Source organism: Neoarius graeffei, chromosome 13, assembly GCF_027579695.1.
Source record: "Neoarius graeffei isolate fNeoGra1 chromosome 13, fNeoGra1.pri, whole genome shotgun sequence".
NCBI lineage: Eukaryota > Metazoa > Chordata > Actinopteri > Siluriformes > Ariidae > Neoarius > Neoarius graeffei.
The window spans coordinates 76,818,425-76,954,438 of NC_083581.1; the positions used below are offsets into that span (position 1 = coordinate 76,818,425).

A 136,014-nucleotide genomic window follows, 5' to 3' on the forward strand; every position below is an offset into this window, starting at 1 on the left:
TTCAAGATCCACTCTGGTTCACATTTGAAACATCCACAGATTTTGTTTATCATCTAGCGTTGAGGAAACAGCACAATGCTGTAGGTCTGAAGGATGTCATGAAGCCTGTTCTGGAAAAGTTTATATTAAAAAAAAAAAAAAGTAAGAAAGCTTGGAATTTGACAGTATGTCCACTCCTGAAGAAACAGAGACTCTTTGGACCATGAGGAGGATCAAGTGAACGTTTGTGGAAGTGCAACAACATCTAAAGGCATCATGATGCTGAAACTTTAGAAAATGTAATGCACTCTGGATTTTTGGAATGAGTTAATTCTACAGTGAGATAATGAGAGAATGAGCCTAAGCATGGTGCTAAGAAGATTGAAATGAGATGTCGAAACCTTGAAGAAACCAGCTGCTGGTCATCATGGAACAATAGCTCACAGCTCCGAGTCCAGATCTCAATATTAAATATAGCTGCAAGCGGTGATGAAGGGTCTGAGCACCTCCGGTTCCGTGGCCCGTCACACATGGTCATCGTACAATGCACACACACATCTGCGATGTGCAACAACAGCCTCGGTATCTGATGTGTGCACCACCAGTGATGAGTCTTTAGGCACACATTTCCTGTTTGCATGGCTCGACATATAAATTTATAGTTTTGCCTTTTTAACATCTTGCAAGATATCGCAAATCCCTTCACAATTGAAAATCAGCAACATCTTGACATCACGTACGCCAACTCTGGCATGAATCCAACAAACTGCCTAGGAGGAGAGCATTAAACTGTAACACGTCAGAATGCACAAAACCAAAAATAACTCTCTTCCTGTTGAGTATGGCTAATACAATGTACATTACAATTTTATTTGTCTTAGGGCACCCCACACACCGACCAAATTTGACACAGATAGGTGACACGCTATATACCAGGCAAAAGTCTCAATGACATGGAGACGCTATGGAGTCCCCTGGACACACCTGGGGCCAAGCCTCAATCACCGAGTAGTGGTGGCCGGGGCTGAGGTGTGTACCAAATTTCACGAGTTTTCATCCATGGGAACCACCTCAAAAATGGCAGTGTTGAATAAAAGGAATAATAATAATAAGCGGACTCTTTAGTAAAACAGTAGGGTTGGTGCAGCGCCCTCCCGTGGACACCGGACACCATGCACCTCCGGTGCTCAGGCCCTAATAATCGTTATACCTTCAGGACACTTTTTCGGTGGAATAAAAACATGTTCTATTCCATTCTAGCAGATTTCATTTGTTTAGTCTGATAGCATGCAATATTGTTAGCATATCGCTTATCCTACGTGTATTACATCACTCTACCCAGTGGAGAATGAGCGTTGAATATGGTTTACGATATTGCACGGTTGTCAAGACAACATGACCTCACACGTCGGAGACGTAAAACTTCCACGCTAGCGAGCGACTGTGACAATTTGTAAACAAACATGGCTGCCAGGTTTGCTTTGTTAAATACAGAAGATTTTGAAAGAGAAAGACGCATTGAACACCCGAAAAGAATGTGCATGTATAATGATAATAAAACGGCTTGTCCAGGGTGTACCCCGCCTCTTGTCCATAGTCAGCTGGGATCGGCTCCAGCTTGCCTGCGACCCTGTAGAATAGGATAAGCGGCTACAGATAATGGATGGATGGAATAATAATAATAATAATAATATTGGCTGGCTTTTTTCATGGTCTATCAGAAGTATTCCATTCAGCTACTCCTCTTCGACTCGCTCAATATCATGCTCGCTGAATGGAATAGATCTGATATACCATTCGATGTCAGCCACTCCCACATTATTTAAATATTCTGGGATTGTTTTTCGATGCTAGAGGTGTTAACAGCAAACATGGTACATCATCCTTGGGGATTTCTTTAAGAAACTCAGAGAGAGTGAAAGCTGTGATAAAGGTAAAGGTGGACATGCTGAATACTGAAAGGTCTGATCTTTAGTTATGTATTTCTTTAGCACTTGTCCATTTTGGCTGGAAATTAAAGGTAAGAAGAAGAAAAAAAGGGGGGGGGGGTGCTCTGACTTTTGCGCAGTCCTGTACCTTGTAATATTCTTTGGAAAAAGAGATTGGATTATCACAGTGTTCTCCATTGTACAAGCACTTTTCTCAGTCCAAAGCACTTCCATGACTTAAGAGTCAGCTTGAACTGTGGTCTAATTCACATCCCAGCTCGCAGCTTTCAGACAGGACGTAATCTACCTCTTTTAGTGGACTTCCGCAGGGAAGCCGTCTCCTTATCATGATATCGGCTCGAGAAGCAAAGCGAATCCTTGTATGAAATGATGTAGTGGACGTAGAGGACGTTAAAATAAACGGAGGTTTTAGAGTGCATTTCATTAGTAATGAAACTGAGACGATTATAGAGTCAAGTGTTATAAAGAAATAGCTTTTATTATCATTTTAGCATTTAAGGTGAAATTTAAGAAGGTGCTCTTGCGTTCTGCAGATTGGTAATGTCTGGAACGACAGTAAAAAAGTCAAGTTTGTCTCGCTTCCTGTAACTTTTAATTTCTCCCTCTTCATTCTATCAAGTTCATTGTAAAAGCAAATGATATTTAAAATATACAGTAGCTATAACAATGACGATCAGAATTAAATAGCTACTAAAGGGACATGTTTTCTGGTTCCTGGTTCCTTACAGGAGGAACTTGATTCACTTTTATAGCTTATCAGGTATTTATAAAGTCCCCAACAGAAAAAAGAATAACTGTTTTCAGTCCTTTTATCCAATTCAAAACAGAGTATTTTGTCGTCTGTGATTTCTGTTGCTTTTCCCTTATGGATGTTACATAAATTTAATGACGGTCCATTTTCTGCAAACGGCACGACTTGGGAGCAGAATTTCATTTGCGAGATGAATTCAGTTCATGCATCTGAAGGAAAAGGAAGGAAGGCCCGAGTTGAAATGGACCGGAAACCAATGTTACTGTGATGTGTTTGGACTCAGACGTAACTACCTCAGACGTATCTGCAACTGTGTTTATGTGGGTATCTCACTGGAGTAAGATGGTTTACATCTTTAATATGTCCAATCGTGGCACTTGTTGTCCTTCAGTTGGCCTTTTGTAAAGTCTTTTTCACGTTTTCAGAAAAAAAAAGGCTGAATTCATTTATTGTACTTAGTAACAAATTCATGGATGACAGAAAATAAAGTATCTTCAAGACTTCTAAGTCTTTTCATTCTTGTAACCAGCCTTAAAATTAAAATTTGTGATCTGAACTAACTTGTATGGGTTTTTTTTAAAATAAATTTTATGTTTTAAAAATAATTTTTATAAAGCTTATAAATTTGTGTGCAGTTTGTTCAAAACTTTCTTCGGTCGAGTTACAGTTTATCTTTTTAAGTTTAAACATTTGTTTGTTTAATTTTCAAGGAGAAGGCCTCTGTATCATTGATTCCTATTTTTAATATATTAAGGACAACGCAATACTTTTTATCCTTTTATATTTGCATTCAATGTTGGGGAACGTCCATGAGACACATTTCAAGTGTAATTTGTGTTACGCTTACATTTTGGGGGGTTGATATGGTGTATGCAAAGAATCTATAATATAAATTATCTAAACTGATGTTCAGAATGAAGTAACTAAAGCTGATTTGTGTTTTTAATCAAAGGAAGTCCAAAAACTAACTCATGATAAAGTCATGTTACAAGGTTGATGTTTTCCCAAAAATTAACGTTAACAGCTGTATTCACACACTGATGGGAGGAGGAGGATGGTTTTATTTATCTATTTTAATTTTTTTAATTATTATTGGGGAGCCATGGCTTAATGGTTAGAGAAGCAGCTTTGAGACCTAAAGGTCATGGGTTTGATTCCCTGGACCAGCATGAATGGCTAAAGTGCCCTTGAGCAAGGCACCAAACCCCACCTGCTCCCCAGGCTGCTCTGAGTATGTTGTATATTGCTTTGGATAAGAGCGTCTGCGAAATTAATACTAAATTAATTAATGTTATTATTATGATTAATTCTTTAGTGGCCCTTCTGTGGGATCTAGAACAAGATTCTGTGTGCTGCCCTTCTGTATAGTTTTCTCTATCAGAAAGAACCCTTAATTTTCTGATAAAACCTTAAAGAACCAGCCCTGCGATGATTTGGCGACTTGTCCAGGGTGTACCTCACCTCTCGCCCATAGTCAGCTGGGATAGGCTCCAGCTTGCCCGCGACCCTACGCAGGATAAGCGGTTATGGATAATGGACCTTAAAGAACCCTTGAAAAGTTTAAAATTGCTGACAATTTTTAGGTAAGAAAATAGAATAGAATGCCTTTATTGTCACTGCACAAATGTACTTCATCATAGGAGAGCAAAGCCGCTGTGTGCATGCGCACCGCAACTCTTGGGCACTTCAACCCAAGGACGTCCCATGTTAACCTAACTGTATGTCTTTGGACTGTGGGGGAAACCCACGCAAACGGGGAGAACATGCAAACTCTACACAGAAAGGCCCCCATCAGCCACTGGGCTCAAACCCAAAACCTTCTTGCTGCGAGGCGACAGTGTCAACCGCTACACCACCGTGCCACCAAATAACTACCAGTAATTTGGAATTTGTGTCATGTAGTTGCCCAGTTAATACATACACTTGTAGAAAAAAGGGTTCTTCAATGGTGCTGTCAATAAAATTAGGGGTTTTTAATTTCCAAAAAGAGGAACCCTTCAGATAGGAAAATACTTAGACACATTTTATTAGAATATTTATGAATAAAGATGATGCATGTCTTTAATATTGTCACTTCTTTAGTCACAAAATATTTAAGACACTGGGTTCATGAGTGGCATCCATTTCAGAGACATGAACAGGAAATCATAGTAAACTGAATATGATGGGGGAGGGGGATAATCTGCAATTTGTAACGTTACTGTAGATGTACTTAAGGAAGACCAATAATTTCCGAGTAAGGAATTTGGTTTGGAATAATTGTATTATAATTGAATCTAATGCTTCTTCTTTTGACTGTTCCCATTAGGGGTCGCCATAACAGATGATGTCCCTCCTGTCCTCTGTATCTTTTTCTGTAGCACCAACCATCCTCATGTCTTCCTTCACCACATCCATAAATCTCATCTTTGCTTTTCCTCTTTTCCTTCTACCTGGCAACTCCAGCTCCAACATTCTTTTCCCAATATACCCTGGATCTCTCCTCTGTATGTGTTCAAACCATCTCAATCTGAGTCTCGCCTCTTTCACTTCGTCTCCAAGCTGTTCTACATATCCTGTCCCTCTAATATACTAATTTCTAATCCTGTCAACTTTGTCCCTCCCAGTGAACATCTCAACATCTTCAACTCTCCTCCAGTTCAGTTCAGCCTCCTGTCTTTTTGTCAGTGCCACTGTCTCCAAACCGTACATCACTGCTCTGACTACTGTCTTGTACACTAAAGCATTATAATTGAGTAATATTATATTATACAGTATATAACTTAAGGTGGGGGTGGCACGGTGGTGTAGTGGTTAGCGCTGTCGCCTCACAGCAAGAAGGTACTGGGTTCGAGCCCTGGGGCTGGCGAGGGCCTTTCTGTGTGGAGTTTGCATGTTCTCCCCGTGTCCGCGTGGGTTTCCTCCGGGTGCTCCGGTTTCCCCCACAGTCCAAAGACATGCAGGTTAGGTTAACTGGTGACTCTAAATTGAGCGTAGGTGTGAATGTGAGTGTGAATGGTTGTCTGTGTCTATGTGTCAGCCCTGTGATGACCTGGTGACTTGTCCAGGGTGTACCCCGCCTTTCGCCCGTAGTCAGCTGGGATAGGCTCCAGCTTGCCTGCGACCCTGTAGAAGGATAAAGCGGCTAGAGATAATGAGATGAGATGAGATAACTTAAGGCCCTTTGGGTTGTCCCTTTGGGTGACTCCTAATATTTTTATTTAGAACATTGCAGCTTTGGTTTGCTTATTTGAAGAAGTGGAATCCACTTTTATTCCATTAATCCATTTTTCCATTAAATATTTGCAGTATCTGTTCAAAGAACCCATGAGGAACCCATTTTATGATTGAAGTGTAGGCCTGTCTACGTTTGAGAACATGCGCTTCAACATACACTAAATTGTTCCTCAAGGATTTAATTACGAGGGTACTTCAAAAAAAATTCTCGGCCTCACCCAAGAAACGTCACAGGAGAAAGACTGTTACTGCATTATTTTTCAACATGGTCTCCTTTAACTTCTATGCACTTGATCTACCGATGTTCAAGCTTCACTATCCCTTTGCGGAAGAAGGTCACATCTTGAGCCTTCAGATCCTCCTCAACAGCATGGATGACTTCATCATCACTGAAAATGGGGACCATGCAAGTGGGATTTCAGTTTGGGAAACCAATAGGAGTCAGATGGTGCCAGGTCCGGTGAGTAAGGTGCATGGAGCAACATTTGGCTGCTTCTGCCCCTGTGCTGTGTGAATGGGCACATTTTCCTGGAGCAACAGCACGCCAACTCAAAGCTTAATTCTTCTTTTTCTTTGATTGCTTCTTTTGGCTGTTACCGTTCTGATGCATAGTAATCCCCATTGATGGTTTGACCCTTTTGCAAGAAGTCAATCATGAGCACTCCCTCGCTGTCCCAAAACACAGAAACCATCAACTTGCTGACATACCACTTGCTTGAATTTTTTGGGAGGTGGAGAACCAGTATGTTTCCATTGTTTGCTTTGATTCTTTGATTTGGGATCAAAGTGGTGAACCCATGTTTCATCCTGGGTCGCAAATCTCCTAAGGAATTTGGCTGGATCAGCCTGAAAATGAGCCAAAAGTGTCCTTGAAATTTCTAGCCTGTTCCACTTTGGTGTCAACATTTGGGGCACATGTCTTGCAGACAGTTTCCTCATCCCCAAGATGTCAGTCAAAACAGCATGAACTGAGTCATCACTGATGTCCATGGTTTTCGCTATGTGTTGGACAGTCGCATGTCTATCATTCATGACCATGTGGTGAAGAAGAAAGAAAAGAAGAAACCTTTATTTGTCACATGCACACTTCAAGCACAGTGAAATTCTGAAGCAGTGAGCACACACACACACCCAGAGCAGTGGGCAGCCACACCAGAGCGCCCGGGGAGCAGTCAGGGGTTCGGTAACTTGCTCAAGGGCACCTCAGCCCAAGGCCGCCCCACGTTAACCTAACTGCATGTCTTTGGACTGTAGGGAAAACCAGAACCTTCTTGCTATGAGCCGACTGTGCTAACCACTACACCACTGTGAATGGCCTCCACTTGGGTGTCCCGATCGTGGGTCATCTTCGGTGCTTTTCCTGTCCTTCTTGAAATCAGCAACTACGGTTGAGTAGCAAGGGGAGTCCTCCTCAAGTGTGTTGACCATGTCTTTGGTGTCATTCTGTTTTTATGCAGATACAGTACTTGATCACAGCTCTGGCTTCTTTTTTGTCCATTTTTGGGTTCCCTCTCACCTACTGATTTTCAAAGGGTGTTCATCTCATTCTCATTATCTCTAGCCGCTTTATCCTGTTCTACAGGGTCGCAGGCAAGCTGGAGCCTATCCCAGCTGACACATAGACACAGACGTGTCATCACAGGGCTGACACATAGACACAGACAACCATTCACACTCACATTCACACCTACGCTCAATTTAGAGTCACCAGTTAACCTAACCTGCATGTCTTTGGACTGTGGGGGAAACCGGAGCACCCGGAGGAAACCCACGCGGACACGGGGAGAACATGCAAACTCCGCACAGAAAGGCCCTCGCCAGCCACGGGGCTCGAACCCAGGACCTTCTTGCTGTGAGGCGACAGCGCTATCCACTACATCACCGTGCCACCTGAAAGGGTGTTACCTGCAAAAAACTTTATAGTATACAGTTATGCCCAAAATGGGAGTTACACCCCTTGTTTCTGGGTGAGGCCAAGAACTTTTTGAAGTACCCTTGTATATTTAAGCGAGGGAACTTCAGTACTTTAACTCAGGTAGATTTTTGGATAATAATAATAATAATTTTGTTTGTTTGTTTGTTTTTGACTGATGTAACAATAAAAGTTGTCTCAGTGAAGAACCTGTTTCATAATAAACAGTTACAGAAATTAACTTGTAAACATGAGCAGCAACACTGAGCTGTTTGTTTCGGTTCATTTGAAACCAAACGTACTTAGTAACACATTTTTAATAATATTAAATTTAATAACACACATTATGAATTTAATAAATACATTTATTTCTGGTTTTATTTCCAAACAGGCAAATGCACGGACTGCTATAAGGCGACCAGGAAGCCTATTAGAAAGCCCCTTGGTTGCCTCTCGAATGACTCTCTATTAAATATGTAGTGCACTACATAGGACATAGAAGCCAATAATACACAACTTATGTAGTGCACTTATGTAGGAAGGGCTGATCGATTTGGAGTTCAGTCGTTTTGCTGAAAAGGGGCGCTACTGATGTGTTCTATGGCTTTTATACACATTTGGGAAGCAGAAGTGACAGATTAAACATTTTATTTTATATCCGTGTCGCTGTTGTTGTTTGTGTTTAAAAGCTACAGATGATATCCATGTGCTAGCTGGTTAATTCACTGGATGAGTGGTTTTTCCAGCAGAAATGGCAGACGAGGCTCTTTTTCAGTTCCTCCATAATGAACTTATACAATATGTCAACAACGCAGAAAGTGGAGAAAATGTAAGGAATAATATAAACTAACAGAATTAGACGTAGAAATAATAGTAACTGGTTCAGTTTTTTTTTTAAATAATAGTTTTGGGTTATGACTGTTGAATGCCTTTCACTAACTGGTTGGTGTCAGTTGGTGAACTTGTTTGTGTATTAAATGAATTTTCTGTCTGTGAAAACTGTGTTTAAGCACAAATTCCTTACATACAGGATATGGAGTAATTTTGTTTGTGTCTAGGAAAATGGACGGTGTGTTTCCAAGCTTGAGAACATGGGATTTCGTGTGGGACAAGGTCTAATTGAAAGGCAAGTAAATATTGTATGGTGTATATTTAAATATGGCTGTAAGCATTATTTTTCATTTTATTACATCTTTTATATTGATTAGTGAAGTGACCGCCAATTCTGTCCAACTAGAAGGGCTGTCGGTACAGTCTATACCTCCACCAAGCCATCAGAATCTAATCAATTGTTCCTTGCTCCATGATTCACCTTTCCTCCAACTTTCATGAAAATCTGTTCACTACTTTTTGAGTTATGTTGGGAACAGACAAACAAACAAACTAGAACGGCACTCAGTAGAGTGTATACCTCCGCCAGGCCACATATTCTCAACATCAGACTTGAACCTTGGATAATACTAAAGCTGTCCACCAAATTTCATCCAAATCTATTCACTAGTTTTTGAGTTACATATCTAGATTTGCATGAAAATCAAACCGGTTGTTCCTTGGCCCATGACTAGCCTTTCCTCCAAATTTCATCAAAATCTGTTGAGTTATGTTGGAAGCAAACAAATTAGAAGGGCACTCAGGGCAATCAGTAGAGCGCATTCCTCCGCAAAGCCACATATTATTATCAACATCAAACTCAACTCACTTGAACCTAGGATAACACTAAAGCTGTACACCAAATTTCATCCAAATCCATTCATTACTTTTTGAGTTATCTTGGGAACGGACAAAACAAACAAACATAGGTGAAAACACAACCTCCTCCAACACAGCTGGTGGAGGTAATCATAATTTAATTAATTTCATAAACTGTCACTGGAAATCTCCTCCCTGAAACACGTTATAATTGCTTTTTCTGCTCCTCCTACTCAAGCGAGTAGGACGCTGCTTTGCTTTGCTCCTGCTTTCTTGATCTTTATTTCTATACTTTACTTTCTCATTGAATTTCCACTATTTTTTTTCTCATTTTATTTTTCATCTTTATAAGCTTTTAATTTTAATTTAATTTCCACTTTTTTTTCATCTTTATAAGAAGTTAGTTTTTAATACAAAATGCCAGGGAGCAAAAAATCCTGCAGAAAATGCATGGAACTAGAACAGAGGATTTCTATTCTGGAATCAAAGATTGATGCTCTGTCAAAGGCGGACGAATTAAAAGCGATATCTCAGGAAAGGAGTACAGAAACAGTGGCTGAGAATGCAGAGATTGCACTCTGACAGACCGAGGACATTGCAGATCAAGTGGAAGAATTCATCAATCAAGCCGGGCAAAATGTGAGTACAGAAAACTGGCAAATGATGGGTGGTAAGCCCAAAAATAAAAACAGAAGAGTAATTACTTCAACACCAGCTCGTTCTACAAATTACAATAGGATCTACAATCCTATGGAAAATCCACAGCCCCTAAGGCTTCAGAACAAATTTGAATGCCTCAGGGATGTGGAAGAGGATTTTTCAAGCGGACAAACGCATAGTAAAAAGAGATCGCACCAAGATCGAAGAGCTGTGAGAAGAGGCAAAAAGCAGCTCGTAACACCACCTGATCCCACAACCCTTGTTCTTGGTGATTCCACTGTAAGACAATTAAAAGGTTATGGGATGATTATTTGTTGCCTTCCAAATGCATCCATCTCTGACACCAAAGACAGCATTTTGAAACTCATGTCCGAGCATAAAACTATTAAACGTATTGTTGTGCATGTGGGAGCAAATGATGTTTTCAGAGAACATCTGTTTGTCCAAAATGATTTCAGAAAACTTTTTTCTGAGCTCTATAAGACTGGAATTCAATCTTTTATCAGTGGCCCACTCCCAGCGAGAGGAAGTTTTGCTTTTTCTCGACTCTTCAGTCTTAACACCTGGCTTGGAAAAACTTGTTTTTCATTTGGTATGAACTTCATAGACAATTTTAACCTTTTCTGGAATCGCAGAGAATTTTACAAGCCAAATAGCACTGAACTCAGCTGGATTGGAGCCAAAGTCTTAGTAGACCATTACAGACTTGCAATCTTTTCTCAGCCAGCATTGAGGAAAACACTTGATAAGATGTCGCAGACTGACATAGTTACAAAGCCTAAACAATCATCTTTGCAAGTCGTCATCAAGGACACACAGACGTCTGACCTGCAAGACTCCCAACATTTAAAGACAGATGACTCCACTTCCCCTCGGATGGATTTCAGTCATTTGCTTAGAGTTTGATTGTCTTATTATAGCTGGGGATTTTAACTTGCATGTAGATAATACTGATAACATTTATGCCAAAGAACTACTTGCAATTATTGACAACTTCAACCTAGTACAACATGTACAGGGGCCGACCCACTCTCGTGGTCATACTCTTGACCTCGTCATCACAAAGGGTCTTATGGTGATGATACACGGGGCAACTTTTTGGGCAATGTTGCCGAGCAATGTTGCTGGCAACGGGCAACTAGGTGAGACACAGGGCAACTTTTCAGGGCAACTAACAATGGGCAACAACAGTTAGCAACGGCAGTTTACAGTTAGCTAAAAAAAATCGATGTCTTAATTTTTGCTGTGACCATTTAATCAAGCTGTCTGTTGTTTTTTAGATCTTTGGTGAGGTAAATTCCTCCATATAGAATATTAAAATAACAACTTACTGGCGTAAAAACAGATGAGGAGTCTCTCCATCTCTTCACTCCACTGACACTGAGCAGCCGCCATATTTGTTTGAAATTTCTGATCCGAACCTCACCGGAGGTCACATGACTTGATACTCGCGTTCTGATTGGCTTATCTCAAAAAGTTGCCAGAGATTATCAAAACCATTCAGAAAGAAACAATGTTGCCCAATCTCAATAGAAAAGAGTCAAAACGCAATTGCCCAGCAACATTGCCCAAAAAGTTGCCCCGTGTATCATCACCATTACTGTTTCTAATACTGTTGTTGACCTGGCCTTATCCGATCATTTCTGTGTTTTCTTTGATGTTTCTATGTCTCCTCACATTCAGAACAGCTCAACGACTATAGGTAGGAGAGTCATAAAAGACAACACGTGCTCTCTTTGAGCAAGCTCTCTCTCAGAACTCAACCAAAATGTCAGACTCTGTAGATGATTTACTGGAATTTTTTAATTTAAATATGACACAAATTATGGATGATATTGCTCCATTCAAAATCAAAAGAGTCAATGATAAGCAGAAAGCACCATGGAAGCAGTACCCAGCTGTTAAACTGCTAAAGAGAGAATGTAGAAAGACTGAAAGAAAATGGCGCAAATCTAAACTTCACATCCATTATCAAATCCATAAAGAGATGCTTTGTAATTATAATTATGAAATTCGTAAAGCAAGACAGTCTTTCTTCTCCAACATCATCAGCAGGAATATGAACAATGCCTGTGTGCTATTTTTAACAGTAGAGAAGCTAACTAATCCCCCACCACAATTAGCACCTGAACTTCTCTCAGTTAATAAATGCAATGAGTTTGCATCCTTTTTCAAAGGTAAAATTGATAAAATACGGCAGAATATTCCTCATAATATATCTCAGTTGCAAAAAATTGAAAAACTGCAATCACCAATGACACAGATAGATAACTTCAACACAATGTCAGAATTTTTTTTAATTGATTATGAGACTCTTGAAAAAACTGTACAAAATCTCAGTTCCTCAACATCTGAACTGGACATTCTGCCCACCAACTTTAAGTCTGTTCTTCATCTTATAATTACAGATGTGCATCAAATTATAAATACATCCCTGGAGACTGGCATTGTTCCTGTGTCCCTAAAAAAAGCCGTTGTAAAGCCCCTTCTTAAAAAAAATAATCTGGATCCTTCAGTATTAAATAACTACAGGCCAATATCAAATTTACCATTCATCGGGAAAATCCTTGAAAAAATTGTCTTCAATCAATTAACTGCCTTCTTGATATCAAACAGCCGTTTTGATAATTTTCAGTCAGGATTTCGTGCCAATCATAGCACTGAAACAGCGCTGATTAAAGTTATAAATGACATACGTCTTAATACTGATGCAGGCAAAACATCGGTCCTGGTATTACTGGACCTCAGTGCAGCTTTTGATACTGTTGATCACAACATACTGCTATATCGACTTGAACACTGGGTTGGATTGACTGGTAAAGTTATCAATTGGTTAAATTCATACTTAAAAGATAGAAGCTTCTTTGTTATGTTGGGAAATTGTTCCTCAATGTCCTTGACCTGTGGTGTCCCCCAGGGGTCGATTCTTGGACCATTACTATTCAACCTTTATATGCTCCCACTTGGGCAAATTATCAATAAAAATTCAATTTTGTATCACTGCTATGCAGATGACACCCACATTTATTTCGCTCTATCACCTAATGATTATGCTCCCCTTGAATGTCTCTACCAGTGTATCGATCAAATCAATAGCTGGATGTCACAAAATTTTCTTCAGCTGAACACCGATAAAACAGAAGTAATTCTATTTGGAAAAAAAGATGAAAGACTCAGGATTACCACTATTCTTGACACAAAAGGGATTAAAACTAAAGATATGGTTAAAAATCTTGTTTTCATTGACAGCGAGCTAAATTTTGACAGTCACATGAAAGCAATCACTAAAACGGCATTTTATCACCTAAAAAACATTTCCAAACTAAGAGGACTTATGTCAAAAAATGATCTGGAAAAACTGATACATGCCTTCATCTCTAGTAGGGTTGATTACTGCAATGGCCTTTTCACAGGCCTGCCAAAAAAGACCATCAAACGACTTCAGCTGGTTCAAAATGCAGCGGCTAGGGTTCTCACACGAACAAAAAGAACAGAGCACATTACTCCAATTCTAAGGTCCCTTCACTGGCTTCCAGTAAGCTACAGAATTGACTTTAAAGCATTGCTGCTGGTGTACAAATCTCTAAATGGTACAGGGCCCAATTACCTCTCTGATATGTTGCAGCGGCCGAACCCAATCAGATCTACCAGATCGCAACAGAAAAATTTACTATTAAAACCAGTTGTTAAAACAAAGTGTGGTGAAGCAGCTTTTAGCTACTATGCAGTGCAGCTATGGAACCAACTGCCAGAGGACATCAAAAATGCTCCTGCTGTTGGCAGCTTCAAATCTAGACTAAAGACCAAGCTGTTTTCAGATGCTTTCTGTTAAATAATTAATATTGTCTTCTTTACATTTTTTATAATCTTTACTTTCTCTGCATGTTTTAAATTTACTTTAACTTTATTCTATTTTATTCTTTATTCTATTCTGCTGGTTTCTTTTTTCTCCTCCTATTTGAACTACTACTTATTATTTTATTTCTACTATTGTTTAATTCTTATTTTCTTTTAATTCTTTTAATTAATTGTTTTAGAATAAAAATAAAATTATTTATGTAATTTTATTTCTCTATTGTTTACTGTTTTTGTTTTTACTTCTGTAAAGCACATTGAACTGCCATTGTGTATGAAATGTGCTATATAAATAAACTTGCCTTGCCTATAATGCAGCACTGTGCAAAAGTTTTAGGCACGCTTTTTTTTTTTTTTAAAGGTCATAGGCAATGGTCGGAGGTGAAATGTAGAATATCAACTTTGTCTAGAAGAATGACCAAAAAAGCAAATTCAATCTTCCTGGTGTCTAATTTGCACTCTAAAATTGAATAAAACGGTTAAAATATACGGTTTTGTCCAATTTCCAAAGGTTTGTTTACATCTCACTTATGCGCACTTTCACCGCCAGGGGGCATCATCATGACGTCATTTAAGCCAAACAGACTGGGAGCAGTTCTGTTTTTACTTGCGAACGGAGCACACGTGTACGGGCTTTGGTCGTGAGAGGTTGTGTAAAATGTCTGAAAGCGAGAGCGATTTTGAAGTAGGAACTCTCCAAATTAAATATCGAGAGGTGAAACCGTATATGTATGACCCTATGGCCGTTGCGAAGCGTTCGGTGAATGTGGCTCACTGGTTTGACCGTGCAGCCTCGGAATCGCACAGCGACTCGTCCGACTCTGATCGCGGTGACCCCGGCCCTCAACAAGACTCGCGCCCAAACGATTTATCCTGGTAGTTATGATAAATTCTTACTTTCGTCGTAATACTAAATAAGAGCCCTTTTGAAGAATAATTAAACCGCCCTCCCTAGTGGATATAGGGAACGATTACTGGACAGTGCACCGGTAGGCCACATTAGCCTGCCATCCGCGCATTATACTATTTATAGCCGACTCTAAGCGAGGAAATATCCCTTCGTTTCATTTCCACAATGATTGTACAGGATCCCTCAGGATTCTTGACTTGTCAACTGCAAGCAAAAGTAAAAATGTTTACCTCCAATCTTCTCCTTTTTGCTTGAGCATTGCTGCTCTGTTTCTTCTTTGACTGCTTGATTTTTGTTTCACACGCACAATCCACTCTCTCCGCCTCGTCTCCTCTTCCGGAAAAAACCAACCCTCTGGCTTCACGCGCACAATCCACTCGCCAATCCACTCGCTCTGCCTCTTCTCTTTCGGAAAAAGCCAACCCACTCGCTCCACCTCTTCTCTTTCGGGAAAAGCCAACCCACTCGCTCCGCCTATTCTCCTTTTTTGGAAAAAGCCAACCCACTCACTCCGCCTCTTCTCCTTTTTCTGAAAAAGCCAATCCTCTCATTCCCCCTCTTCTCCTTTTCCGGAAAAAGTCAATCCACTCTCTCTACCTCTTCTCCTCTCTCGGAAAAAGGTAAAAGCTTCTTCCTGAACCGGTCCCGTTGTTACAGTTCACTGCACAACAATAAGGCATGGGGGTTTTTCTTTGGAAATTCCTGAATGCACGTCTGCACTCAAGCCGAACGGCAATGTAAGTAAACGGAAGTGGACTCAACTCAAGCAGTTTGTCTTAAATGACGTCGCTCGCCGAGTGGTCACGAAAATAGCCGAACTGAAATTCGCCACGTTCCGCGCTAACTTATTTTAATTATTACTTATTAACAATACTTCTTGGGACCAGAAGAAAATTACAGAGGGTTTTTTAACATATAAAGTTTCATATGTGCATAAAATTTAAAACCGTTGCCTATGAGCTTTAAGTCATATAGCATTGCTATATACTTTTTTTTTATTTTAGAACTTGTATATTATCGAGACAGTACAAAAACGTTTGTTTTCGAGCACGTTATGGGAAAAATATTATTCCTGTGAAAAGGTCATTGTTGGCTATTCATCGCTAGCGATGATGACTGCTTCATTAGGATGCAGATGGGTCATGAGACCTGCACCAGAGCGACAGAGTCACCCACAGCGGCGGCACAAACAGCCTGGCTGAGCCGCCACGGAATGCCTGGCATCGTGAGCTCTCGTATACTATTCTCCTCTCCTAACGAAGCGCCTTGCACAGGAAGGTAAGACAAACAGTGTCGTGCCCCCATTGTGTTGTCCCTCTGGACCCCCAGACCTGATGCCAAGTGGTGCACAAAAGTACCACAGACCTGACGGGTATGGAAGTCGACCCGCAGTGACAACTGCCTTGCTGAGTGATGCCATCCATTGGCCATTTGAGTGGCTCTTCCCCATGCCATCTGGTGGTGCACCACTGACCCTGTTGGGTTCATCTGCCACATTGCACCGAAAAGCGCCCTGTTGCCAGCACCTTATTTCCCCAGTACTCAAGTCCTCCTGGACCTGAGACTCACCACCAGTTGCAGTTTGTCACACCCAGAACCACTGTGAAAAGGTAATGGTTGTCTCTCAGTAGTAATAAACGACTGCTCAACAATCTCATATGTATAGCACAGCAGTCCAATTTTGCGATTTAGATCCGAAAATCAAAAGAGCAAGAACTTCAGTTCAACATTTTCCAGCAACATTCAACATGATGTTAATGAGAAATCCAACACAGAAGTAGTGTGAGGAGGAAGGTGATGATGATGATGCTGAAAACATTGAACTCACAGATCTAGAATGTGATGCAGCTGTACGACACAGCTGTGCTGAGTTTGAGCACAGGCGAGTTAGCAATGAGATGACAAGCTTGATGGTGTTGATGGTATTATTAGAACCAAAGTTCAGACTTTGGAAGCTGATCCAGCTGGCAGGTAGCCAAATGGCTTGGTGTGTGTGTAATGTAGGAAAAATGTTCTTAGATCAACATGTTAAGAAAATAAGTTGAAACTTAAAAAAAAACCCCTCAGAAGTCCATTAAAAAAACACTATTGAAAACCACGTTATTTGTAGATGTTAATATGCAGGTCATTCAGGATCTTGTATTTTATTTAGCTTTCTGATAGAGTTGTGTGCAAATGTTTGTGCACCCTTGGTCAGTAGAAGTTAATACATCCTCTGCAAATTGCGAAAGTAACCATGACTCATTTCTGTTCATTCCAGTGCACTTTTTTTTTCTTGAATTTTATCAGATTGAAAATATGGTAACATTAAAGGTGTCCTAAGCAAAAAGTTTCAAACCTCAACCCTTTTTGTAAATATAATAATAATAATATAATAATAAGTTAAATTTATATAGCGCCTTTCAAGAAACCCAAGGACGCTTTACAATTATAGACAAAGAAAAAAATAAATAAAAAGTAAAAAGTCCACCGAGTAGGGGTCAGGATGTAATTCCCGTGGTGTAGCGGCCACAGTCCCACGAAAAGGCGCATGAAAACGAGTCCCACATCTCCAGCACCGCCGCCGTGACGCCATCAGCAACATCGCTCAACACCACGCCATGGATCCACAAAGCGAGCACAGAAGCTCCGCCACGCAGAGCGCTGGTGTGTCCCAAACCGCCTGCACAGCCGCTGCGACGCCACCGAGCAACATCGCTCAGAACATCACGCCAAGCGTTAAAGCACAGAGCGCTGGACAACCACGATGTAAAATGAGCAACAGGCTCACTGCAGTCCATAGCTGGGAGCGCAGGCATCACCCACAGTGAACCAAGGCCTGGAGGGAACCGACGCCCAAAACTGGATCCGGAGCTACACCACAACCGGCGGACAAAACACTCAAACATACATCAAACTACACAAACACACAGAAAAAAAAAAAAAAAATGAAAATAGAAAAATAAAATAAAAAAAGCTCTGGTGAGAAGCGGCAGCCAGAACGCGCACGACATACTCTCAACCGGAAACGAAAAGATAACAGATATATAACTGAATACAGCAGTGCTGACTGTGTGTCTGCTGTCTCTACAGGTTCACCAAAGACACAGCACGTTTTAAAGACGAGCTCGACGTCATGAAATTCATCTGCAAAGATTTCTGGACCTGCGTGTTTAAGAAGCAGATTGATAACCTGAGAACAAACCACCAGGTAAGTGTGCTCAGGTCGACTTCAATCACCACCAGTTCTGGTCACAGCCTGAATGTGTTAATAGGTTGAAAATGTTATTGATTGCTTTATAAATGTTATTGTCAGACTGTATAACATCCACAACCTGTTTGTCGTTTAATTTGCACTACTTCACCACTACTACCTCTGCAATCTCTCATCGATGCAATTATTATGTGCAATAATATAGGCCTTAAACTATTTTTATGCATACTTATATTTATATATAAATATTATTTATGTATATATGTGTGTGTATACAGAGTCTACTTATGTGCAATTTTTCCGAGCCTCTCAATAAGGCAATATTTCTATACTTTTTCACGGTAGATAATGCAAATAGCCCTCTGTATTTAATCCTTCGTTTGTCTAATTTTTATTTCAGTTTTATTTGTTATCTGTTTGACATTTTCTTGCTACTGTAACACGTGAATTTCCCCGATGTGTGATGAATAAAGTGAATCTAATCTAATCTAAAATCCACAGAGCTGTCCAGTGTACATCCATATCGCCCGTATCTAACTGTTTTTCAGGGTATTTACGTCCTACAGGATAACAAGTTCCGGTTATTGACCCAACTGTCTGCTGGTAAACAGTATCTGGAACATGCCCCGAAGGTACACGTACACCCTGACAACACCATGTACCGGTATGAATGAACTCACAACAGCCAACAAAACTTAATTTCAGGAATGGAGCGGCAGTCTTTATTGAACTCTTGGATGGGATAGTGGTCCACCACAGGGCACCACACACACACATCCCAACCACTCTGTCTGGTAGCCTGGTTGTGGGAAGAACGTGGAGAACCTGTGGGAAACCCACACACACCTCTTGTTTTTCTTTTGTTCCACTAAAACGACTGCCTTTCAGACGCTGTACTTTGTGTATTTTCAGTGAAACCAATGTTTGTTTTCATGACTAAAAGTTTGTGGTGTTTGTTTCATCCTGTGCAGTATTTGGCGTTTACCTGCGGCCTGGTGAGAGGAGGGCTCTACAACCTCGGTGTGAAGAGCATCGTCACGGCTGAGGTGTCCGCCATGCCTGCTTGTACGGAGAACTATTTTTTTATGATTCCACACACACACTACAGTTTAGTGTTGGCCACCAATTCTCCTCGTAGATATCTACTTTTTTTTTTTTTTTCTTTCCAGAAATTAAGTTCCTTCATCAGCTCTACTTGATCCAGATAAACACATTGGCAAGAGACTGAGAGAGAGAGAGGGGCAAAGAAACAGACTGAGAGAGATGCAGACGAAAGAGAGAGAAAGACATTCACATAGAAGAGAGAGAGAGAGACTGATTCACACGGGGGGGAGAGAGAGACATTCACACAGGAGAGGGAGAGACGAGGGAGGGAGGGACAGGGGAGAGACAGACACACAGGGGAGAGGGAGACACACAGGAGAGAGAGAGAGAGTCAGATTTTCACATAGAGGGAGAGGGACATTCACACAGGAGAGAGAGAGAGATATGGATTCACATGGGGAGAGGGAGAGAGACGGGAGAGAGAGAGAGACAAGCATTCACACAGGAGAGGGAGAGACGAGGGAGGGAGAGAGACGGGAGAGAGAGAGAGACAAGCATTCACACAGGAGAGGGAGAGACGAGGGAGGGAGGGAGAGAGACGGGAGAGAGAGAGAGACAAGCATTCACACAGGAGAGGGAGAGACGAGGGAGGGAGGGAGGGAGGGAGGGACAGGGGAGAGAGAGACACGAGAGAGAGAGTCAGATTTTCACATAGAGGGAGCGGGACATTCACACAGGAGAGAGAGAGATATGGATTCACATGGGGAGAGGGAGAGACACGGGAGAGAGAGAGAGACAAGCATTCACACGGGAGAGAGGGAGAGATATGGATTCACATGGGGAGAGGGAGAGAGACGGGAGAGAGAGAGAGAGACAAGCATTCACACAGGAGAGAGAGATATGGATTCACATGGGGAGAGGGAGAGACACGGGAGAGAGAGAGACACAAGCATTCACGAGGGAGAGAGATATGGATTCACATGGGGAGAGGGAGAGAGACGGGAGAGAGAGAGACAAGCATTCACACAGGAGAGAGAGATATGGATTCACATGGGGAGAGGGAGAGACACGGGAGAGAGAGAGAGACAAGCATTCACACAGGAGAGAGAGATATGGATTCACATGGGGAGAGGGAGAGAGACGGGAGAGAGAGAGAGAGAGACAAGCATTCACACAGGAGAGAGAGAGATATGGATTCACATGGGGAGAGGGAGAGACACGGGAGAGAGAGAGAGACAAGCATTCACACGGGAGAGAGGGAGAGAGATATGGATTCACATGGGGAGAGGGAGAGAGACGGGAGAGAGAGAGAGAGACAAGCATTCACACAGGAGAGAGAGATATGGATTCACATGGGGAGAGGGAGAGACACGGGAGAGAGAGAGAGACACAAGCATTCACGAGGGAGAGAGATATGGATTCACATGGGGAGAGGGAGAGAGACAGGAGAGAGAGAGACAAGCATTCACACAGGAGAGGGAGAGACGAGGGAGGGAGAGACACGAGAGAGAGTCAGATTTTCACATAGAGGGAGAGGGACATTCACACAGGAGAGAGAGAGATGGATTCACATGGGGAGAGGGAGACACAAGCATTCACACAGGAGAGGGAGGGACAGGGGAGAGAGACACAGGGGAGGAAGGGAGAGAGACAGGCGAGAGGGAGAGAAAACATAAACAGGACAGTAGATGAGGTAAGGGTGTACAGCATCAGCGTTACTTACTGCTCATCCTCAACTCTGTGGGAGAATTAGTGACTTAATTATTTACCACCAGCTCAGTTTAACACACTGACCCATCTGACTGCTCTTCTCTCCTCAGGTAAATTCCAGGTGATGATCCAGAAGATGTAAAACACCGAACATAAGAACAAATTCATTATAATATATACAGATCTGTCAGTTTTGTCTTTTTATTTTGTTTCGTTTTGTTTTCCATTGAAACCTCTTAAATTCCTTCTGTGCAATCTACAGCATGTTGAGGTCAAGCCTTATTGTCCTGTGTTCGTTTGTACCGTAACCTTGATTTGTTATTGGTTTTACTCTTTACCGTCTGAATCATATTTGCACAAGATATCATTGTTTTATTTAAATGTGTGTAATATTGGCACAGCTAGTTGTGTTTGTATAAATTAAATAAACATTATGCCATGCTTTAAAATGCAGTCCAGCACTTTGTGTTCGTTTGAATTTCTAGTGTATAATTGGTTTTGTCAGTTAATTAGTATTATTAGCTCATCCGGCCGACAGTTTATGCCATCATGACTGTGATCAATTCAGATGTCGTCCACAATTCACAAAAATCACTTCTCTCTCAGTTCTTCACCAATTTTTATTCTTTTTGGCAGGAAGGTAGGTCTCCCTGGCATGCATCTGGCTTCTACCCAAATTTGCATAATTGCAATTAATAATGACAATATGGAGTAATTAATCAATCCCTAATGAGCAGTTTCCACACAAATCACTTCTCCCTCAATTCTTCACCGATTTTGATTCTTTCTGGTATGAAGGTAGGGGAACCTAGGGTGCATATAGCTTCTACCCAGATTTGCTTCATTACAATTATTAATGAAGTTATGGACTAATTAAGCCTTAATGAGCAGTTCAACAAAAATCACTTCTCTGTCAATTCCTTGCTGTTTTGGATTCTTTCTGGTAAATAGGTCGGTATTTCTAGTGTGGATATCGCTTCTAGATATACAGTGCTGAGCGTAAATGAGTGCACCCCCTTTGAAAAGTAACATTTTAAACAATATCTCAATGAACACAAACAATTTCCAAAATGTTGAAAAGACAAAGTTTAATATAACCTCTGTTTAACTTGGTTTACGCATTTTTCAGTTTTACTCAAATTAGGGTGGTGCAAAAATGAGTACACCCCACAACAAAAACTACTACATCCAGTACTTTGTATGGCCTCCATGATTTTTAATGACAGCACCAAGTCTTCTAGGCATGGAATGAACAAGTTGGCGACACTTTGCAACATCAATCTTTTTCCATTCTTCAACAACAACCTCTTTTAGTGACTGGATGCTGGATGGAGAGTGATGCTCAACTTGTCTCTTCAGAATTCCCCACAGGTGTTTGATTGGGTTCAGATCAGGAGACATACTTGGCCACTGAATCACTTTCACTCTGTTCTTCTTCAGAAATCCAACAGTGGCCTTAGATGTGTGTTTAGTCATGTTGGAAAAGTGCACAACAACCAAGGGCACGGAGCAATGGTAGCATCTTCTCTTTCAGTATAGAGCAATACGTCTGTGAATTCATGATGCCATCAATGAAATGCAGCTCCCTGACACCAGCAGCACTCATGCAGCCCCACATAAGGACATGTTTCACTGTAGGCACCAGGCATTTTTCTTTGTATTCTTCACCTTTGCGACGCCATACAGTTTTGAAGCCATCACTTCCAAAAACATTTATCTTGGTCTCATCACTCCAGAGTATAGAGTCCCAGTAGTCTTCATCTTTATCAGCATGGGCCCTGGCAAACTCTAGGTGGGCTTTTTTGTGCCTGGGCTTTAGGAGAGGCTTCTTTCGTGGACGGCATCCATGCATGCCATTCCTCTGCAGCGTACGCCGTATTGTGTCACGGGAAATAGTCACCCCAGTTTGGCTTTCTACTTCTTTAGATAACTGCAGTGAACTTGCATGCCGATTTTCTTCAACCCTTCTCATCAGAAGACGCTCCAGTCGAGGTGTTAACTTCCGTGGACGACCTGGATGTCTCCGTGAGATGGTTGCAGTTCCATCTTTCTTAAATTTTTGTACCACTTTTGCTACAGTATTCTGACTGATAAGTAAGGCTTTGCTGATCTTCTTGTAGCCTTCACCTTTATGGTGGAAAGAAATTATTTTCTTTGGGGAATTCTGAAGAGACAAGTTGAGCATCGCTCTCCATCCAGCATCCAGTCACTAAAAGAGGTCGTTGTTGAAGAATGGAAAAAGATTGATGCTGCAAAATGTCGCCAGCTTGTTCATTCCATGCCTAGAAGACTTGGTGCTGTCATTAAAAATCATGGAGGCCATACAGAGTACTAGATGGAGTAGTTTTTGTTGTGGGGTGTACTCATTTTTGCACCACCCTAATTTGAGTAAAACTGAAAAAATGTGTAATGTAAGTTATATTATTAACCTTACTTTCATGTTATAAGTTAAACAGATGTTATATTAAACTTTGTCATGTCAACATTTTGGAAATTGTTTGTGTTCATTGAGATATTGTTTAAAATGTTACTTTTCAAAGGGGGTGCACTCATTTATGCTGAGCACTGTAGCTTGTATATAGTTTATATATCTTGCAACATTTATTGCCCAAGGTGGCCCACTTTAGATCGTTCCTTCTAGACTAGACGGGGCTGGAGTGAGCTACGCCCTCACTGACTATCTCGTTTCTCAGTTGCTTTGCCTTTATTAAAGGAAAAATCAACTCTGAACATTGAATTGAATACTTGGGAAAAAAAATCCACCCTGAACAGTCCAACGTTTCCACCAACATCTACAATAATTCTCTGTTGGATTTCTCAGTAATATGGTGTTTAATATCACTGGGAAATGAAGAAGTGGTGTGTCGTTTGTGTTTAGGGATTAACAGCAAAATCTGACCCTTATGATTTTGTTTCTCCTGTTAAACCCTCTTGTAACTGCACTAGCAACATCCACCTGTGACATCAGCATGGCAGACAACCTGTAATTCCCAACGAATCAGCAACACTATCACTATACACATCACAAATAGTTCAATATGAGCATATTTGATGTTTCAAGATGGAGCTTTCCATAAGTTTCTCAATGAATTGGTGGATCTGCCAAATACATGAAGTGGAAAATCATTTTTAAAAAATGTTATATAATCAGGGCAGAACTGTATAACAGTTACTTATTTCTCATCATTATAGATTGCTTTAATGGGCGTTGTACCGGTCTGTCATGGTGAAAAGGGAGCTGAGCTGGAAGGCAAAGCTTTCGATTTACCAGTCAATCTATGTTCCAATCCTCACCTATGGTCATGAGCTTTGGGTAGTGACCAAAAAGATGTGATCGTGGATACAAGTGGCTGAAATGAGCTTTCTCTATAGGGTGGCTGGGCTCAGCCTTAGAGACAGGGTGAGAAGCTCAGACATCCAGAGGGATCTCGGAGTCGAGCCGCTGCTCCTTCATGTCGAAAGGAATCAGCTGAGGTGGTTCGGGCATCTGATTAGGATGCCTCCTGGGCACCTTCCTTTGGAGGTTTTCCAGGCACGTCCAACTGGGAGGAGACCTCAGGGTAGACCCACAACACGCTGGAGAGATTATATAACTCATCTGGTCTGGGAGCACCTTGGGATTCCCCAGGAGGAATGGGAAAGCGTTGCTGGGGAGAGGGAGGCCTGGAATACCCTGCTTAGCCTGCTGCCGCCGCAACCCAACTTCGGATAGGTGGAGGAAGATGGATGGATGGATGGATGGATGGATGCTTTAATGGAAAAAAATAGCTGTTTACTAAATGATCAATTTAATAATACACTCAGAAACATGTCCAAGCCTTACTTTTTTTTAAATTTTGTTTATTGATTTTCACATATTGCAATTATTTTTAGCATATTAAAATTTTTTGTTTTGTTGAAGACCAAAGAACAAACCCACCCCTAGCACATAACCCCTCCAGAATAAAAGTACAAAATTACCGGATTAAGGAAAATATAACAGATAGATAGATAGATAGATAGATAGATAGATAGATAAGTAAATAAGTTTTCAGTACTCAGTCCAAGGTAATATGATGAGCTGTGCTATTGACATATGACAGAAAAGGACTCCAGTTCCTTTCAAATGTGTTAGCTGTACCCGACAAGATCAACCTAATTTTTTCCAGTTTAAAAAAATAAAGCACTTCTTTAGTCCAGCTCGCATGTGTAAGTGCAACTGAAGATTTCCATTTTTAAAAGTATTAATCTCCTGGCCAGCAGAGTTGTGAATGCTATTAAGCTCTTATTGGCAAAAGAAAGGTTATGTGGACAGGGCAACACTCCAAACAGAGCAGTAAAAATATTAGGGACAAAAATTCCCCCCAGTTACCTTAGATAAAGTGTCAAAAATCTCAGACCAGAATCCATCTAAAGCGGGACAGTGTCAAAACATGTGTCCAAGCCTTACTTTAAGTTGAAAATATGGTTGTTGTTTTTTTTTTTCCAAAGATGGAAGCACTTTAATTTGAATGGTGGCTAAAAATAAATGAGACCAAAAGTTAGATATCGGCTACTATATGGCCAAAAGTATGTGGATACAACCATCACACTTATGTGCTTGTTGAACATCCAATTCCATATCGAGTCTCCCTTTGCTGTTATAATAACCTTCGGTCATCTGGGAAAGCTCTCCACTAGATTTTGAAACATGGCTGTGTTTGTTCACCCACAAAACCATTAATGGAGGCTTGGCACACGTCCCAGTCAGCATTCCAGTTCATCCCAAAGGTGTTCGGTGGGGTTGAGGTCAGGATTTTGTGCAGGCCATCTGAGTTCTTCCACTCCAAACTTGGCAAACCGTGTCTTCATGGCGCTTGCTTTGTGCACAGGAGCATTGTCATGCTGGAACAGGTTTGAGCCTCTCACTTCCAGTGAAAGGAAATTGTCAAGTCAAGTCAGGTTATTTGTATCGCGCTTTTAACAACAGACATTGTCACAAAGCAGCTTTACAGAAAAATAAAGACTTTAAACATATGAACTAATTTTATCCCTAATAAATTTATTTATCCCTGATGAGCAAGCCTGTGACGACAGTTTCAGTTTCAGTTTATTTTATAAGGGACCATGTACAATTAAAACATAAATGTTGCCATTTAATGCATCGTACCAGAGTTAGCCTCAGGCTAATTTACATCTGCAGTGGTGAGGAAAAACTCCCTCAGATGACATGAGGAAGAAACCTTGAGAGGAACCAGACTCAAAAGGGAACCCATCCTCATCTGGGTGATAACAGATAGCATGATTATAAATAACTTGTTTCTATAACTGTGTCCTGTAGATCAGTGGCGGCTGGTAGTCTTTCAAACAGGGGAGGCTGGTCGGTTACGATATTTCCAGATTTTAAAAGAAAAAACACATCAATTTTGCCCATACTCTTGCCTCTGATCTGGCTGATTGTTGGCAGGGTCACAAACTGTGAAATAACAGCTTCTTTTGGCCCATTACCCTACTGTCCAATATACATGATGGTGGTGTTGGGGGGGGTATATTTTAACATTTTATATTTTAAAATTGTGGCATGTTGTTTAAAAATTGATCATTATTGAAAGCAGCTCTTTGTCAGGAACCTCAGCAGTAACAGCAGAGTGTTCTGGAATAGGCACAAGCACTGACCTTGGGGAGCCAAACATAGAGCTGGGGGCCACACATTTCATTCAATGACACTTTCCCTATATTTTACTTATTTTGACTGAGAAATGTTTTATTGACAATTTTGATAACCCTTCACTTTTAATCCAGGTCTGTAGTGTGAAATGTTCTCGGCTGTGTTTTTGTTTAAAAATGTTTTCCAAATTGTAGCTGTGTTTAATTCATATCCAGAAAAATATATATTCCAATATAATATACTCAGCATAAACATTTTAAATAGATTCTATATTTTTGGTCCATCCATGACATATTACTAAAGTAGCCTATTTACTGTTGTTGATGTGGGTCACTTGCTGTTAGCCAATTCACTTTCTCGTACCAGGAGAGCTGAAAGGAACGAGTATTATTCCCTACCTTTTTCACCAAGTCAATTTGAGGCGTTGGTCTACCCTGCTCTTTAATTTTAATTTTTTCCTCGAAAGGAAGACTGGCAAATGACTTCGCCAAAATTAAATCAGCAATGCTTGGCATCCGTGCGCAGCTTTCTTGCTAGCTGACTAGCCCCCTCAAGTTCAAGTTCAGTCACTCAAATAAATGAAATTTCTGGAACTAAGATAACAAACTTGACAACACTATATTTACACTTTATTTACAATGAAAATATCTCATCTCATCTCATTATCTCTAGCCGCTTTATCCTTCTACAGGGTCGCAGGCAAGCTGGAGCCTATCCCAGCTGACTACAGGCGAAAGGCGGGGTACACCCTGGACAAGTCGCCAGGTCATCACAGGGCTGACACATAGACACAGACAACCATTCACACTCACATTCACACCTACGGTCAATTTAGAGTCACCAGTTAACCTAACCTGCATGTCTTTGGACTGTGGGGGAAACCGGAGCACCCGGAGGAAACCCACGTGAACACGGGGAGAACATGCAAACTCCACACAGAAAGGCCCTCGCCGGCTCCGGGGCTCGAACCCAGGACCTTCTTGCTGTGAGGCGACAGCGCTAACCACTACACCACCGTGCCGCCCCAATGAAAATATATACAAACTAAAAAAGCTGGTAGAAACCGTATGTAATGAATGAAATCGAAATGTAAGCTGATCTCTTACAATACACCACAGCACTTGCGAATCCGCATGGGACTGAACTGAAATTCACCGCTGCCTGTCTATATTTGAAACGAGCTGTCAAACAAAGAAAATATCCGGCCGCTTTCACCAATCACCAGTCTCCTCGCGGAAAGCTTTGCCATGTCCCTCCCACTGTGAGGCTGGGAGTCCGTGGGCGGGCGTTTTCGCGGTATTTGTCCAATAATCGTCTTGCATTTTGAGATTGAAAAGCGCATAGCAACCAAAATGCCATTGAAGTCCACTGAGGCTGGGCTGCATCGCGCTGTCACGAGGGGGAAAAACTCACGCACACATTAGGCGAACTGGGGAAAGTTATAACGGGATGATTTCGCACTGTAGTTGGGTTGAGCACATATATTTTTATGATTCTGGATCTGAAATAGCAATGTTATAACTTATAACATTGCTATTTTAGATCCAGAATTTTTAGAGGAGGCTGAGCCTCCCTCGTTGTCTTAGAGCAATCGCCCGTGCTGTAGAGTCACAAAGTATAACTGTGTGTTTCTGTGGCAGAATGCTTGTACAAAATACATCTTAAATAAAAAAAAAGAATCTGGTGCACATATCTTTAATTTATTTTGGGTTTCCTGAAATCAACACGAGGTCAAAATTATACATACAATACACCCACTTAGTTTATTAATTCAATGGTGCTGAAAGTTTCCCAATGTCTTTTAAGTTGCCACAGCCTCTTAACTTCCTGTTCGTGATCATGGTTGACTCCAGCTTGTAGTTTCTCTGTGCCAATGTAAAAAAGGGTTTGTTTGACAGCACTCATTGGATTTACCAACACACTGTACAATGGGAAAGTCCAAGGAGCTCAGTGCAGATCTGAGAAAGAGGATCATAGATTTACATGACTCAGGAATGTCTCTTTGAGCCATTTCTAAACAAATGCAGATTCCAAGATCATTAGTTCAAACAACTGTATACAAGTACAAGTTATTGGGAGGCAAAGCCACTTTGCCAAGCCACTGTGTTGGAAGAAGACCCAAATTGTCACCTAAAGGCCCCTGCTTCAAAATCAACACCTTCAGGCTCAACTAAAGTGTGCAGCTGACCACATGGATAAAGAAAAAGCTTTCTGGAGGAAAGTTTTATGGTCAGATGATGCAAAGATTGAGTTGTTTGCCCACAAAGACCAGATGTTGGAGTCTATTACCTTTATCTCCAGGCACTGCCCATACGAAAAAGAACAGTAAAGAACTTATGAGTTTACCACTGTCTTAGTAGTAAATCCTTATAAATATAAGGATAAATCCTTATAAGGATTTATAAATAAATATATATGCCATGTATGATTTACTCCTGAAAGTGGCCCATTTTGCATTTTCCTCATACAAATTTTTTATGAAAATCTAGTATGTATGAAGTGAACATTGTGCATGGTTTTTACAGATAATGTGTATGATGAAGGGCGGCACGGTGGTGTAGTGGTTAGCACTGTCGCCTCACAGCAAGAAGGTCCGGGTTCGAGCCCCGTGGCCGGCGAGGGCCTTTCTGTGTGGAGTTTGCATGTTCTCCCCGTGTCCGCGTGGGTTTCCTCCGGGTGCTCCGGTTTCCCCCACAGTCCAAAGACATGCAGGTTAGGTTAACTGGTGACTCTAAATTGAGCGTAGGTGTGAATGTGAGTGTGAATGGTTGTCTGTGTCTATGTGTCAGCCCTATGATGACCTGGCGACTTGTCCAGGGTGTACCCCGCCTTTCGCCCGTAGTCAGCTGGGATAGGCTCCAGCTTGCCTGCGACCCTGTAGAAGGATAAAGCGGCTAGAGATGATGAGATGAGTGTATGATGAATTACACCGTCTTTGTATGCTTCATGTAATGTTTGTAGTTTTAAATTATATTTTACAGTTTAAAATGTATATGCCTTTTATATGTAAATCCACATATGTTTGTGTTGGATTTACATATAAAAGGCATATACATTTTAAACTGTAAAATATAATTTAAAACTACAAACATTACATGAAGCATACAAAGACGGTGTAATTCATCATACACATTATCTGTAAAAACCATGCACAATGTTCACTTCATACATATAGATTTTCATAAAAAATTTGTATGAGGAAAATGCAAAATGGGCCACTTTCAGGAGTAAATCATACATGGCATATATATTTATTTATAAATCCTTATAAGGATTTATCCTTATATTTATAAGGATTTACTACTAAGACAGTGGTAAACTCTTATAAGTTCTTTACTGTTCTTTTTCGTATGGGATTAAAGAGAATGAAATGTTTGGTTGTTTAAATATGTTTAGAAAAGTCTACAATTTCCATGAGATGTACTTATTTTTTCACGACTGTAGATTTTACTGGTTAAATTCAGAATTGCATTTTTTAAGCACTAACTGGGTTTTACTTTCATTCACAATATAGCGATATTTATGTGGCATGGCTTAATGGTTAGAGAAGGAGCCTTGGGCCCAAAGGGTCACTGGTTTGATTCCCTGGACCAGCAGGAAAATCCATGGCTGAAGTACCCTTGAGTAAGGTACCTAACCCCTGAGTTCTCCCCAGGCCCTGGGTGTGCATGTGTGATTGTTGTACGTTGCTCTGGATAAGAGCGTCTGCTAAATGCCTGTAATGGAAGTCACTTTTTTTGTGTGTAAACTAAGTGCTTCTGATGGTATCCTTTGTCTGTCAAAAATGTCCTCTCCGGAAAACACTCCCTATATGATGAGGTTTTAAATGATTTTTAAAGAAAATATTTGTCTCTTTTGAAGCAGAAGACTCTGTAGTTGCTCAGTAAATAACAGGACTTGAAACAGACGTGAGACATTTTTGCAGCAGAGCTTCACATGTGGTTGAAGTGTGAGTCCGTCAAAAAGCATCCTCTCCAAAAAACCACAAGGATCGTCACCACTTTAGTTGTTATTACAGTCACCACCGTGTACAAACAGCGCTGCACAGTAGTTGAAGATTTGTACTTAAAATCACATCCATTTCAACAGTTTTTCCACTTTGTATCCCTCACTCTTGTGGGCTATAAGAAAGGTGGTCAATTTTAGAAATACACTATGTATACGCCTCTTCTCACCACAAGTAACACGCCCGGTATCTGACCTGTAGCTCTGAAATTCTGTGCGGTTCCTTTCCATCTCAAAAGGTCATTTGTGGCAGCAGAGAAACACAAAAACCTGAGCTTTGATTTTTGGACTATTGTGGACCTGAAAAGTATACGCTGATTGTGAAACAGCCCATAAACTATAAAATATCATGATGATGAAGATCAGAGCAAAACTGTGCAAAGAACAGTTAAGCATTTTATGTATTGAATTAAACATTTTCTGAAAGGATAAAGTAATTTTTTTTATTCCTGTAGTTGATAAATGTTGAGATATTTATATCTTATTTCTTTGGTGTGCTCAGATTGCTCTAAGTGTGCTCTAAGAGTTCCCAGTTTAAATCTAAATTCTTTTAAAGTCTTTTGATGCATATGATTCATTTTTTTACATTCTTACGTGGGCAGCACGGTGGTGTAGTGGTTAGCGCTGTCGCCTCACAGCAAGAAGGTCCGGGTTCGAGCCCCGTGGCCGGCGAGGGCCTTTCTGTGTGGAGTTTGCATGTTCTCCCCGTGTCCGCGTGGGTTTCCTCCGGGTGCTCCGGTTTCCCCCACAGTCCAAAGACATGCAGGTTAGGTTAACTGGTGACTCTAAATTGACTGTAGGTGTGAATGTGAGTGTGAATGGTTGTCTGTGTCTATGTGTCAGCCCTGTGATGACCTGGCGACTTGTCCAGGGTGTACCCCGCCTTTCACCCGTAGTCAGCTGGGATAGGCTCCAGCTTGCCTGCGACCCTGTAGAACAAGATAAAGCGGCTACAGATAATGAGATGAGACATTCTTACGTTATTATAATGTTCATTTTTATCAACTTGTTTCAATTCATTTAAATACTTTGCTTTTAAACTTTCATTTCTCAGTCTTGTAACATATAATTAGTTTTTACAGGACCTTCTAGAAAATCACTTTGGCGAAGAAGCATCCTGTTAAATATCATTAAAAATAAAACAAACAAAAAAGATTGACTCCTTTCTACCATTTACATAATAGGAAGGTACAATAGGAGTCCATTTCTGTCCTCCAAGGTTCATCCATCCATCATCCATAACCACTTATCCTATGCAGGGTCGCAGGCAAGCTGGATCCTATCCCAGCTGACTATGGGCGAAAGGCGGGGTACACCCTGGACAAGTCGCCAGGTCATCACAGGGCTGACACAGAGAGACAAACAACCATTCACACTCACATTCACAACCACGGTCAATTTAGAGCAGTGGTTCTCAAACTGGGGGGCACTCAAATCGGGGACACTCGGCGAGTGGGGCATGTGGTCACAGACCGCTCAGTGGCAAATGCAAGGAGCTGGTTTACAGTTGCACCAACAAATAACGAATGTCTTCATGTTCAGTCCAGCCAATGAAGACGGAGAGTTATTATTTGAAATCTCAGCAAGGAACTTTTATAGACACACCTCAGATACATAAGAGATCACAGACATTGGAAACACACCACTGTGCAATTGACTCGGGCTCGTACCATTGCAGCTTTCATATCCATTGCGAGGCACTTGCAGCTAAAAAAATGCAGACGTTCTTCCAGTCTGTGCTTCAACAGGCAGTTCAGATGATAAATTACATTAAGTCACGTCCATTGAACTCACAGCTATTCAGGGTCCTCTGTCAGGAAATGGGTTCTGGGCATGAACAGTTGCTCTTGCACACAGAGGTTCACTGGCTTTCCAGAAGGAGAGTGTTACAGCGCTTGTATGAGCTGCAAGAAGAGGTGAAGTTGTTTTTGACCGAAAGCAATTTAGAACTGGCCAAGCACCTCCATGATTCGCTGTGGCTAGCTTCCGTGTCATATTTGGTCAACATATCTGACAGACTGAATAGTTGGAATCTGTCTTTGCATGGCCGAGATTCCAATGTGTTGGTCCTTACTGACAGAGTGGATGCTTTCATCCAAAAACTTGTCCTCTGGCATGACCACATCTTCTTTTTTCTTCTTCTTTTGGCTGCTCCCGATTAGGGGTCACCACAGCGGATCTTTCGTCTCCATGGTCTGGCATGATCACATAATTGTCGGAAATTGTGACATGTTCCCCAGCCTCGCAGAGTTCATCACTGAGGCACGCAGCAGTGATTTCTCCTCTATTTTCCCAATCAGCTGCAGATCACCTGTTTGGGCTTAAGCAGCAGTTAGTTTCTTATTTCAAAGAGGACCACCGGTCATTTTCATGGGTTTGGGACCCATTTGTTTGCACCGCAAACGATTTGTCACTGCAAATGCAAGCGCGGCTTATTGAGCTGAAGAGTGACAGCAGGCTGAAGCACCTTTTTAGCACCTGTTCTCTTACATCCTTCTGGGTAACACTGATGCAGGAGCACCCCCCCCCCACCCCCACCCCTCAGCTCTGTGACACTGCCTTAAAAATTCTCCTACCTTTTGCTTCAACATACTTGTGTGAGGCAGGCTTTTCAAAACTGACTGCGCTCAACACTAAGTACCACAATCGTGCAAAAATTGAGGATGACCTGAGGCTGTGTTTAACTAAAATTGAGCCAAGAATTCGAGAACTCTGCCAAACAAAGCAGGCTCATGTGTCACACTGAGACATTCATTCACACTGCCTCCGGTACTCCAGTAGAGTTTGTTTGTTAGCACCTTTGCAGAAAAAAAAAAATGTACAGACGGATTTTCATGAAAATTTTACTAGATACATGTCTTGGCCTAATGAAGAACTTAAATTTTGGAGGTGATCCGGAACCGCATCTGGATCCAGAAATTTTTAAAAGGATCTCATCTCATTATCTCTAGCCGCTTTATCCTGTTCTACAGGGTCGCAGGCAAGCTGGAGCCTATCCTAGCTGACTACGGGCGAAAGGCGGGGTTCACCCTGGACAAGTCACCAGGTCATCACAGGGCTGACACATAGACACAGACAACCATTCACACTCACATTCACACCTACGGTCAATTTAGAGTCACCAGTTAACCTAACCTGCATGTCTTTGGACTGCGGGGGAAACCGGAGCACCTGGAGGAAACCCACGCGGACACGGGGAGAACATGCAAACTCCGCACAGAAAGGCCCTCGCCGGCCACGGGGCTCAAACCCGGACCTTCTTTCTGTGAGGTGACAGCGCTAACCACTACACCACCGTGCCACCCCTTTTTAAAAGGATATAGGGCAAAATTGAACATTTTCAGTCTCGGACTGTGTTGTCTAACATTGTAATAATACAATAATACACAACAATAAAAAACAGCCCAATAATAGCTTATCTATCTTTTTTTTGGGGTGGGGGCCCTTAAAGTACATTTGCTACAGTCAGGGGGCCCAGATCACAAGTGTTTGAGAACCCCTGATTTAGATCCACCAATTAGCCTAACCTGCAGGTCTTTGGACTGTAGGGGAAACCGGAGCAAACCCACGCAGACACGCGGAGAACATGCAAACGCCACACAGAAAGGCCCCCATCAACCACTGGGCCTTTCTGTGAGGTGACGGTGCTAACCACTACACCACCATACCGTCTTCAAAGTAATGACGTGTACCTTTTTAGGGCCAAAAAGTATATAAATGGTACACAAAAGTACCTTAGAGAGTACTGATCCAGTGACAAGCCGCTGCACCCCTAAATGTACAATAACATGCTATGTTTTTTGAGAGTACTGTATATGTTTAGAAAGTGAAAAAGTGGGGACCACTTATAAAAATGTACACACCATTGGTGAAATATTAAAATTGTTCTTTTAGCTTTTTGCTGTTAAAGTGATTAGAACCAGCGATTAAAACCTTCCTCTAGTGCTAGGGTCGGCACCGACCCGTTTTTAGGTTTAGCATGCATAAAAGTACTACATAAATTTGTTTATTGCATCAAGACTTTTTGACTTTGTCAGGAACTTCTATTTAAACAAAATAAAATCCAAAAAAATAATTTTACTAAGTTATAAAATGCTCTGGTGAAAATTGTGACCTTTGTGTTGTTAGGATCAATTTCGACCCAGTTAAAATATAAGATTATAAAACAATAATAAATGCCAAAACTGAAATCATAAACACACAATCAGCCAACAGCCTACAGCCAGCTCTTCCTCCAACCACTTGAGCTTCAGTCAGGGGCTTTTCTCTTTTGCCGCTTTTCCACTACAAACGCGGCTGAGTCGGGCTGAGCCGTGCCGTGCTGAGTCGAGCTGAGCGGGGCTGTTGGAGTTGCATTTCAACTACAACCGCGCTGAACCGTGCTGGCTGGAAGTGGGTGGACACATTGGGTGGAGTTAGCGAAAGTGGGTGGACGTCAGGTGATGTCGTTAAGCAGCGCAAACAGTGACATCAGTGATCTTTTAAGCGGTAGTCTCACGACCCGGATAGTAAACAATAAACATGGAGGACATGGAGTCGTTAGTGTTGCTGGTCTTGGTGCTGTGGCTTGTTGTCACCGACAACGCCAACAGATACTGGCAAGAGCGTATAGATGAGGCGAGGCGCATAAGGCTTCAGAAATTCTCGTAATTCGTAATTCTTCTCCTTCCGGGTTTGCGGTGTTTACAGATCCCAGCGCGCTCGCGGGGCGTGTGTGGGCATGTGAGGACACTCCTCCTCACCAATCAGTGCACAGGGGAGTGTCTGCTCACACCCCCAGCCTCACTCGGCACGGCTTGGCTCGCTTCAGCCCCACTCCAAAACCGTGCGAGTTTTAGGGGCTAAGCAGGGCTGAAGCGAGCTGAGTCGTGCTGGTTTTTGGTAGTCGAAACGCGAGCCGTGTCGGGCTGAAGTGAGCTGAAGCGAGCTGAAGTGAGCTGAAAAAGGGTAGTGGAAAAGGGCCTTTTGCCTGTTTGACAGAACAAACAAAGACAGACATGTCCAGGCATGTAAGGCCAATTGAGTTTAGAGTTGGTGACTTGCAGAGTACACATCTCCAATTTACAGCATGCAACAATGAGAAGAGGACTGAATGTAAGCCAAGCTCTGGATCATATCTTTGCTGATAATGAGGCAGAGGACACAGAGCAGTATAGCGATGGAGATGAGCAGGTCTCTGAGGAGGAAGATGATGTGGCGTTTCAACCGGAAGACACAGACACATCTGATCAGTCTGATGAGGAGGTCACCGGTGCTGAAGCTGCTCCTGCTGAAACATTCAGATCCAAAAGTGGCAACATCTGTTGGAGCTCAGTACCTCCTGACATACATGGCAGGACAGCTGCTGCAAATGTCATCAAAATGACCCCTGGGATCACAAGGTTTGCTGTGACGAGAGTAAGTGACATCAAGTCATGTTTTGATCTGTTTATGCCATTGTCACTAAAAAAAGTCATAATTGCTATGACAAACCTTGAAGGAAAAAAAGTCCATGGCAACATGTGGAATGACATTGATGAGGAATGCCTGGATGCCTACATTGGTGTTCTTCTCCTTGCTGGAGTGTACAGATCCAGCAATGAGGCCACTGATAGTCTCTGGGACACATCGACAGGCAGGAATATTTTCCGGGCAACAATGTCACTTCAGACCTTTCGAATGATATCAAGAGTCCTCAGATTTGACAACAGAGACACCAGAGCAAAATCTGACAAGCTTGCTCCCATCAGGGATGTCTGGGAGAGATGGGTGCAACTCCTTCCACTGATGTTCAATCCAGGGCCAGAGGTGACAATAGATGAACGTTTTCTCCCTTTCCGTGGAAAATGCCCGTTCCGGCAATACATGCCCAGTAAGCCAGGCAAATACGGCATAAAAATCTGGGCATGCCTGGATGACTACATTGGTGTTCTTCTCCTTGATGGAGTGTACAGATCCAGCAATGAGGCCACTGATAGTCAACAGAAAAAAAAAAGACTTGTTTTTTGCCCTTTTCTTGAAGTAAATATATATGGGTCGAAATTGACCCGAAACACCATAGATGTTACCAGTGGCGTGCACAGACATTTTGGGGGGCAAGTGCTCTGGGGGGAAAAAAGGGCACTTTTTTGCGCATGTGGAACACCTTATTATAAAAGTCTGAGATTTAACCCTCCTCTTGTGTTCAGGTCGCCACTGACCCGTTTTAGTTTTTAAAGGTGTAAAACAACCACTTAATGTTAATTTATTACATCAAGGCTTTTTGACTTTGCCAGGAATCTCTAGTTGAACAAAATAGAAAAAGAAATTTTTGTTTTCCTAAATCTGAAAATGGTCTAGCAAAAAATATAATACTTATGTGCAGTTGTTTCTGTATGCAACGGGCTACTTCACGACAATTACAGCTTGGGCTTAGAGGGCAAACAATACATTTTCACTCGATTCATGTGTTACCTGGCTGGTGGGGCAGGGGAAGAGCTGACTGACTGCCCGATGTGTTGTCTGCGCTACGACAAGGCCGTGGCTTCCAGGACGCTATGCTGCTGCAACCTCATATTGAATGCACTGCACGCTTGTTCACGTGACAGAGCAAGAGAGACAGAGGTCCGGTGTGTGTGTGGAGGGGGCACACATCGGGACATTATTTTCACACACGCTTTTAATGCCGCGGCTTTTCTAAAAGATCATGTCGACATTGGCCTCAGTAAACTGTGAAAAAAAAAATTCAAAAGGGCACTTTTTTGGACAGAGGGCAGAGGGGCAGGTGCTTGAGCACCACCTCGTGTCTATCTGTGCACGCCACTGGATGTTACTATAGTTGATAATCTCATCTCATCTCATTATCTCTAGCCGCTTTATCCTTCTACAGGGTCACAGGCAAGCTGGAGCCTATCCCAGCTGACTACGGGTGAAAGGCGGGGTACACCCTGGACAAGTCGCCAGGTCATCACAGGGCTGACACATAGACACAGACAACCATTCACACTCACATTCACACCTACGCTCAATTTAGAGTCACCAGTTAACCTAACCTGCATGTCTTTGGACTGTGGGGGAAACCAGAGCACCCGGAGGAAACCCACGCGGACACGGGGAGAACATGCAAACTCCACACAGAAAGGCCCTCGCCGGCCCCGGGGCTCGAACCCAGGACCTTCTTGCTGTGAGGCGACAGCGCTAACCACTACACCACCGTGCTGCCCATAGTTGATAATATTAAAATTAAAAAAAATTTTTTTGAACATTTAAGAGATGTGATCTAATACCCCTCAGTAATAGTCAGGGAACAGAACAACCTTTTATTTGTTTACATTATTCTCTTGAGGTTCATTTGACCACTTTTTTATATTGAAAATGAGGGGTATGCTGTTAAAAGAAAGGCCCAGGGGGCCACAACAAAAATATTAAAACCAATCTTTTCATGGATAAAGGAGCCTAACAAGGTAACCAAGAGGTAAGAAACAAATTGGATGATAAATAATTAATTGTTTTTATGGTATTTTATGGCTGATTTAAGACACGGGTCAAAACCGACCCGTTTTTCATGAACAAAAACATACTGCATAAAACAAAATAAAACACACCAAGCTCCTTTTTTAAATGCCCCGGAAGTCCGCTCATCCAAGGCGGAGTTGGGGGAAAAATGCACGTCACGTGACCAAACTCTCCTTAACGTGACCAATAGGAAGCCGAGTTCATCCTGTTCGGCGTTGCCATTGGAGGATTTTTAAACACGGAGCAACGGCGCTGATATTCAAACTGGTTGGGCAGTTGGGCTCTGGGCGAGCTGGCTGAGGGACCGGGTTACACTGCGAGTTTTATTGATAAAGTCCAGCGGGAACGGAAGAGACTTTTTTGAGGGTAAGAAGGATTTAAAACTAATTGGTTATGCGGTAGTTTTGTAGTGGTTTATGGCTGCGTTAGAGCTGTTAGACTATCGTGCTGTTTATTAACTTTTTATTGTTAGCATAAACATGCTAGTCCGCCATCTTCCTTTGTGTGCTCACACAGTGACTGTAACTGTAGATAAATAAACACTGCGTTCGAGGTGGACTGGTGTTTGTAGTAATGAATAAACTCCTCCAACTAGTTAATTTTGCCTGGCGGTATTTGTTTTTAAAGGCAGTTAGCTCCGTTATCTGCTTTTCCAGACGCCTCGGGTTGAGAAGATGGCCGTGCAGCAGCCTGGAGATTCTGCTGATCTGTACACATTCGATGCCGCGTCTCATGTAATGCACGATTTTGGCACAGACTCGGAAGATCTTTCTGATCAGTGGTTTGGTAAGAAAGAGGAATTTTTTTTAAATATATAATATTTAAAAAAATCTCCTTTTTAAGTAGACGTATGTCATCACTTCCTGTTTTGCCTTCAAAGACTGTATGTGTCAATTTCGTTTGTTTTTGGGCCTCTCCATGCACTGGCTCTGCAGCCTCACTGTGAGATCAGAGGTTACTGAGGAATATTAACAGCCTTGCTGAAGTTTTAGATTGTAACCAGGGCAGTTGGAAAAATCTGGAAGACATGATTCCATCTCTGATGGAAAAAGCTGAGGGTGTTCAGGAAACTTTTTTAAGAAGCAGATACAGATGTCCAAAAGGTTTCAAGCAAACTGGGTACTTGAGAAGGTTCTTGGAGCCAAGTGGCATGAATGAAGAAGAAACCTTTGTCACTTGCACAGTAAAATTCATCCTCTGCATTTAACCCATCTGACTGTGCGTGCACACCCGGAGCAGTGGGCAGCCATGCTACAGCGCCCGGGGAGCAGTCAGGGGTTCGGTACCTTGCTCAAGGGCACTTCAGCCCAAGGCCACCCCACGTTAACCTAAATGCATGTCTTTGGACTGTGGGGGAAACCGGAGCACCTGGAGGAAACCCATTCAGACATGTGGAGAACATGCAAACTCTACACAGAAAGCAGCTGGTGAGGGCCTGGGTTTGAACCTGGAACCTTCTTGCTGTGAGGTGACTGTGCTAACCACTACACCATTGTGGCCCCCCCCCCCCCCCCCCCCCCCCCCCCCCCCCGAAGAATGCACATACTTGCTCTTCATTAAATATAAACTTTTAATATTGTAATTGTGAAATTGCTTTTGTATAGCCTTTAGAACTGTGGGCTGTGCCCCCCCCCCCCCACTCTGCACTTATCATTTTGAAAGCATGTGTTTTTTGTAGATACAGATGTAAACCCCCCCTTCTGTAAGGACTTTGCATGCATTAATGCATTTTTTTTTTTTTCAGGATTTATGCATGCCTAAATAAATTTGCAAACAGCCTATGGGGGTTGCACATGCTTTTCTAAGCAGAGTACCTATTTATCTAATTATTTAATTAGAAATGGTTTTTATTTAACCAGGAAAGACTAATCAAGATTAAAAATTTCTTTTAGAAGAGTGTCCTGGCTGAGATGGGCAGCAATGCAGTTAAAAGCATAAAGCCAATACATCCATACACAACATTAATTTACAGAATAAGTTACACAATGAAGAGAATTTAAGTAATCAACAAAAAGTTTATTTAAAAATAGTATGCTTAAAAAGTCAGGTAAAACATGCAGATCTTTTTCAATGCATGTAATGAGACCAATTCCTTAAGTTTCAGGTCAATTTGTAATTGATCCTAAGCAGAGGTAGTCTGGTTAACACCAGGCCATATCACAAGTGAAATATGGTCTGGAATCCGCCTACTGAATTTCTCATAGGGGAGGTGTGGTTTACGATTGTCAACGGCCGTTTATTGGACGTTGCGAATGTCTATCATTTGGCGTATACGTAGCCCATGGCCAATCATGGCAGTTGTACCCGGTGACGTAGTTAAAGCGACGAAGAAAGACTGAAACGCCAAACGCTGTCTTTTTTTTTTTAAAACGAACTTTTGCTCTAAACTATTCAGAACAGTGTCTAAAGCTTGATCGAAAGTTTGGTTCGTATCGCTCGCCGCCATGTTAAATGTGATCCGTAAACAGTCCCAAATAAACTACAAGCTTCCTTTTGTCGAGTAGTACGCGTCACCGTCTTTCCACCCCTCCCCACTCTCTGATTGGCTCCCTAACTCAGGTGAGCCTTTAGACCATAGTTTCCATTCTGTCTTTTCAGATCGGAACAATTGTGCAAAGCAGCATGGGATTTCCCAGGCTAAAGCAGAGGGCCCGAAAAACTTAAATGGGTGTCTCTTCCCCCCCCCCCCCCCAAAAAAAAAAAAAAAAAATTTGGAACAGACTGTAACTGTCTATGCTCTTTTGATAACTACATTATTAAATGTATTGCATGTGTCTCTCCGTTAGAACTGATGGCTGCGCCAAAAAATGGGGAAATGAAGCAACTCACAACCCCTTTGAGGGTGCTAAAACCTCTTGATGGGGTGCACAGTGAAGATTTGCCCAAAGCCATAGTCTCCCCCATGGTCCATGTGGCTGAGATGACCGCATCAGCTGGTAAGACCTCAAGTGTGCACTCTGTTCTATGCTGCTTGATTAGAAACTGAAAAGTTTATTGAGGCTGTGAACTTCTAATTGGCAGCATTTTTAGATATTGTGTGGCATTGCAAGCTGAGGTTTGTTGGTTGGTGTTAATAAATTTTTATTTATTTGGGAATCAGATGTTCCTGAAAGTGCTGTTTCAGAGCCTCCATCTAATGTTGTGACTTCGTGGGGAGATGGCAGACCGACTGGAGCTCAGAAGAAGAATGTTCTGGCTCAGCCACGCAGGTACAGAGCGTTCTTATTCAAGTAATGACTCAAATTGATGGACACTTGTGCTGCTGCTTATGCTTTAATGAAAAATAAAATCAGATGGTTTTGAGACCATGGTGGTGCTCTGAAGTTATATTCAGTTGAGTAAAATCAAGTCTCAAATCTGTGTAATCCTGCACACTGATTATAAAACAATGGATGTAGTAAAATATTAGATTTAAGTCACAATTGATAAGGGTTTGGTGTGATTTGGACAGAACACTTATTTGTCTTGCCAGTGCAGTGGACACTGTAAAGTCTTGTGCATTTGCCTGGTTGATGCGCAATGCAAGCTAATTGAAGAGGGGAAAACTCCAGTCATGGTGCTTTCAGTATGCTTGAAGTGAGCTCATAAAGTCAAGCAACTTTTTTTTTTTTTTTTTAATTTTATTTCCCCCCCCCCTTTCTAAAAGCTATTATGTTAGCAGACTTGAACAATGTGACTTGCAGTAATGGCACATGACTATTTTTCATACTGGGATATGTGAAAAATGGATGAAATGTAGTATGTGTATTTTGTTAAACTTGTTCTGTATAAAAAAAGCAGTGGAAGTGGTGGGTTTTTTTTTTTTTTTTTTTTTCTTTTTTTTCAATTCTAGCCAAGGTCTTCAGCTATTGTACCTCAGTCATATGGTTTGGGGGGGAAAAATGTAAATTTTTTTTTTATTTTTTTTCCCCTCCCAGAGTATTGAAACGCTCTATAGTCAAAGAGCAACCTCAAGCTCCATCAACACCACCTGTCTTGAAGAAAAGGAGGTAAGACCTGGATACAAAACTCCTTGCAGTGGTTTATCTAACTGTGTTCAGTTAAAGGTTCATGTTGATATTTCCAGAGTTACTCAAGCTGCAAGAACAGTTATCCGTCCACCACGAAGGTAAAATTGACTAGGTTTTGTGCGTAGGGGTACTGGTGGTGATGCACAAAAGGGTGTGATAACTGGTGGCATTCTGTTGGATGCACCACATGCATTCTCAAGTTCTGGGATGTATTAGAATATTGATTTATCACAATTCAACTTTAGTGTTCACAGAAGCCACCATTTGTGATGTATTGCTGCAGATTTTGACTTTATTTATTCCTTCCTCTACAGGAGCTCAACAGGTGCAAAGCAAGCTCGCCGCAGTGGCGGTGCCACCAGACGCAGCATCAGGCTAAAGAACAAGACACCCATGCCCTCGGTTTCTGCATCTACCTCCTCTGCTAACCAGTAAGTGGCAGTCATGTTAAGCTAGTTGTCGATACTGAACTGGATATGATTGCTTTCGTCTGTCCTGTTTTATTTACTTGCTACTTTCGGCCTTCAGGCAGAAGAGCACAGAGCAGCAGGAGCTGGAGCGCATTGAGGCTTTACAGAAGGAGGTGGCTGACCAGCGCAAGAGGAACGAAGCCAGCTACAGAGCTGCACTGGCAGGAAGTGAGCATGCAACCTCTTGATGGCATGAAAGCTTTTCTTTCCACCAGTTGCACATAATCTTAATAGGAAACAAGCCTAACAAACTTTTTTTTTTTCTCTCCTTTAAAGGTCAGCCTCCAAAGAAGCAAGTGCTGTCCTCTACCATTCCCAAAGAATTCAACTTCTGCTCAGATAATCGAGTGAAAAACCACACAGAAGTTTCTGACGCGTCATATAAGGTGTATGACTTTACTTCACAACTGCGCAAGCACCCTTCCTCACCTGTGAGTATCGGCTCTGAAAGCAGGTTTGAATATCTGTCAGGATTATTAAGCCAAAATTTGTAAAGGTACAGTTCCCAAATTGCTTGCTTACAGAAGTCCAGATAGGTGTTTATACGGAGTGGTGACCTCTTCAGTGCTTATTTCTTAATTTTTAATTACAGGATGAGTTTTAGAGTAGGGGTGTGTTTTGGTTTATAGTGGCATTTCTACACTTGTCTAGCACCACTAACTGAATAGATGATTTTTTTTTATTTTTTTTTTAATTTGAATCAGGATGAGAGATACAGACTTTCTGGTCCATTTGTCTTTAAACTTTGAGTTGTGTGTAGGGGTCGTTCACAATCCTTTTTTTTTTTTTGGCAAGCTGTGATCTAAAACTAGATTTACTTAAAGAAGCTTCCAATTGACTCATTACAGTTAAAGGCTCCTAAGGGCACCACAGTCCCCAAGCCCTTCAACCTCTCCACTGGCAGCAAAAGGAAGTTGGATGAAGCCAACCCTTATGTGTCCATGGCTGAGCAGATTGAGCAGTTTCAGAAGCGCACACCTACACGTTATCACCTGCGCAGCCGCCAGAATCAGGAAAAGGGTAGGTTAAAACTTGTTAATGGTTTTAATCAGGTTTTACTACGTTAGTGTTGGTGAGTCTGTGAACATGCTAAGCAGTCAAGCTTTGTTCATCAGCTGATACTTGGGTTTTGTATTGACTTAATGCATCGGTAATGGTGTAGTCTCTAACAGAATCTGTAAATGTTATTTACCAGCTGGGAAGTCTGTATCATGAAATACCGTGACCAAGGCCTTCTGAGCTGAGGTCAGTATTCAAGGCCGAGGTCATGGTATCTCACCATACGGACTGACCTTAAGCTCATCTCCTTATCTCTAGCCGCTTTATCCTGTTCTACAGGGTCGCAGGCAAGCTGGAGCCTATCCCAGCTGACTACGGGTGAAAGGCGGGGTTCACCCTGGACAAGTCGCCAGGTCATCACAGGGCTGACACATAGACACAGACAACCATTCACATTCACACCTACGCTCAATTTAGTCACCAGTTAACCTAACCTGCATGTCTTTGGACTGTGGGGGAAACCGGAGCACCCGGAGGAAACCCACGTGGACACGGGGAGAACATGCAAACTCCACACAGAAAGGCCCTCGCCGGCCACGGGGCTCGAACCCGGACCTTCTTGCTGTGAGGCGACAGCGTTAACCACTACACCACCGTGCCGCCTGGACCTTAAGCTGATAATTTTAAATTTAATATCTTTCTTTACCAAATTCTAACAGAATGAGAGCACCTAAAAGGGAAAACGGAGGCGAGCTGCCATTTTGAATCCTCATTCACAGCTGTAATGCAAATTGCTTTCTCCTTGATATACAAGTGCACTTCCATGGCGGGGGGGAACTACATTTTGCCACCTATATAGTCCCCTATTTATACAAATAGGAGTCATTCAGGATTCAGCCATGTTTTTGCTTGGTGTTAGCAAATTACAGGTTTTAGCTTTCTCCTGAAATATTTTTTTCTTTTATTTCTTCCTCGGGGTAGTAAAACTTGCTTTCGCTGTGAACACTGTCGTTATCACTATCCATGCTGTAAAATTAATGCTATTCTCCTGAGAAATGCTGGCAAAAATTTGTTTTTTGATAATCTTATAAATAAATCTTATTTAAAAAAAAAAAAAGTTGTGAACGAGCAAGTCACCAGAGGTCCGTAACTGGGGTCCATACTGTAGGATATGGACCTGCTCGCCAGCCAATCAGAGCGCAGGATTTGGACTGCAAAAAAAAAAATGGCTTATTTCCATTGTCCTCAGGCCCATCACCAGTGAAGACTGAGAAGCTCAAGGTTACTCAACCTCACACCCCTCAGCTGCTGACCCGCCAGAGGAGCCGTCCTGTCATGGTGAAGAGTACTGCTGAGATTGAGGCTGAAGAAGTGGAAAAACTGCAGCAGTATGTAACACTAGGGTTTTGTCTGCTTTCCTAGGTCTTCCCAGAAAAGGCCTAGCTTTTGCTATGCAAGGTGGAATTTTCACCTTTTAACATACCTAGTGCATCTCAACCAATTAGAATATCATGAAGGGGGACACCCCACCCCCTGCAAAGTGAGATTTCAAACTTCCTTTTGTTTTAATTTTGATTATGGCTTAGTGTGTTAAATTGGAAATCCAGTATCTCCTGTTTCCTTACATCAAAGGGTTTACAATGCATGAATGTCCAACTTCTGAAAGTATGTTCGTTTCCCCATTCAATACTTGGTTGGGGCTCCTTTACTATGAATCAGTGCAGCATGGCATGGAAGTGATCAGCCTGTGGCACTGCTGAGGTGTTATTGAAGCCCAGGTCACTTTGATTGCAGCCTTCAGCTTGTCCATTTTTGGGTCAGGTGTTTCTCCTCTTGACAATACCACAGTAATATGGTCAGCAAATCACTTGGTAGAATTTATGGTGCTGTGGGCAGGTGCTATTTCCTGCTGGAAAAGGAAATTAGCATCTCCATAAAGCTTGTCAGCAGACAAACATGAAGTGCTCTCAAATCTCCTGGTAGATTCTGGTTTGACTTTAGACTTGATAAAACAGTGGACCAACACCAGCAGATGACATGGCACCCCAAATCACAAATACCCCTTTTCCACCAAATCAGTTCCAGGGCTGGTTTGGGACTGGTGCTGGTTCACAACTCGTTCAACTTGTGAGCCAGCTGAGAACCAGTTTGCTTTTCCATAGTTCGGGGTGCTAAGGGGAGCCGTGTCATGGTCACTGTATACATCCAGTGTTTTTGTTAACGATGACGAAATTATTGTCAACGCACCCTTTTTCATGACTAAAATGAGACTGACGAGCTAAACATAACTCTTTGATCACGAAAATATGACGAGATGTATCTGTTTTCGTTGACGAGACGAAAATGTTAGTGGATTGGCTATAGGACTGAAAATGCATGGCATTTCCTCCAATGGTGCGTGCAACCTGTCTGCCAAATGCTGAAAATATCAGCAGTGCACCTGCATCCTGTCCTTGTTTGGCCACGCCCACCAGGCACAGTGCACACAGTTCATGGACCATGGTGGCCGTAATGCCAGCACACAAGATGCGATTTATGGACATGCTTTACACATAATCCAGCAGAAATAAAACGGAATGCCTTGTAGTGGGAGACAGAGGTACGCGCTGTGGCTATAAACTACGTGGCAAGAATATGACCGACCTCAAGAGTCATCTAAAGCTCACCATGCTGCTATTTCTGCGACGGTAAGTTAATGTTACAAGAAGTCCTGTTAACAGATCATGCATACATTTGCTAGCTTTGGTTAAGGTCACTCAACAATCGGGCTGTGATGAATTTCCTATGAAGTTTTCCAAAACACCGACCTGGCGAAAATGAATGGGACTGCTAGCTTCATGCTGAAGTTGGCTTGGTTAAGCTAACTTAAATTCAATTACCAGGTCATGAGTAAAACTTGGCCTGCAGGGATTATTGGTGGGACAGCAACTGAATGCTTTCACATATATTGACCCATATTTGAGTTACTGTGAAACATGCAGGGGGAAATGTAGCTCTTCAGACCTGTTGCTGTGCCTTAATATATTGCGACATGTTAAATGGAGGCAGAAACACGAGTCTGTGAACAATGGAGCATGCGCACTAGCAGACCTCCCAGCCTGCAGAAACTCATTTCAGGGAGGTGATGTGATGCATGACCCCCCCCCCCCCCCCCCCCCCCCCATCAGCGAGGGGTGGGGTGGGGTGTCATGACACCTCCCTGAAATGAGTTTGGATGTCTGTAAACCAGTCAGGATGCTCTTTTGTCTAGCATGCGCTACATGAACAGTCTCTCTCGCACTCCATGATATGCACGATGAAGACGTGTGCACGCTCTTGCTCTAGATTCTGGGAGATATTCTCCAATTTGCGGGCATCAGGGAGCCACTATCAATATGCGGGAGACTCCTGGAACTTCCGGGAGACTTGGGATGTCTGCACGAGTGTTTATGTAGAGAGCATGCGCACTTGAATCTTTTATTTCAATTACATATAAACATAGACTACATGAGTCTGCAGATAGTGCACTGTTAATCAAGGCAGACTCATGTTTACAAAGAAATATATTTTTTATGAATTAATATAATACTTGTGAATGAAAGATAATAAAATGTACTTGACAAATTAACAATTTGGTAACAAAGGAGACAATATTCGATATAAAGGTACACGAATGTCATTCAATAACATTGAAGAAAAATTGAGATGGGTATACTTGTCATACTGATAATTCATGTATGGTATTAAATAATATAGCTCTTAATTTATATATAGAAATAGTTATGTAGAAAGTTTGGAGATGTCAACATATCCATATCTACTTAAACCAGAAAAAAGGTGGTGTTTTTTCCTTTCTTGAACAACAATTTAGATGAAGCTCTTATAGAAGTTGGAATCTGGTTCCATACCCTAACACCAACATGGGAAAATGAGTTCTTTTGTAGATTTGTACGAGAATACTGAGTATATAAGTTCTTGGAGTAAGAAGACCTAGTGTTGAAAGAATGGATACTAGAAATAGAAGAAAATAATTTACAAGTGTTTTGAGGGTGCACTTTGATTAACATCATACATTAATTTAGAAACACATTCATAGAAAAGATGATTTACTGGTAAAATATTGGTTTTGGAAAACAATAGGGCACTTTATCAACAAAATTGATTTAATCTTAAAGCTCGTTTTTGTAGGATTTAATACTTTGAGTCTTACAAGCCTGTCCCCAAGAGCAAAGACCATATGTTTAAGATTGAATCAGAGAGCAATACAATGTCATAAGGGTATGTAGTGGAATAAAATGTCTAAGCTTGGCCAAAAGGCCGACAACCTTGCTTATTTTGTTGCAAATAAAATCAATATGGGGCTTCCAAGAAAGATTGTCATCGATTATTAAACCCAAATTTGACACTTTATGTTCAAGTGAAACAAGTTTGTTTTGAGTGTTATGCACAACCTGTCAACCTCGATTACAATTTCCTATCTCTGTATTGGCCTAATTTAATGTTTTAAAGTAATTATTTTTTGAATAAAATGACTAAAACCCTTTGTTTTCGTCGACTAAAACTAGACCAAAACTATCAAGGATGGAATTGACTAAAATGTGACAAGCATTTCGTCCAAAAGACTAAAACTAAATCAAAAATGGCTGCCAAAAACAACACTAGATATCAGTTACGCTGCTGCGTTTGCATAAACCTTGGCGTGAGCATCGAAACAACACGGTGAAGAGGCAGCAACAATAATGGATGACTTCGCGTTTGTACAGCTGCTGCTTCATTGGGATCAGAAAACGGCAGATCCAATATGTTTGTGTTGACTGACAGGTTTTGAGTGGACGGCGATTACGTTCTAGGAGACAGGTAATAACCTAATAACGTTTTGACTCTTACTTAAACTGAATGTGAGTGGTTATGTTGGCCTTTATGAGGTAATGTTAGCCGGTGTTATGTCGGCTTTGGCGGTCTTGCTATTATTGGTCTTCTTTCCTCTGGCCCAGCAAAGAGCTGGTGCTAGCCTGGAACCGGTTTTTCTGGCCCCAGAGCCAGTTCTTTGTCAGTGGAAACAGAAAACCCGGTTCCAAACTAAGCGTTGGCCCTGAACCAGCCCTGGAACTGATTTGGTGGAAAAGGGACAAAATTGCAGAAACTTCACACTGGACTTCAAACCTCTTGGATTCTGTGCCTCTCTGGACTCTCAGACCTTGATTTTTCCAAATGAAATGTAAAATTTACTTTCATCTGAAAAGAGGACTTTAGATCACTGGGTAACAGTCCAGTTCATTCTCTCCTTAGCCCAGGTAAGATGCTTCTGACACCGTTTCTGGTTCAGAAGGGGCTTGATATTAGGAATGTGACAATTGGAGCTCCATCCTGAAGACATCTGTGCATGGTGGCTCTTGATGTACTGACAACAAGCCTCCATCCACTCCTTGTGAAGCTCTCCCAAGTTCTTGAATTGACTTTTTCTTGACGGTCCTCATGGCTGCAGTTACCCTTGTTGCTTGTGCACACTTTCAGCAATGACCTTCTGTGGCTTTCCCTACTTGTAGAGGGTGTTGATCATCTTCTGGACAACTGTCAAGTCTGCAGTCTTCCCCATGATTGTGGTTGCATGGACTGAGGTGGTTACTCAAGTTCAATACTAATTTTGAGATGGCTTTAAATTTGTGCTGTAGGCCATAAGCATTTTTCTATTTTAATAATTAACATTTGTGTAATGAATCTAGAATATTTTCACTTTCATAAATGACTGGAAAGAGAATCCCCCCCCCAAAATATCCTAATTGTTTTGATGCACTAGTAAAGCTGGGTTTGGCATGAAATTCATGTTTTGCACATGTACACACAGCTGGTATACTGTTATCATCTTCCCCAGGTTCAAGTTCAAAGCTCTAGAGCTCAATCGCAAGATCCTTGAAGGGGCCCTGGCTCCTAAGAAGCCTGTTCCTAAAGAAGCGACTCGTCCAGTGGGTTTCCAGCTGGAGGTGGAGAAACGTCTGCAGGAGCGCCATGCCACCATAAAGACAGTAGAACAGGACGACTACACCTTCCACTCCAGACCTTTACCAGCCCGTATCCTGGAAGAAGTGGTGGTAAGAAGCATTTACTCAAACTGTTTAGAGCAGGGGTTCCCAAACTTTTCCATGCCAAGGCCCCCCCCCAAACAGCATTAGCTTCTGGCCGGGGACCCCCTTTGCAAACCCACAGTTGTCACGAGATGACAACTTTTGTATGTGACTCTCGAAACGCACGGATGCAAAGATCCTTCCACTAGTGCTTTCAGCACCGCCCTGGCGGTCTGGAGTGAAGGAAATAGAACCGCAACGTCACAGGCAGTTGGAGAGATGAGCATGGCAAACAACGTTTCGATATGATGTATTAATAATTTATAATAATGATTAAACTAATTACAATATATTTAATAATTATTTTAAAAAAGTATATATATTTTTTCGCAATTTTTATCGTCCCTCCAACTTTGAGGCCCCCCTGGCGACCCCCACTTTGAAAACCACTGGTTTAGAACACCAAGCTTTTGCAGTGCATTTCCTGAATTGGCTGTTTAGTTTTCATTTATATAGTAAATGCAATCTGAGCTGAACTTTTACCTACACGGAGTAAAGTGATGGTCACCTAGAGCGGCATGCAAGTGTACCAAGTAGCTAATGCAGATAGGAAGGTTGGCAAAGCTTGTCACCAGGGATTTGCGTAGGTCTTTTCTTTCAAAGTAGAGACAAACACTTAACTTTCCTGTAATGGCAGGTCACTATCAGTGATTGGGTACAGCTCTCCATCCAATAAGAAATGCTGTTATTCCACTTAACCACAACAATGTCAGCAAGTGTTTTTCAGTTTCATTACATTTTAATGTTGAAGGAGTGGAACAAGTCACACATGGTCAAACTTGTGGACACCTGCTCATGCAATGGTGGAACCATTCCAGATTTGGTCCCCTCTATGCTGGAACAACCTCCAGTCTACGAGAAGGCTTTTGACCAAATTTTGGGCATGGCTGTGGGGGTTTGTCCATTCAGGTGATTGGCTTATAAAGCGGAGGTGTTGCCATGGTGTGGTGTCTGTCAATCATCTACAGTTCAGTTAACTTGTATCTCCTCAGTCAATTCTCCATGTATTTATTTATTTTGGGAAAACTCTAAACACAACTTGATGGTTGTTTGTCATTCTTTGCTAAGGCCATCCTTAAAAAAAAAAATCCGTTTCCTGTCCACCGGGTGAGCAAAACTTTCGGGAGGGAGGGTTTTCTTTTTTAAATATATGGATGGATAAGAAATCGCAATGCTGTTTGCTTTTTCTTTCAGTACTTTATTACGAAAGCAGACATTTAATAAAATGACAGTTTAATCAACTGAAACTTGTACAAAAACTAAGTTAGCATTTTAAATGCTGACTGCAACATTTGCAAAACTTTTACAAAGGTACTTGATGTCCGACACACGGACTTTTTGTAGTTCTAAATCGACCGTTAGGCCTACTTCGAATGAAATTACACTATTAAAATGATCACTGAATGGATTTTTTTTTTTTCTGAATCTTTATTTTGTTGTTCGCTGGAATACCATTTTGCGATTTCACACTTGAGCAAATGTTTGAAAACTCCGGATCTCCTTCCTTCATGGGGGCTGCCCCTTTTTTGTGTGTGTGTGTGTGTGTGCTGCACAGCGCATGCGCAGAGCTGATTCAGTTCAGAGTGCGCGCGCACTCGGCGGAGGCAGTAGTGTGTCGGAGGGAACAGAAGCAGAGATGACGCTTGTTTTGTCTCCGGTAAACCAGTCTTCTCTCGTTCAATTACGTGCTGGCATCAAAAGACACCGTTGGTTGTAAATGAAACCAAACTGAGTGGTTGGAGTGTATTTTCATACACAAATGGAGAAATGTTGGCTGAGTGTGTAATTGTGCAGCCCCACTGCAGACCGTTGTCGTTGTTAATTCATAGCATGCTCAGCTGCGTGAATGTGTCATGCACCGAAAATGAGAGATTTACAAGCCAGGAGCGCCTCATGATGCAATACGCAAGAAAAGAGATTTACTGCCATTTTACTTTGTATTTGAGTAAAGTGAATAAATAAATGGTCTGTGGAAAATACATTTAATCCTGGGAACTGCGTGCACAGGAGTTTGTTTACCCGAAAAACCGGCGTTTTTAAAAAAAAAAAAACTTAACCGCACAAACGGCACTCCCCCGGCCAGTGGACCGGAAACAGAACATTTTTTAATAATGGCCTAACTAGTTAGTCATTAGGCCAAATTGACACTTTCCAGGCCTCACTAGAATTCTCATTTCTCAGATTCCAATTCTGACATTTTGGGTAGACCTTCCCTTGAGGAGCAAAATTTGGTGCTTCCCCCCCCAGTCGTAAACAATTTTGTTGTGGAGGTTGGTCCTCTCACATTTCAGTTCTGTTTATTTTGGTAGTCATGATTTGTTTTGATGGGAGGCCAGATAAGCTACTACATTGTTTCATTTGCCTTTTGGTCAATCAGATTCAAGAATTGAAGAGCACTGTGGTGTAAATATACTTTCCTTGAAAGTGCAGTCATTCATGGTGGGTTAAGCTTGGGCTTAATGTAAACAAGCATGCATGGTGTTCTGAGCTTCCTAATGTCTTTGCCCTCAGGGTGTCCCAGAGAAGAAAGTCCTGAACCCTACAGTCCCAGAGTCTCCTGCTTTTGCGCTCAAAAACCGTATACGTGTGGAACGCAAGACCGAAGAGGTACAAGCTGGCTTCTTAATTTTGGATGAACTTGGGAGAATATAAAACTTCTGGGCTGTTCCTGAAATTGTGCGCACATTCCTTCACAGGTGAAGGCACCAGCTCCAGTGAAGGCACTTCCTGTGCCCCACTATGTGCCTTTCCAACCCAAACCTGCAGCGAAGAGCCATGTAGAAATGTGTCCGTTCTCATTCGATCAGCGTGAGCAAGAGCGCAGGGCACAGAAGGAGAAAAGACTGGAAGGACTGAGACACGAAGAGGTGTGATTTTCTGTACTGAGCTGTGACTGTGACAAACGCCTTTGTTAATATAAACTGCTGTTTTGGCAATCAAATTTCAAGAAAATCACATGATCTTAGCTTTGCAGCACAATGTTCTTATTTTCCATCTTCTCCAGGTGTCCAAGTTCAAGGCTCGGCCTCTGCCTGACTTCCATGAAGTGAATCTTCCAGAAAAGAAAGTAACTGAACCGACAAAACCTGCTCCTTTCAAGCTGAGTGTGGATGAGCGTGGATCTCTGAAGAGTGAACGTTGGGAGAGAATGGTACCTTCCTTCCTTTAGTTTTGTTTCCAAACAAAATGTTAGGGTTTTTAGCAGAATGATGCCATGTCTTGAAGTACTGTGCATGATTGAAGTGCCTGGATGCTGGCTCTTTATTTTTCAGTTTTTGGCAGGTTGGTTTGGATTCTTTTTTATTTATTTTTATTTATTAAAATGCCCATTATAGATAAAAGACGAGTTGAAGCAGCAAACTGATGCAGCGTGCTTCAAGGCGAGACCTAATACAGTTGTGCACAAGGAGCCTTTCGTGCCCAAGAAAGAGACCCGCTCCGTCTTGGGTATGTTGCACATAACTTGTCTAGCACAAGGGCTTGCTGCGGACTGTGTTTGAACCTGACACTTCACTGCTGCTTCTGTTTCACCATGGTTTTGTCTGCCCACCTCTTCTCTCTTGCCTCCTGTTATCACCTTCTCCCTTTACTCTGTTGCACCATTTGGTCATCTTTATATCTTTTGGCACTTTCTCAAGCCGATACTACCCTTTCTGTAGCTGGCGAGGGTTTCCAGCTATCAACAGAGCGGCGGGCCAAAGAGCGGCTGGAGTTTGAGCGGACTCTGAAGGAGAAGGAGGCGCTGAGAGCTCAGATGGAGGAGAGACGAGCCAGAGAGCAAGAGGAGCATGAGAAGGAAGAAATCACCAGATTACGACAAGAGCAGGTAAATCTGTCAAGCTTTGTAAAGGAATCTTAATTTGATCCTTGTGTAGCATGGTATGAAATTCTACCTTCACTGATTTTATCAGATGAAGTGTTTGAGCTGTGGTGTATCTAAAGAGCTTTCTCTTTTTTTTTTTTTTTTTTTTTTTTTGAACACAGGTGCATAAAGCCCAGCCAATCAGACGCTATAAACCAGTCGAGCTGAAGCACAGTGAGATATCCCTCACCGTGCCCCAGTCTCCCAACTTCTCTGACCGCTTTCGTTTGTAAAGTCTTGTCAGGATAAACTGTACATAATTTAAGTGTTTTTTACTTATATAGCTTTTGTTTAACTGCTTTTTAAAAGGGTGTGCTTGAGTACTTTTTTAAAATCCTCTGAGGCTGTAGATTGTTCTGCCCTCAGACTTGTGATTGTTATTACATTATGCAAACTGATGTACAATACTTTGTCTTTCTGTACATGTAATCTCCATTTTCTGTCCTAACATTTCCCTTTTCTTTATAATGTATTAAAGGTTGTGATGGAAGTGTGTGGTGATGCATAAGGTCTCTGAAGATGGGTGGATGTATCATACCTGTCAAAACGGTCTTTAGGTTAAAGGAATCCTCCACCAGATTATTCTTTAAAAGAAAAGTCAGATTTTCAAAAATCTAACTTTCATTTTCAGCAACTCTTCCATAGCCTGAAAAGGGGATTTTTTTTTTTTTTCCGGGGGGGTTGATCCATTATCCTGTTTTGAAAAACAAATGATGCATAAACGAGAGGGGATGGCATGCTGGTTAAGTGTGCTTTCAACTTTTGAATAAATTTTGCAAAGTGTCACTAGCAAAGCACCATTGCAGGGGCAACCACTCATGCAGATACCTTCCATTCCCCTTTTGTCTATCTCAGACAGTGGTTGGAACCAAAAATTGTCACAGCAGATACATTTCCAGTGTCTCAGTACAACATGATCAAAGAACAGTGCTGTGGTGTAATGTCAATTTTTTTTTTTTAAATTTTCTCTAACTGGACAGTTTCTTAACCCTCCTCCCCAACTTTTGAATAAATTGCTGAGTGTCTTTAGTAAAGCACCATCCTGCTACCACCTTCATGCTTCACAGTGGGACCCATGCATACAAAATGCCTTCTGTTCCCCTTTTGTGTCTCAAAGACTGGGCATTTGGAACCAAAAATCTCAAATTTAGACTCGTCAGACCAAAATAGAGTTCCACTAGTCTAAGGTCTGTTTCTTGGCCTCCTTCAATAGTGGTTATTTTACAGTAATTTGACTAAAGGCCTGATTGACAGGTTCCTCTGAACAGTTGAGGTTCATCTGCTACTTAATTCTGGCGCTTTCATGTGAACTCTAATCTGAGTTGTTTTGAATTGGCAATTTCTGAGTCTGGTCACACTAATTTATCTGCATCAGATTCCTTTCTTGGGCTGGTCCTCATGAGAGCTGGTTGCATAGAGCATTGGGTGGTTTTTGCAATTGAAGACAAAGTTCTTGCAGTTTTCTGGACTGACTGACCATGTCTTAAAGTAATGATGGGATGTCATTTTTCTTCACTTTGTTGTGGTTCTTGATATATGGATTATTACAGTTGTTTAATGGGGTTATTTACTGTAGATCAGCACAACAGAAGGCAAGAAATTCCACTAATTAACTTTATAAGGCACATCTGTTAAAAGCATTCCAGGTGTGCAAAGTTGTCAAGACTGGCTATGATGAGGAATGAAATGCTTTTTGTTTTTTTTGTTTACCATAATTATTTGTGTTTTTGTCTTCACTATTATTCTACAACTTAAATAGTATAAATACAGAACAACCTATGAATGTAGGAGTGCACAAACCTGGTACTGCATGTTAATACTTCTTGTATCATAAGGCAAAATGCATACTTGAATGTATTGAAGAAATACATTCTGTCCTGATGGGATGTCCCCAGTTTGTCTGGGGACGTTAGCATGAAGATTGTGTGTGTGTGTGTGTGGCTTTTTTTTTTTTTTTTAAAAAGCTCATCTGACCATAGGCCAGGCCTGATTGAGCTGATTTGATCATGTATCTGTCCACAATTTATAAAAATCGCTGCTACTCCTCAGGATTGATTTATAGATTTTGATAAAACTCGGTGTTCCCCGGGTGGGTGTGCATAAAAGTTGCCAAGATGGTGGCACCACCTGTCATATTTACGATTTCGTGGGTGTCTGAAATTTTTGGGGTGACTCGTCACATTCGACGCTACTCTTTGTAAACTGCTGGGACGTTTTCACTGAAACTCACCCAGAAGACTCTAAAGACATTCCAACAAGAATTGCTCACGAGGTGGCACCACCTGCCATGGATGTGGCTACACAGGGGTCATGTGCAATTTCACAAAAATCACTACTCCTACAGGAGTGATTTTAGATTTTGATCAAACTCATATGGAATGTTCCCCAGGTTGGTATTTAGAAAACTTGTCAAGATAGTGATGCTACCTGTCATATTTAATGTTTTATGGGTGTTTGAAAAAATTCTGGTGACTGGTCAGACCCAGCACAACCGTTCGTAAACTGCTGGGACGTTTTCACTGAAACTCACCTTGAAGACTCAAGACATTCCAACAAGAATTGTTCAGCAGGTGGTGCCACCTGCCATGGATGCGGCTACACAGGGCTCATATACAATTTCACAAAAATCGCTCCCCCTCCCACAGGATTAATTGGATTTCAAACTCACAACAGTGGCCAATATGAGCTCCAGCCTCATTGAGGCTATTTTCTAATAGATATGAATGTTCTTTTTCTGGTAGATTAAGTCATACTATATATACATATTTACATACTGATTCTAATATTTCTTTAGTAACCCATGTAGTAGACCTTGTATAGCAGATCCTTTTCATAATCTAACCTAATAAGCTGATTCATGTGTAACAGCAAAACGTTTAATTTTTATGGTCAAGCTTTCTAAAATGATATGGTTAACATTATGGAAGGAGTCTCCACTTTGTAAAAGTGTGTTTTCTACCATATGAAAGTCTTCCTGATTGAGGATATGATTCTTTCCAGTTAAGCAGTAACAGGACAAGCTGATTTTTGAAAAAAAAAAAAAATCTTATTAACCAAAAAATAGCCTGGTGAGGCTGCAATAGCTGCTACAACTTGGACAGCTGCTGGAACTTGCTTGTTTCATGAATGTGCCACAGTATTAACACTTGGACAATATTAGTCCTGATGTTTAGGTAACAGTTATCTTCCCTTTGTTCTAATTCTTTCCAGTAATATATAAATTTACCCTTCACTGGTGATATTTTAATGGCCCATTTAGTCTACACGGCATGAAAAGGATTCCTATTTTTTATTGTTCTACATCTGGCTGTATCTAGATCAGGTTTCAGAACGTGTATGCCCCCTAGTTGAAGGTGACCAGCCTTACATACTTCATTTATCAGTTACGATTCAAAATTCCCCTCCAATTGTGTCCCCCGCTTGGTCCGGCTATTTCTGGTGTGGTGGCCACAGGGCTCAGATAAAGGAAGAATCTGAAAGGTTGTTGCGTTGGCAGTTTCAGAGGGAACCAGTCATTATCCCTTAACGAATTCTCTGTGAGTTCATGCTCTCTTCCTGAAGATTTGATATTACAGTAGACTACCATCTCTGTAGGTAAGTGTGTGTTTGGACCATGATTGTGCTGCTGATTCTTATATTCATGATTAAGTTTGGAGATTTGCATGAAATTAAAATGAAATTAAATGTTTGACTTCACTTATGTGTTTAATTGATTTATACCTGATCATTTTGTGTCTAAGGTTCTTGTCTTTGTGCGTTAACAAATGTGAACTTAAAAAAAGAACAGCCTGCTCTGACTATATTCAGAGAATGTAACATTGAAGGTCAAAGGGTTAAGGTTTCTTAAACGACCCTTACCAGTTATGTATTTGAGGTTCAAAGGTTTAAGGTAATAAAATCTCTTGTCACAAACACCTGTTTACGTCTTTATTGACTACAAGTGACTTGTGCAGCTTGTTGTCTGATCCTGCTGCTGACTTGGTTTGATGTTTAGTGACCATGCGGTCTGTAAAGTGGCCTCCTTCTCCTGCCTGTGACCCAGCCACTGTGGAGGTCAAGATGGATGACCTGCACCATAAACTAGACCAGCTTTTAGCACGCAGTTCTGGGGGGAGCTGCCCAATGTGTGGGGTCTGCACCCAGCACAGCAGACAGCAAGATGCTACAGCCAACCAGCTCTCAGCTCAAGCCAAGCTCCTTGAGAACCTGGAGAGGAAAGTTACGGACCTCAGGAATGCACTGGAGGAACTGATATGTGGTAGATTCACTGATATGATGTGACTCTCTCTTCAATTTCTGGTTTTCCCTGATTTTGAGGTTTCTGTTTTACAAAAACAGAACTATTCTAATAATAGGTGGAAATATCCACTGAAATTTTTTATTTATATTATATTAAGCTGCGTATTTGCTTGTGTCCCTTGAATATTAAAGGTCTAGAAGAGAGATCTTGTGAAAAAATTTCTGTACCTTTAGAGGCTCTGCAAAGAAGGAAATCTTTGCCTGTCCGGACATCAGTGGTAAGATGAAACCCTTTACACTTGACATTAGTTTGGGATTTCCAAGAATTTTTCACTCTTAATTCACTGCATACTTGCTTCACATTGTTAATCCAAAACAAATGTATGTGTTCCATTGAACCACAGGACGAAGTCTATGTGCAGTTGGATAAATTCAGAGATCAAAAATTAATCCAGCATACTTTTAATGTACCCTGTGGGAGAGGTCAGGAAGGTACCTATTTTGTCTTCCAACACTATGTCTGTTAGATACCATGAACTTGGAAAGGTGGTACAGATCCATTTAAAGAGTAATCTGTTCTGACGTGTTGCTAGAAGAGTGATTGACTGGTACGTTTAACTATAGCTGCTGCTAACCAGAACACACCTGTTCAGGAATATAAAAAGCAAATGAAATCATTGATAGCTAGCATGCAGTGAGATAAAAATGCTTGATTGAAAAAGGAGACTCCACATGGTGTGATGCCCAATGCTGTTTTTATTCTGTTCAGACATTCTGATTGAAGACACAGAAGGTGAGGGGCTCAGAGGCAATAGATCACCACTCAGAAATGATTGTGCAGAAAACAAGCATCTTCAATTACACAAAGAAGTTAACAAAGATTTATCAAAATTGACCCCATGCTGGGCAATATCCCATCCAGGGAATAAAACACCAAATACAGTCAAGATCAGTGAAGCAAAATCACCATTAAGCAAAAATATTTCCAAGGCAACAGGAGTGACTTCTTGTACAGCTGCAGGGACCTCAAAGATTGACACACCTCCACAAAAAATACTTACACTTCCATCAAAGATGCATATTCCACCACCAAATAGAAGTCCACCTTCACTGGAAATGACCACACCAAAACCCATGATGAGTACGCCTCCACCAAAACAGGAGACAATTACACCTTCACCAAAGATGATCACTCCTCCACAAAAGGTTATACCAATGATTTCAGCTACAAAAAGCACAACAGCAACCATACAAAACCTAACACCAAAGATCACACAAGCACCTTTTCCCTTTAACGCAACTGTGTCTTCACCCACCACATCAACCACACAAACTTCAGTAGCAGGATCTACAAATCTAGCAACAAATCAGAAGAGCCAAATTTTATGGACTGCTCCAATCACAACAACATCAACTGTGGTTACGTCAGCGTCTAGTAATCTATCAAGGTTTAATATAACCGAGAATGCTGCACCACCATCATCAGTCCATAGTCTTCAAAAGGCAAGTTTGGAAGTTCCTGTTGTAATGACGCAATGCAAAGGGATGTCTTTGTTTAAATCCCCTCAATCACCCATGTTGGAAACTGTAGACTCAAAAGTATCCCAGCCAAATGGCACTATCACCAAACCAATACCGACAAGAGATGAATTGCTACCACCAAAGACAACTGGAATTTCTCTTACAAGTTTGGTCTCCTCCATGCACAATTCTCCACCAGAATCCCCAGCTGCAGAGAACAAGGCACCAGGCCATAAACTTCCAAAGGAGACGCATGCTGTAGCAACACTACAAAACTTGAACAAACCTTCAACAAATGCACAAACAACAAAAACACTAGCAACTAAATTGTCTCCATTATCACTCCCCACATCAGCAGCAGCCTCCTTTCTCAAACATGTCTACAGCTGTCCTGACTCCTTGCAAAGGTAAAGTGAGCAAGTAGGAGTGAAACAGGCTTTTGTCTTGTACTATAGTTTGTTTTCAACTGGCCAAAGCAATGTCTTTTACTGTTACCTAGTTTTCAGGCCCCTGGAGGAAAGGCTGAGTCTGTTACCACAGTGACACCATTATTTGGGAAGCCTGATAATGCATCAGCAGGAGTCACCCACACTGGGCAACTAAAGACAGGAGGAATACAGATAAAAATAAGTCCAGCGTCTGAGAGAATCACAAGTCAGACCAAAATGGCACCCAAAACCTGCTTCAAAGTTATAAGTAAGGAATAAAAAAATAACGAGAATTAAAGAATCAGAAAATAGTTGATAAGCCAAGACATGCTGTGTGTCCAACGTTTGCTTCTTTGGTTTTACACTGCAGCTACAAGGCTAATGTAACTAACAAGTATAGGGAGGCTTATAGTATATCGTCCAGTTTAACATTATGCAAACTGCATGTTGAAATCACCATACACCCTCTTCAAACCATGGCTTGTGATTTGTTATGGGGAAGCCATGGTCTAATGGTTAGAGAAGCAGCTTTGGGACCAAAAGGTCACTGGTCAGATTCCCTGGACCAGCAGGAATGGCTCAAGTGCCCCTGAGCAAGGCACCAAACTCCTAACTGCTCCCCAGGCTGCTCTGGGTATGTTGTATGTCGCTCTGGATAAGAGCGTCTGCTCAATGCCTGTAATGTAATGTAATGTAATGTTATGGCTTATGATGCACAGCTATTTATTAAAATGGTCATGGGGCCATCTTGAACCTGGAATCACTTTCTTCATCAGGACATAGTTTGGTGTCACTCTGCTCAAGCTTCAGACCCAGGTAGGAGGCGTGGCTCAAAATCTAAAGGTTGAATTTTATGTTAGAAGAGAAATTTGTGTATTTTAGACTCATCTTTTATTAAGCAAAGAAACCTTACCTTGCCGCTTCACAGATCCAGGGTCCCTGGTCCGATTCTGATCTTGGGTTACTCCTTGTGTAGTGTTTTGCTTATTCTCCCCATGTTTCTGTGGGTTTCCTTAAAGGAGATATGCAGAATCTTTATTTTTAAATACATTTCTGAGTGGATAGTATCTCCATGCTTGATTCTTGTATGCTGCATAAATGGGAATAAAAAAAGATGTTTTTGAGAGTTAAAATCAACCGCAAAGTTGGCATTGGCGCTGCCCCGCTGATCCAGCCAGCCCTGAGTGCGTGACGTCACAGCAGGAACCGGTTTTAAGGCCGAGGCCTTTCGCAGCTATAGACCAAAGTCATATACTGTAAATAAAAATGTATGGTGAAAGTAAGAAATAGCGTTACCAACTCGCTCAACTAAGACTGATTTGACTTCACTGATTGTGGGTTGACCCTCATTAAAACAGGATGGGTGTTATAACTTATGCAACATACATGTACATGCATGCATTTTCACTGATAAAATGTAAAAGGCTCATTAAATAATCAGATGAATTGAGACAATCACATTCTGAAGCAAATTAAATAATCTTATACCGCTAACTTAAACACACAATACAAGTTACATGGATTAATCTAAATGCAGGTAAACAATGAGTGTTATTGTTTTTGTTGTTTTGTATCCAAATGATGATCTTCACATCTTACCCGTCTGTGTTCTCGCTTCTTGAAGGCCGATCTTGTGGCCGATTGTTTTGAAACAATCTGACTTTCAGTTCTTTGTTCAGTTCTCTGTTCATTTGTTTCTTCCACGTAAGGCCGAGATATTGCTGCTGAGGTGAGCACATCCAGCGGAGAAATCAGACGGCTGGTCCACTCATTCTCCATTTTCTCCATATTGAGTACTCTGCCATTACTGGTTGGCTCAGGCAATTACTAAAACCCGGGACAGGACGTCACTGGTTTTAGCAACAACCGCGGGGAGGTCACTGCCCGAGCGATAATATGTCCCGTCCCGGGTTTTAACAACAACCCTCGGCTCACACTCCGGGAGAACTGGTGCAACTGAACTTACTTTCCTTTTCTTGTAGTTTTCTTTTCCTTTAATTGTTGGTACTGCACCCTCTTTCACTACGGGCTTATAGCCAACGCTCCTCAACAGACCAGGGGTCTCGTACGAGTCTTCAGTAAAATGTGCAGAGCAGAGGAGAGATCACTTTGTAGGCGCCCAATGTGCCCGTGAACTTCTCACAAAACACGTCCAAACCTTTGCAGTTTGAACATTCTTGGGCCATGAATGCAACGTAAATCCACCTTCTGTCATGTTGCTGCACCCGCCAGCAACACATCTACGTGGCATGGTGATAAATTAGCTCAAAATGGAAGCTCAAAGTTGCAGTCAGCTCTGTGTTTTAGTATAGCGGAAATGGCGATGAGACCGATAGCCTTCCTGCAGTGACACCACAGATGTCAAGGTCATTCACTCAGACCGCTACCTATATGAATCACTTTAATCATAAAAATTACTATATTAGATTTATTGTTAGGGCGACACGGTGGTGTAGTGGTTAGCGCTGTCGCCTCACAGCAAGAAGGTCCTGGGTTCGAGCCCCGTGGCCGGCGAGGGCCTTTCTGTGCGGAGTTTGCATGTTCTCCCTGTGTTCGTGTGGGTTTCCTCCGGGTGCTCCGGTTTCCCCCACAGTCCAAAGACATGCAGGTTAGGTTAACTGGTGACTCTAAATTGAGCGTAGGTGTGAATGTGAGTGTGAATGGTTGTCTGTGTCTATGTGTCAGCCCTGTGATGACCTGGCGACTTGTCCAGGGTGTACCCCGCCTTTCACCCGTAGTCAGCTGGGATAGGCTCCAGCTTGCCTGCAACCCTGTAGAAGGATAAAGCGGCTAGAGATAATGAGATGAGATTTATTGTTAATGCTTAAAACTATTCCTATGCCATTCTTGAGGTCTCAAGGCATTTATAAACAAAAAGTGAGGCCATGGTTCTGCGTATCTCCTTTAAGGTTCTCGGCATTCTTCCTGCTGTCCAAAAACATGCAAGTAGGAGGACTGGCTAAGCTAATTTGCCCGTATGGGTGAAGGAGCGTGTGACTGCGTATGTCCATGGTGCCCTGAACTAATATCTCATCTGGTCTGAGTTCTCCCATCTTGCATGCAGAGTTCCTGGGATATGCTTCGAATCTTCTGCAGCCTTAACCAGGATAAAGTGGTTACTAAAGATCAAATAAAGCATCCATTTCTCATTAGCAATTTTACCCTAATAGTTTCTGTATAAAATTAAAGACGCAAACTCCAGACGCCAAACATGGCCTGGCTACATTTAAGATGAATAGGACACTGTGTAACTTTTTTGTTATGGTTTTTCTTAAATTGCTTATGAGGACTCATACAAAGTGCTTCTGGCGTGAGTAGTGTTTTAAATTTGCTGGCTTGTAAGGCTTGTGGCATTTTAAAGGTCACTAGGTTGACGTGTAGGGAAAACAGACTTGATTTGTTGTGCTTCATGTAGCTTATATTTTACAGAGTGTTGAAAATCCTTTATGCATTTGTAGATTTGTGCCCTCAAGAAGATTTGTTCACAAATCTTTTTTTTTTTCATTCAGATTGTTTTGGACATTTTGCGAGCCCGAGAAAAGATGAGATGAGATGAGATGAGATGCAAACATAAATGCAGGAGTTAATATGATAATAAGATGGCAATGTCATTGTTGATGTCCACACATTAAAATATATAAAGCAAGGTTCTGAATTTGACCTTAAGAGATGTTTGGTATCCAGAACATGCAGATCCCTGTCCTCATCGCTGCCCTGTAAACATTACCTGCAGCTGTTCAGGCAAATGGAGAGAGATGGATCAGGTGTCAGCATGCCTAACATGTCTTCTCTGTTGTGTTGCATCATATAAAATGTCACTACAGTACACAAGCACTTAGTTTCATTTGATGTCATATTAAGTGTTATAAAGCAACCTATTTTAACTCACAATCAAGGAATTCTTTCAGAATTTGTCCTAAAACTGTGGTTATGTCATTAAGCAATGCATAAAACACTGTCATTGTGAATTGTAGACATTCTGACTCTTATTATTTTACCCAGTTATGCATAATCATCTTGGATTTGTGAGTAAGTTAAAGCAACTGTTTGTCCTTGCTCTACATAGATGATGTTCCTCCACAGCCAGCGCCTTTCTCACATCGGTGTGTGTCTCTAAAGACGAGTCCACCATCTGACTACAGCATCCACACCCGAGAAGTGCTGGGAGGGTGAGCTCAAAATTGGAGTATATTTAAATAATATTGGCTGGCATTGAGTGGTATATCAGGGTGGCACAATGGTGTAGTGGTTAGCGCTGTCACCTCATAGCAAGAAGGTCTGAGTTTGAGCCCAGTGGCCGGCGAGGGCCTTTCTGTGTGGAGTTTGCATGTTCTCGCCGTGTCTGTGTGGGTTTCCTCCGGGTGCTCTGGTTTCCCCCACAGTCCAAAGACATGCAGGTTAGGTTAACTGGTGACTCTAAATTGAGCGTAGGTGTGAATGTGAGTGTGAATGGTTGTCTGTGTCTATGTGTCAGCCCTGTGATGACCTGGCGACTTGCTCAGGGTGAACCCCGCCTCTCACACATAGTCAGCTGGGATAGGCTCCAGCTTGCCCATGACCCTGCACAGGATAAGTGGCTATGGCTAATGGATGGTATATCAGATGTATTCCATTCTGCTAGCATGATATTGAACGAGTCAAAGACGAGTTAGCTAAATTGAATATATCTGATATACCACAATAAAATCCAGCCAATATTATCATTATACATACACACTCTCTTCATATCAGCATTCTTGAAGGCCAACACTAGCTTACCCACGAGTTGTTAGCGTGGCAGTGCAGTCACCTTCCAGCCGGTGTAGCGTTCATCAGTAGTGTTAGCGAATGCTAATAAAGCAGTCAAGCCAGTGCTATCAAGAGCTACAGGCTAACAACTGAGAAACTAAGATTTCTGTCTCCAGACTCTTCTTCCACGCTGCACGCTCGCTACAGTATTTTTCACTCGGACTTAAGTATTCATTTCCCTGTGTAATTTACTGAGTTACTTTTAAAATCAACATCAACAGCTCCACACAACGGAGCGACCTGGCAGCCAAAATTCTCTCAAAATGTTCTGTATTTAACGAAGCAAACCTGGTGACCATATTTGTTTACAAATTGTCACAGTTGCTCACGAGCACGTTAGTTCTACATCTTGGACGTATCTCTTTTCCAGTTTTTTGATGTCCATTGGTATGTTTTTCTCTTTTAAATATACGTGATGAATATCTAATGAAGTTTTGGTAGCATTTCGGGTGTTCAATGCGTCTTTCTCTTTCCCGGCGAACACAGAAATGATTGTGTGCACGCGCAGCAGAAAAGTTTCTCATTGGATATTCACATCAGCTCCGACGTGTGACGTCGTGTTGTCTTGACAATGTGGAATATCGTAACAATATTGCACGCTCATTCTCCATTGGATAGAGTGACATAATACATGTAGGATAAACAATATGCTAACAGTATTGCATGCTATCGACCCGAATGAATGAAACCTGCTAGAAGGGAATAGAACATGTTTTTATTCCATTGAAAAAGTGTCCTGTATGTATAATAATATATTATATTAGACAGTACTATAATTATATATTAAGTTTAATCACTAAAACCATTCACATGAACATGAATTGCGCTTGGAGTCTCTACGAGTCAACGTATAATTACTTATTTAACACTGTCTCTACGAGTCAACGTATAATGACTTATTTAACACTGTTTCATGGTTTATAGCAAGACAAATAAAATGGTAATGATGGCCATAGCAGTAATGCATTCAGTTCATTTAATCGAGTACCAAAAGCACATCATACATTAAATTATTATTCTTTAATTTTAGTGGGCGTTTCGGTAAAGTGCACAAATGCACAGACAATAAAACCAGGCTCAGACTGGCAGCAAAGATCATCAGTTCGAGAAGTGCCAAAGAGAGGGTGAGTGCTGCTTTCTTTACTTCGCCATCTTTCTTTCAGTTCAGGAAATTATGAAAGTGAACAGAAGTGAATTGTGGAACTTTCTCTGTTTGTCAGGAAATGGTGCTGAATGAGATTGAAGTGATGAACCAACTGAATCATCCCAACGTCCTTCAGCTGTTTGATGCCTTCGAGAACAAAAATCAAGTAGTGCTGGTAGTGGAGTAGTGAGTATCACTCAGATTGTTACTTATTTTTAATGCTCAACTTAGTGAAAATTAAGTAAATGGGGAAGCCATGGCCTCATGGTTAGAGAAGCAGCTTTGGGGCCAAAAGGTCGCCAGTTCGATTTCCTGGACCAGCAGGAATGGCTGAAGTGCCCTTGAGCAAGGCACCTAACCCCCAACTGCTCCCCAGGTTGCTCTGGGTGTGTTGTATGTCACTCTGGATAAGAGCGTCTGCTAAATGCCATTAATGTAATGTAAATAGCAACAAGGAAGGTGGGATAGATACAGAGCATTTTTTAAGGATTTTCCACTAGGAGACCAACTGGTCTGGGCAATACAATCACAGGCCCCAGAGTCCATAATTCGGCATAATTCTGTGATGCAAAGTGGTTCACCAATCACCATACAGACAAACACACTACAGTGACTACACAGCTATCAAGAGCAATTACCAAGCACAAATGTTATGTCAAAGACACTCAAAGTTACACAGTAATGATATCGGATTCTGACATCAGCCATCTCAGTAACCAAATTTTAGTTAACCAACATGATCTTGTGTGTATATCTTATAACATAGAGCTTCGTTTTCCTTGTTAAATGTATACTTACATGGTATTTGGTTAATTAATTGCAACTGATTGAACCAAATGATAAGACATAACTTGGTTTAAAATTTGGTCTCCCAGTGAAGCTGGTTTGGCATTGACTAGGAGACCAAATCTGGCCACTGGGAGACCATTTGGTCTCCCAGTAACTATGTTAAAAAATGCTCTGGATAGATATGTAACTGTACATTCGTTAAAATGGAGAAGGAAAAAAACAATGTTATCTTGTACTCCATCTCAGTGGCATCTTTATTTCAGGAATTTGTTCACGTTTTCCCGCTCCAAAAATAAGTCGTCACCCTCTTCCCTCCTTTGAAGCACACCCCTATGCCTCATCCCTTGTTGTAACCTTGTGTTCCCACTTTTTTCACAGCATTATGTTGCTAGTGGGTGTTTCTAGCTTGAATTTATTGTTGGTATGCCATGGTTTTCATCACAGCTCCAGGCTAGTGCTGTATCGCTTGCACAAATTACATTGCTAGCTACAGAATGCATGCAAAACCACTCATTCAAGGCTCTGTTGAAGTGTCTGCTCTGTCATTAGGAGATCGCACGTTTAATATCCCAGCGATGACATAGCCATCCATGACCAACAGCCAAGAGAACAAAACTGGCCATGCTGTCTGGGTGGGAGGAATGTCATACTCTTTTTTCCCCATTAATCACATCAGCACTAGCCGATCATTGGCATCTGTGAGCTCATGCATGTGGAAGCATGAGCAGTAGTTCAAAAAGATGGGGTTGGCTGGTATCACCTGTCATGTAGAAAGTATGTGTTAGCCTTCACCCTCCCTTATTTAACCAGATCTGATCAAACCAGTTGTCTCAAACTAATATGAAAATTCCAAAAAGGAAAACAAATCCATTCAGAATCAGGATAAGCCATGTAGTCCATACCTGCCAACATTGCAGTAGCAAAATAAGGGAGATTTTTTTTGGATATATATATATCTATAAAATGCACATATATACACACACACTGTATATAAAGTGAATACTCTGAACACAGTATTGATCCACATTCCAACATTTATTAAAAAATTAAGTAAGAGCAAAATAACATGGCACAATAACACAATCAGTCTGGCCGGCAGGATGTACCCCATGTACCTCTTCACCAGTCGTTTCATTTCAGCATGCAATTTGTGAATCATCACTCCCTCTGCCTAGATACATGGAGTCCAAGATCAAATCAAAATAAATTGACAAATTCTTACTTTTATGTACAATGATTGGAACATTCAGCCCATTTACCTGGAAAGAAGTGTTGAATAACACCAATGGCTTGAGAGCAGTGCTCAGAAAGAGAAAGTAGAATTTCACTTCAGGATCATTCAAGTAATTGGCCAGCTGTCTCACTTTGGCACTCCGCTCATCTTCACAGCTGTTAAAGTATGCTTGCAGGGCAGCCCACTGACTCAGCACCCTTTGGATGCATGTGTATAGACTGAGCCACCGTGTACTGCAGTATCGAAGCAGCTGTAAGTGCTCGGTGTCCGTGAAATTCACAAACTCTTTATAAATTTCACTTCTCTTTGCACTGTGCCAGGAAACAAACAAACATAGCCAATAGTAAATGTTAAAATTTGATGTGAATATAGTGAAGATGGTGAAGTGGATCATCACCAAACCATGTAAAATTACACTCTCACCTTTTGTCAAAGTGAGAGTATATTCCAACCAGCAAATCTTCGACTGGGGCCTTCATTGCCTTGATGCCACAGCCTGTGGCAAGTTGGGCAAGGTGGCAAATGCATCCCACATCTTGGACATTAGGCTGTCTGGCTTTTAACTTGGTAATGACTGAATGGTGCCTTCCTTTCATCACACTACAATTATCTGAGTTAAAGGCCACCAGGTTATCCCACGAAATTCCTCTTGTACTAGAATCACACAAATGTATTATTGATTAAAAACCAAATTGAACCGTCACAGCACTGAATTTCACAGTACTCACTGATGCTCTTTCTAACCACCTCTCCAGACTAAGAAAATAGTACTTGCATTATATATATGTACTGTAGCGCCAGCAAATTCCATTATATATATAGAGCGCCAGCAAATTTGACTGAGAAATCAACTTACCTCAAAGAGCTTTCCAGTTTTGCAAAAATGCTGTCAGCTGTACCAATGTTACAAACAGGCAGATCAATGAATTTTGTTACGACCTCAAGGGTGTTGTTATCATAAACCCGTGCCAATATTACGAGGTCTTTGTTTTTATCCATTGTGTTTGACTCGTCAATCAATAAACCAAATGGCTGAGTCTGGCAGGTAAGGATTACATCCTTGTCCAATTCTGGAGCAATAGCACCTAAAAATATGCAGAATGTATTATTATTATCAGCAGATCAGTAGTAGTAGTGGTAGTAGTAGTAGATGATGGCAGTAGTATTACACTTCATATTATCCTGATGAAATTATGTGGTAGATTAATGGTCAGGAAGTGCAGGGCATAAGAGATACACAACATTGAAATACTAATTTACATTTTTAAACAAATCAAGGCCGTTTACAAGTGTAGCACTATCTGGTGCCAACTACGTGCAAAGCCAAAAAGCCTGAAGAAATGAAATTAAGCGGAGGAGGCACGAGGTGACGCAGCCTGGCTAAAAAGTTTGACGTCGTGACTCGTGAATGTGGATTGGTTGAGCCTTTTCGCCGGATGACTTACCTTTGATTATTTGTGTAGTTTTTGTTCTCCCAGCAGAATATTTCCTCGCAATGGCCTAGTCTGGAAACACTGATGCTACGCACGTTGAGTATTCATCACAAAAAGTGAAGATGTTTTTCTGTGTTACAAGCATAGCCATTTTCACCTCAGCATTAAGTACTTTCTCAGCTTCAGTCTGCCCGTGTGCGATGAACGTTGTCATTCTCTCAGAGCCCCTGATAGAGTCCACCGCACGGATATGTTTTTGTCCTTTGCAGTGTTGAGACACGTCGTCCTTTTCCCCATGTCTAACACTGAAATCCACTCTGCAGGCTGTACAAAAAGCCAAATTATCACTGCACTTACTTTTAATCACCGTCGGAAATTGCGCTGTCCATTCTGTATTAAATTTACGTGAGTACTTCTTCTTGGCCGCGGGACCCCCGCCTTCAGCCATTTTGTTTTTCCCGGTCCTGCGAGCTCGATGATCTGCGCAGAGATCAACTACACAAGCTCAGGAAGATGTGTATGTGTGTTGCCAGAGATAGTTGAAATTGCAGGGTGTTTATCAGGGAAGACTGGATTACTTTTCGTACTGATCTCTGGCAACCGGAGACGTAGGCGAAACGCGCTATTCACGTTTATAATATATTTTATTTGACGTTCAAAATTACCGGAGAATTACGGGAGAAATGCCAATCCGGGAGGGGGCCGGGAAATTGTTCTGTAATACGGGAGACTCTGGGGAAATACGGGAGTGTTGGCAGGTATGAGTAGTCATGTCTGCATTTTTTATGATTAAACTATATTTCTCGCTGCTGTTTTTGTACATGAAGCACTTAAATCTGTCTGTGAAGGTTCTCAGTCACCCAGGTCATCGTAACCCATAGGTGCTAAACAAGGCTACTGGACTTGCTTGAAATCCTTGAAGATGTTTCACTTCTCATCAGTTCTGTCTGACTAGTGGGGAGTTCTAGGTCTTTTCCTCTAGTGGACCAAAAGCAACCCTAAGGAGAGTCGTTGAGGTCACATGGGTCCTTGACCCTCTCAGCCATCCTGTAGGTTGTTGGCCTCCAGTGACTCTAACACCTATAGAGAGCGTGCACGTGACGTCACGAGGTCATGTGATATTTGTTTATCTGCCATCTTGGACGGCAAGGCCGCGCATAGAACTTAGATGAACCCGTTCTAATTATCAAGTGTGTGGGAGTAGATCTTTCGAGAATGGTTATATCTTGTTCAGCATTTGGTTGTACCAATAGACAGGGCCAAAAGGAGGGCCTGTCATTTTATAGATTCCCCACAGATGAGGAGAGACGTGCAAAATGGGTGTCCGCTGTGCGAAGAGAAAACTGGTACCCCAGTTCTACCAGCCGAATTTGTAGTGAACACTTCATATCAGGTAGGTGTAATCTTCTATTTCAATACTCCTAGTACATCTGTTAAGTTGATTTTCGGATTGAATGATAACTGCATACTTAGAAACTAGACAGTACAGTGTTTGTGGCCGTCAGTCCGCTTGATCTCTAACGTTTAAAATGGCTATGCCTAGCCCTACTACCCTGGCCTAGTCTATGACAATGTTTTATCTTTTTGGCTCATATATGCCTTTGAAAGGCCAATCCGTAGTAGGGATGGCGAAAACTAAAAAAAATCTTGACCGACCACCGAGCCTCATTAGCCGGTTAAAGTCGGTTAACCTATGAGTTTAAACAGGGATGCAAACGGCGGATGCCGCCTTTTTCACGGCTGAATCGTGCAGATCCGATTTTTTTAAGGGGGGGCGTTGGAGTGTCTGAATAATTTCATCAGAGTAAATTCTGTATTAAAATTACTAAATAAGCAAATGCCATTACAGTCCATGAAACATAGGAAGTATGAGAAGAAAACAGTAAATCAGAAAGCTGCGCACGTTTTCGTGGAAGCTGCGTAAATGTGCGCAGCTTTCTGATTTACTGTTTTCTTCTCATACTTCCTATGTTTCATGTCCCCCTTGGTGATTTGTGATATTTTTTTTCAGACAAAAATATACATATTTACAACCCTGTCATTATCTGGAACTGAGTTTAGATTTCGAACATTCCTACGATAAAACGTCCTGCATGGTCTCTTTATGATAAACGTCTTAATGCCACTTACCCGTGAGGTTATCAAGTAGACTTCCTTCTTCGGAACCTTCCAGAGGTATAGTTGGGATACCCGTCCTGCAACAAAATATTTATAAGCTTCCAGGCTCTTGTAAGCTTTGATGGCTTTGCCAGTGTAACACGATTCACGATTAACAAGAAAATTGTAAATGTCGTGGTAGGCCAGATCGGGCAAATCGCCGGCACCGCAGCTCTGAATTTCCCTGAACAAGGATTGCGGCAAGTTGTACGGATCTGCAATCCCCAATCTGGAACACTTTTCCACGTAACACTGCCTCACATCACCTTCGAGATGCTGAACAAACTTAGACAAGTTATCGTGCGATGTAGATGGGGCATTTTCCAAATTTTCTTGGGGATTACTCCCTGGATCCATTACGCTCGCGCAAGGTAAACAATCCTGAAGCCGTCCAATATGGCGGAGTAAACACGGACGGGTCACATGACTGCACATCCTCTATAGGATGGCTGAGAGTGTCAACAACCCATGTGACCTCAACGACTCTCCTTAGGGTTGCTTTTTAGACTCCAGATCCACAACCACCTGGCCAGGATAAAGTCATTACTGAAGATGAATGAATGAATTATTTGCTATTGTTTATTTAGTTTTATTTACCATGATTGACAAAATAATGAGAATAACAGTTGATATATACATATATATTTCTGGTTATTGTACTGATCATATTCAGAATGGTAAAACATCAGACTTTATATTAAACAACGCAAGACATCAGAGGTTCAGGCTGGCAGTTATTGGGACATTCTGAATGACCTGCAGTGTGGAAGGAGGGGAGCTGTTTGAGAGGATTGTGGATGAGAGCTGTCCCTTGACTGAAGTGGATGCCATGGTGTTTGTGAAGCAGATCTGCGAGGGGGTCCAGTACATGCACCAGATGTACGTCCTTCACCTCGACCTAAAGGTATGACCCGCTGTCACACATTCAGCTGCTGTAACACATATGTTAATCTGCATGTCTTACGAGCTGCTTCACTTTCAGCCAGAGAACATCCTTTGTGTGAATCGGTCGAGTCATCAGATCAAGATCATCGACTTTGGGCTTGCCAGAAGGTAGAGTGTGTGTTAATCTCTTTCAGATACTTGCAGTGGCGGCTGCTGGTGGTTTGTTTTGAGGAGATGGACAAAATGAATAATTTGCATCACTAATATATAATTCAAAAAATTATATCTAACTTTTGCCATTTGAATCTGAACTGCATTTTGTCTGAATAACAAACATGGCACACAAAAGTTGTAACTATTTTCTTCAAACCAAAAAAACACTAAATTTACCATTTGTGTCATCTGTCATTTCGTGCAATTTGTACTTTGATTAGACAACTTTGACAATCCACTTCATTCATGTTCATTACATCTGAGACTGAGTCAAGACACCTATTGGTGACATTACCGAAACGTCACCAAAATGGGCTAGAATATATTACCTCAATGGAGCGCAAAACTAGACGAGCGTGTCACGCTGTGTCGTCATGACACATCTATTGCTGATTGGCTGCATGAACCTACAGCACTGGGCCTGTTACAGTTAGCGCACAGCCTCGCTTCATATAATTGTGTGTTTGTTTGTTGTTGTTTTTTGTATGACCACTAGTGGTGCTGTTACACGAATCACAAATCAATCACAATCAAATTTCGTATTGATTATAAAATACTACTATTGACCTTTAAAGCACTGAATGGTCTCGCACCACAGTACCTGAGTGAACTTCTGGTCCTTTATGACCCGCCATGTCTACTTGGATCAAAAGGTGCAGACTATCTGCTGGTACCTCGTATAGTGAAGCCTACATCAGGGGGCGGAGCCTTTTCTTACAAAGCCCCACAGTTATGGAACAGCCTTCCAAGTAGTGTTCGGGAATCAGACACAGTCTCAGTGTTTAAGTCTCGGCTGAAAACATATCTGTTTAGTCAAGCCTTTTGTTAATGGGGTTTATGAGGTAAAAGTGTAAATCTGGAGGGTCCTCAGACAGAGTGTGTTTTGGTAAACTGGGATGTATGGATGCTGTCAGTCCCCACTCGCTTGCTCACTCGAGTTTGTTGACGGTGTAGTGGCTGCTGCTTTATGTCCCGGGGCCCCTCATGCCTGTGTTACCTTCTGGCTCTCCCCTTTTAGTTATGCTGTCATAGTTAGTTGCCGGAGTCCCTGCTTGTACTCAGTGCAATATGTATTGACCCATCCCACGTGATGTCATGACAAATGCGGCTGCCATTTTGGACATGAACTACCAGTAGTCTACCACAGCCAACAACGAGGAACGACGGCAAAGCATCGAAAGGAATATAGCCATCAAAGAAAGTTTTTACTTTCAGCAAGACTTCCATCATGCCATTATATTGTTGTGCACCTGGATGTAGTAACCATCAACACACAAGGCAAGATTTACCATTTTATCGGATCCCGACAGATGCTGACCGACGGAGAAGATGGATGGTCTCTAAAATATTGGCAAAATGATGTTTATTGACATAGCAATCGTGTGTAACGGGAAGCATTTGCATATCCGAAGTGTTGTGTTTACATCAAAGATAAAATAAACCGATATGACAATGACTGCTGCTGCCAGGTTGGGGACACAAACTAGTAGAAAGGAAGTGTGCCAACAGTGCCAACACACTTCCTTTGTGGTCGATTCTGCTTTAAGGTAAGATGCATTTAATTATTCGTCTGCTGTGGGTTTGGAATCGGTAGCCTGACCGATTCGTTCATGTTTGTGGTGCCATTTGTTTGTTGACGCGTGTTGAAATGGAAGATTGGTTGTTGACATGATTTCCAGTGATGCTTTGGTGCTGCTGTGGATCAGATGTGTTGAGTAGCCTGACTGTTTTTTTTTTTCTTGCGTGTGGTATCATTGTTGACGCGAGGTTGTTTTTTGAACATGCCAATGCGGACACAATTTCCCCTGATGAGTTATGACTTCAGACGCGATGCGTGTGTGGAGGTGTGGAGTCCGCGAGATATGTGCGTAAGATAGGCTTCTCATGTGTTTGGAGATCCGCGCTCTGAGACAAGCGCAAGCACCCCCCCCCAAGGGAAAAAAAGGGACCCCCCAAAAATATCGGCATAGTTCGAACACTGGGTTGGAGAAAGTAATGGCAAATAGTGAGTGCACAAACCATAGAAGGTAAACTGTACACAGCGCCAGGGCAGTGTGATGGTATGTCTACTTTTAGATTGTGTTAGCTTATCAATGAACACACTCGTCACTCGACGAGTTTCACGTCTTTACGACGGATACTTAAATGTGTGTTAGGTATTATTGTTGCAGTCTAAGCAGTCATTGTAGCAGCTAGATGAGCGAGAACCGAAAGGGTCTGTGCCATAAACCGTTATTTCTTCATGTCCAAAATGGCGGTCGCGTTTACGAAGGTCACGTGAGTGGGAAGGGTCAATACTGTTCCTACTTATTCAGGTGACATTGGGCATACCTAACAACCTGTGTTTTCTCTCTCTCTCTCTCTCTCTCTCTCTCTCTCTCTCTCTCTCCCCCCACCAAAATCTGTCCCTCTGAGTTACATGTCGGTCCTGGGATCGAGATGCTGAACCTCTTCTGCTCCTCGGACCTGCCTGATCCATCCTGGTGCCCTGTGTCTGGTTGGAGTCTCATCGCATCGCTCCTGTGGAGGACGGCCCCATATGGACAGTTGAAAGTCACACTTGGAAGACGCTCTGGACTCTTACAGTAATGCTTTTATGGCTGAGGACTACAGTTGACTTGCTAACTTTAGGACTGCAGTTGTCATGAACAGTTTTGCACTCAAGTTTCCATCAATGAAGAGTTTATAACATCAACGAAACTGACTTCATGTTAAAACTGTTAATGTTATAGTCATGCTGTCTGTTGTTGCCCAAATGAGGATGGGTTCCCTTTTGAGTCTGGTTCCTCTTGAGGTTTCTTCCTCATGTCATCTGAGGGAGTTTTTCCTTGCCACCGTCGCCATAGGCTTGCTCATTGGGGATAGATTAGGGATAAAATTAGCTCATGTTTTAAGTTGTTCAAATTCTGTAAAGCTGCTTTGCGACAATGTTTATTGTTAAAAGCGCTATACAAATATACTTGACTTGACTTTACAAATAATCCTCTTTAATCTGTTTGTTCAGTCCAGATAAGATGATGTTGATGCTCAAAATATGACACCTTATCTCGATTTTTCTTTATTTTGCTACTTTTTACGTCAAGTAGCTTGTATGAAGTTGAACTAGTTAATCAGTTGATTAGTGTATGTTAGGTTTTCATCTGTCTGTACCAAAGGAAGTTGAATTGACAAACTATGATCTATGAATGTAGACCCTCTGCCATCTGGCCAAGTTATCGATGAAAGGTTGCACAAAATAGCCAAAGCCCTTGTCATACGTTAATTAATTTGTAATCTTCATTCTTAGATTGACCACTTCCACCCATTTTGACACACACAAATGATAAAACACAAAGGGGAAGAATTTCCTAAGCAAAGTCAGGTAAAATTTTTAATAAATTAAAATATTGGGAAATAATTCTCAGCCTAAAGTGTATAAACCTCTCAACCTGTCTCTGGGAACAACTCTGAGACCATATCCACACAGTATATTGTAGCTTTAGAATATACGTGGTTGAGTAAGATTCAACGACCTTCTTATTCCCAGAAACACTCGGAGATAAGGATAACTTGGACAAATCAGACAAATCAAAATCACAGTATTTTCCAATTGGCCCTAGGAAACACCATAGGACTATTTATACGATTAACGTATGTGTGCAATTTGGATAACCAGATTTCAGATCTCCAGATGGAAGAAGACCCAATGTGCTTGAATGAATGAATGAACCCTTTATTGTCACTAGTCACAAGTACCAGCGAAATTAGCCGTCAACCCGTCCGTATATACACACACACATACAATCGACACAGGGGGAGTAGACAGGACAGGAAGAGAGGGATGAAAAATACAGTAGTAACATGAGGGGAGGAGAAAAAAGCAACCCCTCCACTATGCTCTTGTGGGGAGTACAGTGTGGGGACATTAAAAAAACACCTCAGCACATAAACACAAAAAAACCACAGTACAATTTACACATGACTTGGGACTCGAGGGGGAAGGGGGCGAGGGAGAGGGCGGAGGTATAGGTAACCCAGCGCAAACAAGCAGTCCAGTCCTGCAGCCAGACGGTGCTTACCGACTTGTCACACTGGGGGTAAAAGCGGCGACCGTGGGAAGAGGGGGGAGGAATACGAGAGAGTCTAACAGCAGTGACCTCCGGGAGGGAATTGTTTTCCCAGCAATGGCCTTGACCAAGGCCAGTGCTGTCTGAGGGAGCCAAAAGCAGACAAGATTGGGATTGTTTGGTCTTGGGGCGAGTAGACGCATTCCTTTACACGACTACTCTGTCTGTCCATTCTGGTCTCTGAATCGAATCGAATCCATTTTCCTTTGCAAAGCCGAAAGCTTCTCCATGATGTTATCCATGTTGCAGTTCAAGTTCTGAATAGCCACAGTCTGAGTGCCGACAGCTCTGCCCACCGCTTCAATCATGTCGGGCAGCTTTATGGGGCTTTGGACAGCTGTCACCATTTTCTGATTTCCTCGATAAACCAGGGCAATGCCTAATCCAATCAGCAAAAGTCCTGTAATCATGGTTCCGAATAGGTAGATGTCTTCAATGTCCTCCACAGAAAGAACCGCCAGGCACACGACCCCCCCCCAAAAAAATCCCCTACTTTCCACGTGGAGATCCCGGACGAGCCTCTAAAAAAACTGTAAGGTTTTGATCTGTCTGTACTGACTGAGGTTGAATTGACAAAGTCTGATCCAGGAATGTCGACCTCTGCCACCTAAGAGATTCTGTCTCACAGATCCAGGAGCAAACAGTCACTGATACAGACACAGCTGCTCAGAGATGTTTCTCAGTAGGACAAACATGAGTATATATTCACATTCAAGAGTGTATTGTAGCTATGTGATTGGACAATGATAATATGCTTGATGAAGTTGTTATCTAAGTTTGACAGGGTAATGGAAATGGGTGATGAAGCATTACATCATTGGTTTAGACTACACTACTTTATGAAAGAAGAGTGACATTATATACCATTTCATCACCCATCAGGATCATAATCTTATGAAAAGTAGAAAAGACTTTCAAAAAAGTCCCTTCCGTGCCAGGATCTGGTCTTCCCAGGCAGTCTCCTGTCCCAGTACTACCCAATTCCTTAAGGTGCATGGGTGTGATGCCGATCTCCAATTTGTTAGCCCTCGGCCACTCGCCTATTATATTGCTAGGGTTACAGTGGGGGGTGGGTCCTCTGGTAACCATGAGTCCCCCACTCACATCTGTATTGCAGCGTGCCTTGCCAGATGGCAGTAGGTACCATTTTTATGATGATCTTTGGTATGACCCGACTGCAAGTACTGTAGAACTCGTGATCTGATCAATAGGTGGGCACGCTGACCACTAGGCCAACTCGTGTTTTTTTTTAAACTTTTTTTTGTCAAAAGAAAAGACATTAGTGGTCAGCATCACCTTCATTAAGCAAAGAGCAGAATGTGTGAGCAAAGATAAATCTCAAGGATTTAACGTAACCAAAACAAGTACCAATCAGAACAGCCTGTGCCAGTTTCAAGCATATTTGCAGGCTGCAGTGTACTCTCGGAACCAGAGTCTGGAACGAATTCTGGTGCCGACATGACAATGAACTTGACACTGATTTATTTTCTTAACCTACACAATAGGAGATTTATTACCTCGCTTGGGATGGAGTCCACTAGGGGGCGAGGTATTGTTTTCAGTGGGGTTTGTTTGTTTGTTTTGTTAATGATATTACAGGAAAATGACTGGACCAATCTTCATGAAACTTTCAGGATATATGGGCATTGGTCTCAAATAGAACCTCCAACATTTTGAGGGTCATCCAGCCAAGGTCAAGGCCACCAAAAAGGTCAAAATCGGTTTTTCGCGATATCTTCCTTCATATTCATTCAGATGTGTTCTGATTAGCTACGAGCAGGATGGTGTGTTCTGTTTGGCTGAGAGCAGTATGGTGTGTGAATGAGAATCAGAATCAGAACCATGTTTATTGGCCAAGTACAACCCCGATTCCAAAAAAGTTGGGACAAGGTAAATAAAAATGCAATGCAATAATTTACAAATCTCAAAAACTGATATTGTATTCACAATAGAACATAGACAATATATCAAATGGCGAAAGTGAGACATTTTGAAATTTCATGCCAAATATTGGCTTATTTGCAATTTCATGACAGCAACACATCTCAAAAAAGTTGGGACAGGGGCAATAAGAGGCTGGAAAAGTTAAAGGTACAAAAAAGGAACAGCTGGAGGACCAAATTGCAACTCATTAGGTCAATTGGCAATAGGTCATTAACATGACTGGGTATAAAAAGAGCATCTTGGACTGGCAGCAGCTCTCAGAAGTAAAGATGGGAAGAGGATCACCAATCCCCCTAATTCTGCGCCGACAAATAGTGGAGCAATATCAGAAAGGAGTTCGACAGTGTAAAATTGCAAAGAGTTTGAACATATCATCATCTACAGTGCATAATATCATCAAAAGATTCAGAGAATCTGGAAGAATCTCTGTGCGTAAGGGTCAAGGCCGGAAAACCATACTGGGTGCCCGTGATCTTCGGGCCCTTAGACGGCACTGCATCACATACAGGCATGCTTCTGTATTGGAAATCACAAAATGGGCTCAGGAATATTTCCAGAAAACATTATCTGTGAACACAATTCACCGTGCCATCCGCCGTTGCCAGCTAAAACTCTATAGTTCAAAGAAGAAGCCGTATCTAAACATGATCCAGAAGCGCAGACGTCTTCTCTGGGCCAAGGCTCATTTAAAATGGACTGTGGCAAAGTGGAAAACTGTTCTGTGGTCAGACGAATCAAAATTTGAAGTTCTTTATGGAAATCAGGGATGCCGTGTCATTCGGACTAAAGAGGAGAAGGACGACCCGAGTTGTTATCAGCGCTCAGTTCAGAAGCCTGCATCTCTGATGGTATGGGGTTGCATTAGTGCATGTGGCATGAGCAGTTTACACATCTGGAAAGACACCATCAATGCTGAAAGGTATATCCAGGTTCTAGAGCAACATATGCTCCCATCCAGACGACGTCTCTTTCAGGGAAGACCTTGCATTTTCCAACATGACAATGCCAAACCACATACTGCATCAATTACAGCATCATGGCTGCGTAGAAGAAGGGTCCGGGTACTGAACTGGCCAGCCTGCAGTCCAGATCTTTCACCCATAGAAAACATTTGGCGCATCATAAAACGGAAGATACGACAAAAAAGACCTAAGACAGTTGAGCAACTAGAATCCTACATTAGACAAGAATGGGTTAACATTCCTATCCCTAAACTTGAGCAACTTGTCTCCTCAGTCCCCAGACGTTTACAGACTGTTGTAAAGAGAAAAGGGGATGTCTCACAGTGGGAAACATGGCCTTGTCCCAACTTTTTTGAGATGTGTTGCTGTCATGAAATTTAAAATCACCTAATTTTTCTCTTTAAATGATACATTTTCTCAGTTTAAACATTTGATATGTCATCTATGTTCTATTCTGAATAAAATATGGAATTTTGAAACTTCCACATCATTGCATTCCATTTTTATTTACGATTTGTACTTTGTCCCAACTTTTTTGGAATCGGGGTTGTATGTTCACACACAAGGTCAAGGTCACCAAAAGGGCAAAATCATTTTTTCGCGATATCTTCCTTCATATTCATCATAAGTGCTACCGGGCGAGGTTTGTTTTGCCTGGCAACACTTGTTCAGAATTGTTTTTGACTGGATATTAGCAAGTAGCACACTGTAGCTAATATTCTTCCTCTTCAAACTGTCTCGGTTTTCATCTTATGTCGAAAAAGAAAATATACCACTTTGAAACATACTGTTTACATGAACACTTGAATGATTTGATAACTGCTCATTGTACCTTTAGAGTTTAGGAAAGGCTCTTCTTATTGTTTGTTCATTTCCTCCTGAATGACTGCAGCTGCTTTGGTCCCTATAACCATCGGCTCTTTTCTCCTGAAGGTATAAACCAAGAGAGAAGCTCCGAGTTTCATTCGGGACACCTGAGTTCCTGGCGCCAGAGGTGGTCAACTTTGACTTTGTTTCCTTCCCTACAGACATGTGGACTATAGGAGTTGTCACGTACATGCTGTAGGTCACACATATACATTTACATACTCTTGTATACATTTATAAATCTGTGAAAAATTAGGATTGTTTTGATGAAGAGCCTCACAATCAACTATAGAGAGATTCAACTAGACAGTATATTATTTGAGAAAGAGCATGAGAGTTGTTTTGTAGATTAAAAAAGAAAAAAAAGAAAGGTCCTTCAAGCCACCAAAAAAATTAGATTTTAATTATTTCAGAGATGTTTTGTACAAGTCAGTGAGGCAGAACATAATCTGTTTGACAAGCAGCTCAGGATTGAAAGCCATGCTAATGAGCTGAACAGGGTCGGGTTTGAGTTTTGACCTCATATAAGAAAAATATCTCATCTCATCACATTATCTGTAGCCGCTTTATCCTGTTCTACAGGGTCGCAGGCAAGCTGGAGCCTATCCCAGCTGACTACGGGCGAAAGGCGGGGTACACCCTGGACAAGTCGCCAGGTCATCACAGGGCTGACACATAGACACAGACAACCACTCACACTCTCACACCTACGCTGAATTTAGAGTCACCAGTTAACCTAACCTGCATGTCTTTGGACTGTGGGGGAAACCGGAGCACCCGGAGGAAACCCACGCGGACACGGGGAGAACATGCAAACTCCGCACAGAAAGGCCCTCGCCGGCCACGGGGCTCGAACCCAGGACCTTCTTGCTGTGAAGTGACAGCACTAACCACTACACCACCGTGCCGCCCCATATCAATTATTTTCCTTTTTTTAAATTAACTAACAGCACCTTGTTTATTCTGTTCAGTATTAGTTTTAGATATTTTTTGGAACAGAATCAGGAATAAATTTAGACATGGACATTAACATCAAGACAAAAACTAATTTTAAAGTGTCTTAAGAAAAAAATTGATTAATTAATAAAATATATAGTTCAATCCACTAATATGATTGGTCGAGCAGCGTTCCAAGAGTTTTTATATTTTGCAATAACAGCAAAGGGACATTTCACTGTGTATCACTCTGCTTGTCACCTAAAATTCCACCTTATGTGGAATATGAAAGAATTGAATATGAACAAATGAAGAAGATAGAAGGGAAGCCAATTTTACCAGAAGCTCCTTTAACAGTAATGTACAAATCAATGTGAGCTACCGAGCCAGCTAGCCGACATGCTGTAAAGTGAGTGTGGCTTCTTTGGGATTAAATTCCGCGTATGGAGCAAAAATAAATGGAACATTTAAATAATATTGGCTGGTGTTGAGTGGTATATCAGATATATTCCACTCAGCTAGCATGACATTGAACGAGTCGAAGACGAGTAGCTGAATGGAATATATCTGACAGACCACAAAAAAGCCAGCCAATCTTCTTCTTCTTATTATTATAATACATACGCATTCCTTTTGGGTGTTCAACGTGTCTTTCTCTTTCAAAATTCTCTCAAAATCTTCCATATTTAACGAAGCAAGCCTGGCGGCCATGTTTGTTTACAAATTGTCACAGTTGCTCGCTAGCGCGGAAGTTTTACATCTCTGACGTGTGACGTCATGTTGTCTTGACAACTATGCAATATCGTTAACCATATTCAGCACTCATTCTCCATTGGGTAGAGTGACATAATACACGTAGGATAAGCGATATGCTAATAATATTGCATGCTATCAAACCAAATGAATGAAACCTGCTAGAAGGGAATAGAACACATGTTTTTATTCCATGGAAAAAGGTTCCTGTATGGATAATAATTGTCTATATTGTATCCAAAATGTCACTTATTTCATAGTAATTTCTTGTTTATAGAACCTGAGGCGGGGCAGCACGGTGGTGTAGTGGTTAGCGCTGTCGCCTCACAGCAAGAAGGTCCGGGTTCGAGCCCCGTGGCCGGCGAGGGCCTTTCTGTGCAGAGTTTGCATGTTCTCCCCGTGTCCGCGTGGGTTTCCTCCGGGTGCTCCGGTTTCCCCCACAGTCCAAAGACATGCAGGTTAGGTTAACTGGTGACTCTAAATTGACCGTAGGTGTGAATGTGAGTGTGAATGGTTGTCTGTGTCTATGTGTCAGCCCTGTGATGACCTGGCGACTTGTCCAGGGTGAACCCCGCCTTTCGCCCGTAGTCAGCTGGGATAGGCTCCAGCTTGCCTGCGACCCTGTAGAACAGGATAAAGCGGCTACAGATAATGAGATGAGATGAATAATACATTCAGTATAGTGTGCCTAAACATTTGCCTAGTAGTGTAAGAATGTCATGGACAGCCCGACAGAACTAAGTGTTCTCAGTGCCCCTGGGATAAGTTGGTATAAATGACCCTGCCTGAACTTAATGTTTTGCAGAGATTGTTAACGATGTGAGGATTTTTGTGCGTAATCACAGAAGGATACCAGCTGGAGAAATTGTGCTAAGCTGCTCTTCTCTTGCCCACAGATTAAGCGGCTTATCTCCATTCCTGGGTGATGATGACAATGAAACCCTAAACAACATATTAACAGTCAACTGGTACTTTCATCTTTTACCTTAATGAACTGAATATTTCATTCTTAGTACATTTCAACCTAATCACTATACACAACCTCTGTACTCAGTGCACTCAGGATAATATACAGTGCACGTACGTTCATTAGATCAATAAAAGAATTGAAAAATAAATCCTGTTATCGAGTTAGAAAGAAGATGTTGAACTCCTTTTATAAACAGATGCAAAACAAATATATGTATCAAACATTTGAATGAAATCTCCATGTAAATGTAGATGTAAATTTTGTGTTAAATCTGCATAATTTATCCTTCCAGTCTTGGGACTACAAAAGGACAGTTTTAGTAAAACTTTCTCTCATGTCTCTCTCAGACTAACACCTTCACTGTTAAGGTGTAATAGTTTTAATTCATGTTGTACAGTCGTATATTTTAAACATTCATTGACAGCATTCACTGACTGCCCTTAGACGTCCATTATACGTGAATTTTGAGTGCACTTTTTTTTGTTGTTGTTCTTTCACATTCTAGGGAATTATGACAAAATTCCTATGTTTGGTAATTGCACATGGAGAATAAGCTGGAAAACATTAAAACCGTTTGAATTTTGTGTCGTGAAATAGTGACTGTCAGTGTGATTTCCCTACACAGGTATTTTGATGAGGAGACCTTTGAACATGTCTCAGCTGAGGCCAAAGATTTCATCTCCAACCTGCTCATCAAAGAGAGGGGGTGAGGAACAGCATACATTTAGGAGCATCTGAATTTGGAAGTTGGAGTTTGGAAATAAGTCATTTTGAACCTCCACCTTGTCGAGCTAAAAACAAAACAAAACAAAAAAAACCACCATGGATGTCCTTGACAGTATTTACTGACTGCTCTTGTCTTCTATTTGCTCTGTCTGAGCACTAAAAGCTCATGAACTAGCAACAAGCTAGCCAGCTAACCTTCCTGATATGAGTAATAACTTTAACTTTTATGATATAGCATCTCAAAACAAAGTACAGTACTGTCAAGTCAGTGTTATCCATTTACCCAACTACTGACTCTGTATGTCGATTCATCTAAAGGCAATACTACAGTATTAACTACTTATTCTATCCAGATTCACTGGATATGAGCAATCGCGTGCTCTGATTGGCTACTCTACTACTAGGCTATCAGCTCATATACCGTGAGTAGAGAAAAACAAAATGGCAGAGCACATCAAGTCAACTATATCACTTTGTTATCAAGTATTTAAAAGAAACAGAAATAGCAAAAGAATATAGTTCCCCCTCCCCATATCGCCTGTTCCACACTCCAGCCCAGTCGGTGGCGGTAATGCACCTTTAAGTTGGTTTGCCAACCCGCAAAAAAACCCTAAAGAAGAAGAAGAAGAAGAAAATGGCGGAGCGTGTTGCTGAACCAACCGAGGACGAAATAAAATCTACTCGAAAACAAAACCCCAAAATATACACCAAAAAAAGCGCAACAAAATATGGAATGAAAGTATTTGATGATAAGAACGTTTTTTTTTTTCAAGAATTATTATTATCGCATTTTTCACAAATTGCTCCTGTCATTTCGCCGGTTTGTTTACGTTCTAAGCGGAAATGATTTTGTCAGACATTTTGTATAAAGTTTTTGTTTATCAAATTTGCAAAAAAAAAAGCTCTTTCTCAAAATCCAGTGAATGTGGATAGAATAAAAGTTATTCCACTCAATCTTGTCATACATGGATTATAGACAACTAGCCTATTAGCTCATGTACGACTCGATTTTGTGGAATAACTGTTAAATATTAACTGAGCGCAAGGTCTTTACGGGAAAATATCAGACAGAGGTCTTGACAGTACGGACTGAGCCACAGGTGAGATCCATACAAAAAGACCTTGGTCTGATATTTTCCTGTAAAAATCGAACAAGTGAGGTTCATAAGGAGTTTATCATATGGCTATTTTTATTTCTAAGATTAAAATAGATGCTCATTATAATGAGGCATGATGCTGCTTTCAGTCACGTCATATTTATAACGTAGTTGAGTCACGCATGTAGAATAAACGGCTAGCAGTTTCAAACTGAATTTATTTCTCCGCTCAAGCCATACATGACAAATGTTCTGAGAAAGATAAAAATATAATCTATATTTGTTTATTTTTCAACAAAATGATGCTAGATAATGAACAGTTTTTTCACTCAAAGCTGGCGCCTTGGAAAGAAAGTCCGTAATTGCCCATCGGCATTATGGGAAAATTCTGCTCGCCAAGGAACCAATCGGAGCGTACGATTTTACCAGAAGTAGCTTGTGCCATATAATAAAATCTTTTTTAAAAGAGTATAAAGAGCTCTAAAGATATTATAATGTATGTAATCATTCACAGTGGTGTATTATTACCATGTCGAAAGGGCATTTTCTTTGGTTTTCTTGAAATGTCGGGAAGATTTCCTCAACCCTGAGTTCAGAATATGATGTCATGTAAACATGGCAGCTCACACCATCAGCAGTAAATGTAGCATTAATTGAATGCATGAATCGGTTGGTAATTAAAAGGGGAATTCTGCACAAACTTTTGTTACCTCTGCCAACTTTGTTGGAGGAGGTTGCGTTTTTGCCTCCATTTGTTTGTCTGTTCCCAACGTGACTCAAAAAGTAGTGAACGGATTTTGATGAAACTTGGAGGAAAGCTGGCCTGTGGGCCAAGGAACGATTGAGATTTTGATGCAAATCCAGGTACGTATATGGATCCAGGATTTTTTTGTCTCTTTCCAACGTAACTTGAAAAGTAGTGAGTGGATTTGGATGAAATTTGGTGTACAGCTTTAGTATTATCCGAGGTTCAAGTGATTTGATTTTGATGTTGATAACGTGGCTTGGCTGAGGTATGCACTCTACCAAATGTCCTTCTAGTTTGTCGTGTTATACTATGGATTCTGTAGCACAGTTTTGCATCTTTGCATTTTGGCATTTGACAATTGGCCACTTTGATGTGGCTCATGAGGTGAAAACTCTGCTATGTTCATGGCAAGGAACTGGGCTCCGACATCTTTCATACTAGTTATATATACTGGATAAGATTTACATAGCTATGAGCCAGACAGGGTAAATTATTCAGTCTTTCTCTTTCGGTTTTCACAGTGGACGTCTTAGTGCTGCTCAGTGTCTTAAGCACCCGTGGCTGAATAATATATCGGAGAAGGCGAAGGGGAGCAATATTATCCTAAAGTCACAGATTCTCCTCAGGAAATACATGGCCAGGCGGCTGTGGAAGGTAAAAAACAACAAAAATAACATTCATACACAAATAAATAATATGCGTAAATGTAAACTTTCGATGTGCTCTCTCTCTCTCTCTCTCTCTCTCTCTCTCTCTCTCTCTCTTTCCTTTTATACAGAAAAACTATATTGCTATAGCAGCAGCCAATAGGTTTAAGAAGATTGGCAGTTCAGGATCCCTCACATCCCTGGGAGTTTGAAATGCTACTTGTACCAAATATAAAGATAATGTTATTTTATCATGTTAATGTCTAAAGATAAACACAAGTAATGCTACAATTATTGAAGTCGGTTTTATTCCTGCCTCACACCCAGCATTCCCAGGACTCCATCACCCTGATCAGGATAGAGCGGTTATTAAAGCTGTACTGCCTTTCAGATTTTTCAAGTGCAGGCCATAAAAATAATTTTCCCGACACCCAATTATTTTTGTTTAGTGACTGAAAGCTACTGAATTCGAATCACAGGCTTCCAGTTTTATTCGGGTTTGTTAAATAGAACAATTAATGAATTTAGAGGCACATGGCCCTAAATTCTTCGCTATTTTTTCCTGCTTCACCATGACCCAATTCAAGATACTACGTCATGCATCACGTGGTGGGCTTTCCCTGTTCACGCAAGGCATTGTGGGATACAAATTTGAAACAGGAGAGAAAAATGGAGGACGTGAGTGTGCGAATGAAACGTGAAAGACCAACTACAGTAACGGAAAGTGAGAAGAAAAGACGTTATGTTATATACAAAGGAAAGGAAACGCAGGACCAAACTAATAAATATGGGCGGTCAGCGAGCACCTCGGTGTGATCAGCTGTTCGTTTAGCGACAGAATGATGGAACTATCAGTGCACGCTCAAAGGGAAACCTGTAGATGGCAGTAATGCAACACTGTGGATGCCAGCTGCCGTAAAACCCAAAAGAAGAAGAAGAAGAAGAAGGTAAACCTGCGCATGCGCACACGGACTTCCTCTGTCTGCTTGACTGCGCGAAGCGAGTGATTTCATGCACATTATTTGCTTTAATCCCCTCAAATTAAATAACTTCCCAGCCACAGAATGGCCTGATATTTTGTGAGATATTACAGAAATAAACAGATATCACAATCACCACATTTCAGACGGAACTAAATTTCACCGATTTTATGAAAGGCTTTAATGTGTGCAGCAGTAGACTTTCAGCTCCAGTGCAAACTGAAGAAGTAAACCTCAGACACTAAACAGGTCTTTGCTTGTAGAACACTTTTATAAAGGGAAAAAAAATGTGTTTACTTTCTGTGTATCCTTTATTTCCTTATAGCTGAAATAAGAACAGGAAATATACTAACACTAACTAATAAGCAGTAAAAATGGGTGAGTGTAAGGATCTGAGTGACTTTGACAAATTATGATGGCTAGATGACTGGGTCTGAATGTCTCCAAAATGGCACATCGTGTGCGGTGTTCCCGGTATGCAATGGTTAGCACCGAACAAAAGTTGTCCAAGGAGCCAAAGGACAACCGGTGAACCAGCGACAGGGTCATGGATGTCAAAAGCTCATTGATTCACATGGGGCACAAAGGCTAGCCCATATGGTCCAATCCCACAGAAGAGCTACTGTAGCACAAACTGCTGAAAAAGTTCATGCTGACAACTTTCTGTTTTAGCCAGCATGAACTTTTTCAGCAGTTTGTGCTACAGAAGCTCTTCTGTGGGATTGGACCATATGGGCTAGCCTTCATGCCTTATGTAAAGCAGTAGCATAAACTCCAGTGCAATTCTTAGAAAAAGGATACCATTTCAGTGAACATGTGTATTTAACTCTTTCGGTTAAACATGCGATTTATACAAATGGGTGTTTTTCCATATTAACCCGAACCCCGAGCTGATACAGTATATGGAGAAATAATGCTTGGATATTGTGTGCTTAACATATCTGAGACATAATCTGTGTTATATTCAGACTTTTATCTTTTATTTGTTTAATTTTAGCGTTAATAAATGGTATTAAGGGTTAAAAGGGAGCGAGGGAGGGAGGGAGGGAGGACTAGTGAGTTCCTCCATGTTAACAGTCTTGTGTTTTCTTCACTCACTCCCTCACTCACTCTGACTCACTTCTGGTCAAAATACGAGTGAATTTTTCATTTTTAACTCATAAACCTAGTTTATCCTACAACCTAATGTCAATTTATGATAGCCTGGGGATGTATTTTAATAATAATAATAATAATAATAATAAAAACAGGTGTAGAAAGGAGGGGAAAAAACAAACAAGAAGGTAAAAGTACTGATTCCTGAATGCGCCATAAACAACATAACAGCCCTATTCACTATATATATATATAACATTTTAAATAATTTCTTCTGTTGTTATTTACCTAAGAATTTAATGCTTGGGGGAGTTTTTGAGAAATAACTAGCAATACTACAACCCCGATTCCAAAAAAGTTGGGACAAAGTACAAATTGTAAATAAAAACGGAATGCAATAATTTACAAATCTCAAAAACTGATATTGTATTCACAATAGAACATAGACAACATATCAAATGTCGAAAGTGAGACATTTTGAAATTTCATGCCAAATATTGGCTCATTTGAAATTTCATGACAGCAACAAATCTCAAAAAAGTTGGGACAGGGGCAATAAGAGGCTGGAAAAGTTAAAGGTACAAAAAAGGAACAGCTGGAGGACCAAATTGCAACTCATTAGGTCAATTGGCAATAGGTCATTAACATGACTGGGTATAAAAAGAGCATCTTGGAGTGACAGCGGCTCTCAGAAGTAAAGATGGGAAGAGGATCACCAATCCCCCTAATTCTGCACCGACAAATAGTGGAGCAATATCAGAAAGGAGTTGGACAGTGTAAAATTGCAAAGAGTTTGAACATATCATCATCTACAGTGCATAATATCATCAAAAGATTCAGAGAATCTGGAAGAATCTCTGTGCGTAAGGGTCAAGGCCGGAAAACCATACTGGGTGCCCGTGATCTTCGGGCCCTTAGACGGCACTGCATCACATACAGGCATGCTTCTGTATTGGAAATCACAAAATGGGCTCAGGAATATTTCCAGAGAACATTATCTGTGAACACAATTCACCGTGCCATCCGCCGTTGCCAGCTAAAACTCTATAGTTCAAAGAAGAAGCCGTATCTAAACATGATCCAGAAGCGCAGACATCTTCTCTGGGCCAAGGCTCATTTAAAATGGACTGTGGCAAAGTGGAAAACTGTTCTGTGGTCAGACGAATCAAAATTTGAAGTTCTTTATGGAAATCAGGGACGCCGTGTCATTCGGACTAAAGAGGAGAAGGACGACCCAAGTTGTTATCAGCGCTCAGTTCAGAAGCCTGCATCTCTGATGGTATGGGGCTGCATTAGTGCGTGTGGCATGGGCAGCTTACACATCTGGAAAGACACCATCAATGCTGAAAGGTATATCCAGGTTCTAGAGCAACATATGCTCCCGTCCAGACGACGTCTCTTTCAGGGAAGACCTTGCATTTTCCAACATGACAATGCCAAACCACATACTGCATCAATTACAGCATCATGGCTGCGTAGAAGAAGGGTCCGGGTACTGAACTGGCCAGCCTGCAGTCCAGATCTTTCACCCACAGAAAACATTTGGTGCATCATAAAACGGAAGATACGACAAAAAAGACCTAAGACAGTTGAGCAACTAGAATCCTACATTAGACAAGAATGGGTTAACATTCCTATCCCTAAACTTGAGCAACTTGTCTCCTCAGTCCCCAGACGTTTACAGACTGTTGTAAAGAGAAAAGGGGATGTCTCACAGTGGGAAACATGGCCTTGTCCCCACTTTTTTGAGATGTGTTGTTGTCATGAAATTTAAAAATCACCTAATTTTTCTCTTTAAATGATACATTTTCTCAGTTTAAACATTTGATATGCCATCTATGTTCTATTCTGAATAAAATATGGAATTTTGAAACTTCCACATCATTGCATTCCGTTTTTATTTACAATTTGTACTTTGTCCCAACTTTTTTGGAATCAGGGTTGTATTAATTATTAATTATTATATCATGTGGACATCAACGCCCTCATGAGGGACTTTCATAGGTCCCAAGTTTCCAAGTTCCAAATGCTGGTCCATTTCTGAAGTGATGCCAGGGGCTGATGCCACATAGTGACTGATTGATTGATTGACGATTAAACATTTTTTCAAAATTAAAAAAAGGCATTGAAATATGCCGGCACGGTGATGTAGTGGTTCGCACTGTCGCCTCACAGCACACGGGTACTCCGGGTTCCTCCACAGTCCAAAGACATGCAGATTAGGATAATCAGTGGCTCTAAATTGACCGTAGGTGTGAATGTGAATGGTTGTGTCTCTGTGTGCCAGCCCTGCAATGATCTGGCGACTTGTCCAGGGTGAACCCCACCTCTCACCCGTAGTCAGCTGGGATCGGATCCAGCTCGCCTGAGACCCTGTACAGGATAAGCGGCTACAGATAATGGATGGATGGATGAAATATGCAATTTCCAAGCCTTTCAGCTTATTTTTTATGACATTTATATAGGTATCAAAACTTGCAAGTGGATGGTGTATCTGCTGACAGCTTATAACAGCTCGTGCTTTGTGTCTGACAGCACAGAGCAGTGTTTATTTTGACGGGGCAGTGATCTTGACATTTGATTAATCACACTTTAGTCTTGGATCATTACAGACATTGGGCTATTACAGGTCTACACTCAAGTCTATCTACTCAAGTCTACACTCCCACAGTTTTAACAGAAATCTTTAAACAATTTTAGATTTGTAAACCACAAAAGAAAACCTGTAACATGATGAACTGTCCCAACTCTCCTTATCTGGCCATTTTTGAAAAAAAAATCCTTAAATGTTTTTTTCCCCAAAAATTTAAGTTTACTCAATAATACTATATCTGGTCACTCTAGGCGACATACTTTAATTCCTAACATATCCCCAGTTCACCAGCATACATTACACCAGAGAATGGAGGTGGATTTTAAAGTAGAAAATACAAGCTTTGGTTGATAAAAATATTGAATTGCACAAACAAATTGCACAAATGATATAGTCATCCAAATTCATCAACTCTCAAAGACAAAGAAAACCATACTGGCTGGACGTCGCCCAGGATAAAAAGGTCCAATCTACTCTTAAATTAAATTTTGCTTTGTGGAAAGTTAGAACCACGCTAGACCGGAAAAAGCATGATAGACCCAAACGTAGAAGCGCTATTATCGCTCGGGAAATAATTAAATTCAATATAGATATTGCAGCTCTAAGTGAAGTTTGACTTGGTGACAGTGGCTCCATCAAGGAAGAAGCAGGTTGCACGATTCTTTGGAGTGGAAAAACCTCTGGTAATAAGAGCGAGTCTGGGGTTGCCTTAGCTATTAAGAATGATATAGTCGCCAAACTGACCGAAGATCCTAAGCCAGTAAATGACAGATTGATGACCCTTAGGCTTCCCCTCACAAACAGCAGGTACCCAAGTTTGATTGCCAATTATGCTCCTACTATATCCAACAGTACAGAAAGCATCATACAGTTCTATGATGTGCTGGATCAGACCTTGAAAACTGTGCATAAAGCTGACAAGATCATTCTTTCGGGTGACTTCAATGCTAGAGTTGGTCAGGATGATGCAATTTAGCCAAATGTGCTGGGAAAATGTGGAACCGGTAAAACGAACTCAAATGGCGAGGCGACATACTTTAATTCCTAACATATCCCCAATTCACCAGCATGCATTACACCAGGGAATGGAGGTGGATTTTGAAGTCAAAAATACAAGCTTCGGTTGATAAAAATACTGAATTACAGAAACCTTACTGCAGTGTCCAGCTTTGTGGCTCCAAATGAAGTAGGCTACTCTAAGGGGCAACATCTAACTTGTGATGTCATCTAGAATCTGATTGGTTGAAATTAATTTATGGGAATACAAACTGTCCCAGGTCTCCCCCGTTCCAAGTATCCCTGCTCTCCCTTATTATACCTGCGGGTTCATATATTTTATAAAACAAAGCATTGCTTGTTTGCCTCTAAAACTGGTCCCGGATCAGGAGAAAATCGTAAAGACATGGTCCATTTTTTGTCCATAATTTGTTATGATGCTAACAGCAGTCACTGTAAGACTTGGCCAGTGTTAATGACCCGGATAGAGGCAGTTATCGACAGGGCTGAACCTCTGAACCTCAAGCCATGTTTGGAGGAATATAACTGGAAAAATATTAAAATATTGACTGCTGCGCGCGACAGTCATTTAGCCCAGTTTAACCATCTATAAACAATGTCCCTCCCATTACAGCCCCCCATTTAAAACCTCTTCCCACTGAAACAGATCGTTTCGAATTATTTTCAGCTCGTTGCTCATCGCAACAGCCCACACTAAGTCACGATAGCGTCAATTGGTCGCCTTAGCAACCCAGAAGGTGATGACGTCATAAAGAGGGACGCTTATTAGAACGCGGCTGCACACAGCTGGAGCTTTATTGTTCTAGATTTCTGACTGCGCTCTGAACGGCAGACTGAAACACAATGAGTGTGAATTTGTTTTTTCTGCCATCAGTATTGAAAAAATGGCGAAGAAAGTCAGGCAGTGATGAAGAGGAAGAAGTTGTGGCCAGAGCATCAGAAGAAGAAGAAGAAGTTGTGGCCAGAGCATCAGAAGAAGAAGAAGTAGTTGCGGCCAGAGCATCAGAAGAAGAAGAAGAAGTTGCGGCCAGAGCATCAGAAGAAGAAGAAGAAGAAGAAGAAGTTGCAGCCAGAGCAACAGAAGAGGAAGAGACTGCGGCCAGAGCAACAGAAGAGGAAGAGACTGCGGCCAGAGCAACAGAAGAGGAAGAGACTGCGGCCAGAGCAACAGAAGAGGAAGAGACTGCGGCCAGAGCAACAGAAGAGGAAGAGACTGCGGCCAGAGCAACAGGAGCGTTAGAAGTTGCGGCCAGAGCAACAGAAGAGGAAGAGACTGCGGCCAGAGCAACAGGAGCGTTAGAAGTTGCAGCCAGAGCAACAGAAGAGTTAGAAGTTGCAGCCAGAGCAACAGAAGAGGAAGAAACTGTGGCCAGAGCACCAGGAGCATTAGAAGTTGCGGCCAGAGCAACAGGAGCGTTAGAAGTTGCAGCCAGAGCAACAGAAGAGGAAGAGACTGTGGCCAGAGCAACAGGAGCGTTAGAAGTTGCGGCCAGAGCAACAGAAGAGTTAGAAGTTGCAGCCAGAGCAACAGAAGAGTTAGAAGTTGCAGCCAGAGCAACAGAAGAGGAAGAAACTGCAGCCAGAGCAACAGAAGAGGAAGAAACTGCAGCCAGAGCAACAGGAAAGTTAGAAGTTGCAGCCAGAACAATAGTTGAGAAAGTTGTGGCCAGAGCAATAATAGAGGAAGAAATTTTGGCCAGACTAACAGAAGAGTTAAAAGTTGTGGCCAAAGCAATAGCAGAGGAAGAAATTGTGGCCAGAGCAACAGAAGAGTTCAAAGTTGCAGCCAGAACAATGGAGCAGCAAATGACCATCTCCATGAGGCAGATACAAAACTGTTTTAAACAGCAAATATTTGCCATGGAGCTCTACCAACTAGAGGTGTTCAGATCTCCGGAGACTATCCGGGAGCTGAGTGAGGATCTGGAATTTGCTGAGGCAACAGTGAAAGCATATGTGGCATATTTTAGTTTTACATCGATGTCTCTGGATGAGGCTTTGCGAATATTCCTTAGCAAGTTTTGGCCACAGGACGAGTTTGAGATTCAGCATCAACTTCTGACTCACTTCTCTGACCGGTACCTTACATGTACTGGACAACCGCTCGCCTTACAGACTTCAGTGTACAACCTGAGCTGGGCCATGATCATGCTGAATGCTGAGCTTCATAGCAGTTACAGACGGAGGAAAATGACTTGTGACGATTTTATGGAGATACTGAATAGTATGATTTTTGACTCTCCGTATCCTCTGAACGTAAACATGAAGAAAATCTATAAATCGATCAAAGCGAAGCCATTAAAAACATTCCTAGTAAGAACTAGATGCCAGGACAAAAAGAAAACATTGACGGAATCGACTGACAACAACCCTACCACCACTGTCCATAAAAGAGGAAATCTCATCTGCAAAAAAGTTATGGACGAGAATGGGAGAAAAACCAGAAAGGACCAGAGAGCATGGAAGCCGTTTACTGCAGTTCTAAAAGGTATGGTTCTACATTTAGAAAAAGGCACACCTTCCTTAGGTTTCTTGTCCGAGGCAGACAGCAAGAATGCCATTAGGCTGCATCATGCTGTGGCATACCCTGCAGATTACAGAAAGAGGCCCTACGTGCTGTGCCTCAAGACTGCAGATTCCAGACTCTTCTACTTCCAGGCTGAGAGTGAAGTAGAGCAAAAATCATGGATAGCAATCATTAACCGTATCGCCGCCCGTTACTCTGCTCTTCCACTCAATTCTGATTCACACAACATAAAAGCACATCGCCCTCAGATTCTACCTTCATATCCCACCAGTCTGTCTCTGCAGCAGCACCTCGAGTACTACATGGACCAGATACAGAAGCTTTTAGAACATATGGCTTCCTCTCCGACACTGCATCTTTGTCAAGGTTCTTCAGATCATATGGTGCAAGAGAAGGAGCGCTACACAGCATATGTGACAGCATTAAAGGAGCTTGTTGCAAAAGAAGACGACGACACTGGAGAAGGTTGCAGCACCTCAAATTCACGTCAGTATCTTCCACAAGGAACGAGGATGACACCAATCTGCTGAAAGGTATTTCATTTTATTAGTTACAAAAATAGGGGGGCATGGTGGTGTAGTGGTTAGCACTGTCGCCTCACAGCAAGAAGGTGCTGGGTTCAAGCCCAGTGGCCGGCAAGGGCCTTTCTGTGTGGAGTTTGCATGTTCTCCCCGTGTCCGCGTGGGTTTCCTCCGGGTGCTCCGGTTTCCCCCACAGTCCAAAGACATGCAGGTTAGGCTAACTGGTGACTCTAAATTGAGCGTAGGTGTGAATGTGAGTGTGAATGGTTGTCTGTGTCTATGTGTCAGCCCTGCAATAACCTGGTGACTTGTCCATGGTGTACCCCGCCTCTCACCCATAGTCAGCTGGGATAGGCTCCAGCTTGCCTGCGACCCTGTAGAACAGGATAAAGCGGCTAGAGATAATGAGATGAGATGAGATTTACACAGGGACTTGTATGGCGTTTCAGCGACGTAATCTAGGGCTCACAATAAACAGATAAACAGGTTGAAATGTGTTGGTATAAAACAAAAGAGAATGTATAGTTGTTGATATGGTGAAGTTTTCTCTTATGAGATTTCTGTTTATTTAACGTTTATGTACAAAGTCTCAACTTTATAAGAATCAGAATGAAGTTTGCCATGGCCTAAAGGTTAGAGAAGCAGCTTTGGAACCAAAAGGTCACTGGGTACATTTCCTGGACCAGCAGGAATGGCTGAAGTGCCTTTGAGCAAAGTACCTATCCCCCACCTCCTCCCCAGGCTGCTCTGGGTATGTTGTATATCACTCTGGATAAGTCAAAGTTCCTTTCACGCCAGAATCTGGTCTTCCCAGGCAGTCTCCTGTCCCAGTACTAGTCAGCTCTTTGAGGTGTACGGGTGCGATGTCAATCTCCATTTTGATAGCTCTCAGCCTCTTGCCTATACAGCTAGGGTTACAGTGGGGGCAGGTCCTCTGGTAACCATGAGAGTTTGACTTCCCCACTCACATTTGTATTGCAGCGTGCCTTGCCAGATGGTAGTAGGTAACATTTTTATGATGATCTTTGGTATGACCTGACCGCGAGTAGAACTTGCGATCTCCTGGTCAAGAGGTGTACACACTAACCACTAGGCCAACTCATGGTCGCTCTGGATAAGAGCATCTGCTAAATGCCATAAATGTGATGTAATGTAAAACATGTTCTCACATACAAGGAATTTGCTTTGATGGTTGGTGCTTGAACAGTTAAGATAAAAGAAGTTAAAAAAAGACAAATGTAGTTATATAAATAGAATAAAAAAGAAGAATCTAAAATATACAAATTTGAAAAGTGAACATATTTAAGGGGTATGTATATGGGTTGTTTTGAAGTTCAAGCTGTACATGGTGTGCTGGAATGTGCAATAAAAGTTCACAGAATGAAGATGTATGACATGATGATGAAATGTGCAAAATCGCAGTTCAGAGAGGAAGTACATTCATGTCACGGATTGAAAGTGTGAGGTTAAAGTCAGTGGGGATCTTATTGATGACCTTATTGATGAGGCTAGCTGCAGTGGGGGGAAAAAGCTGGCCTGATGACGTGAAGTTTTGGTTCTAATGGACCACAACCTCCTACCAGAGGGTAGTGATTCAAAAAGTTTGTCTGGGGTGAGAGGAGTCGACCACAATCCTTTCTGCTCTCCTCAGGGTCCTGGACTTGTACAGGTCCTGAAGAGACGGAAGGTTGCAGCCAATCGTCCTCTCAGCAGAGTGAATGATGTGCTACAGTCTGCCTTTGTCCCTGGCAGTGGCAGCAGTGTACCAGATGGTAATGGAGGAGGTGGGGATGGACTTGATGATGGTGGTGTAAAAGTACACCATCACTGTCTTTGGCAGATTGAACTTCTTCAACATCCTCTGCTGTGCTTTCTTGGTGAGAGAACAGATATTCATCTCCCACTTGAAGTCCTGAGTGATTGTAGTGCCCAGGAAGTGGAAATACTCCACAGAGGTTACTGAGGAGTCAAACAGGGTGATGGGGGAGGGAGGGTGTGGCAGAGCTCCTCCTGAAGTCTACAATTATCTCCATTGTCTTTAGAGCATTGAGCTCCAAGTTGTTCTGCCTGCACCCGGACACCAGCTCGTCAATCTCCCACCTGTAGGCAGACTCCTCCTCATCAGAGATGGGTCCAATGAGTGTGGTGTCGTCAGCAAACTTTAAGAGCTTGACAGACTGATAACTGGAGGTGCAGCTGTTGGTGTACAGGGAGAAGAGTAGAGGAGAAAGGATGCAGCCTTGGGGTGATCTGGTGCTGATGGTTCAGGAGTCAGAGACGTGTTTCCCCAGCTTCACGTGTTGCTTCCTGTCAGACAGGACATCAGTGATCCACCTACAGGTGGAGTCAGGCACGCTCAGCTGGGAGAGCTTGACCTGCAGAAGAGCCGGGATGATAATGTTGAAATTCACAAACAGGATCCTAGTGTAGGTTCCTGGGGAGTCCAGGTGCTGGAGGATGAAATGAAGAGCCATGTTGACAGCATTGTCTGTAGATCTGTTGGGTCTGTAGGCAAACTGCATGGGGTCCAGGAGCAGGTTGGTACCAGACAGGCTGGTTTGAGTATTTCTATAATGGCTGATCTCCTGGGATTTTTATGCAAAACAGTCCTTAGAGTTTACTCAGAATGGTGTAGTAAAGAAACAACATCCAGTAAGCAGCGGTTGTGTGGACTGAAACACCTTGTTGATGAGAGAGTTCAATGGAGAGTGGTTTGAGCTGACAGAAAGCTGACAGCAACTCAGATAACCACTCTGTACAACTGTAGTGAGCAGAAGAGCATCTCAAAATGTAGGTACAACCCATCGAACCTTGAGGCAGACAGGCTACAACAGCAGAAGACCATCTTGGGTTCCATTTTTGGCAGCCAAGAACAGAAAACCAAGGCTGCAGGGAGCACAGGCTCACCCAGATTGGACAGGTGAAGACTGGAAAAACATTGCTGATCTGAAGAATCTTGTTTTTTGTTGAGGCACACAGGTGGTAGGTTCAGAATTTAGCGGTAAATCCATGGACCCAACCTGCCTTCCTCTTGGTGGCAACACTGAACAAAATATTGAAAGAAAATTTGGTGAAACAGCTTACTATTGGCAAAACATGCAAAATAGGATTTTTCCCTCCCCATGATGGTAAGTTTTTGGAAATATCAGAAACTAACAACAGTAAAATATATCAACAGATATAACCATATTTCTCAGAAAAAAAGGTGCTATGAAATAATCCCAAGACAGGCACAATGGCTTGCAATTCTTGGAGAAATCTCAATGTAAATTGAAATACCGGCATTTTCATGAGTAAATTGCTAAACGAGACATTACTAAATAATTTTAAATCACGTCGACAATATAACCACCAATAAATGCACCCACAAGACTGGATTATATACTGAACATACAACCCCAATTCTAAAAAAGTTGGGACACTGTAAACTCTAAATAAAAACAATGCGATAATTTGCAAATCATGGAAACCCTATATTTCATTGAAAATAGAACAAAGGCAACATATCAAATGTTAAAACTGAGAAATTTTATTGTTTTTTGAAAAATATATGCTCATTTTGAATTTGATGTCAGCAACACGTTTCAAAAAAGTTAGGACAGGGGCGTGTTTACCACTGTGTTGCATCACCTCTACTTTTAACAACACTCTGTAAACGTTTGGGAACTGAGGAGACCACTCGCTGTAGTTTTGAAAGAGAAATGTCCCATTCTTGCCTGATATACAGTTAGGTCCATATATATTTGGACACTGACACAAGACTTTCAGCTTTCATTTGAGGGTATCCACATTAAAATTGGATGAAGGGTTTAGGAGTTTCAGCTCCTTAACATGTGCCACCCTGTTTTTAAAGGGACCAAAAGTAATTGGACAATTGACTCAAAGGCTATTTCATGGGCAGGTGTGGGCAATTCCTTCATTATGTCATTCTCAATTAAGCAGATAAAAGGCCTGGAGTTGATTTGAGGTGTGGTGCTTGCATTTGGAAGATTTTGCTGTGAAGAAAACATGCGGTCAAAGGAGCTCTCCATGCAGGTGAAACAAGCCATCCTTAAGCTGCGAAAACAGAAAAAACCCATCCGAGAAATTGCTACAATATTAGGAGTGGCAAAATCTACAGTTTGGTACATCCTGAGAGAGAAAGAAAGCACTGGTGAACTCATCAATGCAAAAAGACTTGGACACTCACAGAAGACAACAGTGATGGATGATCGCAGAATAATTTCCATGGTGAAGAGAAACCCCTTCACAACAGCCAACCAAGTGAACAACACTCTCCAGGAGGTAGGCATATCAATATCCAAATCTACCATAAAGAGAAGACTGCATGAAAGTAAATACAGAGGGTTCACTGCACGGTGCAAGCCACTCATAAGCCTCAAGAATAAAAAGGCTAGATTGGACTTTGCTAAAAAACATCTAAAAAAGCCAGCACAGTTCTGGAAGAACATTCTTTGGACAGATGAAACCAAGATCAACCTCTACCAGAATGATGGAAAGAAAAAAGTATGGCGAAGGCGTGGTACAGCTCATGATCCAAAGCATACCACATCATCTGTAAAACACGGCGGAGGCAGTGTGATGGCTTGGGCATGCATGGCTGCCAGTGGCACTGGGTCACTAGTGTTTATTGATGATGTGACACAGGACAGAAGCAGCCGGATGAATTCCGAGGTATTCAGAGACATACTGTGTGCTCAAATCCAGCCAAACTGATTGGTCGGCGTTTCATAATACAGATGGACAATGACCCAAAACATAAAGCCAAAGCAACCCAGGAGTTTATTAAAGCAAAGAAGTGGAATATTCTTGAATGGCCAAGTCAGTCACCTGATCTCAACCCAATTGAGCAGCATTTCACTTGTTAAAGACTAAACTTCAGACAGAAAGGCCCACAAACAAACAGCAACTGAAAACCACTGCAGTAAAGGCCTGGCAGAGCATTAAAAAGGAGGAAACACAGCGTCTGGTGATGTCCATGAGTTCAAGACTTCAGGCAGTCATTGCCAACAAAGGGTTTTCAACCAAGTATTAGAAATGGACATTTTATTTACAATTATTTAATTTGTCCAATTACTTTTGAGCCCCTGAAATGAAGGGATTGTGTTTAAAAAATGCTTTAGTTCCTCACATTTTTATGCAATCATTTTGTTCAACCCACTGAATTAAAGCTGAAAGTCTGAACTTCAACTGCATCTGAATTGTTTTGTTCACAATTCATTGTGGTAATGTACAGAACCAAAATTAGAAAAATGTTGCCTCTGTCCAAATATTTATGGACCTAACTGTACAATTTCAGTTGCTCAACAGTTCGGGGTCTCCTTTGTCGTGTTTTGCGCCTCATAATGCAGCAAATGTTTTGAATGGGAGACAGGGCTGGACTGCAGCAGGCCAGTTTAGCACCCGGACTCTTTTACTATAGAGTCATGCAGTTGTAATATGTGCAGAAAGCGGTTTGGCGTTGTCTTGCTGAAAGAAGGAAGGCCTTCCCTGAAAAAGATTTTGTCTGGATGGCAGCATATTGCTCTGAAATGTGTTTATATCATTCAGCATTAATGATGCCTTCCCAGATGTACAATCTACCCATGTCATGTGCACTAATGCACCCTCATACCATCACAGATGCTGGCTTTTGAACTGTGCATTGATAACAAGCCGGATGGTCCCTCTCCTCTTTAGCCTGGAGGACGTGGTGTCCATGACTTCTAAAAAGAATTTCTACTTTTGATTCGTCAGACCTCGGGACAGTTTTCCACTTCGCCTTAGTCCATCATAAAAGAGCTCAGGCCCAGAGAAGGTGGCGGGGTTTCTGGATATTGTTTATATCTGGTTTTAACTTGCATTTGTGGATGCAGTAATGAAGTGTTTTCACAGACGATGGTTTTCTGAAGTGTTCCTGAGCCCATACAGTGATTTCCACTACAGACCCGTGTCTGCTTTTAATGCAGTGTCTCCTGAGGGCCTGAAGATCACAGGCATCCAGTGTCAGTTTTCAGCCTTGTCTCTTGCATACAGAGATTTCTCCAGATTCTCTGAATCTTTTAATGATATTATGGACCATAGATGATGTGATCCCCAAATTCTTTGCAATTTTACAATGAGGAATGTTATTCTTAAACTGTTGCACTGTTTGTCCACACAGTCTTTCACAGAGCGGTGAACCCCTCCCCATCTTTACTTTTGAGAGACTCCGCCTTTCTGGGATGCTCTTTTTATACCCAATCATGTTACTGACCTGCTGCTAATTAACCTGATTTTTTTTTTTCGCATTACACAACTTTTTCAGTCTTTTGTTGCCCCGTCCCAACTTTTCTGAAACGTGTTGCTGACATCAAATTCAAAATGAGCATATATTTTTCAAAAAAGAATAAAATTTCTCAGCTTTTACATTTGATGTGTTGTCTTTGTACTACTTTCAATTAAATATCGGGTTTCCATGATTTGCAAATTGTCACATTCTGTTTTCATTTTTGTTTTACACAGCGTCCCAACTTTTTTGGAATTGTGGTTATAAAATAGCCATGTAAGTGCTTCCTCTTCACTGTCATCTGCATTCACCTCCCCACTGTGGAAATAAAGGTTCATCAAATCATTTCTCAGAAAACTAGAAAATAATTTGAAAGAGGGAAACATTTGTGAGGACAAGATGCTTTCTTTTGAGCCAAATCCACGGTGTTTGTATTATTTCTATTGTCTGTAATTATCAGAGATGACAACCAGAGTAGTCATAGATATTTTAATTTACATCTGGTTAGTAGTGCTGTTATATAACTTACCATATTCCTGAAAAAGAGTAGTGGCAATCTACCAATGTAACTTTGTCACATCTTTTTTGCCAGCAGGTAAGTTGTTCTCGTTGTTCCTTAAGATTTTTCAATGAACTGATATTAAAAAAAACAAACAAGTTATCATTTACCAACATGTAGAAATCTAAATATATATTTTATCAAGCACCGTTTTGTAGTATGTGCACATACTGGAGTTAAAAAGGAATTTTTTTCATACCTTAATGGTAAAACCTCCTGCAGGAGGTGCTGTCTGGTTGTTGTGAATGAGGCACTGTGCCACGTTTCCGCCGAGACACGTTGATCCTTTTCTTCATCTTTAATGCTGTAAAACCCAAAATATGTTTAAAAATAGTAACCAGATTCACTGACTTGCAAATTTTACAAGCATTGCAATGGTACAAACAGGAGCACAAGAAATCTCATCTCATCTCATTATCTGTAGCCGCTTTATCCTGTTCTACAGGGTTGCAGGCAAGCTGGATCCTATCCCAGCTGACTACGGGTGAAAGGCGGGGTACACCCTGGACAAGTCGCCAGGTCATCACAGGGCTGACACATAGACACAGACAACCATTCACACTCACATTCACACCTACGGTCAATTTAGAGTCACCAGTTAACCTAACCTGCATGTCTTTGGGGGAAACCGGAGCACCCGGAGGAAACCCACGCGGACACGGGGAGAACATGCAAACTCCGCACAGAAAGGCCCTCGCCGGCCACGGGGCTCGAACCCGGACCTTCTTGCTGTGAGGCGACAGCGCTAACCACTACACCACCGTGCCGCCCCAGCACAAGAAATATTATTACCAATTCCTCAAACATCTAAATAGAAGAAAGAAAACATTCTTATCCCCCACCATAATTTTGTGCCTATAAGCACCTGTGAAATATTTAAATAATGTTGGCTGGTGTTGAGTGGTCTATCAGATATATTACATTTAGCTAGCATGATACTAAACAAGTCAAAGACGAGTAGCTGAATGGAATATATCTGATAGACCACAAAAAGCTATTATTATTATTATTATTGTACACTCTCTTTTCCAGTTTTTCAATGTCCGTATGTTTTTCTCTTGTAAATCAGGGGCAAACCGTCAGGGCCTTCTAGGTGTTCAGAGAAGTCCAAACATATCAGCATTTCAAATGTTATATTTAATTTCTTTCATTCTTTTAATTTCTTTCATTATAATCTCTTCTAATTCAGCCTCATTTTCTATCAAATGTGTTTCAGAAATGAAAGGGTTACTGTCCTGAAAACATTAAAATCGAGTTATCCAATGAGATTGTTTTGTTTGTTGTCTCTAGGCTGAGAAGAGTTGAGAGCTGCTCACTCATTGGTTAGGACTTCACTGCCGGGACAGAAGGCCATGGCAGTGTCTGTTTATGTAGGAAGTGACAGATGAAGACAGATTAACCAATCAGATTTTGATTTATAGTGGGAGGGACCAAATATTTATCACCCTCAGCCTTCTCGAAGGCCTTCGACCTCCACCAGTATGCCTACCGTGCAAACAGATCTACTGAAGACGCCACAGTCACAGCTCTACACACTGCACTATACCACCTGGAGCAGCAGGGGATCTATGTGAAAATGCTCGTTGTAGACTACAGCTCGGCTTTTAACACCATCATCCAAGACATGCTAATTGTCAAGCTGCTGGACTTAGGCATTCCCTCACTCACCTATTCCTGGATAAAGGACTTTCTGACAAATCGCCGCCAAACAGTGAAACTTGGCCTTCACTTTTCCTTCTCCCACACACTGAGCACCGGCTCTCCCCAGGGCTGTGTGTTGAGCCCCCTACTGTATTCTCTTTACACACATGACTGCACCCCTGCCTACCCTGGAAACACCATCATTAAATTTGCCGACGACACCACTGTGGTTGGGCTGATCTCAGGAGGTAATGAGGTGAACTACAGGAACGAGGTCTTGAAGTTGACAGAGTGGTGCTCAACAAACAATCTGTTACTGAGCACCTCAAAAACTAAAGAAATCATTGTCGACCAGGAAGAACAGGGCTGACCTCACCCCCCTCTGCATCAACGGCAACTGTATAGAGAGGATCAACACCTTCAGGTATCTTGGCACCCTCATCTCTGCAGACCTCTCCTGGTCTGCAAACACCATGGCAGTTATCAAGAAGGCCCAACAATGACTACATTTCCTGAGGGTGCTCAGGAAGAACGACCTGGATAGTAAGCTGCTGGAGACCTTCTACAGATCCTGCATTGAGAGCCTGCTGACGTACTGCATCTCTGTGTGGTACGCCAGCTGCACTGAAGCAGACAGGAAGAGGTTGCAGAGAGTGGTTAAGACAGCGCAGGAAATTGTTGGCCACCCTCTCCCCACCTTGGACGACATCTATAACTCTTGCTGCCTCACCAGAGCAAGGAATATTGTTAAGGACGGTTTTCACCCGAGCCATCATTTGTTTGACCTGCTGCCCTCTGGGAGGCGCTACAGGTGCATCAGGTCCAGGACTAACAGACTCAAGAACAGTTTTATCCCTAGAGCCATAACCCTGCTGAATGCAAACATGCACTAACCCCACTCCTTATTGACTGTTTCATATTATTTATTATCTATTATTAGTTATCCACCTTAGTAGTGCAATAATAAATGCAATATGCACTTTTATTTATTTATTATGTATGTTGTGTGTGTTGTATGTTTTGGGTATTGTTCAATTTTATGTGGTCTTGTGTGGGTAGGTTTTCTTTTTTTTTTTGTCTGTTCTGTTTCTATGTGGTGTTGCACTTTAAGGTTAGCTTTTAATTTCATTGTACTTTGTACAATGACAATAAATTGATTTTGATTCTGATTCTCGAAGGCCAATACGAACTTAACCGCGAGTCAGCGCCGTCAACGCAGCAGTGAAGTCACCTTTCAGCTGGTGTACCGTTCATCAGTAGTGTTAGCAAATGCTAATAAAGTGGTCAAGTCAGTGCTATCGAGAACAAGTAGCACAGGCTAACGACCGAGAAACTAAGACCTATGATACACGGGGCAACTTTTTGGGCAATGTTGCCGAGCAATGTTGCTGGCAACGGGCAACTAGGTGAGACACAGGGCAACTTTTCAGGGCAACTAACAATGGGCAACAACAGTTAGCAACGGCAGTTTACAGTTAGCTAAAAAAAAATCGATGTCTTAATTTTTGCTGTGACCATTTAATCAAGCTGTCTGTTGTTTTTTAGAGCTTTGGTGAGGTAAATTCCTCCATATAGAATATTAAAATAACAACTTACTGGCGTAAAAACAGATGAGGAGTCTCTCCATCTCTTCACTCCACTGACACTGAGCGGCCGCCATATTTGTTTGAAATTTCTGATCCGAACCTCACCGGAGGTCACATGACTCGATACTCGCGTTCTGATTGGCTTATCTCAAAAAGTTGCCAGAGATTATCAAAACCATTCAGAAAGAAACAATGTTGCCCAATCTCAATAGAAAACAGTCAAAACGCAATTGCCCAGCAACATTGCTCGGCAACATTGCCCAAAAAGTTGCCCCGTGTATCATCACCATAAGATTTCTGTCTCCAGACTCTTCTTCCACTCTGTACGCTCACCACAGTATTTTTCACTCAGACTTAAGCCTCACTCACAACCCACCATATGTGCTACTACGGGCGGTCTATAGTAAAAAATTTGGCAAAACCATGCTTGAGACTTGCGCGACACTTGCGTGTGTTCAGCGCTGTAGAAGGTCGCAGACTGCCCATGGAGACTTTTGGTCCTGCACATGCAAATTCTACGGGTCTTGTGACAAATCAAGAGCGCATACACTACGTACGGGACCCGTATTCCTTTTGTACACCTGAACCAAGTCAGCAGAGCGGCTAGTAGGGGCTTTTTGCGATGACAGTAAGACGCATGAGTGACACACGGTCATTTGTATGAGTGACGTGCCTCAGAAGTACTACATACAGTAAGTATTCCACACTTGCTATTTGTGCGGCTCGCAAGATAGAAGTGCATCTCACTTTCTACCCCTATGTGTGGCGTGCACGTAGTGCACGCGACCTGCATGCAGCGCACGTGACCCGCACGCGACACGAGGGGCAAGACTCTGGGTCTATATATTGGGGAGGAACCAAGGAATCGATCATGTAGCGTGTAGCATTGTAGAAAGGAAGAAGACCATCTCATTTGCTGTTTTTATTTGAGTATATGTTAATTTACCATGCAAACGTCAAATAATAAAACATGAGTCTAAGGGAATAACACATTTTATTACATTGTAAAAAATTCTCAATTAAATAGCCCAAAAGTTTGAGCGCTGAAACACACTCTGACTCCGAACTGCTGTCCTGCTCCTGGTGAGTGGTGGGACGGTGTCGGGATGTCCTTGTCCTCATCACTGAGCATGGCACAATGGCCTGACAACGATGATGGGATTGCAGTGTCCTCACTTTTGGGCATCGTTAGCTGAAACATACATGAAAATCAGCATATCTAATATTAATTACATAAGCGTATAGATACTGAAATGAATGTTTAAAGCGTGTGTATTTACCTGTGAAAATCCCTCTGGCGGGGTGCTGTGCCTTCTGCCGGCTTGAAGGCAAACTTCTCCCTGTCCGTGCAAGGCTCGCTGGTGCTGCTACCATCATCATCAAATTCTTCCTCCCCCTCTGCTGTTTCAGGCTGGGCTACTTCACTTTTGCTCGCTTCTTCTTGGGTCCCATTTTCTAAACTTTAAACTGAAAATGTTTTAATTTTTCCCACAAAATATCCAATGTTCTTCAGTTGAAAGACAGATGCAGAATGCTGCAGACACGCTGGTTTTATACCCACAGCCATGACTCCTGTTTATCCCTTGTGGTTCTCGTGTTTTTGCTTTTCGCCTCTGCCGCCTGTCCTCCCCATCACTCTCTGTGTGTGTGTGTATGTGTGTATATGTGTCTGTTTTGTAGGCATGGCACTCCTCCCTCCCTCCCTCCCAGGTTACTGTTTACTAATCTGTCTCCTCATCTACAATCCATACCATCAACCCAGCAGTATATCCACCCTGGATCTTTAGCCACTCTTTGCCAGATTGCTGTTTGAGCCAGTTTGGTATTTGACATTCAAAGCTGCTTAGAAAAGTGTATTCAGAATTTGTTCCTCATGTTTTCTCTGTGCTAATCCTTGTCTCCCTGTGCTCCAGGATCACTGCATGTTTGCCTGCTTGTCTCTCTCGCAACACAACCAACCACGCAAACCAGATCATCTTCACTGGTCCCCAGCCTCCGTCTTATCAACCTGTTCCCGTGCTCATTCAAATGCCTGTCATCACCCCATTCACTGCTCAGCCCTGCCAACTGCCATCCCTCCTCTGCCCTCTGTACTCCCATGCTGGAACCATCCATTCCACCCATTATTCATAACCGCTTATCCTGTGCTTATCTGCTCACCCTGACTAGTGTCTTCTTTACAGATGGATATATTACCTGTAAGTAGAATACGGTGTAGAATCTGCATTAGGGCAGTGGGCATGTGCCGTCCTTGATCACCTAAAATGGGCTAGACTTCCCAGCATTAAGGCTCTTCAGAAAGCCCAAGCCAGATGGACCGGCCATGTTGTCAGGATGCCAGATAGTTGACTGCCCAAACAGTTGTTGTATAGAGAGCTATGCCAAGGCGAGCGCTCATCTGGGGGGCAGAAGAAATGCTTCAAGGACAATCTCAAAGTATCCCTCAAAACCCTAGAAATCAATCTCAACTCCTGGGAGTCGCTTGCTCTGGATCGTCCAGCATGGCGAGCAAAGCTCATCAATGGTACACGTGCAGCATGACCAGCACTGGAAACTAAGTGACTTCCTGTTTGCTTTGTCCTGTTTCATTCTCTGCACTTTCTTTTTCACTGCACTCTTCATTATACTGTGTAGTGGAACCAGAAATTTTGGCCAAACTGCTTTGCCATCACTTCTATAAGATTTAGCAGCAACTACTCACTCCAATTATTTCAAAATATTACAAACTATATGCATATAAATGTATTTTTTAAAATCCTGCATCCTTCAGGGCCCCTTGGTGGCTTAGGCTATGGTCACACTCCAGCTTGTGATGCTTTGCGATGGGTTATCGATGAAAATAAGGCGTTTGGTGGCGATGCTTCCCTGAGCTTTGGAACGTATTCCCAAACCCATCTGCGATTATTTGCCACTTAGATTGCTAATGAAAACATTGCCACCAAATTTCAATGCATGCACTGAAATTTTTAGCCAAGTTTTTGGCCACTCATGAGGTGGAGACACACCAAAAAATAACTTGCGAAGCTCGGAGAACATTTGCCGTGCATCGCATGATTAGTGGTGATGGGAACAATTTTTCATCGACAAGTATTTGCAAACCTATCGTGAGCTGTAGTGTGACCAGGGTCTTAGAAAGGACCCTGAGCCCACTCTTATAGCAGACCAAATTGTTGACGAGCAAGGTGAACTTCCTCCTTGCAAAGATGTTTCCTGATCAGTAGGGCCACACCATGTTAAACATTTTAGTTAATGATTACAGAGCCCAAGAGAATCACACATTTTTGTCCTGACTATCAGGATGAAATTATTGTGTGTGCTTTTGATTGCAATGATACAGAAGCCGAGAGAGGCCCTTCATATAATCCTTTTTTTTATTCACCTTGTTATCCCGAGATAACGACATAATTAATTCAGGATCTCGAGAAAACAACACAACTAATTCGAGATCTCGAGAAAACAAAACAATTATTTCATGATCTCGAGAAAACAAAACAATTATTTCATGATCTCGAGAAAACAAAACAATTATTTCATGATCTTGAGTAAACAGCTGAGAAATGGTTCATTCAGGTGCGCCAAGAGACTTGTGATATGCTGACTTAGGGGCTATTTCTCATTCTGTATAGACGCAACGTTGGTCATTAGAATGTCTGGAATAATCGATCACCTAATAAGGCAATATTTTGATCAGGGGTTGACACAGGGAGAGATTGCATCAAGTCTTTTAATAAGGGATAATTTCAAAATTATTAATAATTAAATATGTCCGCCAATTTCTAAGTCTTCGTTGTCTGACCCACAGGGGGGCGCAGCTCTGCTAGAAATCTCAGCTGTTTTCTCGAGATCATGAAATAATTTTCTTTTTCGAGATCACAGAATAATTGTCTTATTTTCTCGAGATCACAGAATAATTGTTTTGTTTTCTCGAGATCTCGAATTAGTTGTGTTGTTTTCTCGACATCCTGAATTAATTATGTCGTTATCTCGGAATAACGGTTTTGTTTTCTCGAGATCTCGAATTAGTTGTGTTGTTTTCTCGAGATCCTGAATTAATTATGTCGTTATCTCGGGATAACAAGGTGAATAAAAAAAAGGATTATATGAAGGGCCTCTCTCGGCTTCCGTACAATGATGTGACTGATACAAGCAAATTAGATACAATGGCTCAGGACTACAATTGTCATGATAACTTTAGGAATGCAATTTCTACAAACAATCTTTCACTCATGTCTCCATCAGTGAACAGCTGGTAATGTCAACAAAACAGACTTCATGTTAAAACTATCATGAATTTACTGGTTTCACTTTTTGACCATATAGAACATAGTTATAGAAGCGAGGTGAACCAGATGAGGATGGGTTCCCTTATGTGTCTGTAAAGGTTCTCAGTTATCCAGGTCATAGTAAACCATAGGCGTGAAAGAAGGCAACTGGACTTGCTTGAAATTCTTGAAGACGTTTCACCTCTCATCCAAAAGGCTTCTTCAGTTCTGTTGAACTAATGGGAAGTTCCAGGTCTTTATCCTCTAGTGTACCAAAAGCAACCCTAAGGAGAGTTGTTGAGGTCACCTGGGTCATTGACCCTCTCAGTCATCCAGTAGGTTGTAGGTGCATTTGGGTAATTGAGTGATCAATCTCATTAAATCTGAAGGTTAATAATTACATTGAATCAGTCTCATGTTATCATTAAATCACTCATGGAATCAGTCTCATTAATTAATACCATTAATTTTGGTGCTTAATAATAAATTACCAAACAGCTAAATTATGGTATATTCCAAATTATTATGATCACTTACCATATTACATAAATCATATGCACCTTTTAGAATTCTTTGGAGATTGGGGACTTCAGAGATATTGGAACACAAATAAACACACAGTTTCAATAATAAATGAATTTATTATAACAAAGATAAAAATGGATAATGGCAGTTGAAATATATACAAACAGTGAGGTGTGTGTGTGTGTGTGTGAGATGTGTGTGTGTGTGTGTGAGTGAAAGGCCCTATGGCCTGAGCAGAAGGCTAGTGTGGGATGCTAGCTAGGTATGTTCGTGTGTGTCCACGTGATGTAGGGATCACCACGTGGGATTTGAGGAGAACAAAGGAATTAGCCTTATGTGGCTAAGCTAAGACAAAGGGAAGCTAGCTAAGGTGTGTTTGTGTGTGGGGAGAGAGAGAGGCCTTGTGTGTGGCCTACAAAAAGGATTAGCTCTGGTAGTTAACTCCACGTGTGTTTGTGGGGGAGGAGTTAACCACGTGGTAAGGCCTATGGCCTAGCAAAAGAAATAAGCTAGCGTGGGATGCTAACTGAGGTGTATTTGTGAGGCCAGGTGAGGCCTGTGATCACGTGTTTGTGTGTGTGTGTCAGGCCTGGTGTTCGTGTAGGCCTAGATTAACCTCGTGTGGCTAAGCTAAGACAAAGGGGTGCTAGCTAAGGTGTATTTGTGAGTGGGGGAGGACCACCACGTGTTTCTAAGACAATACACTTAGCTTTGGATGCTAATGGGACAAAAGAAATTAGCCATAGGCTAATTTCACTAGCTTATAACAGTACTGAATCCACTGAAACCTTGATAAGGTCAGAATGTGTGATAAGGAAATTAAAGTGTTAGTCAGGAATAAAGAGAAGCATGCACAGCCTATCTATTAAAACAACTGAGAGATTAAAACAAAACAATAAATCAATTCAACACGCTGCGTGTTTACAGTGTAACAAACCGTTCCTGAGGTAAATTCACACTACTTCAATAAAAGCTAATTCCTAAGACTAGGTTTATCTGCCCAAATGCCAGTCTTACTCAGTATCTTGCCTTTAGCAAAATTATGAAGAGATGTTCCGAGACTTTGGAGTTTCACCATTGTGAAGCCTTCCATGAAGCGCAGAGAATTTCTTGGTCCGACGCGTGGTCGCTCGTGATGAAAAGAAAGTCTCTGATTAAATACTGTGCACAGCTTTTGAGTTAAAAAGGATCCAGTCGCTTCTTAACTTTAAAATAACTGCCTGGGCTGCAGTAGTACGTACTTATAAGGAACAAATGAAAAACCGGTTGTAACTCAAGCTGAGTTTAAAATTGCGCGATCTTATGGCCCTTTTCCACTACCCTTTTTCAGCTCACTTCAGCTCGCTTCAGCTCCCGACACGGCTCGCGTTTCGACTACCAAAAACCAGCACGACTCAGCTCGTTTCAGCCCTGCTTAGCCCCTAAAACTCGCACCGTTTTGGAGTGGGGCTGAAGCGAGCCAAAGCGAGCCGACTGAGGCTGGAGGCGTGAGCAGACACTCCCCTGTGCACTGATTGGTGAGGAGGCGTGTCCTCACATGCCCACACACGCCCCGCGAGCGCGCTGGGATCTGTAAACACCGCAAACCCGGAAGAAGAATAATTACGAATTACGAGAATTTCTGAAGCCTTATGCGCCTCGCCTCATCTATACGCTCTTGCCAGTATCTGTCCGCGTTGTCGGTGACAACAAGCCACAGCACCGAGACCAGCAACACTAACGACTCCATGTCCTCCATGTTTATTGTTTACTATTCGGGTCGTGAGACTACCGCTTAAAAGCTCACTGAATCAGTCAGAGCATCGTGGACGAGTTCGCGGAGCGCAAGGCTCGCCGTATGCCCTTCAAATAATGCGCGCAGTAGGCTATTGATGTTTTATTATGAGCCATGTACAGTATGTCGCCTAATGTTTTTTTGTTTGAGTTACATGTTCGTTTGAAGGACTTAATGTACAAAATAACATAGTTGCACCCCGTAGTGTTGAAATTGGTAAACACAGTGCATTCAGTGAGGTTTGCACCGCCCTCCTTTTATTTCTGACTCTTCCTGTCACCACTCTGAGCGCTCATTCGTATGCCCTTCAAATAATGTGCGCAGTATAGGCTATTGATGTATTATTATGAGCCATGTACAGTATCCTAATGTTTTTTGTTTCTGAGTTACATGTTCGTTTGAAGGACTTGATGTACTAAATAACATAGTTGCACCCGGTAGTGTTGAAATTGGTAAACACCGCAGTTGCGGACATTTTGTAGCCTAAAATGATGTTATGATAAGCTTTAATAAAGGGCCCGGTCATTTGCCCCGCCCCCGGCCCGGCTCTGACTTGTTCCGCCACTGTCACTGATGTCACTGTTTGCGCTGCTTAACGACATCACATGACGTCCACCCACTTTCGCTAACTCCACCCAATGTGTCCACCCACTTCCAGCCAGCACGGTTCAGCGCGGTTGTAGTCGAAATGCAACTTCAATAGCCCCGCTCAGCCCGACTCAGCTCGACTCGGCACGGCACGGCACGGCTCAGCCGCGTTTGTAGTGGAAAAGCGGCATTAGAGTCTACCGTGGCCAAAGGTAAACAAAGAAATCACGTTAACTCGTGGATCTTGCAAGAAAGGAAGAAAAAGACGTCTTTATCTGGGTGCTTGGCGGAGCAAGCGATCCTCCTTATGTCCGGGCCGCTGGTCCGGACGGAAAGAGGAAGAGCGGAAGCGTTGTTCCGTTATTTATGCCTTCGTGGAGGATGTGATGTTGGTGATCCCACCCCGGCGTGACACAGGTCAACGCGGGAGTGGGCTCATGGGAAATGTAGTTTCTTAGGCCAAGTTTACATTAGACCGTATCTGTCTCGTTTTCTTCGTGGATGCACTGTCCATTTACATTAAAACGCCGGGAAACGGGAATCCGCCAGGGTCCACGTATTCAATCCAGATCGTGTCTGGTCCGGTGCTGTGTAAACATTGAGAATACGCGGATATGCGGATACGCTGTGCTGAGCTCTAGCTGGCGTCGTCATTGGACAACGTCACTGTGACATCCACCTTCCTGATTCGCTGGCGTTGGTCATGTGACGCGACTGCTGAAAAACGGCGCGGACTTCCGCCTTGTATCACCTTTCATTAAAGAGTATAAAAGTATGAAAATACTGCAAATACTGATGCAAATACTGCCCATTGTGTAGTTATGATTGTCTTTAGGCTTGCCATCCTTCCACTTGCAAGTGGTAAGTGACGCGCATACCCGATATGCACTGAGAGCACACACACAGTGGCTCAGTCCCGAATTACTGCTCGTGCACTTCACTCGCGCGCTCTGTGAGCTGCGCAGGGCCGGAGTGCGCACCCTCCAGAGGGCACTCGCTGTTCAGGGCGGAGTGATTTGGAGCGCAGGATGCCTGCGGAGCCGAGCGTATCCGTGTATTGGCGTTGCTGTGTGCAGGCGAATCGTGTATTGGTGTTGCTGTGTGCATGTTAATCGTTTTAAAAACGTTAATCTGATGATCCCCTGATATGGTCTAATGTAAACCCCACCTAAAAGAGACGGTGTACTGTACCTACAAGGTGTTAGGGTCACTGGAGTACAGGTGTGAATGGTGTTAGCAGCCTAGAGGGTCGATAGGGTGATCTGTCGGTCATTGGCTGTCTTTGCCATCATGTGAGTCATTCTGGAACGACTATCACTGAACAGAGGAGGTGGTCTGAGGTGGGGTTTACATTAGACCGTATCAGCGGATCATCAGATTAACGTTTTTAAAACGATTAGTGTGCACACAGCAACACCAATACACGGATACGCTCGGCTCCGCAGGCATCCTGTGCTCCAAATCACTCCGCCCTGAACAGCGAGTGCCCTCTGGAGGGTGCGCACTCCGGCCCTGCGCAGCTCACTCAGCGCGCGAGGGAAGTGCACAAGCAGTGATTCGGGACTGAGCCGCTGTGTGTGTGATCCCAGCGCATATCACTTACCACTTGCAAGTGGATGGATGGCAAGCCTAAAGACAATCATAAGTACACAATGGGCAGTATTTGCATCAGTATTTGCAGTATTTTGATACTTTTATACTCTTTAATGAAAGGTGATACAAGGCAGAAGTCCGCGCCGTTTTTCAGCAGTCGCGTCACATGACCAACGCCAGCGAATCAGGAAGGTGGATGTCACAGTGACATTGTCCAATGACGATGCCAGCTAGAGCTCAGCACAGCGTATCCGCGTATTCTCAATGTTTACACAGCACCGGACCAGACACGATCTGGACTGAATACGTGGACCCTGGCGGATTCCCGTTTCCCGGCGTTTTAATGTAAATGGACAGTGCATCCACGAAGAAAACGAGACAGATACGGTCTAATGTAAACTTGGCCTGAGACACCACTTATCAGCCACCTACAAAGTAGTCCTTGGCACACTTCCCAGACAACTGAATACTCATCCACACCAAGACTCAGCCGACTTCAACGACTCCCATGATGGCGGAAAGAGCGAATGACCCACAGATCACCCTAACGACCCTCTAGGCTGCTAACTCCGTTCACACCTGGCCTCTAGTGACCCTAACACCTACAGGATGGCTGAGAGGGTCAACGACCCATGTGACCTCAATGACTCTCCTTAGGGTTGCTTTTGGTCCACTAGAGGATAAATACTTGGAACTCCCCACTAGTCAGACAGAACTGAAGAAGCCTTTCGGAAGAGAGGTGAAACATCTTCAAGGATTTCAAGCAAGTCCATGGGTTCCCTTTTGACTCCAGGTTTCGTCCTCATGTCGTCTCAGGAAGTTTCTCCTTACTACTGTCACCTCTGGCTCACTCGTTTGGGATAAATTTATAAATTCATATGCGCTCACTGGCCACTTTAATAGGAACTTGTTCTTGATTCTAAGATTCCTGTTTTTGGCTGCAGGAGTGGAACCCAATGCGGTCTTCTGTTGCATGCTGAGATGCTTTTCTGCTCACCACGGTTGTAAAGAGTTGCTATGAGTTGCTACAGTGGGGCAAAAAAGTATTTAGTCAGTCACCAATTGTGCAAGTTCTCCCACTTAAAAAGATGAGAGAGGCCTGTAATTTTCACCATAGGTACACTTCAACTATGAGAGACAGAATGAGAAAAAAAATCCAGAAAATCACATTGTCTGTCTGATTTTTAAAGAATTTATTTGCAAATTATGGTGGAAAATAAGTATTTGGTCAATAACAAAAGTTCATCTCAATACTTTGTTATATACCCTTTGCTGACAATGACAGGTCAAACGTTTTCTGTAAGTCTTCACAAAGTTTTCACACACTGTTGCTGGTATTTTGGCCCATTCCTCCATGCAGATCTCCTCTAGAGCAGTGATGTTTTGGGGCTGTCGCTGGGCAACATGGACTTTCAACTCCCTCCAAAGATTTTCTATGGGGTTGATATCTGGAGACTGGCTAGGCCACTCCAGGACCTTGAAATGCTTCTTACGAAGCCACTCCTTCGTTGCCCGGGCGGTGTGTTTGGGATCAGTGTCATGCTGAAAGACCCAGCCACGTTTCATCTTCAATGCCCTTGCTGATGGAAGGAGGTTTTCACACAAAATCTCACGATGCATGGCCCCATTCATTCTTTCCTTTACACAGATCAGTTGTCCTGGTCCCTTTGCAGAAAAACAGCCCCAAAGCATGATGTTTCCACCCCCATGCTTCACAGTAGGTATGGTGTTCTTTGGATGCAACTCAGCATTCTTTCTCCTCCAAACACGATAAGTTGAGTTTTTACCAAAAAGTTCTATTTTGGTTTCATCTGACCATATGACATTCTCCCAATCCTCTTCTGGATCATCCAAATGCTCTCTAGCAAACTTCAGACGGGCCTGGACATGTACTGGCTTAAGCAGGGGGACACGTCTGGCACTGCAGGATTTGAGTCCCTGGCGGCGTAGTGTGTTACTGATGGTAGCCTTTGTTACTTTGGCCCCAGCTCTCTGCAGGTCATTCACTAGGTCCCCCCGTGTGGTTCTGGGATTTTTGCTCACCGTTCTTGTGATCATTTTGACCCCACGGGGTGAGATCTTGCATGGAGCCCCAGATCGAGGGAGATTATCAGTGGTCTGGTATGTCTTCCATTTTCTAATAATTGCTCCCTCAGTTGATTTCTTCACACCAAGCTGCTTACCTATTGCAGATTCAGTCTTCCCAGCCTGGTGCAGGTCTACAATTTTGTTTCTGGTGTCCTTTGACAGCTCTTTGGTCTTGGCCATAGTGGAGTTTGGAGTGTGACTGTTTGAGGTTGTGGACAGGTGTCTTTTATACTGATAACGAGTTCAAACAGGTGCCATTAATACAGGTAACGAGTGGAGGACAGAGGAGCCTCTTAAAGAAGTTGTTACAGGTCTGTGAGAGCCAGAAATCTTGCTTATTTGTAGGTGACCAAATACTTATTTTACCGAGGAATTTACCAATTAATTCATTAAAAATCCTACAATGTGATTTCCTGGATTCTTTCCCCCATTCTGTCTCTCATAGTTGAAGTGTACCTATCATGAAAATTACAGGCCTCTCTCATCTTTTTAAGTGGGAGAACTTGCACAATTGGTAGCTGACTAAATACTTTTTTGCCCTACTGTATATCCTTCCTGGCAAAAAAAACTTGAACCAATCTGGCCATTTCCCTCTGACCCTCTTTTATCAACAAGGCGTTTATTTCCACCCATAGAACTGTCGCTCGCTCACTCGATGTTTTTTGTTTTTCTCACTATTCTGTGTAAACTCTAGAGACTGTTGTGTGTGAAAACCCCAGGAGATCAGCAGTTTTTGAAATACTCAAACCAGTCCATCTGGCTCAAACCAACACCCATACCACAGTGAGAGAAAGTCACACTTTGAGATCACAATTTTTCCCATTCTGAGGTTTGAACATTGTGAACATTAACTGAAGCTCTTGATTTGTATCTGCATGATTTGATGCATCGTGCCACTGTCAAGGGATCGGCTGATTAGAGAACTGCATCAAACAGCAGGTGGAAGAAGAAGAAGAAACCTTTATTTGTCACATGCACACTTCAAGCACAGTGAAATTCATCCTCTGCATTTAACCCATCTGAAGCAGTGAACACACACACACACACACCCAGAGCAGTGGGCAGCCACACCAGAGCGCCCGGGGAGCAGTCAGGGGTTCGGTACCTCGCTCAAGGGCACTTCAGCCCAAGACCACCCCACATTAACCTAACTGCATGTCTTTGGACGTTATTTTATTTAAGAGTCCTAGTTTTGTCTGTGCTATAAAAATTGATGAATCATGGCACTTTTTATTCACAAGTTTTCATTGGCAGCAAAGCCATAGTGAGCACCATATTGTTCAGTTGGATCTGTTGTTGCAATTGGTAAAACCACATAATGAGCAAGCATAAAGAAGAAATTTGAGAGGAACTACTACTTAAAAAGGAGAACTTATGCAATGGGTATTGAGTGTGTAAAGCATATGAAGTGTAAAATATGGAGTACACGAGAATAAATATGATTGTCAACAGTACTCCACTCAATATATCTTATATACCATGAAAAAAACTGCCAGCCAATATTATTATTATTATTAGTAGTAGTAGTAGTAGTAGCATATGCACACATTCCTTTTGGGTTGTTCAATGCATCTTTCTCCTTCAAAATTCTCTCAAAATCTTCCGTATTTAACGAAGCAAACCTGACAGCCATGTTTGTTTATTTCCAAATCGTCACAGTTGCTCACTAGCACGGAAGTTTTATGTCTCAGACATGTGATGTCATGTTGCCTTGACAACCATGCAATATCGTAAACCATATTCAATGCTCATTCTCCATTGGGTAGAGTGACATAATACACATAGGATAAGCGATATGCCATTGAAGGGAAGTTGAAATTCAACAGCATACAAAGAAATTCTAGCCCTGTGATGACCTGGCGACTTGTCCAGGGTGTACCCCGCCTTTCGCCTGTAGTCAGCTGGGATAGGCTCCAGCTTGCCTGCGACCCTGTAGAACAGGATAAAGCGGCTAGAGATAATGAGATGAGATGAGAGACAAAGAAATTCTATACAATTATGTGCCTCCAACTTTGTGGCAACAACCTAAGGAAAGCCCATAAATGCATGTGAGGGTCAGGCGTCCACAAACTTTCAGACTTGTAGTGTAGCGAATAATGATATATGGTCTCAAAAGCTGCATTAAGTTCAATAAGCATTAGCATAGACAAATAGTCTGAGGGCTGTAATACATTTTTCACTATCTGTCTCTGATACTAAAGGCTGAAATAATTACTGTACATGAATGTCTTATGCATGAATGGACTTTCTGTAAGATCACTTTTTTGATAGAGTAGATTTCTTGATTCAAAGTTTAGTATCTGCAATTCTCAAAGTATTAGACAAACGAGACCATCAGTGACGGCGTAGCTCACTCCAGCCCCATCTAGTCCAGAAGGAACGATCTAAAGTGGGCCACCTTGCGCAATACATGTTGCAAGTTATATACACTATATACAAGCTATATATAGAAGCGATATCCACCCGAGGAATACCGACCTATTCGCGAGAAAGAATCCAAAACGGCGAGGAATTGACTGAGAAGAAGCGATTTTTGTTGAACTGCTCATTAGGGCTTAATTAGTCAGAATCAGAAACAGAATCAGAAACACGAGGAATTTGACTCCGGTTCACTTAGCTCTCATAGTACAAAACAGATAAAAAAGCGTAGACACAAAACAAACAAGCAAACAACAACAAAATAGGTGCATAGTGCAAAGTAATCCAGGTAAGTCAAGTATGGAATAGTTAAATAAATATAAAGTATACAGTGTGCACAGAATGACGGTATAAGTGTTCAGATATTTTACAAGTGATATTACTGATATATGAATCTGGATTTTAGCTGTTGATCACAGAAAGGATTTCGCTTTTGGTGCAATATGGTGCATAGTGCAAAGATGAATAGTAAATTTAAATAAGTTAAAAAATATATATATATATATATAAATAACAGTGAGCACAGAATGACAGTATGAGTGTGCAGATATTTTGCAAGTGATATTACTGATATATGAATCTGGATTTTAGCTGTTCATCACAGAAAGGATTTCCCTTTTGGTGCAATATGGTGCATAGTGCAAAGATGAATAGTAAATTTAAATAAGTATAAATATAAGTAACAGTGAGCACAGAATGACAGTATGAGTGTGCAGATATTTTGCAAGTGATATTACTGATATATGAATGTGGATGTTAGCTGTTCATCACAGAGACAGCCTGAGGGAAGAAACTATTCTTGTGTCTGGTTGTTTTTGCATACAATGATCTATATCGCCTCCCTGAGGGGAGAAGATTAAACAGATTGTGACCAGGGTGTGATGGGTCCGCAGAGATGTTACCTGCCCGTTTCCTGACTCTGGACAAGTATAAGTCTTGGATGGAGGGCAGGTTGACACCAATAATTTTCTCTGCAGTCCTTATTGTCCGTTGCAGTCTTTTCTTCTCCTGTTTGGTGACCGATCCAAACCAAACAGTGATGGAAGAGCAAAGAACAGACTGAATGATGGTGGAGTAGAATTGTGTCAGCAGCATCTTACTGCCCTGTCACACTACGACGTTCTCACCAGCGTTCGAGTAACGTGTTGCGAAACGCAGAGGAATGTCGAGAACGTTAGAAAAAAGTTACAAGAAAGTTAGACGAGCGTCGGCAAACGGGGAACGTTGAGGGATGTCGGCGAATGCTGAGGGTGAAAAATAGTTTTGGGTGTGCACAAAAATTCAGGACGTTCTATCAAAATGCTACTTACACGTTAGAGGAACGTTACACGAAAGTTTGCGGACGTTACTCGAACGTTACTCGAAAGTCAGGACGTTCCCTGGACGCTAGGCGGACGCCGGCCCATCAGGGTCGAGTGTCCAGCGTATGCCTAGCGCTTGGGTAATGCTTGCCTAACGCCTGTGTAACGTCCATCGAACGTCTGTCCAGCGTGTCGCCAACGTTTTTCAGCGTTCGTCAGCGTTCGCCGAGCGTTCTTAACGCTCATGTAACGCTCTTTCAACGTCTTTCTAACGTCTGTCAGCGTTCTGAATTTTTCCAGCGTCTGTGTAACGTTCATGTAGCATCCTTGTAACGCGCCTGTAACCTACTGGTAGCGTTCAGGAGCATTTAGCAGGCACTTGCCATATATTAAAGGGGCTTGCAGAGGCCACCGACAGTCCTGTTGGAACTTTCATAGAGTGAAGACTTCAGAATAATGACAGACCAAGAGAAACACCAGTATGCTGTTGCTGCTCTCATGCATCACAACAACCTCCTGCAGTTGGCATTGCACCAGGTTAAGATGTCCAAGGCAGAGTCAAAGAAGAAAAGGAAGAGGAGAGGGAGAAAGAGCTGGGTGAGACCCTGGATAGGAAGGCGACCACAGTTTGGTGTTTATGACAAGCTGATGGCTGAACTCAGAGCTGAAGACCAAGCCTCCTTCCACAACTTCCTGCGCATGCCAGCAGTGATGTTTGATGAGCTGAGACAGAGAGTTAGTCCCAGGATCACCAAGAAGGACACTCGCTTTAGACCGGCCCTCGACCCTGGTATGAAGCTGGCCCTGACTTTGCGACACCTTGCCTCTGGTGACAGCTATGCTTCGCAGAAGTTTGCCTGGAGAGTACCTCACAACACACAGTCACTGGTGGTCAGAGAGGTTTGCCATGCCATACTGGACGAGTACCTGGATGAGATGCTGACCTGCCCCAGTACGCCAGAAGAGTGGAAGGAAGTTGCTGACAGATTCTATCAGAGGTGGAACTTCCCCCATGTCCTGGGAGCACTAGATGGCAAGCATGTGGCCATTAGGTGTCCTGCAGAGAGTGGCTCCTTGTATTACAACTACAAGGGGTTCTATTCCATCGTGTTGCTGGCCCTTGTGGATTCTGACTACAAGTTCCTGTGGGCAGATCTTGGAGGCCTGGGATCAGCATCCGATGCCCAGATCTACAACTCCAGTGAGCTGAAACATGGAGCTGAAGAAGACCTGCTTGGGTTTCCACAGCCTATACCTCTCCCACAAGACACTACAGATGTTCCATACTTCTTCATTGGAGATGATGCCTTTGCCCTGAGAGCCTACATGATGAAGCCCTACAGTTTCCGTGGTCTATCACAGGAGGAGCGCATTTTCAACTACAGACTGTCGAGAGCCAGGAGGGTCGTGGAGAACGGCTTTGGGATCCTTGCCAACAGGTTCCAGGTGATTCTTGGCACTATGCAGCACAAGCCAGAGACTGTGAAGCTGATAGTGAAGACCTGCTTGGTCCTTCACAACTTGATGAGGGTCAGATATCCAACGCTGCAGAACCAACAGCTGGACCAGCCAGAAGGTCCAGAAGAAGACTTTGTGCCTGGTGCCTGGAGAGATGGCTTCAATATGGAAGACACACAGGTTGTTGCAGGCCCCAACACTGCGACCAAGGAAGCCAAGAAGCAGAGGAACCTCATCAAGCACTGGGTCAACTCCTCAGCTGGGGCACTGGACTGGCAGGACAGGATGGTGTAGACCTGGACCCTAGTGTTGCAATGCAGAATGGACTTAATATAGACTATACTTTTTGGTAGACACAACTTTTAGAAACTGAAATATTGTATGTGTAACTTACTTACAATGACTTATTTGTAGATAACAGTAATAATAAAAGTAATTGTGTGTGTCATTTTGAAGTAATTATTTTTACTGATTGCCCTACTTTTTTAGCCAATCTGTTCTAGGCACGATCTCTTTTTCAATTATTTATTTTACTGAGTTCCCAGTCGACCCTTTTTCACATAACCAAACGTATAAAACAGTATTAATAAATGTCATAGTTTTATTTTGTATTGTTTTATTCTTTTTCATTTTTTATCTTTATTTTTTTTATTTTTTATTTTGTATTTATTTTATTTTATTTTTTATTTTATTTTATATTTTACTTTTTATTTTATTTTAAAATAAAAGTAAAATAAAAAATAAAAAGTAAAATAAAAAATAAAATAAAAAATATAAAATAAAATAAAAAATATAAAATAAAATTAAAAATAAAATACAAAGTAAAATATAAAATAAAATAAAAAATAAAATAAAAGTAAAATATATTTTTTATTTTATTTTATATTTTTTATTTTATTTTTTAGTTTATTTTATATTTTACTTTGTATTTTATTTTTTAGTTTATTTTATATTTTACTTTGTATTTTATTTTTTAGTTTATTTTATATTTTTTATTTTATTTTTTATTTTACTTTTTATTTTTTATTTTGTTTTTTTTCATTATTTTTTTGGGGGGTACAATATTAAAAACAAGAAATTGAAAGTTTCATGCAAGAAGCAGGCAAAGTTCAAAATATGTACAACATTTATTTACAGATTCCTAACAAAAAGTTCTAAGAGTCAGTCTCTGGGTCCCCTGGTGGCTGTGGAGTGTTCAACGTGTCATTCAGAGGGGTAGCCATGGACGGGGTGGCAACTGGAACTGGACTGTCCAGGGTGCTGAACAAGTCTCTGACACTGGCTGCTGTAGACACTCTGGTGGGGAACACGGTAACGTCCGTGGCGGCACAAGTGACAACCAGGGCTGGAGAGCTGCTGCCTTGGTTGCTCTGGTCCATGGCATGTCTTGCAGAGCTGATGGCCGTAGAGATGGAGGCATGGGTGGTGGCTGGTGCTGTCAGTGTGTGGAAGACGGGAGAGTTCCTACTCTGTTGCTGAAAGAACCTTTGCGGCTGGTAGTAGGAGTGTGGCTGCTGGAAGGACGAGTGAGGCTGCTGGAAGGACGAGTGAGGCTGCTGGAAGGACAAGTGAGGCTGCTGCTGGTGGTATCTGGCCATCCACTCCCTGTTCTGTGACTGCCAAGGAGTGCCAGTGGGCGGGTTGTCATGCCACTGGCTAGGGTCCGGCTGAAACATGTCGCTCTGGGCTTGCCTGATGGTTGTGATGCCAGGAGGGGGGGCGGACCGACATCTAGCTGAGAAGGTAGGCAGGTCCTCCTCTTCCTCTTCAGTGTCTTCATCCATCAGCCACGTGAGGATCATGTTGATGCTGGCCCTGGCCTTCTTGAACTTCCAGCTCGACATTGTGAGAAGGCTGTCCCTCACGTAGTTGGCAAAGGTCGACTCAGGGGTCACTGCTGGAGGCTGGAACAAACCCTTAAGTATAGCCTCTGACTCCTTGACCTTCTCCTGCAGGGTAGCCAACACATCATCCTCGGTGGTGGTATCCTCATCCTGTCCAGATCTTCTGGGCCTCTTGGAACTGCTGCTGCTGGAGGCTGCTGTGGCAGGTGTGGAAGGTCTGGAAGGTATGGCAGTAGACTCCGTGATAGAAGGTCCAGATACCGGTAAATCCTCCTCCTGGACAGTTGCTGCAGCTGAGGCTCTGCTGGGTAGGATGGGCTTGGCTGGCTCCGGTCTGTGTCGCACTACCTCCTGCAGGAATGTGAAGTTGCTGAGCACCCACTCGTCCCTCTCTGTTCTTCTTGGGGCACCGTCACCGCTCTTGTGCTTCATGAGTCTGGTATTCTTATCCCGCAGTGACCGGAACTAGCCCTTCAAGTGCTTCACTGTCTTATGCATCTTCTCTGCCTGGGCCTCCCACAACTTCTCCTTGTTGGTAATCTTGTGGTAAGCCTGGAGCTTAGAGTCCCATAATGTCCGGTTCTCTTGTAACCACTCGACCATGATGGCCTCATCAGATTCAGAGAGGCTGTAGTTTATCCTGTCGCTCTTCTTCCTCTTGCCTCTGTCCTGTGAGGAGGCTGCTGACAAGCTTCTGGAGGAGGAGGAGGAGCAGCTAGACCCTGGAGACCCTGGAGAGGCTGGAGATGGTGACTGGGACCTGGAGGGGGTGATTGTTGCCCTCTTGTTCTTCGGCTGCTTCTGCTGCTGGCTGCCTGCTGGCTGGCTGTCAGCCTCGCTTTCAACAGGAGGGGGATGGACCTCTGCAGTGATGGAAACAACCTCCTGGCTGGGAGAGGATGCTGCTCGTTGGCCCCTGCTGCTGCCCTGACCTCTGCTGCTGGCCCTCTTGCTCTTGGGAGGCATACTTCTGCGATGTTGACTGCGCAGTGGTTGAAATGGAAGTGATGCACTCTGGCCAAAAGCCCCCCTTTTATACTGCGCGTCCAGCCGCAGGTTGGCGAAACGTAACAGGAACGTTACACAAAAGCTCCACGCGTTACTCGAACGTTACAGGAACGCTAGGCAGATGCTGTGGAAACGTCGAGAACGTCAGCTAGACGCTGGACAAACGTCGAGAACGTTACCTGGACGCAAGGCAGACGCTACCCAAACGCTATGAAAATGCTATCAAAGCGCTGTGGACGCTATGAGAACGCTAGGTTTTGCTGCTATTTTCAACCACAAACGTCGCCTGACGCTGAGGGAACGTTGGCTGAGCGTTACCCAAGCGTTACAAGAACGTTACAACATCGTTGACCTAGAAACTTAATTTGAAGAACGTCGACGTTCCCCGGCGTTTCTCAAATTTTTAAAAACGCAACCAAACGTCGAACAAAACGCTATAGTGTGACAGGGCCATTAGGCAGGTTGAGCTTCCTGAGCTGGCGCAGAAAGTACAACCTCTGCTGAGCCTTTTTGATGATAATGACTGTGTTTGTCTCCCACTTCAAGTCCTGAGGGATTGTGCAACCCAGAAACCATATCTTCATTATAAATTCCAATTATGCAATTTTGGGTAGAAGCTATATGCACCCCAGGCAGACCTACCTTCCTGCCAAAAAGAATAAAAATCGGTGAAGAACTGAGAGAGAAGAAGTGATTTTCGTGAAATGTAGGCTGGAGGGATGCCGGACAGCACATGATGGCATAAACTCATCATCTGTCGGCCGGATGAGCTAATAACCAAGGGTGATTGACAGGGTTTTGTAAATAATGGTCTGATAATATCACGTAATAATGCTTTCTTCAGTCTCATAAGAACCTGATTGAGTAAGGAAGAAAATGCTTTTGAGGAGCAGCTCAGGGAAACTAGATCAGATTGCTCAATTAGTTTACAGGAAATTTTTACTGGTCTCCATATCCATCATCACTGTATAGCTTAGGTTATATCGATTGTCTCTATTGTCAGTGGAGTATTTACAAACAGACAGCATGGGTTTCAAAATGGCCTCCATGTTATGGTGATATTAGTAAAATGTAAATCAGTTAGATCAAATTTCAGGTTTCTTGGAGGTCCTGGGAAAATTACAGTTTTGCCCCAGTGCAGTTCTCCACCATGCTGTACAACTGGGATGAGGTTATGGTGGTATGCAGTGTCTTGTACTTATTAAACATAACATTACCTCATCTTTACACAGTGTGATGCAGGTATATAAACATGAGATGGTAGTAATCTTCTTTCAGTTGTTCCCGTTAGGGGTCACCACAGTGGATCTGTTCCATATACGGTACTTGATTTAGCATAGGTTTTACACCAGATGCCCTTCCTGACGTAACCCTCCCTGATCTATCCGGGCTTGGGACCAACACTAAGCATACACTGTCTTTTGCAACCCCAGTGGCTTTTTACCTAATCTGCATGTCTTTAAACTGTGGAGGAAACTGGACCACCTGGAGGAAACCCACACAGACACGGGGAGAACATGCAAACTCCATACAGAAAGGCCCCCATCAACCATTAGGTTCGAACCAAGAACCTTCCTGCTGTGAGGAGACAGTGCTAGCCACTGAGCCCATGAGGTGGCAGCAATGTGTGTTTTTTTTTAATCGCCAGAGTCATTTCAGTTTCAGTTGTTACTGTATTTTTGGTCACCAGTTTCAGTGTTGTATTGGTCATGTGTTTACCTTGAGCACAAATTAACACGGTGGATTGGTGGAGACATGAAATTTCGGGAATTCTTTTGTAATCCTATAGTCTTGTAAGCTTCAGCAAATCATCTTCTAAAGGCTTGAAATATCTTATGACTTGCATGTCGGCACATTTCTGTCGTGAAGACTGATTTAAAGGGAGGACTGTGATGCGGGTTATATGGTTTCTATCAGTCATTTTGATAGTTTAGACCATGTTTCAATGTTAAGCAAATGTCAAATACATGATATTTCATACTCTGGATTTTTTTTTTTTAATGAGATTGCAGTTATGGAATCATTTGCAAAGGAAAGAAATGACCAAGGATCAGGAATCACAGATTACGTGCACTGATCTTTATAGCTGCTCTTTATTAAAACAAATCTTTATATAGGTTATGCATGGATTCATTCCTCTTTACTAACTGCATTATCTTGGTCAGGCTCGGAACATTGGAACATTGTGTGAGGAGGGAATGCTATGTCATAATCATGAGAATGTGTCTTATAATTATGACTTTGTTTCTCCGTCCATCCCATCCATCCATCATCTGTAGCCACTTATCTTTTTCAGGGTCACAGGCAAGCTGGAGCCTATCCCAGCTGACTATGGGTGAGAGGCGGGGTACACCCTGGACAAGTCGCCAGATCACAGGGCTGACACACAGAGACAAACAACCAATCACATTCACATCTACGGTCAATTTAGAGCCACCAATTAGCCTAACCTGCATGTCTTTGGGGGAAACCAGAGCACCTGGAGGAAACCCATGCAGACACGGGGAGAACATGCAAACTCCACACAGAAAGGCCCCTGTCAGCAACTGAGCTCGAACCCAGGACCTTCTTGCTGTGAGGCGACAGTGCAAACCACTACACCAGCGTGCCACCCGACTTTGTTTCTCATAATTATGAAATACTATGCCATTATCATGACTAATTTTCTCAAGATTATGACTTAATATCTCATTATTATGACATTGGATCTCATTATAATGAGACTGAAAAGCATAATTATGAAAGTCATAATCATGAGACAGTTATGAGATAGGATTTCATTTTTATGAGATAGCTAGTCATAATTGTGAGATGCTAATCATTATGATGACATAGGATCTCGTTATTATGAGATAGTCATAATTATGAGACAGTTATCTCATTATTATGAGATATTAAGTAATTTTTATGCGAACTTAAGCCATAATTATGAGAAACCTCATTATTACAACCCCGATTCCAAAAAAGTTGGGACAAAGTACAAATTGTAAATAAAAACGGAATGCAATGATGTGGAAGTTTCAAAATTCCATATTTTATTCAGAATAGAACATAGATGACATATCAAATGTTTAAACTGAGAAAATGTATCATTTAAAGAGAAAAATTAGGTGATTTTAAATTTCATGACAACAACACATCTCTGGGCGGCACGGTGGTGTAGTGGTTAGCGCTGTCGCCTCACAGCAAGAAGGTCCTGGGTTCGAGCCCCGGGGCCGGCGAGGGCCTTTCTGTGTGGAGTTTGCATGTTCTCCCCGTGTCCGCGTGGGTTTCCTCCGGGTGCTCCGGTTTCCCCCACAGTCCAAAGACATGCAGGTTAGGTTAACTGGTGACTCTAAATTGACCGTAGGTGTGAATGTGAGTGTGAATGGTTGTCTGTGTCTATGTGTCAGCCCTGTGATGACCTGGCGACTTGTCCAGGGTGTACCCCGCCTTTCGCCCGTAGTCAGCTGGGATAGGCTCCAGCTTGCCTGCGACCCTGTAGAAGGATAAAGCGGCTACAGATAATGAGATGAGACAACACATCTCAAAAAAGTTGGGACAAGGCCATGTTTCCCACTGTGAGACATCCCCTTTTCTCTTTACAACAGTCTGTAAACGTCTGGGGACTGAGGAGACAAGTTGCTCAAGTTTAGGGATAGGAATGTTAACCCATTCTTGTCTAATGTAGGATTCTAGTTGCTCAACTGTCTTAGGTCTTTTTTGTCGTATCTTCCATTTTATGATGCACCAAATGTTTTCTATGGGTGAAAGATCTGGACTGCAGACTGGCCAGTTCAGTACCCGGACCCTTCTTCTACGCAGCCATGATGCTGTAATTGACGCAGTATGTGGTTTGGCATTGTCATGTTGGGAAATGCAAGGTCTTCCCTGAAAGAGACGTCGTCTGGATGGGAACATATGTTGCTCTATAACCTGGATATACCTTTCAGCATTGATGGTGTCTTTCCAGATGTGTACAGGTAAGCTGCCCATGCCACACGCACTAATGCAACCCCATACCATCAGAGATGGAGGCTTCTGAACTGAGCGCTGATAACAACTCGGGTCGTCCTTCTCCTCTTTAGTCCGAATGACACGGCGTCCCTGATTTCCATAAAGAACTTCAAATTTTGATTCGTCTGACCACAGAACAGTTTTCCACTTTGCCACAGTCCATTTTAAATGAGCCTTGGCCCAGAGAAGACGTCTGCGCTTCTGGATCGTGTTTAGATACGGCTTCTTCTTTGAACTATAGAGTTTTAGCTGGCAACGGCGGATGGCACGGTGAATTGTGTTCACAGATAATGTTCTCTGGAAATATTCCTGAGCCCATTTTGTGATTTCCAATACAGAAGCATGCCTGTATGTGATGCAGTGCCGTCTAAGGGCCCGAAGATCACGGGCACCCAGTATGGTTTTCCGGCCTTGACCCTTACGCACAGAGATTCTTCCAGATTCTCTGAATCTTTTGATGATATTATGCACTGTAGATGATGATATGTTCAAACTCTTTGCAATTTTACACTGTCGAACTCCTTTCTGATATTGCTCCACTATTTGTCAGTGCAGAATTAGGGGAATTGGTGATCCTCTTCCCATCTTTACTTCTGAGAGCCGCTGCCACTCCAAGATGCTCTTTTTATACCCAGTCATGTTAATGACCTATTGCCAATTCACCTAATGAGTTGCAATTTGGTCCTCCAGCTGTTCCTTTTTTGTACCTTTAACTTTTCCAGCCTCTTATTGCCCCTGTCCCAACTTTTTTGAGATGTGTTGCTGTCATGAAATTTCAAATGAGCCAATATTTGGCATGAAATTTCAAAATGTCTCACTTTCGACATTTGATATGTTGTCTATGTTCTATTGTGAATACAATACAAGTTTTTGAGATTTGTAAATTGTTGCATCCCGTTTTTATTTACAATTTGTACTTTGTTCCAACTTTTTTGGAATCAGGGTTGTATTATTATGGTGGCAGAAACTGACTTTCATATACATTTCTAAATAGGATGGTGGTCAGTCTTATGGGCATGTTTCTGGCAGGTGAAAGGAAACTGGAGAACTTAGAGAAAACCCATCCAGACACATGAACAGCATGTACAGAAATATAGGCTATATGGAAGTACTACTTTTATGACACAATTTTTATTTCTGTTCAGGCTAATGATGCCAGAAGTGAGAGAATAGTCATTAGCATTAGTCACATATTTTATTTTATTTTATTTTATATTGTTGTTTCTTGCAACAAAACTCTTTGCAGAGTGAATCCACGAAAAAGAGCAGGCCCTGACAACAACCCTGGCTGGGCGCCCAGGGAATGTGCGATCAGCCTGCAGATATATAGACTACCGACCTGTAGTAATCATAACCATCATTATGAAGTGCTTCAAGATGCTGGTATTGATTGAGGCACATGAAAACATAACTGCCAGAGGAATTAGACCCCCTAGAGTTTGCTTACAGCTGAAACCGCACCACAGACGATGCCATTTCAACTGCCCTCCACCTGACCTTCTTGCATCTGGACAAAAAGGACAGTTACGTTAGAATGCTGTTTATTGACTTCAGTTCGGCATTCAACACATTGATCCCAAAGAAGTTGGTACAGAAGTTGGACCTGCTAGGCATGAACACCTCTCTTTATAATTGGATCCTGGACTTCCTGACTGACAGGCCCCTGTCGGTCACCATAGGACACAACACCTCCAGGGTTCTCAGACTGATCACAGGTGCCCCCCAGGGCTGTCTGCTCAGCCCACTGCTGTTTACTCTGCTAACGCACAACTGGGGCTGCCCAGAACAGCTCAAATTACATCAGCAAGTTTGCAGATGACACAAGAGTAGTGGGTCTCATCAATAACAATGATGAGTCTGCATATAGAGCAGAGATCAAACACCTGATGTAATGGTGTCAGGACAACAACCTGACTCTTAGGCCCTGTCCACACGGCAACGGATTGAGGTGACTCCGATACAATTGCTTATCGTTTAGGCCTGGCGTCCACACGGCACCGGCGTTTTGGGTGCCCAAAACGCAATCTTTTTGAGAACGGGTTCCAGAGTGGAAAGATCTGGCAACGTTGCCGTTGTGAAGTCGTCTGGATGAGTAGAATGGATTTGTTTACGATGACGTCACAACCACATGACTGTGAGTGCTTCACGCCAGGTAGAAGTGTAACGAACTCGATGCGAGTTGTCAACAAATCCTATAACTTGGTTCATGAAATGCGCTTACAAAATATTTTCACTGTGAATATTTATTGTGTAATGGTGCAAAGTGTGAGAGAGAGAGAGAGAGACTCTGCCCTTAGGGCAGAGTCAATCCCGCCAGCAAAAATAGGGAAATAAAGGAGCGATCTCACCTCTTCAGATGATGGTTTAAGTCCTACAATACATTCCTCAAAAAGGGCGTAGAAGAGCAAATTAATCCATCAACGTGTAGCATTCAATTTATTCCAGACCATTAAAGACGCCGCCTTCCGCGTAGAATCATACGTCATCTTCGCCGCCATATTGGATAGGTCAAAGCGGAGAATAAAGATTAGCTGCGTTTAACTGTACCAACAGGTTTGCCGTCCAAACGAGATCACATGGGATTACCTTTCACAGGTGAGACTGGAAAAATACTTTTCATTGTATTTGGTCATTATAATGTAATTTTACGAACAGATTTTCCTGACTTTGTGGCTAATATGAAGTCTCGCGCATAATAGTTTAAACGCATGCGTCCTTACTTCTTCTATTGTTCTGGTGTCTCCGAAGGGACCGTCTTACAGCGCCCCTAGAGGTGTGGCATGTGTATTGCATCGTTTTCAGCAAGCGTTGCGTTGCCATATGGACCTGATATTTTACTGATCGTTGCCCATTTGGATGCGATATATTTTTAAATAACATCTCGTTGCCGTTGTCGTGTGGATGTAGCCTTAATGTTGAGAAGACTTCAGGAAGGATACTTGCTCCCTACTGCCCATCAACAGTTCTACTGTTGAAACAGTCAGCAGTGTGAAGTTCCTGGGAGTGCACATGGAAAAGCACCTCTCCTAGACCCTGAACACCACCGTCATCACCAAGAAAGCTCAAGAAGGCCAACCTCCCTCCTCTCATCCTCACATCCTTCTACCGACGGACCACTGAGAGTGTTCTCTGCTGTTACATCATTGTCTGGTTCGGGAACTGCAACGCCGCCGAACAAAAGTCCCTGCAGCGGATAGTGAGGACTGCAGAGAGGATCATCAGAATCAGAATCAGAATCACTTTTATTGCCAGGTGTGTGGACACACACGAGGAATTTGACTCTGGTTCACTTAGCTCTCATAGTACAAAACAGATAAAGCGTATACACAAAACAAGCAAACAAGCAAACAACAACAACAAAAATAGGTGCATAGTGCAAAGTAATCCAGGTAAGTCAAGTATGGAATAGTTAAATAAATATAAAGTATACAGTGTGCACAGAATGACGGTATAAGTGTTCAGATATTTTACAAGTGATATTACTGATATATGAATCTGGATTTTAGCTGTTCATCACAGAAAGGATTTCCCTTTTGGTGCAATATGGTGCATAGTGCAAAGATGAATAGTAAATTTAAATAAGTTAAAAATATATATATATATATAAATAACAGTGAGCACAGAATGACAGTATGAGTGTGCAGATATTTTGCAAGTGATATTACTGATATATGAATGTGGATTTTAGCTGTTCATCACAGAGACAGCCTGAGGGAAGAAACTATTCTTGTGTCTGGTTGTTTTAGCATACAGTGATCTATATCGCCTCCCTGAGGGGAGAAGATTAAACAGATTGTGACCAGGGTGTGATGGGTCCGCAGAGATGTTACCTGCCCGTTTCCTGACTCTGGACAAGTATAAGTCTTGGATGGAGGGCAGGTTGACACCAATAATTTTCTCTGCAGTCCTTATTGTCCGTTGCAGTCTGTCCTTCTCCTGTTTGGTGACCGATCCAAACCAAACAGTGATGGAAGAGCAAAGAACAGACTGAATGATGGCAGAGTAGAATTGTGTCAGCAGCTCCGTAGGCAGGTTGAGCTTCCTGAGCTGGCGCAGAAAGTACAACCTCTGCTGAGCCTTTTTGATGATAGTGACTGTGTTTGTCTCCCACTTCAAGTCCTGAGAGATTGTGGAACCCAGAAACCTGAAGCTTTCAACGGCAGTCACAGTGTTGTTGGTGATGGTGATGGGCAGCAGAGTGGGGGGGTTCCTCCTAAAGTCCACTGTCATCTCCACAGTTTTGAGCGTGTTCAGCTCCAGATTGTTCTGACCGCACCACCAGACCAGCCGTTCAACCTCCCGTCTGTATGCAGACTCATCACTGTCCCGGATGAGGCCGATGACCGTTGTATCGTCTGCAAATTTCAGGAGTTTAACAGACGGGTCTCTTGAGGTGCAGTCGTTGGTATAAAGGGAGAAGAGCAGTGGGGAGAGCACACACCCTTGGGGGGCACCAGCGCTGACAGTCCGAGTGCTGGATATGATGCTCCCCATCCTCACCTGCTGCTTCCTGTCAGTCAGGAAGTTTGTAATCCACTGACAGGTGGAGGAGGGCACAGTGAGCTGGGTGAGCTTGGTGTGGAGGATGTCTGGAACAATGGTGTTGAATGCCGAACTGAAGTCCACGAACAGAATCCTGGCGTATGTCCCTGCAGAGTCAAGGTGTTGCAGGATGTAGTGCAGTCCCATATTGATTGCATCATCCGCTGACCTGTTTGCCCGGTAGGCAAACTGCAGGGGGTCCAGCAGGGGGTCTGTGATGTCCTTCAGGTGTGACAACACCAGTCTCTCGAAGGACTTCATGACTACAGATGTGAGAGCTACAGGCCTGTAGTTATTCAGTCCTGTGATGGTGGTTTTCTTGGGAACCGGGATTATTGTGGAGTGTTTGAAGCATGAGGGGACGTCACACAGTTCCAGGGATCTATTGAAGATCTGGGTGAAGATGGGAGCCAGCTGATCAGCACAGACCTTCAGACAGGAGGGTGACACACCATCTGGGCCAGGTGCCTTCCTGATCTTCTGTCTGCGAAAAAGCTGACAAACATCCTCTTCACAGATCTTGAGTGCTGGTGTGGGGTCAGAGGCGAGAGGAGGCAGAATAGCAGGGGGTGTGACTGGGTCTTTAATGTCTGAGGGGGGGAGAGGTGTGAATTTGTCAAATCTGGAGTAGAACACATTCAACTCGTCAGCCAGTTGATGGTTCATTGCAGTGTAGGGGGATGGTCTCCTGTAGTTAGTGATATTCTTCAGGCCTGTCCACACCGATGCCGGATCATTGGCTGAAAGGCTGTTTTTGATCCTTTCAGTGTAGCTCCTCTTAGCTGATTTCACCTCTTTCGTCAGTGTGTTTCTGGCCTGTTTGTACAGGACTCTGTCCCCACTTCTGTAGGCCTCCTCCTTGGCCTGGCGAAGCTGTCTGAGTTTTGTGGTGAACCAGGGTTTGTTGTTATTGTATGTGCGGAAGGTCTTGGTGGGCACACACATATCCTCACAAAAACTGATGTAAGATGTCACAGTATCAGTCAGTTCATGAAGGTCTGAAGCTGCAGCCTCAAAAACACTCCAATCAGTGCAGTCAAAGCAGGCTTGTAGTTCCACTTTGGCCTCATCAGACCATCTCCTCACCATCTTAACTACAGACTTAGCAGATTTCAGCTTCTGCCTGTAGGACGGGATAAGATGAACCATACAGTGATCAGATAGTCCCAAGGCTGCACGGGGGACAGAGTGGTTGGGGTCTTTCTCCCACATATCTCCCAGCTCTATAAGAAGCACATCGTATGCCATGCTAACAGTATATTACAAGACAAGTCCCACCCATCACATGCACTGTTCTTCCTCCTGCCGTCTGGCAGAAGGTACCGTAGCATCCGAATCATCACTGCAAGACACTGCAACAGATTCTTCCTCAAGGCAGTCAGAGTCCTCAAGTCACTGTTACCTCAAGTCATTGTCAGTTAAAACTGAAACTACAGTTTCTCATCCATTTCTACACTACACTGCCCATTTGCGCACACATTGTCATAAATAGGGGTACAGTAGGAGTTCATTTCTGTCCCCCAAGATACAGTCTACACTAATGTAGACTGTAGGGGTCATCATTGGACCTCAAGGTAACAATGTACAGGATGGCATGGTGGTGCAGTGGTTAGCCCTGTGGCCTCACAGTAAGAAGGTTCTGGGTTTGAGCCCAGTGGCTGAGGGGGGCCTTTCTGTGTGGACTTTGCATGTTCTCTTTGTGTCTGCCTGGGTTTCCTCCGGGTGCTCCGGTTTCCCCCACAGTCCAAAGACATGCAGTTGGGTTAACTGGCTACTCTAAATTGTCCATAGGTGTGAATGTGTGTGTGAGTGGTTGTTTCCCAAGCCCAGAAATAGGAGGGTTGCGGCAGGAAGGGCATCCAGTTAAAACTATGCTCCAATTAATATGACATGTGGATCAACAGGGTCCACATGGACCCTGACTTGGCAACAGTGCTGGACAAGGGAGAACAAGATGATGATGGAGGTAACAATGCACCAAAAAGGTACATATATATATTCCCAAGCAGTATATCTCATCTCATTATTTGTAGCCGCTTTATCCTGTTCTACAGGGTTGCAGGCAAGCTGGAGCCTATCCCAGCGGACTACGGGCGAAAGGCGGGGTACACCCTGGACAAGTCGCCAGGTCATCACAGGGCTGACACATAGACACAGACAACCATTCACACTCACATTCACACCTACGCTCAATTTAGAGTCACCAGTTAACCTAACCTGCATGTCTTTGGACTGTGGGGGAAACCGGAGCACCCGGAGGAAACCCACGCGGACACGGGGAGAACATGCAAACTCTGCACAGAAAGGCCCTTGCCGGCCACGGGGCTCAAACCCGGACCTTCTTGCTGTGAGGTGACAGCGCTAACCACTACACCACCGTGCCGCCCCCAAGCAGGCTATAAAGGGTATAAACAAGTACTCTAGAGCAGTGTTTCTCAACCACTGGGCTATCTAGTGGGCCGCAAATTCTTTTTCAAGTTGAAGTTAATTTTAATAGGGTACAATTGCTGGGTTGCATCCGATGTCACATCCGCCTCATTAGATATGCAAGATATCAAGTAGTGGTTAGCTGAGCTCACTGTTCATCGCTGCGGTGCCATGCTAGTCGTTAAAATGCCCTACGCTTGTGTTTGTTTTGTGTTGTTTGAATTTTTAAAAAAAAGTGAAACTGATAAAATTTTCTTCTGGGTTCGCTGTGAAGTAATAAAAAGGGTGAAAGAGCAAATAATTTTACCAAAAGATGACAAGAAAGATGTCTCTGAACCTTTCGCTGTGATGGCAGGGGGCCGAGTCGAAGAACGCTTGAATTTGCAGTGTGTAATTTTCCAACTCATCGCAAAAATCCTTCTTTGTTAGTGTGTAAGGATCTATCCCATTGAATGGTGTCTGTATCCACTTCTTTTGAGTGTACTTCTTGGTTTTAATAACTTGCTTGTTTGCTGAACACAAACATGGCAATAAGTTCTTGTGTTATTCGCCCAGACTCCACTTTTGGATCATTAATCCCTTTTGATTGAGAATGCCCTGCATGCATTGGTTTATGTTGGCTTCTGGCACATCCATACAGTTTTAAATACAGTTTCTTTCTTTCTTTTTACTGCATTTATTTAATTCCTGGGCTCCCATCTGTAACAGGGAGTGATGCTGCATTCCATTAATACACTTTACAATAGAGTATTAGAAGGAGAAGAAACCTTTATTTGTCACATGCACACTTCAAGCACAGTGAAATTCATCCTCTGCATTTAACCCATCTGAAGCAGTGAACACACACACACACACACACACACAGAGCAGTGGGTAGCCACACTAGAACGCCCGGGGAGCAGTCAGGGGTTCGGTACCTCGCTCAAGGGCACTTCAGCCCAAGGCCACCCCACGTTAACCTAACTGCATGTCTTTGGATTGTTGGGGAAACCGGAGCACCCGCAGGAAACATGCAAACTCCACACAGAAAGGCCCTCGCCGGCTGCTGGGTTCGAACCCGGAACCTTCTTGCTGTGAGGTGACCGTGCTAACCACTACACCACCGTGCCGCTCATTTGTTCTATTATATTAGATTATAATAGAATAGATGAGCCAAAATAATTGGGGATCTTTTTTAATGGGCCTCGACTCGTTATAAGTATGAACAGGTGGGCCTCAAAGCAGAGAAGGTTGAGAACCCCTGATCTACAGGGTGCTGCCCCGGTGACAAGCCATTGTACCACTCAAGGTACATTATTTAATGTACTTTATTTTCTGAGAGTGCACACGCACAGTGCTCACTTTGCACCTGTCTTTGTGTTGCTTATTGTACTCAGAAAGCTACATATTTATATAGCTAAATGTCTGCTTAGATAGCTATAGC

General features: G+C 42.4%; 4 protein-coding genes across 5 annotated transcripts; 3 read left to right on the forward strand and 1 right to left on the reverse strand.

Moving 5' to 3' along the window:
- Nucleotides 1-8,351: 8,351 nt before the first annotated feature.
- Nucleotides 8,352-21,317, forward strand: trappc6b (trafficking protein particle complex subunit 6B). Its single transcript, XM_060938555.1, has 6 exons — nt 8,352-8,636; nt 8,866-8,933; nt 17,994-18,111; nt 18,663-18,746; nt 19,086-19,179; nt 20,979-21,317. Exons 1-6 carry the CDS (start codon nt 8,559-8,561, stop codon nt 21,008-21,010), a joined length of 474 nt encoding a protein of 157 aa, XP_060794538.1. The 5' UTR covers nt 8,352-8,558; the 3' UTR covers nt 21,011-21,317.
- A 16,907-nt stretch (nt 21,318-38,224) lies between these two features.
- Nucleotides 38,225-53,904, forward strand: tpx2 (TPX2 microtubule nucleation factor). 2 transcript variants are annotated; one of them, XM_060938558.1, is made up of 17 exons: nt 38,225-38,338; nt 38,600-38,758; nt 40,759-40,908; nt 41,073-41,181; nt 41,890-41,961; nt 42,297-42,413; nt 42,511-42,620; nt 42,729-42,883; nt 43,301-43,472; nt 44,701-44,839; nt 49,303-49,519; nt 52,064-52,159; nt 52,249-52,419; nt 52,557-52,703; nt 52,888-52,999; nt 53,191-53,378; nt 53,537-53,904. In XM_060938558.1, exons 2-17 carry the CDS (start codon nt 38,647-38,649, stop codon nt 53,645-53,647), a joined length of 2,178 nt encoding a protein of 725 aa, XP_060794541.1. In that variant the 5' UTR covers nt 38,225-38,338; nt 38,600-38,646; the 3' UTR covers nt 53,648-53,904. The 2 variants fall into 2 exon arrangements, with proteins under 2 accessions (XP_060794541.1, XP_060794540.1); XM_060938557.1 differs by having other exon boundaries at nt 38,629-38,758.
- A 3,509-nt stretch (nt 53,905-57,413) lies between these two features.
- On the forward strand, nt 57,414-86,213 carry mylk2 (myosin light chain kinase 2). Its single transcript, XM_060936699.1, has 16 exons — nt 57,414-57,672; nt 57,846-57,931; nt 58,058-58,145; nt 58,423-59,340; nt 59,530-59,581; nt 59,674-59,870; nt 63,669-63,771; nt 65,421-65,514; nt 65,611-65,720; nt 71,910-72,051; nt 72,130-72,200; nt 80,191-80,319; nt 82,710-82,781; nt 83,409-83,489; nt 85,876-86,008; nt 86,133-86,213. The coding sequence occupies exons 1-16, from the start codon at nt 57,414-57,416 to the stop codon at nt 86,211-86,213; spliced, it is 2,616 nt and encodes an 871-aa protein (XP_060792682.1).
- On the reverse strand, nt 66,991-68,481 carry LOC132897129 (uncharacterized). The gene is made up of 4 exons (XM_060938510.1): nt 67,981-68,481; nt 67,583-67,868; nt 67,405-67,494; nt 66,991-67,083 (listed from the first exon to the last, which is right to left on the reverse strand). The coding sequence occupies exons 1-4, from the start codon at nt 68,151-68,153 to the stop codon at nt 66,991-66,993; spliced, it is 642 nt and encodes a 213-aa protein (XP_060794493.1). The 5' UTR covers nt 68,154-68,481.
- Nucleotides 86,214-136,014: the final 49,801 nt, after the last annotated feature.

Bases quoted from the DNA above. Each gene is read 5' to 3' on its own strand.
- trappc6b (XM_060938555.1), top strand. From the start codon at position 8,559: ATGGCAGACGAGGCTCTTTTTCAGTTCCTCCATAATGAACTTATACAA. The intron at 8,637-8,865 runs GTAAGGAATAAT...GTTTGTGTCTAG, and splicing joins ACGCAGAAAGTGGAGAAAAT to GAAAATGGACGGTGTGTTTC. The intron at 18,747-19,085 runs GTACACGTACAC...CATCCTGTGCAG, and splicing joins ATCTGGAACATGCCCCGAAG to TATTTGGCGTTTACCTGCGG.
- tpx2 (XM_060938558.1), top strand. From the start codon at position 38,647: ATGGCCGTGCAGCAGCCTGGAGATTCTGCTGATCTGTACACATTCGAT. The intron at 41,182-41,889 runs GTACAGAGCGTT...TTCCCCTCCCAG, and splicing joins GTTCTGGCTCAGCCACGCAG to AGTATTGAAACGCTCTATAG. The intron at 44,840-49,302 runs GTATGTAACACT...CATCTTCCCCAG, and splicing joins GAAGTGGAAAAACTGCAGCA to GTTCAAGTTCAAAGCTCTAG.
- mylk2 (XM_060936699.1), top strand. From the start codon at position 57,414: ATGCGGTCTGTAAAGTGGCCTCCTTCTCCTGCCTGTGACCCAGCCACT. The intron at 57,932-58,057 runs GTAAGATGAAAC...ATTGAACCACAG, and splicing joins TGCCTGTCCGGACATCAGTG to GACGAAGTCTATGTGCAGTT. The intron at 83,490-85,875 runs GTGAGGAACAGC...CGGTTTTCACAG, and splicing joins CTGCTCATCAAAGAGAGGGG to TGGACGTCTTAGTGCTGCTC.
- LOC132897129 (XM_060938510.1), bottom strand. From the start codon at position 68,153: ATGAAAGGAAGGCACCATTCAGTCATTACCAAGTTAAAAGCCAGACAG. The intron at 67,869-67,980 runs GTGAGAGTGTAA...TTCCTGGCACAG, and splicing joins TACTCTCACTTTGACAAAAG to TGCAAAGAGAAGTGAAATTT. The intron at 67,495-67,582 runs GTAAATGGGCTG...CCATGTATCTAG, and splicing joins TATTCAACACTTCTTTCCAG to GCAGAGGGAGTGATGATTCA.